This window comes from Orcinus orca, chromosome 4 (genome assembly GCF_937001465.1).
Source record: "Orcinus orca chromosome 4, mOrcOrc1.1, whole genome shotgun sequence".
NCBI classification, from domain to species: Eukaryota; Metazoa; Chordata; class Mammalia; order Artiodactyla; family Delphinidae; genus Orcinus; species Orcinus orca.
In genome coordinates, this window is record NC_064562.1 from 144,731,691 (window position 1) to 144,875,869 (window position 144,179).

Sequence of the window (144,179 nt, forward strand, 5' to 3'; positions counted from 1 at the left end):
TGCACTTTAAAATGGTCATCAAAGACAACATGAAGAAAGTAAATGAACATCACAGAATAGAAAAAGGGTTTGCAACATGTGAAACTGACAAAGGATTTATACTCAGAATACAAAATAAACTCCAAAATATCAATAAGAAAACACAGACAACACAATGAAGGAAAAAAACTGGGCAAAACACCTGCATAGACACTTCATGGCAAGAAATATCCAAATGGCCTGTAAACATACAAACAACCCAAAGGCCCAAAGTCAAGTGGATTAATACACTGTAACATAATGCATATAGTGGGATTATTATGCAGTAATAAAAGGTAAAAGCTAAATCTACATGCAACAACCTGAACAAATTTTATAAGCAAGTTATTTAGTGAGAGTAACACCATACAAAATAATTCATACCGCAAAATTCTGCCATGTAAAGTTCCTAAATAGGCAAAACCAAACCATATAGATTGTTTAGAGCTGCACACATAGATTTCAAAATTCTGAAAGCAGGAAAATTCTTCCCATTTCATGGGTGAATTTCAAGAAATAGAAACCAAGTAAAGGCAAACAACTCTCTAAAAAAAAGGGAAAAAAAAAAACCAACAACAATGCCTTGCGTCACTGCCTCAGTGATCACAGCTACTTAATAATGTACCCAGGACTATCTGTGAGGGCAATAACTATTGTAATTAATTTGTTTATAATTTCTATCATATTTTTACCATGTGCTATAACAAAAAATATTCTTATTTTCTGAAACGAGTACCAAGACATACATGGGTGCATGCTATCTTTTTCCTCCTCACACAAAAACTACCACAAAGCTTCCTACACTCATCTTTCTCAAGCAAATCAAAATGATAACTGGTATCTGAAATGAATTAAATGACGAGATGCTTTAAGATACAGTTATTATCATCTCAAAACCTTTTAAAGATTTCTACCAATGATGCAGATTTGACAGCTTTGCTAAAGCTGAAAGGAAAAGATTCTTTATGACTTTTCATAGCAATGTCACATAGGTTGAACAGAAAAGAACAACAACAAAAGAATCATGTCTGTTGGTAACCTCAAAGAGACCCAAGGTGCTAGATGACCTAATATTTAAAATACTTAAACGACTTCCTTCATTGAAAGTATATGCAAAGGTCAGGCTACCTGGAATTCTTTCTTCTGTTTATCAAACATCTTAATCTGAGCATCACTTAAGCACCATCTTGTGTATTCACTAGGACACTAATACCATTATTACGATCTTTTATGTCTATATGCATCATATTAACTACCCAAGTTTCTCCTTGGAGAAATAAAACCTGTGGTTTGTCACTGTTAAGACAGCAACTTGGGGCTTCCCTTGTGGCGCAGTGGTTGAGAGTCCGCCTGCCGATGCAGGGGACACGGGTTCGTGCACCGGTCCGGGAAGATCCCACATGCCGCGGAGTGGCTGGGCCTGTGAGCCATGGCCGCTGAGCCTACGCGTACGGAGCCTGTGCTCCACAACAGGAGAGGCCACAACAGTGAGAGCCCCGCATACTGCAAAAAACAAACAAACAAAAAAGACAGCAACTTGATGAAGTCACTACCACTTGGTAACACCTGTTTTTTGATGGCAATGAAATGGATTGTATCAGGAGAGGCCTTGCTTTCTCCTGCCTTTTTTCATAAATCTCGGGGCTACAAGCATATCAGTAGACATGCGAGCAGGGCAAGGTGCACGATGATGACTGTAGTAAAACATCTGGCTTTTCCTTCTAACTCGCATCGCCCAGAGCCACGGCCCACAAGCCTACTTTTGGAATCTTCATATGAATCCTCCCTTTCCTTATCCTCACATTCATCACTCACCGTCTACAAGGGCAACAGTGCGCCTCCTTCACCATTCGGAACGTTATATTTATGACATATGGATTGGATGTTGATTTTGAATCGCAGAAAATTTACTATTTAAAAATAAAAGGAAAATGATCCTGAAATAACCTGTAAATACATTTCAAATCTTTCTTTTAGTTGAAACAAATGAAGTGTGTTTTTCATTCTTTGTCTGGTCTCAGCCAGATCATATACAGAATAAATATAGCAAAGAAAGAAAATTACTAAAAGTGATGCTTCTTTTTTATTTGTCACCTAAGAAAAGCAACAGTCTCTGGGGGTTTCTCTCTTCTCTCTCCTTGGTTGCTTCTGTCAAATTTTATAATAAAATATATCACTAAAGTGAAAAACATAGATTCTGTAAGAAAAGAAATACCTAAACTTTATGTGGTGTTTTGAGAATTACTTAGCTTGTATAATTTCTTTGACATTTAAGGAAAATAAGTACACTGAAAACGTACTCTGAGATGATTCATAATTGCACATATTTTGACTTAATTTGATTTTAGAATTTGTTCGAGGGAACTTAGTAACCAAAAGGATTCCACCAACCACAAGGAATAAAGACTTTGATCCAAAGAACATAGTGTTATTTTGTACCATTTTCTCTTCTATTCAATATATTTATATTGCCTATTTGGACTCCTTCATTTTCCTATATTTTCACATAATCTCGCCATTTTAGTTTCCTTTCAAAAACATTTTTGTTTCATTTTTCCTTCATTTCACATAGGGAGAATTTAGAAAAAAATCTGAAAAACCATAGGTTAGGGCTCAAAAACGTTCTTTTTTTTTTTTTTTTTTTGCTCTACGCGGGCCTCTCACTGTTGTGGCCTCTTCCATTGCGGAGCACAGGCTCCGGACGTGCAGGCTTAGCGGCCATGGCTCACGGGCCCAGCCGCTCCGCAGCACGTGGGATCTTCCCGGACCGGTGCACGAACCCGTGTCCCCTGCATCAGCAGGCAGACTCCCAACCACTGCGCCACCAGGGAAGCCCCAAAAACGTTCATTTTTTTAATTAAAAAAAAAAAATAGAGCATACTTCTTTAAAGGCATGACTTTGATATACAGTTGATTTTTCTGTCCTCATATAATATATGCTGGTTTATAAACTTCACCAAGTGAGAGTTCATTCCAAAACTGACCTTTAATTTTGGCATTCTGTTAGTAATCCTATGCTTAGAAAAATGAGCATTTTCCTGTTGGTTCAACTGTAGGTATTTCAATACACTATTTAGCCACATTTTTCTTTTGGAGTTTAAAAGTGCACTCAGGCCTGCCATGAAGAGTGTCATTAGTCTGAGAATGGCAGAAGGGATTCATGAAACAAAATTTAGGACACTCCAAACACATTTCACCTGTGGGCAAACTGCTGCAGAATATTTTCCTTTATAGACACACGCTGTCTGTAGTGAAAGACCGTTTTAAACTGACAGTATGTATTCATTCATGTGTGTACATTTTCCCCAAAAAAACATTGAAAGAGTGATTTATTATGCTATATCTTCAGCTGTAATAAATAGCCTATAAATATTCAATTTACTTTAGGACATATTACAATTAAGGCATAAAGATAAACTAATCAGGCCAGGCACAATTCACATCCAAAAGGGAAACAAACAGAATTTGGAACCGCAGAATGCATTTTAAAGGCTTTGGCAGATTGCTTTGCATAATTTTTAAAGAATTATTATATTCATTTAAGATAATTAATTATGACCATACTAAAAAGAAATAATTATCTGGTATATTGAAAGGATATCTGTAAAAGAAAGCTTTATTGATATAACAAGAAAATAATTTATTATCCAAAAATTATAGAGCAAATCATATAATTTTATACTCACAATAGCTGGAGTTTTGGTGTTCAAATTCACTGTTTTCAAAACTATTAAATAAAGATGTACCTTATGCATTTACTATACATTAACAATATATAGTAAGTATAATAAAATTATACTACTAAGCTATTAACCTTGAAGAATGTGCCATGTACCTGCATTCCATAAAGGAGTGAAGTCTTAGCCCTTACGTACCAAAGATGAGTTTAAGACTTCTAATCCCTTAAAGATGTTCTAGAAAATGTATTATTAGGCTACCTTCTATGTGAATTCTTAGAGCAATTCCTCAGGATTTCATTGGGAGAATAAAGCCATAGTTCAGTTAAAATCCATGACTTTATGCTATTTAGGACTATGCACAAGGAAATGTAGGGGTTCTGTGAATACACGGTGTGAACACAAAAGCAGCATAGGGAATTAATGACAAAGAGATGTACATATATAACCCACTCTGTACACTCACATATACACGTGTATCATGTTTACAATGATAAAAAATATTTTACAGTATTGGGAAACTAAAATTTAAAATGTATTTACAGGTGGAAATCATTGCAAAACACATTTCTGAATGATCAGGTAGACTGCAGTGTGAAGAGAAAAACAAATGGTTGGGTTCGCTTGAAACATCAACACACTTCTGAAGAACACCAGAGTGAAGTGTGTGTGTGTATGTATATGTATGTGTGTGTGTGTGTATATACTTTTTTTTAATTTTTAAAGTGTTCCAGAGGTCCTCCTTATTCAGATTTCACTACTCAGAAACTCGGTCCTAAACAGGACCTACAGGTCTCCTGTAGGAACCAGGAGACCAAGGTTCTAACTGCCATTTTACCATTATTTCACTTTGTCACTTGAAACAAATCAATTAACCTGTCTAAATCTCAGCTACCTCCTTTTTAAAGTTAGGAACTAGATTAGATGATTTCTATGGTTGCCTCAATCTCTAACAGTCTACGATGCTGATTACATTCTGGCTTGAGACCAAAACTCTTTAGTGCAAGATAAGAGGCTACTGCTTAATGACACTGTGACCTTTATAAATGATATTCCCACAAACGTAAGAGGGGCAAAAGCTTGAAGGCTGTAGGATGAAAGGCTTATTCTTCTCTAGGGAGCTACGTGGTTCATCTCCTCACTTCATTCAGGGCTCTGTTGAAATATCCCCTCATTAAAAAGGCCTTTTCTGAACACCCCACGTAACCACTCACCTACTGTTCTCTTCACATTACCATTTTTCATTTTTCTTTCTAGCATCCCCGGACACCAAATATTTTACATTTTTAATATTCTCCATGTTTATAATCTCCCCACCAACATTAACTCCATGACAGCAGTTTTGTTTTGTCTTACTTTAATTCATGTTAGTGCTTCCAATAGAATAGTGCCTGGTATACCAAAGGTGCTCAATGAAAGTCTGTGATTGAATGATTGATACTTTCAACAGTGAGTACTTGGACATGACTGGATCACAGAGGCGCGTTGACACTGTGTAGAAGAAAATGACACTGGAAAAGTAAGCTGGAGCATGGCTATGGAAGGGTTAGTATAACATTCTAAGGGACAGTTGTCTAATAGAACTTTCTGTGATGATGTAAATATTCTAGATTGCTGACATCCAATTCAGTAGTCACCATCAACGTGTGGCATTTAATTAATTTTACACTTAAATGTAAATAGCTACATATGGCTAGTGGCTATTGTATGGAGCTGTGTAGTTTCTAAGAAATTTGAAACTTAACTCAAAAACAACAGGAATCAATGGAAGGTTTTCCAGCAGAAAAAATAATGGGATAAGAACTATATTTTTGAAAAATGATACTGAAAGTAACATTTAGAATGAACTGGAGGAGAAACTGGAAAGCAAAATGGCCAGATAGAAACTTGGAAAAATCTGGATGTTAGGAACTGAGGAAACCAGTTTGAACAGAAGGAGAAGAAATGACTGGAAAACATCAAAGAGGCAAAATCAACAGGACTTCAGTGTTTTTAACTATGACCCCATGTTTGCAGTTATAGATGATTAGATGGATAACAATCCCACCAACAAAAGAATCCAGGTGGTGGAGAAAAACCATTCTTGTGCTAAGAGACGTTCACTAAGAAAAAATCAGCTCATTTTGAATATTTTTTAAATCCAGATGCCTGCAACTCAATTATGGCCTGAAAAACATGTATCAATTTTAAAAAGAAAAAAGAAAAATAGTTGCTTGCTTTCCTATAGTTTGTCAAAAAACAAGTCCAAAGAAAGTTCCTATCCAGTTTCATATTGGCACTAAATTGAAACTGTTTCTAACGTTGGATATATATGTATGTGTGTTTGTATGTGTGTGCATATACATACAGATATACACACACATACAAAATATATGTTTGTAAGCACATACATATATAGTTTGAAAAATAAATTAAGATCCAAGATGTTATCAAATAATCCACTTTGTTCCTCTTTCCTGTAGAAAGGCCACATGGGACAAGCAGTGACATTTTTTTTTAATGGAGGAATACATTTTTTAGGGTCATGTCTCAACACTGAAACCCTTTCTATCACAACACAAGGAAGACTTCTCCCATATTGGCAACTGTTTTTATATGGTTGGCAGGTTTCAATGAGTCTAAGCGTGAATAAAATCTAACCACTCCACTGGATGAAGAGCTCATGAACTTCCGCTTTTAAAGATGAAGTAGAAAATAACTGTCAGATGTAAGAAAGCCAAAGAGTGATTTAATATTTCAACAACAAAGAAGGCTTGACCCTTATCTGCTCTATTAAAATCGTAATATAACAAAGTCATATAATGGGACAGTCAGAATTTAGAAGCAAATAAAGTTTCTTGGCAGACTAAGGATTTTTGCCATCTGTATCTCAAAAGCAGAAGGAAACATACATTGTGTTCAGGCTCTGTAACAAGCATATGAAAGTCAAAGGTGTATCTGTATACCCCAAGCTAAGTAAAAATGAAAAGAAATGCCTGCAGGGCTCATGTTCTGAATAAAACTGTCTATATTTTGAGAAATTCCACTCTCTATGGACTTCTAATGATTACAACAGCAGGAGATGGAGTCAAAGAGACTCAAGGCAAACTGAGAAGCATGATTTTAAGAGAAACCCCCCAACACCCAGTAGAATGATAATACAGATTTACTCAGATTTCAATCTATATCTCCTAGGAAGACATATATTTGGACAAGAGCAGCATGACAGAATATAACTCATCTGAGAGACTGACACATACTGGCCACCTTTTCTATTTTTCTTCTCCTGAAAGAGATGTGATTATAATTATAAGGCACAAAAATTATTTTAAAGAAGTATATGTAAACTAGGATTGCAAATCTAAGAACTACTAAAAATCTTCAAAATGAGAAATAATACTAAAAAATGACCAATAGGTAGGAGAATGTGCAGAAGATAGCTTATCACTTAGTAGGTTAATACAAGTCTGATAGATTCAATCTTATTTTGAATAATTAAATTTTCATTAAAATTCAGTATTCTATGGATAATATTATAATTGCTAAGAATTAAACAATAAATTGTTCATAGCCTTAGCTAGAAGGTAAATGGGAGTTAGAAAATCTCACAAGTCATCTGAAGGTATGTATTCATCTAGACATTGCATTTTCTTCAAAATTTATCAGCTCATTACTGTATTTTTATCTCTTTGTGATGAAAATATATCTTTGGCCAAAAGATCTATATTCTCACTTTTTTTCAACACTTCCTTTGCCTATCTCATAACCTTAGACATGTAGCTCCCCTCACTGGTTTGGATCTAGTACAAAAGTTTGGAATCTGAGACTGTTTTTAAAGAAATATAAATCCAATAAAACTATGAAACTATTTTTAATATCATGGGTAATTAAGGATACTTAAGTGAAAACTATCATGGATATGACTGCACACCTATGAAATCATCAGAAAACTAAAATGTCAGCTGACACCATGAGCTATTAAACATTTGAGAGCAATGGGAACTCACACAAACTGCTGATGAGAGCTATATTGCTACAACTGCCTTGAAAAACTGTCATCATCTAATAAGCATATATCTCACATAAAACTGCAGTTATACTAGAATATACAAAAATTTCATAACAACAGCATTTGTGATAGCCAAAAAAATATATATATATATCACATATATGCAACAAAAGTAAAATGAATAACCAACTTGTAAAGAAAATGAACTAACTACAACCACCGTCAGTGATATATATGATTCTTATAAGTATAATATTAATGAAAGGAAGCATAACATAAGATATATAATTGTTTCATTTATATAAAACTCAAAAATATGTAAAACTGTATTATTTTACTACATGAGTACAATTTTAAAGAAAAGTGAGGAAGTGATTCCCATAAAGTCCAGATAATCCTAGTGAAGAGGGATGAGGAAATGATTATTAAAGGAAACAGTGCATGTTCAGAGTGCTGGGAATGTTCTTTGTCTCCATGCAGGTGGGGGCTACTCAGCTGATCACTTACTAATTACTAATTACATTATATATTATGTATTTCTCTGCACTTTTCTTATACTTCATAATTTTAAAAGGCTTAAAAAATTCATCCTTGACCACTGTAATTGGTTAAATAGTGGTGCCCCAAAAGATACGTCCACCCAGAACCTCATAATGTGATCTTATTTGGAATAAAGGGTTTTATAAATATAATTAAGATAAGGATGTTGAGATGAGATCATCCTGGATTAGGGTCCTAAGTCCAATGAGGAGAGTCTTTATAAGAGACAAAAAAAGATGCAGACATAGAGTATGGACTTGAGGACGTGGGGAGGGGGAAGGGTAAGCTGGGACGAAGTGAGAGAGTGGCATGGACATATATACACTACCAAACGTAAAATAGATAGCTAGTGGGAAGCAGCCGCATAGCACAGGGAGATCAGCTCGGTGCTTTGTGACCACCTAGAGGGGTGGGATAGGGAGGGTGGGAGGGAGGGAGAGGGAAGAGATATGGGGATATATGTATATGTATAACTGATTCACTTTGCTATAAAGGAGAAACTAACACAACATTGTAAAGCAATTATACTCCAATAAAGATGCTAAAAAAAAAAAAAGAAGATCAAACTCCAAGTTTCTAAATCTAAACATTAATATGAAGCTGGGGACCAAAAATTTTCACAAAAAAAAAAAAAGAGAGAGAGAGACAAAAAAAAGGAGGAGAGACACAGAAACACAGGGAAGAAGGCCATCCAAAGATGTAGTTGGTAACTCGACTTATGCTGGCAAAAGTCAAGGAAAACTGTGAGCCACCAGAAGCTGGAAAAGGCCAGAAGCCGTTAGAAGGAACCAACACCCTGATTTTGGACTTCTGGCCTCCACAACTGTGAGAGAACAAATTTTTGTTGTTTTAAGCCGCCAAGTCTGTGGTAATTTGTTAACAGCAGCCCTAGGAAACAAATATACGCATTCTGCAAACAACATTGTAGAGTGAGTCCTTTAGATTTCGGGCTGTGGAATTGGCCTTGGTTCCAATTCTGACTCAACCATTTACAAGCCTTGGACAATTCATAGTACCTTTTAACCTCAGTTTTCTCATGTGTATAATAAGAATATTATTATCAACTTGAAAACGTCACAGTAAAGGGTAAATAAAAGTAATTTAAAAAACTCAATACTGTCATATATGCAGGGCCCACATAATTACCCACATTTATACCCTCTCCTCACAATGAGCCACAAATAATGGACTGTTTTTGAGGTAAGACCATCGTATGAGGAGATGAACACATTAGATAATTGTAGTGATGCTATAAAATTAAATTCAATTAACTTGCCTTAGACTCATTTCAGGAACACTAAGCAACTGGTCCCAGCAGAGGCTTAACTCCATGAAATAAAGGGGCTTCCCTAGTCTAGTTTACACTTATTTGACCCTCTAGTGTAATAACATGGTTCTAAAGATTAAAACTGTCAGGTGGTTTTAATCTCCGCTCTGGTATTTACCAACTCTGTGTCTCAATTTAAGTTATTTAATATTTCTGGCCTAAGTTTATTCACCTAAAAAATGAAGATGGTAATAATATCTACAGCAAATGGTTAGAGCATAGAAAAGAATTCAATTCAGCATCGACAGCATCACCTCATTTTTTTTTTTTTTTTTTTTTTTTTTTTTTTTTTTTTTTTTTTTTGCGATACGCGGGCCTCTCACTGTTGTGGCGTCTCCTGTTGCAGAGCACAGGCTCCGGACGCGCAGGCTCAGCGGCCATGGCTCACGGGCCCAGCTGCTCCGCGGCATGTGGGATCTTCCCGTGTCCCCTGTATCGGCAGGAGGACTCTCAACCACTGCGCCACCAGGGAAGCCCTGACTCACCTCTTTCCTTTCTTCTTTTTTTTTTTTTTTGGCTGCCTTCTTGGGTCTTCATTACGGCAAGCAGGGACCCCTCTTCATTGCGGTGCACAGGCTTCTTACCACGGTGGCTTTCTCTTGCTGAGGAGCACAGGTTTTAGTCATGTGGGCTCAGTAGTTGTGGCTCGTGGTCTCATAGAGCACAGGCTCAGTAGTTGTGGCGCATGGACTTAGTTGCTCCGTGGCATGTTGGATCTTCCCAGACCAGGAACCCGTGCCCCCTGCATTGGTAGGCGGATTCTTAACCACTGTGCCACCAGGGAAGCCCCAACTCACCTCTTTCTGAACTTACTTTACTGTCCTATCCCACAAAACCTAAACTTTGGGCCTACTGTCCTATCGCTCTCATCTTTCATCCAAGCTTCTTGAAGGATCTGTCTCTGTTTCTCTTTAGCGCCTCACCTACCATTCATTGCTCAATCCACAAAAATCTGATTAAAAATAGGTTTTTAATATACATGCTGTGATTCACACATATCCATATTTCCAAATGCAATCTATATGCCAGTGACTTAATTTAGGACTCTGAGATGCATACTCCAGCCGCCATTCCCTTATTTTTATTTAAATATAGAAAGCCAATTTTTAGCCTGCCACATAACCACACAGAATAAAAGACCACATTTGCAGGGCTTCCTGGGAGCTTGATGAGATACGACTAAATTGTGGTGAAAGAGATGTAAACAGAATGGGTTGGAGGTTGACTAAGTCTCTTTCAAATGGAGGAGCTATGCGATCTTCCTCTCTTCCTCCACAGACACCACTGTGACGAAGCATCTACATCAGAAATTTTGGATCCTGTGGGAGGAATGCCACACCCTGGGATGGCAGAGTGGAGATCTCAATGACGTTTTAGGGCTCACTTCAGCCTAAGGTGCCTTCCACCATGCTCTTCCACATGAGTGAAATAAATTTCTTATTTAAGCACCTGTGATATGGGAGTATTGCTGTTCTGTGTAGATAAGCTAATCCAGTTGATTCTATATACTTAGACCAAACCTCTGTGATGAGCTCCAGTCCTTTATTACAGGTTACTATTTAATATTTCAAAAGAGCCTCAAGGTTAATGTATTCAAAACCAAATTCAACATTTGTCTCCTCCAAACTTCTTTCTTATATTTTATATCTCAATTAACCATGCCAAGATCTGCCTAATTCAAAGTCTGCATGGTCAAAGGGGAATTCCCCAGCCCATTTGTCTGCAAGAGATTAGAAGACTCTTCTCTATGAAAATTAGCCCAGGATAGATGATCTCTAGACACTGATATTTAAGAATCCCCAATTAAATGACTCTCCTTAAAGTGAGGGAAGTACTCCATTCTCATGCTGACCTTTGCACACTGAGCATCCAGTCAACCCTTTTATTCTGAGCATGAAATCAACATTTTAGTTTGGCATTTAAAAGTGAATGGATGGAGACTTCCCTGGTGGTCCAGTGGTAAAGAATCCGCCTTAACAATGCAGGGAACACAGGTTCCATCCCTGGTTAGCGAATTAAGATCCCACATGGCACGGGGCAACTAAGACCGCACACCACAACTATGGAGCCTGTGCACGTCAACAAGAGAAAACCCGCAGTCCACAACTAGCGAGAAGCCCATGCGGCAACAAAGAGCCCACGTGCCACAACTAAAGACCTGACGCAGCCAAAAATAAAAATAAATAAATAAAAGTCTTAAAAAAAAAAAAAAACTAAATGGATGAGCATCACAGATAAAATATCCCTCTCAAAGAAAAAGAGTGAACAAAATCAATAAACAGAAATCAAAGAGAAAAGCAAAGGGGATCTGGGGACAATGGATGATGATGAAAGAAAGTTCTCGATTGACAGCCATTGCAGAATGGAATAAGAAGCTGACAGTTTAAAAAAAAACACCTAGATTTCAATGTGTTCGTACTAAGAGAATGTTATAGCACTTCTGGAGAATTTGGAGTGATAGGGATGTACAAATTAAACACATAATAAAACCAGTGATTAACTCCAGATAAAAAGAGTTGCATAAGAAAGCAATTATATTCATAGTATACAGCATTTAGCTCAGATAGAAACAAACTTACTTACTCATAATAATGTAACAACTGAATAATGTTTTAACCAAAAGTTATGATAAAACTCTAATGAAATAATGGAGGTGGAGGATATGTGTTTTTATAGGTATGAGCAGATTGTTAAAAAAGCTTCTACTCTGGGACATTAATGGATACATATAGTGTAAAACCGAGAAATCAAGAAATAGAAATATCAATAAGCCATTTAGATATATAAGGACAAATACCAAAAGAAAGAGCTTCCAAAGTTCAGATACTTGCCCCTGATGATTAGGTATCTTGGGCACGGAGAGTCGGAGCAGAAGAGCTCAATTTTTTGCACATTGTTCTATTTGGTTAAGATATATGCTAATTTATTACACTGAAAATATTAAATTAAAAAACAGTTATTTTTAAGAAACTGTAGTAACTTGAAATATGTTATCTAAAACAGACAACTATTTCTTAGGAAGACAAATGCTATAATTAATAAGTGAGCTGAAACTGTCATATCAAAGTGATTGAAAAATAATGCTTTGAACATTTTCAACTATTTTTAAAACTTTGAAAACTGCTTGATCTCTAAGTGCGTATACTTTTCCTATCTAATTTTTTATGCTATTTATTTGTTTGGCATGCCTTTTTCCACTGTGTCAAAAAAGTTCAATGTTAGACTCACATTTTCAGAAATTCTAAATTAATCAAGTGTGAATTAATTTATGATAGATGCTAGACAGCAAAATTCCAAATGCTGCCGTAAATTCTGCCTTTGAAACAATCACAACTGTAAAGTAGCAAAACTGAAAATAATCTCCATAAAAGTCCAATATTTTACAACATAAAACAATCACTATTAAGACAAAAAAAAAGTCTTCACTATCTATCTGAGGTTGAGGTAGGAAACACAGAAACAAAACGTTCCCTCACTCTATCACTTATGCATTATCAAGAGACTTCAATTCTGCAATTTATATACCCCCAGTTGTGTGTTAATTTTACAAAGTTACTCTGGTTTTTACGAAAGTGAAAGGGAAATGAAAACCTTTCCGGGACTGGCCTAGTATCATGCATTTGTAAAGGTGAAACCTTAAAGTGAAATGGAATGGGGCACAGGAAATCAAATGAGTTTAAGGATTTAACTATAATCAGGGAATAAAAGGTTATTCATTTCTGCAAAACTCAAAGCAGTCTCTGACGAGTCTAATTAATGAATAAAATTCTTGTTTCTTTTACAATAGACCTTTAAACTATTTCTACTCAGCAGTCTCAAAATGATTTCACTAGGAGGTACGGGAGTTATTGAGCTGAAATGGCAGCTGTTGTTTTTCTCAGTTTCCTTTATTCCATAAACAGATTGGTAACTTACTTTTGGCTTCAAAACACTTCTCCACCGGCAACTCCCCTCTGCTTTGTCTCTCCCCAAAAAGTTTAATCTAATTTAGAGTATTCAAAGGGGAAAGAATTAAGTTCCTTTCTAAAAGTAATTAAAAGCATGATGCCTTTTATTCACTTGCTTTTAAATTAGGACTGCCCTTTCAAAGAAATATTAAGCTGAAACAGATAAAGTTCATCTTAGTAAATACTACAGTCATCTAGGGAAGGAAGGATCTATTTGTAAGCCAAGCTCTCCATACCTGTGGTTTAGCAATATCCACACGAAAAGAAGATTAAGCAGCTCTCAAACTGCATTTGAACTATTCAATAGATGTCAGCATATTAAATTCCTTACTCGTAAAGATCAACGAGATACATTTTCATATTTGAATACCTTCTTATCATAAAAATACATTCAGTGCCTTGCTGGTAACAAAACAGGATTGATATTGATCCTAGATTTGACCACAGATTTATAGTCTTCAATAAAATATTACTTAGGAGAAAATATATAGTCTGGAATTTTTTAGTGAGTCATTTTGGAGAACAGAACTAAACCAAATAAGTGAGGAGAAATGTAAAAAATGGAAAATGCTCTGAGTCAATTAACTAAGGGCAAGCTCCCTCAGACTTTTCACAACTAAAGATTCCTCTGAGGATACAAGTAGGCTAATTAAATAGGTACCTTTGTGCTTCTTAATTACTTTAATTTCTCCCAGAAAGGTATTATATGAAATTTCACAATCATCCTATAGAAGCCACAATATAAAACTGAAGAAACTAAAACATTCCAACTCTATGGGATGAAATTTAGTTAGAAATTAGACATCCACAGATAAGTATGTATAAAATAATTCTATATATGTTGTACAAAAGTAGAACTCATTGCATACAGGTGGAAGAATGATTTATACATCATTCTTTGAATGTTTAGAAGGATTAGATAATTAATTGCATTGCAACTCTATAAAGTATAAGAAATTCTTTACAGAAAGAAAACAGGTTTGCCGCAAGTCAGTAAGATAAAATATACATGGAACAATTACATACATAGATTGAGTAAAATCTGTAATGATATAATTTATCCATCCATGTCTAAAAATAAAATCATCCATTCAAAGTAATTTTCTTTATAAAAGAACTTTAAAAACTTTACAAACTACTTGAATACATAAATGTGAACAATTATTATCAATAATGTAATTTGTTTTTAACTTCACATAAAGGACCACTGTGTTGAAATAATTCTGCAATGTATTAAAATGCCTCTGCCTTATGAAGAGGAATAAAAGCAACAGCATGTAACATTTTCTCTTTGTCATCATTATGACTGTCACATGCGTAGCACCTAATTGAATTAATCCAGTTTCTGTCTCTCTGCTTCCAAACCTAGTGACACTACTATGTCTTCACTATCATCCACCTCTCCTTTCCTAATCTATATACAGCTATAACCTAGAAAGAACTAGTGGTTCTCAAGTTGCGTACTGTGACTAGCAATACCGCAGTCCCGCCTTTCACGTGAAAACATTTTTATCCAGATCTCTATAAGTACTTAGCACAATGCCCCAAACATAAAGGAGTTCATTTCATACTTTTCTTAATGAGTAAATAAATGTGTGAAGTTAGTAAGCAAATAAAGAAGCCTGGCAGATAGATAGGCATACTGGTAAAAATCAAACAACAAAATTTTAGCAGGAGAAAATCATCCAGAGCACTACAAGAGTGAGCATTTTGCACTTACAGGTTTTGCAAGGACAGAGGACATTACTTGTTCTAAGACCACTCTTCGTCCAACTATATAACAATGCGTTGAGAGAAACCCTATAAAGTGTGTACAGCCAGCACACCTATACTATTAGCAGACAGCACATTCTAGAAGAGTCCATCATACTGACATTTAGCATGTTTAAGCACTTTCATTACAACTTGAAGGCAAGTCCTATTTTTGCAAAGGTCAATGGAGGTAGGCTCTTAGAGCAGTCAAATTTGACAAAGTTGTTTATCATCGGTTTCCCCGTGAAATGTACTTGCTCAAATAACAGCCACTAGATATTTCCTTGCTTTAATTTCTTTATTGTTATAATTGTTTAACTATTCCCCATGGAAGATAGGGGTTTTACTGAGGCAACCAAGAAATTCTTCTAAAGTCTCCTGCTGGGGACTTAATATCCTAAATCCAAGTTTTGCTTCCACCAACATATCTGCTTAAATACTGCCTTACGTTTCCGGTGGGGGAAAAAAAAAAGCAACTATCAAAAAACTGAAACCAACTCGACATCCCATGTAGACATACCTTTACTTTAAAAACCTTCTTGTCATTAAATGACAGACTTGTTTTAATGGTTCTCCCACTAATTCAGTGTTAGGGGCAAATTGCCTAGTGGGAAAACATTCAGTTTAGCAGCTAATGAGAAATCTACTTTAAAGTAACTCCTGAAGGAAACCTTAAAAAAGAACATGTAAAGTTGTGCTTGTTTTCTCTTCTCATGGCGAAACAAACATGCGTGCTTACTAATAACCCACTCTACTTCATGTCGGAGTTCTATTACTCTCACAGATTTGAGGGGACAAAAGTCCTTAATTTTAAATTAAGAGATCCTGTTAAACCGTTCTACTTTTCCTATTCTCCATGGAACGTTTCACCTTCTAAGATACTAGACTATTTATTTATTTATTACACACACACACACACACACACACACATACACACACGAAGTTGAGAACACCTGTCTATTTTATTCATAATGTACCCAAGCACTAAATACTAAGGTACATGGGTAGGTGCTCCATATGTATTTCTTGAATGAATAAATGAATTAATCAATCAACCAAAAGTTCTTGCCATTTTTCATTTCAGATTCAAGTTACATGGAGCATTACACATTATTAGCTTCTGGAGGGCCCTATAGTTAATAAATGTGAGTTCATAAAAGTAAAAAGGTCTAGGGCTTCCTTGGTGGCGCAGTGGTTGAGAGTCCGCCTGCCGATGCGGGGGACACGAGTTCGTGCCCCGGTCTGGGAAGATCCCATGTGCCGCGGAGTGGCTGGGCCTGTGAGCCATGGCCGCTGAGCCTGCGCATCCGGAGCCTGTGCTCCGCAACGGGAGAGGCCACAGCAGTGAGAGGCCCGCGTACCAAAAAAAAAAAAAAAAAAAAAAAAAAAGTAAAAAGGTCTAAAATCTAGATTATAATATAGATCTATGCAAGCACAACCTAAAGAAATGATCACTTTTTTCTCTTAGGCCCTAGGCAAATATGCAAAGTAAGTCAGCTGTACTTATATTGCAATACCCACATCTTGAAGATATTTATTTTTTATTAAACCTAAGCATCAATAGTGGGAAGGATTGAGATCTCAACCAATATATTCTTAAAAACATTTTAGGAAGACATATCCAGTGGGATTAGGTTAACTCTAAGCATATTTGTTTCAGGTTAAAGGATACTCATACTTAACTTGCTATGTCACTCAGAAGCTTTCCAGGAGAGTAAATTATTCAAAAATAGAGAGGATAAAACCTGGGGCCCACTGCATTTGTTCAACCCAAATAGAAGACCTTGGGTTAGTCTCCTATTTTAGCAGATTTTCATGGCTTCACTTTATTTTAAAGATGAACTTAGCTCAATACATTTAGCCAAAGTCTCCTTGGGTTCCTAAAGGTTTATTCCTGTTTTAAACTCCAAATGCCTAACAGCGTTCAGACTTCCAAATGCTGGAGAACTTATATCTCATCAAAACACAATAAATTTCCTTGGAAAGCACTTTAAAAAACATTCAAGCTTAGAGAATTTATCTTATTGACCTAGGAAAAGGCAGGGGAAAAAAATCTGAAGAAATAGTTTCTATCTGAATTTCTTTTTCTGCTTATTTCATATTAGAATTAATCGTGCTTATATATCAGCTTGAGAGAACCAACTGATCCTAAAACAACTGGCCAGCAGTAATGTGAGGATCTGCAAGCAAGCACATCTATTTGAAAATGATAAGCTACATATGGACCAATAATTGCAAAGTAATTGAGTGCATTAAGATGAATAAACAGATTATGATGGCAAAGAGGACAAAGGCAACAAACAAATAAGAAATACGGGAGAGGGGCTTCCCTGGTGGCGCAGTGGTTGAGAGTCCGCCTGCCGATGCAGGGGACGCGGGTTCGTGCCCCGGTCCAGGAAGATCCCACATGCCGCGGAGCAGCTAGGCCCGTGAGCCTTGGCCGCTGAGCCTGCGCGTCCGGAGCCCGTGCTCCGCAACGGGAGGAAACATAAATAGAAAGTTAGGACTGCTTACTTATCCATGGTAGTAACGTGTAATGTCAGCCCTACACTGATAATTACTGATTTGTCTCTGGGTCAGTGTCTGAATCTGCTCAACTCTCAATTTTCTCCTCTATATCTGAAGAATCTGGATTAGATAAAAGGATTTTAGTTTAAAAGGGAAAGGGGTGTGGTATTTCACAAAGTTCAATAAGTAAAACAAAACAGGAAAACTTGACTCTTGGGCTCTCACTTCTACTTGTCTGTGGGTAACGGTCAGGAAACCCTGGACGCACCTTGTGAATGTCTCTGGAAGGAATGGTTTCAATGTACTGCTGTAATGCCTAACTTTCTTATTCTCCACGAGATGCCACAGTATGGCTATCAATCATCAATTTAACGTTTATTGTTTTGCTACTTCATTCATAATTGTATTATTGTTCTCATGAATATAATGCATTTAGAGTAGATAGCAGGCATAAAGAATAGCAATTTTGTACTTAACATTCTCAGAGATAGCTATCAGACCTCAGGACATTAAATCAAGAAGGTATTGCGTTTTTACCACTCAGCAGTCAACTCATATTTGCCTGTAACTTTTAAAACAGAAAATGTAAAGAGACAGAATAAAAATTTCTCTTTGGTTTGAGATATAATTCTAAAAATCCTTTCAGCTTTAAAATTCTGATTTTAACATTAAATCAACTGGTCAGTGAATACTCTTTCTAATGTATCTTTATTTAATAACATTAAAAAGAAACAAACTTTTAACAATGTTTCAGAATAAACCTGTTACTTAAAATACTTCACAAGAGCCCTCTCTTACCTAAGGGAGTTTATTTGATGTTCTTATATTCACAACAAAAAGGAAGGAGTAGTTTAAAATGGGGCTAAAATGACAAAAAGCTTAAATATAAAATTGTTAACCAATTGAAATATCTTCTATACACTTGCAATAAAACATGGAATTTAGCTGTGTATACTGCCACCTATAATTCACTGAAATATAACACATTCTTCTCAGATAGAAGGAAACGCACAGATGTTCCTGAACACAATAAAAATTCTACAGGGACTGTGTAACCATCAGCAATTTAATACAACAGCACCATATTAAAATGATGTCCTTAAATGCCATAGCCTTTATTTTTTCCTTTATCCATTTTATTCATAATTATTAAAGTTGAAATAAAACTCTAACAGCAATAACATTTCTGCCTTTATATCTAAAGCTCATCTTCATATGTGGGCAAAATTTAAGAGCACAGAAATAAATAGAGGAGTTCTTGTTACAGTCTCTGATCTACGAATTAGAACTCATGTTCCCATGCAGAAGGAAATGATGTTTTTTAAAGGGGCATTCATTTTAAAATTGTAAATAAATTTTCTCATCTCAACAGAGCTTATTTCAGATGTGCTTTTAAAAAAGAATCAGGATAACAAATAATAGATTTTAAAAATAAATCACATGTTCTAGGTTGGTATCTACTCACTTTCTACCTTTCTGAGATAAACACAATCTTAAGAAATACAGTGATCAAATAAGGAACAATATACTAAAACATAAATTAGAAGCAAACAACTTTTAGAAAAATCCTAATGTGAACTTCAGTAAGAAACAACCATAAAACAACCAGTAACTTAGTTGTTTTTTTTTCCCAATCAGAAGAGATTGTCAAAACTATCTATGCATGTTAGAAACACGTCAGCATTCCAAAAGGACTCTCCACTTGGAATCTGAAAAACAGTTCTCACTATTTAAGGACTCACCAACTGAAAGAAGCCTCTTCCTAGAGTTTCTAGAACCTCAATACCGAAAATTAGAATTATTTTTTTATCCTGCTAGTGAAGAATATACAGAAAACCTAACAATCCTAATTCCCCCTCTTCCCACACCAATGTCAAAAGGGACTCACCTTGCAGTAACATAAACGCCCAAAACTTTCAAGCCTGCATTTCCCCTTCTAGACTCTCCATCTGTTGCCACCATCAGCAGTTTCAGTTGACGGATGCTACCTATAGGAGTAGGTCCCGAGTACACTCCACTTGACGAGCTTCCCATTTCTGCTGTCCCTCAGATATTTGTTAGGGGATTTTTTTTTTTCCTGCTTTCTGGAGTAGCCCTGAACACCACAAGGTTAAGTTCTTTTAAGAAACCTATCTGGATGGGTGTAAATATTCGACATGTGAACGTATCTTAAATGGAAAAGGAAGTTATGAAAAGAATAGCCTCACCAACGTGCCCTCAGGAAAATAGAACATAAGTACTGAGAGACTGATTTCCCATAAATGCCTGATTTGCATAAGACGGAAACATCTCCTGGCCAATGAACAGCCGCCATCAATCCCCCTCCATCCTCAAGCCAATGAATTTACAGCTTGGACTCTGGCTGGACTCCAGCTCTTTGCGCTCCTTGCTCGTAAATGCGTCCCGCTTCAGACCCTTAACAGACATCCCTGTAGGTTGCTGCGGTTTGTGTTTGCCAATTGTAGTCCTTTGCTATTCCCAAATGAACTCAATTCCTGGTAATTCAAGCTTGCCTCAGTTTACCTCTTTATTTAGGCTGCCAAATACTATTACAGATCTAGTTATGCCATGGTTTTATACTTTGAGTTAATCCTCAAATCCATCTGGAGTTCATTTTTGCGTATTGTATAAGATGAAAAACTTTAACCTTTCCTTTCACAACAGACATGGAACTTTTCCACTGTAAATCAAGCAAACATATAGTATCTTTCAACTTTGATCTATCCTGTTTCACTGATATGTTAATATATTTTCTTATACGAAAAACATGGTTTTAACTACTGTGCTCTTTTTTTTCTTACGTGTGTGAACCTGTGTGTGTACCTTATATTTATACTTAAACCCTTTCATTCTGGTCAACTAATCCCGGTTTTATTCGCCTGTGAAAAACCTCTCAGATTACTCTTAATCCTGAATGTATAAAATAATTACTAGCCGAATTACAGAATTACTTCTAAACTCCATAATATCTAAACCACAAACAATACAGGTCTGTTAGTTATGAAAAAGGAAGCTGGGGGTAAGAAAAGAAAAATATATGTATACTATGGTGATCAACAGTCCTTTTTTGGAACTGACATTCCTTCATTTCAGGAAAACTGAAGAACAGAGAAACTAGAAGCAAGATGGTGTCCCCGGCTTTGCCTGGTGTCACAGTGGTTGACAATCCGCCTGCCAATGCAGGAGACATGGGTTCGAGCCCTGGTCCTGGAAGATCCCACATTCCGCGGAGCAACTAAGCCTGTGCGCCACAACTACTGAGCCTGTGCTCTATGAGACTGTGAGCCACAACTACTGAGCCTGTGTGCCACAACTACTGAAGCCCATGCACCTAGAGCCCGAGCTCTGAAGTAACAAAAGCCACCACAATGAGAAGCCCGTGCACCGCAACTAAGAGTAGCCTCCACTCGCCACAACTAGAGAAAACCCGCACGCAGCAACGAAGACCTAACACAGCCAAAAATAAATAAATTAATTAATTAATTTAAAAAAATAAAGTGTCCACTCTGGCTGAAAATTCAGGACATTGCTTTGAATATATCAAGTCAGTCAACCTTTCTTTTTAACTTAACCCTGAAACACTTCTAAATTATATCTCCTGATTCTACCTAAGGCAGCAAATGCCCTCCCATATCAGCCATATTTACTTTTAACATCTAACATTCTAATCGCAGAAGACTCCTTCTTAGCTTGTCATTCTGACCTTATAAAAGGAATAAAACAATTCAGAATACTGGCCATTGTACTTACTCTGGTCATAGTTATACAGTCAACATAGTATATATGAAATAAGATGAAAACTAGAAAACAAAGAACATTATAATATGGTACATCACTTTTGAATAGTAGCAGTTCAGCGAGAGAAGGAATGCATTTCATGAGTTGTAAGTGAGAGATCAAGTGTTTTGAACACACTTGTAATGTACAGTGGATTTTCCATTTTAAGTAAGGTTTCTTTGAAATAACCAACTTAAAAGACCTTTCTCAAATACAGATTATTAAAAGTATAGCCTTTGGAATTGAGTATAATATCTTAGACATATTTTTAAGATGAATAATAGTGGAAAGTTAAAAAGTCAAGCATTCATTCATTTAGTCAGCACGTCTTTATTAAGCATTGATTACGCAGCCCACAAATCTATCAAAAGTGTGACTGTTCACCTGAATGTTTGTTAGGTTCCTTGGGCTTAAGCAATACTTCTCTCCCTTATTCTGCCCAGCAGAATGAAAATATGTTCTTGTTATATTAGATACTTGGTTAGGTAGTCTAATCAGACAAGATTCTAAAAATATTTTGAGAAAAGCAGCTATCATCACTTCACCATTAAATTAGAAGCAGCAGCCAGGATTCTCAAATATATATGCTAATGAACAAGCAATGATATTAGGTTTTATCATAATTCTAAGGCTGAGCATTGGCCGTTAGCCCAATCCCTACCAAAAGTATTACTCAGGTGTGAATGCTAAATGAGGATCTCACCCATCTCTGCTGACCTTAAATCTGACCAAGTTCTTGCGGGTGACAATGGGGAGCAGTAAATCCAATGAAACAAAATTGAAGCCGCCTGGCATCATAGATTCAAGTAACTAGGTCCGAAGTCAGGATATTGGCCTGTAATTGAAAAGCTTAATTTGCTGTTCTTATGATCTCCATGGAAAAGCTTGTTGCTATCACTGTTTTCACTTCTTTACTGTGCCAGTTCCTTTAACCTGCTTCAGATATTTCTTTCTGCTAATCTGTAGTACTATTGCCCTTAAAATCATTAACACAAACTGTCCTCTTCTGGAAATCTTTGCTTAACTAAATGTTTTTATTCTAGTCTTTTCTTTACTCCCCATGCACTCAGCATTCATAGTCATTATATGTTTAAATGTATTTTCCATGCTGTTTAATGAAGTTATTAAAACATTTTTATGCATATTCTTTATTTATCAAATTGAGGATGAATTCTGGAGAAATATATCCATGATTTCCCTTGTTTTCCATTCTTTCAGTATCGCTACAGCTGTGCTCCTATCACACAAGCACCAATGCATGTTTTTGTTTCTAAAAGTATAAGAAGCTACCAAGGAGAATACTAATAACGGCAATGCTAGACAGAAATATAGCAAAGAGGAGAATGCTGAAGAGAAAGTCAAATACATTTGAGGCTTGAGGCTCAGAACTGGTCATTCTAATAAATTCATTCTACTTTAAGTGATTTTCACCAATTCGTTTTTAATTTTGAGAATTTTAGTACTCATCAGCATGAAGACAGTAGTAGGTATTAAGACTCTACGTCAAGGAATTGGAGGAAAAATCATGAATATGTCAAATAAGAGTCCTTTAATCCTAAAATGTTGATAAATATAGAAATAAAAAAACGGTATTTTACAATGAAACACCATGTTTATATCAAAATGATTTTATAAATCTACACATAAGTTTTATCATATAAATTAAAACTTACAGAAAATTTAAACTTACCTAGAAGAAAATAAAAGTGTTAAAGCAACATGATTATGAAGAAAAGCCCATTGACTTTTATGTTTTGATGCTTAATTAAAATTTAGTTAGATTGGTCTTCTTCATTTATTATTTGCATTCTCTTTAAAATTATAATCTCCTGCAAAATAAGGACAATGTAAAGTTGTCCTCAAAGTAAATACTTTAGTTTGGGTTTCATGAAGATAATAAAACCACCAGGAAAATCAATACTAATTATTCTCAATAAATATCTTAGTTAAGGACTACCTCATTCAAAAAAAATCTTGCTATGATAATAGTTAATATTTATTGAAAGTCTACTATGGGCTGAGAATTTTACATATATCATTTCAGTTTAAGTCTCACAATGACTCAACAAGGTAAATATATCATCATATTCTAACAGATGTTTAGAGTGTTTAACACACTTTGACAGTGTTTCAAAGGACTTAAGTAATTTGGCCAAGTTCAAATATTTGGAGAAGCAGGGATTTGAGCCCAATTTGCTTTAATTCTTCATAATTTAATGTATCATCACCTGCCACAGTTGGGTGCCTTCAGAAATTAGTCAGATATAGAACCTACCTTACAGGGCCTACATTACACATATTCTGAATAATCGGGCACACTTCTAGAAGAAATATGATATTTCTCTTCTGTCAGTACTTATTACCAAAACCATAATACATATTTTACTTACAGTAAGTAGATAAGATTCCATAATCATCTTGGCCTCTCCCATTGTGGAGCACAAGCTCCGGACGTGCAGGCTCAGTGGCCATGGCTCACGGGCCTAGCCGCTCCACGGCATGTGGGATCTTCCCGGACCGGGGCACGAACCCGTGTCCCCCGCATCGGCAGGCGGACTCTCAACCACTGCGCCACCAGGGAAGCCCTGAACTCCATCTTTAATCTCTAAATTGATTCATTTTTTGTTTTACCTCCTAAGTAAATTCAATCAGATAGACTAGGAAAACATCATAGTGTAGTAAAACGAGACTCAACCTGAGCATCAAAAGGCCCAGATCTGCATTTTGTATTAATTTGGTGAGATATTTAAATTCTGAACATCCTAGTATCCTTACCTATAATGTTGGGATGATATTACCTGTAGGCATGGGCGGAAATACCACAACTTATCTAAGAACGCTTGGCATATACTAGCTGTTTAAAAACCAGGCGTCACTTTCACCTAAAAAACCCCGAGAAACTACAATCAAATAAAGCATTTTACAGTAGAGCATTGCAAGTCTACTTAAATAAGACATCAAGTTTCTTATACAGTTATAGTAACTAGCCAAACTGAGAGAGATACCTTTTTTAATTGAAGTATCTGCTTTACTATTTGTTCTGTTTACTATTGTAATTCTAATCACTAATGTAATTCTCACTCTACGTTTCATATTCTTTCCATGGTGCCTGTCTCCAATAACGTTTTTCAAACCCTTCAGAAAATAATGCTATAAGTTGTAACCCTAATCACGATTTGAGTAATCTCATTCTGTATTCATAAAATCAAGGGGCTTCCCCTTAAGAAAACAATTTATACTTTCCAGACAAACACTAGTATTGTGTTGACTGTATCACTGTCAAATAAGAAGCAAACTCCCTGGGGAAGAAAAAAGAGAGATTTCTAGACATCTTTTCTCTTACTCATATAAACTTAATCAGGGCTTGCAATTAATTTTTGAAATTGTTCTATATCGACCTTAATGTTTAAAGCTTCATTTCTACCTCTGGGCCCCATCAGTAAAACCCATACATCATCCCTGTTAGCAAAGCAGCTGGCTTTTTAAATGTGATGTCTTGTAGTTCTTATTTACAATCCTAATCACATCATTGATTTCAGTAATCTTCAGTAAGAGTAATTATTAATGCTGTCAAAAGCAGAGGCTGGGATTCAATTTTTTCTTTTTTTTTTTTTAATAAACGTGGATCATTAAGATTAAGCCTAATAATGTGACTCTAGAGGCCTCTGGGTAATTAGAAGTTTCCTCTGGTTGAGTGTGTAATACAGTAAGGACAATGTCTTCACTTAAAATTCTAAAATATTTAGTTATATAAGCCACAAATGATTAAATAAAAATGCTAGGAGTAGTCACTCATCATAACACAGAAGTAACTAATTTTTTTTTTCAGACAGGCACCACACAAAATTTTACCTGATTGAGTATTTTTCTGTAATTTAAGACAGCCATAGATCTATTTTGTCTACTAATGCCAAAATACTAAGGCACGTGACATTTTTACTCACTCAGGTGTGTCTTTAACACACTAAGGAATTAAACAATGTTCTAAAAAAAAAGACAGGATAAACCAATATGAAGAGGATAAGAGACATTTTGGAGAAATCAGATATTTCACTATCCAAAGCAATTTTTAAGAAAAGGATAAGATGAGGTAATGCATTTTGATTTTCAGAAAAAGAGGTCATGATGTAATAAAGATTGTCATTCCGTATCAGATCTCTTTATTTACATTTTGAAAGAAGGTGTGGAACAAAACATAAGTTTCCAAAGGACTACCTATTTGTCACTAAAAGACACAATACGAGAGGGAGCCGACAAGAATGTTACTGTGTCAATGTTGATCACCCACCCCACACTCAGGAAACATATATGTATTTGGAACCAGTATCAAACACCGTTGTCTAATTTAAAAATACTCCTGGACTTCTTACTGATCAATATCTCTTATAGAAAGGATAAGAGTATAGAGCATCTGAACTGAAACAGTATTATTAGAAAATGATATCGTGAGCATTTAGGATGTATAATTCATGTTGCTTTCATTTGCTCAGACCACTGTAAAAATCCATAAATCATTTTCTTGTTCATGTATTGCTTAAGTGCAATTTGTCATTTTGCATTAAAGGGCTGCTTCAGCTCATCAGTGCTTTTAATTCACTGTAGAGTTTAACAAAACGCTGGCCCTGTCTGATAACCGAAAAGACACTGAAATGTGAAGCCACACCAATATTAACAAGGTTAAACAAAATGGAGAAGAACGGTTCTACTTCAAATATCAAGTAACACTTAAGAGCTGGTATTCTCAGCCCGCGAAACTGGGTTGGTTTGTTCTGTTGGGTCCAAAGGATTAGAACACAGTAACAAAAGAGTTACCTGAATGCTTACAATAGCATGTATATGCTATAAATCTTTTCCAGAAACTCTAGTCAACACTCACTCTACTGTAGATGAACAAGAACGACCAGTGTGGCATTGGCTCCGAAGCCTTGCCTTCCCACCTCTTAAGTTAGGTTACATTACTACAAATAAACTGATTTCATGGTTACCCATTCGAGATGCTATACACTCCAGGTACTTTGCATTTCCTCTCTGCACTGTGCTTGCTGGGAATGACAAGTGCCAGGAACCACTCAGCTCAACCCTGGCAAGGGGCCTGGCATTTGAAAGACTCCTTATTGACAATTTAAATATTTTTTCTTCCATTTCTTAAAAAAAAATTTTTTTTCTCTCAAAGCCCTGGGCACACTGCAATAATAAGAGGATTTAGAAACAAATTGCTTTCAAGTCAAATTAAATCACTGCAAACACTCATTCATCCAAACGCTGGTTAACAAACTTGTTTCCCTCCCGCCTTTTACAGAAAAGGGTAGGGAAGAAAGCAGCCCGGTTAGCTGCTTTCGAAGTTTGTAACTATGTACATAAAACGCGACGGTGAGATCCTTAGCGCCCCCCTCCCCATTCGGCTGCCCTTAGAGGACAATGAAGTAGACGAGGGTGCATAATCACTCACACACCTACCAGGATTTTTTATGAAAATTGATTTTGATAAACCCCCTCCAAATAATAATAGCTACTTTCCCCATCTGCTTTAGGATACGATTTGTCTGGGCCCAGATGGTTGGCGCTCCTGGAGGGGGCGTGGGGTTTGGGGGAGGGTTACATTAGGAATTGGTTCTCCCGGCCGGTTTCAATAATTGGGGGGGAGGGGGGTCGAAGGACGCTGCATTGAACTGTATTCTGCACTTCAAAGAGGTCGTCCACCCCCCCCGCCCCACCCCCCCGCCGAAGCTGTTATCTATGTAATCACGGCCTCACTACATCCTGGGGTCCGCCGAGTGAAAAAGAAGGAGGGGGGGGGGAATCTGCTGGATTGACACAGCAAGGAAAAAAGTACACGGGTTTCATTTCAAAAGCATTTTTAAAAGGCAGATTTAAAGTGTGGTTTTGTTTCGTGGGTGACGGGGCGAGGGGGGTCTGTTTAAGGTTCCAGAGTAAGGAGGCAAGTAAGTCAGTAAGGGTGCTGATGCCAACGTTTGAATCTTGGCCCGGGACAAAATACTCTTGCAATCGCCCTTGGCCGGAGCTACCCAGACGGAGGCGGACGGCCAGGCTCGCGTCTGCTCTCCCAGGAGGAAGACTCCGTCGTCACCCCGCCGATACCACGGCGCCTCGGAGACTAGAAGTCAGAGGCGAGACCTCTACAGGACCCCGGCCGGCGTCGCCGGCGTGAATGCAGGCCTCTGCGACCCAAGAAATCCTAAAGAGCCCCCAACAGGCCAGCCCTGTCGAATGAGAGCTCCAAAGCGGAATTCTCCGGCATGCCCTGTGTTGCTTTCGCCGCTAGGAGACGCCTGTAACCCACGTTTGCGGCGAGAGTTCCCCTTTCAAACACAACTGCTACCAAAAAGAAAAAAAAAAAAAAAAATGCAGCTCAAGCGTTAACAGTGGATGTAGTGATTATTTACAGGCAAATCTGGCCATCTTCTCATCTCCACCTCGGGAAGCACTCTGGCTCTCAGCGAACGTCCAAAGTCGGCTCAAACTTCATCTACATCTTGAGAGCACAAACCGTCTCCCGCAAACAATTTCCGGATCTGCATTGTCATTCAGCCGCATGTCTCTCACACGCAAACACGCGCGCACACGGGCACACACACAAGTGTTTCCGTATGTACAAATGAAATATTAGAAAATTACCGTCATTTAAAAAATGCTCCAGGATTCTGATGAGTCAGCTTGAAGACCTCAAAACGTGTCATTTCAATCCTTCAGATCTAAAGAAAAAACAGGGAGGGGGAGGGGTAGAAAGTACAGATGCAATGCCGTTATTAATATTCAGATACACTATAATCTCCTTTTCATTGATCCACAGGTCCTTTTATAAACTAACGCTCCATTCGCAGCCGCAGACGTGATGTTAAAATCATTTCAACTGCAGCGGTTTTCGCTTGGCTTTGGCCAATCGTCAATTTACTGCAGCTGGAAAAGGATTAGCCATTTTTGCTGGCATCCTTTCCTTCTAACCGCTCAAATGCAGGACCCATCTCCATGAAAGAGCCAAGGGGGGCGGGAGGCTAGGGCAGCAGACACGCACTCGCAGGGGCATGCCTCAGTCTATAATCACGCCCATGGCCACTCGCCCTCCTTAATTCCCCGCCAGGAGGGAATGGCAACGTACCTCGGGGCCGGGGAAACGACTCTCCTTTTCCCGCAGGTTGTGTCGGTGTTGCTCTCAGGTCATTCATTACCAGGAAGCCCCAAGGGACCTTCCCATCCTGTGGCATAAGAAGGAAACTGAACAAGGGCGGCTTGCGTTTGAATAAACAACCCCTTACAGCCCACTAATTAATACACAATTATGTTTTCTGGGTTTTTTTTTTTTTTTTTGAATCTTTTCTTGGAGAATTAACATTCAATCCACTCTCGCATTGAAGAGTTCGCGCTCTATTTCAACTTCACAGGAACTGGGTGCGTTTACGCGCCGCTTTGCCCCCGCGCCTCAGGAGTGAGCCCTCGGAGCTCGTCAAGCGCATCCTTCGCGACCCGGGAGGAGGGGTGGAGGGTGCTCCTTTGGGGCTTACACAGAGCTGTGCGCTGGACCAGGAAGGATGGATGCGAGCACCGTGAATGTGCAAGCGCGTTCGCAGATAGCCGCAGCGGCACACACTCTGGCCCCGCGTGTGCAGCGACCCAGCCTATGCACCCACCCCCGCCTCCGCCCGCGCCCGCGTTCGCCGCCGCCCAGCTGCCCTCATCCAGCGGTCTTGCCCCACGCTGGGCAAGAATCGGTGCTCCGGTCTAGCAGAGGGCGGAGCGGGGAGCTCTCCAATTGTCAGAATAAGCAGAAAAAAGCCTGTGCGCGCCGCCGCGGCGTCGCACTTGGCCGGGGGGACGCGCAGGGATATCCGCGGCGCCTTGCAGCGAACAAGCCAGAGGCCCGCGAGGCCGGCGTTAGGCGGGCTGGCTCCAAAGCGGAGCTCAGATGAAACTCCTCAGTCACTGACCGAAGGGTTCACAGCTCAACCCGGCTCCCCAAGCGCATTAATCTATTTGGTAAGAATATTGTGGATGTACGTTTAGGAAGGGAAGAGGTAAGTCTAACGCGGCCGCACGTCTATAGGAGCCGCCAGCCCTCAACCCTGGGCTTGAATCCCGCGGCTTTTCAGAACCCACCTAAGCTTCACCCCTTCCTACACGGCCCCGTCAGACCCTCACACTTAGTTTAACACAGTCCTTATCGTATCTGTTTTTTAAAAGTCCTGCCAATCTCCACCAGAGTCCCTTAATTAGGTAACCCCTGCCAATTAGTGGCCCCTCTGCAACTTTTTCCTGTTCTCGGTGACTTATTTCCACGAACAGTAGCAAGAAAAATACCTTAAAGGAAAAAGAATGCTAGCGTCATTGGAAACCCCGCTCCTGGGAAAGGATACCGCTGCTGCTATTATGTTTTCGCATTTGCTGATGCAAACAGGGGAACCTCTCTATTCCCTCGCCATTACCTGCGGCCGGGGACTGGGAACTTTCCGTGGCAGAGTCCCAGCTAGCGCCTCGGGACCTGCCGGGCTGTGGTCGCGCTCACACTCACACTCACCCCGGCAGCCCGGCCCGGTTGCTTGCGTGACGCGCCTGCTTGACGGTCAGGTTGGCCAATTAGCGGTGGCTCGGTGGGTGGTGCTCCTCAGTGATTGGTTGGCAGAATGAGGGCGCTGCGCAAAAACAGAGAAGCGGAGCGCTCGGAGCTCAGAAACTGCCAGCCGAGATCGCAGGCTCTAGGGCTGAGGCAGGAGGAGGGAAGGACTGGAAAGAAGAGAGATAGGTTAGAGGGAAGAAGAGGCTTGGGAAGGAAACAGCAAGAAAGAAACTGCTCTTCACACTTCCAGAGAGGCAAACGACGGTGGAGATGAGGACAGAGAGTAAGACTATGAAAGCCAAAAACTACAAATAGAGCGAAAGAGGAAAAAATGCCAAGAAGCACATCCATCCGGAGAAATGAAGAGAATGAAAGTTTTATGCTGCAGAACCGTTCTATGCTTTTTCGGCACAAAATTCTCTCGCCGTTTTTAAGCTCTTCTGCATTTGCCAGCCGTTGACGTTAAGAGGCATGTTCAGCGGTGCCAACAGCATCTCCTCTTCCTCTTCCTCTTCCACCTCATTCTTCTCCTCCCATCAGCAAGAAGACAAACCGAGGACAGTCTTGAAATATCAAAATTTCCTCCTTGGGCTTTGCCAGCACCGCGTTGCGCCAAGACTGTCGGAATAAAGGACGCTGACTATTGTTATTATTTTATTAATTGGTCAGTGGGAAGATTACAGATGAGGAAAGGGGACGCCTGTCACCCTTCCTGCGCTAAGATTGAAAAATTAGGCTGAACTGGGGGAAACCCTAAAATGAGGCAAAAGGAATTAAATTTTTAAGGACAGAAAGCCACAAGACAGCCCCCCCACCCCACACACACACAGAGAGCACTTTTATTTGAGATTTTTTTTTTTTTTTCGTGGTGGCTGGGGAGGCGATTGGGTGGCTGGCTGGCTGCGGGAAGCTGATTCCTTTCCCTTTGGAGATGATTGTGCTATTATTCTTCGCCTTGCTCTGGATGGTGGAAGGAGTCTTTTCCCAGCTTCACTACACGGTCCAGGAGGAGCAAGAACATGGCACTTTCGTGGGGAATATCGCTGAAGATCTGGGCTTGGACATTACAAAACTTTCGGCTCGCGGGTTTCAAACGGCGCCCAACTCTCGAACCCCTTACTTGGACCTCAACCTGGAGACCGGGGTGCTGTACGTGAACGAGAAGATTGACCGCGAGCAAATCTGCAAGCAGAGCCCCTCCTGCGTCCTACACCTGGAGGTCTTCCTGGAAAACCCCCTGGAGCTGTTCCGGGTGGAGATCGAGGTGTTGGACATCAATGACAACCCCCCCTCCTTCCCGGAGCCGGACCTGACCGTGGAGATCTCTGAGAGCGCCACGCCGGGCACCCGCTTCCCCTTGGAGAGCGCATTCGACCCAGACGTGGGCACCAATTCCTTGCGCGACTACGAGATCACTCCCAACAGCTACTTCTCCCTGGACGTGCAGACCCAGGGGGATGGCAACCGATTCGCCGAGCTGGTGCTGGAGAAGCCGCTGGACCGAGAGCAGCAAGCGGTGCACCGCTACGTGCTGACCGCGGTGGACGGGGGAGGAGGGGCCGGAGGAGGCGGAGCGGGAGGGGGCCTGCTCCCCCAACAGCAGCGCACCGGCACGGCCCTACTCACCATCCGAGTGCTGGACTCCAACGACAATGTGCCCGCCTTCGACCAACCCGTCTACACTGTGTCCCTCCCAGAGAACTCGCCGCCGGGCACGCTCGTGATCCAGCTTAACGCCACGGATCCAGATGAGGGCCAGAATGGCGAGGTCGTGTATTCCTTCAGCAGCCACATTTCGCCCCGGGCGCGGGAGCTCTTCGGACTCTCTCCTCGCACTGGCCGACTGGAGGTGAGCGGCGAGCTGGACTACGAAGAGAGCCCGGTGTACCAAGTGTACGTACAAGCCAAGGACCTGGGCCCCAACGCCGTGCCCGCGCACTGCAAGGTGATCGTGAGAGTGCTGGATGCTAACGACAACGCGCCGGAGATCAGCTTCAGCACCGTGAAGGAGGCGGTGAGCGAGGGCGCGGCGCCCGGCACGGTGGTGGCCTTGTTCAGCGTGACCGACCGCGACTCAGAGGAGAATGGGCAGGTGCAGTGCGAGCTGCTGGGGGATGTGCCGTTCCGCCTCAAGTCTTCCTTCAAAAACTACTATACCATCGTGACCGAGGCCCCTCTGGACCGAGAGGCGGGGGACTCCTACACCCTGACCGTGGTGGCTCGGGACCAGGGCGAGCCTGCGCTCTCCACCAGCAAGTCGATCCAGGTGCAGGTGTCCGATGTGAACGACAACGCACCGCGATTCAGCCAGCCGGTCTACGACGTGTATGTGACCGAAAACAATGTGCCGGGCGCCTACATCTACGCGGTGAGCGCCACAGACCGTGACGAGGGCGCCAACGCCCAGCTAGCCTACTCTATCCTCGAGTGCCAGATCCAGGGCATGAGCGTCTTCACTTACGTATCCATCAACTCCGAGAACGGCTACTTGTACGCCCTGCGCTCCTTCGACCACGAGCAGCTCAAGGACTTCAGCTTCCAGGTGGAAGCCCGGGACGCCGGCAGCCCCCAGGCGCTGGCTGGCAACGCCACTGTCAACATCCTCATCGTGGATCAGAACGACAACGCCCCTGCCATAGTGGCGCCCCTTCCGGGGCGCAACGGGACTCCGGCGCGCGAGGTGCTGCCCCGCTCGGCGGAGCCCGGTTACCTGCTGACCCGCGTAGCCGCGGTGGACGCGGACGACGGCGAGAACGCCCGGCTCACCTACAGCATTGTGCGGGGTAACGAAATGAACCTCTTCCGCATGGATTGGCGCACCGGGGAGCTCCGCACGGCGCGCCGGGTGCCGGCCAAGCGCGACCCCCAGCGGCCTTACGAGCTGGTGATCGAGGTGCGCGACCACGGGCAACCTCCCCTGTCCTCCACCGCCACCCTGGTGGTGCAGCTGGTGGATGGCGCTGTCGAGCCCCAGGGCGGGGGCGGGGGCGGGGGCGGGGGGTCAGGGGAGCACCAGCGCCCCAGCCGCTCCGGCGGCGGGGAGACCTCGCTGGACCTCACCCTCATCCTCATCATCGCGCTGGGCTCGGTGTCCTTCATCTTCCTGCTGGCCATGATCGTGCTTGCCGTGCGTTGCCAAAAAGAGAAGAAGCTCAACATCTACACGTGTCTGGCCAGCGACTGCTGCCTCTGCTGCTGCTGCTGCAGCGGTGGCGGTTCGACCTGCTGCGGCCGCCAAGCCCGGGCGCGCAAGAAGAAACTCAGCAAGTCGGACATCATGCTGGTGCAAAGCTCCAACGTACCCAGTAACCCGGCCCAAGTGCCGGTGGAGGAGTCCGGGGGCTTTGGCTCCCATCACCACAACCAGAATTACTGCTACCAGGTCTGCCTGACCCCCGAGTCCGCCAAGACCGACCTGATGTTCCTTAAACCCTGCAGCCCTTCGCGGAGTACGGACACTGAGCACAACCCTTGCGGGGCCATCGTCACCGGCTACACAGACCAGCAGCCCGACATCATCTCCAACGGAAGCATTTTGTCCAACGAGGTAAGGCTGAAGCGCCAGGACCACCATCTCTCATCTCCTCCATCCGAAAGCCTCCTCTAGCCCGGCCCTTGTATCTCTGGTGCACTGTGTATTTATTTTTAGGATATTAGCTCACTTGTATCTTTGTGGAGGCAGGAATGGGGAGTCACCTCTCCCACACTTTCGTGTATAACTTAAACTTCGTGTTGTCCCTAATTTTCTGCGCTCCACCCCTTCACGTTTATTTTCATTCCCCTCCTTTGGTGCTTTGCCACCTTGGACCTTCCCTCTTCCCTCTGGCATCTTTCCTTTAAAATCCCAACCCCCCTCTCAGTCTTTTCCCTTCTTAGAAATCTGGGGGTAAAGGGGAAAGTGCGCTGTGGGGAGAGGGAAATGCGGTGGAGGGACCTTCTGGCGCTGGCAAAGGTGTTTTTTTTTTTCTCTTTGCATTTGTCCCAGGCGTTAATAAAGTTCATTGTTTTGCTTTGTTTATCGATGCTTTCAGTCGCGTGTAAAAGTAAGCTATAGATTGTTTAACTTTGCACAGTTGTCTAAACTTGAATGCATGTTTTAGTGAATGAGTTATCAGATCCTTGTCGTTTGAACTCGGGTTGCAAAGAAAGCCTTCAGTTCTGCTCTGGACAGCATTTACAGACGCTCTTGAAGCCGAACGCCCACACAGTGTGAATTTGAATGAAGTTGCTTTGGCACAAACCCCTGTAAGCGTAAACTAACGGAAGGCTTAAACAATTGTTGTCTTGAGTATATCTTTTAGCTAATAATTACCTTCTTGCCACCGTTTTGGATAACTCACTGCTGTTGGCTTTCTTCATCCAAGAATTTGGCTTGTCAATTCCGATTTCTTTTTATAAGATGGAGAAGTAGCGAAGTTGAAAGGAGGGAGGGAGTGGGGGAGAACGGAGTTGATTTCTGTAAAAGAAAGTTTGGACCGGAAAAGGCGTGTGGGTGCTGGAGGTGGGGAGGAGAAAGCAAGGGGTGTTTGGAGGGGAAAAAGAATTGGGGCCAGGAGGGAAGGGAGGATTATGAACTCCTTTCTTGGCAGGTTATTTCATTTATTTTGAGTCTTAGATATTATTCATTGACTTTCATGAATATTTGTACAGCTCATTTGTATCTTAAGCACATTTTGAAAATAAACAACAAAATAATTCCATAAAATATCCAAACTTTTTCTTATTGAGCGTGCTGTTTTTCTTGTGTCAACCAGTATATGCACCTAAACACTGTTTTTAGGCCACTGAAACAGAAAGACTGCAGCATATATAACTAGGTTGACCCTATTGGAGACAATAGTTTATGAGCCCCAGCTATGAGGTCATTTGCATTCTCTCCTTAACACACACACACACACACACACACACACACACACACACACTTAAAATTGGCCTTTTATCTCTGCATTTTTTTTTTAACCTTTACTGAAAATCTAGATTGAAGTGTCTCTGCATATCTTCTTGCCTTTACCCAGCAATCACTAGTCTGAGGTTTTAGGACAGCTTAGAAATTCATAAAAATGTACACAATTACTTAAGCTAGAATTAGTTCCTAACTTCAAAAGCAGACTTGTTAGTTAAACCCTTAGCATTCAAATGCTCTTGATTTATTTATTTTTTTTCTAGACTAAACACCAGCGAGCAGAGCTCAGCTATCTAGTTGACAGACCTCGCCGAGTTAACAGGTATGGACTCCTTTTTTTTTTTCCTACCTTGGTGTATGGACAAATTACTACCTACTAAAAGTAGGAATTAGGTATATTATTCAATATCAAAATAGAAAATGATAAAGTATTTCCAATTAGGGCAGGACATAAATACTGATTACGTTAGGTTTCCTAGACAATAAACTTTAAAAATATTGGTGTGTTTCATTTACATATAACCACTAAGTATACTTGACTATTTTGTCAGTTTACACTCCTACACTGCTTCTAATAATCTTCCTAGCTGTTCCAGATATATACATATATATATCTTCTATGAAAATGATATAAACATATGCTTAGTTCCAATCACAGAATAATGGCTAAACTTTACATGCCTTAACAGCTCCAACTAACTGCTAATGTTTAATTTTAGAGAGTTAGGCTTAAGGTTATGAAAACTAGCTTTAAGCAGAAATAAAGCCACCTGAGAGCTCTAGGCATCTGCAGCACCATCAGTGACCATGTGGTGGCAGAAGAATGTTTTCTGTGTTTCTTCACCTTTTTTATTCTAATATTCACATTTTTGTACTTCTAGTTCTGCATTCCAGGAAGCCGACATAGTAAGCTCTAAGGACAGTGGCCATGGAGACAGCGAACAGGGAGATAGTGATCACGATGCCACCAACCGCGGCCAGTCAGCTGGTAAGTGTGATCAAAGGGCAATGCTGACTTTTATAGTGTTTTTCAAAAATCAATCCTGAAAGGATGATGTTCTAGGTAATTTTTAGTGTTAGTAAATCTACAGAAGAATGGTGCCATCCTATGTCGACAATTGTATACTCGAAGAGGATTGTAATATTTACTGTTCCTTCAGAGAATGAAAGCTAGAAATTCATTGTGGAATATGTTAGACTATGAAACGTTTCTTTTTTATGTAATGTTCTTTCCTGGAATTATACTGCATACAAAAGCCAGAGATTTCTCGCGTGGTCCAGTCCTCAGTCTTCAGTCAATTACGATATTATTAGACTTGCTTACGGATGAGGTAACTGAAGATGAATGAAATTGGTTGACCTGCACAAGGTCACAAGAGGATGAGTGGATGATTGGGGACCAGAATCCAAATTTCTCCATTTCCAGAGCAATGCATTTTACATGTCAACGAATATTGAATGAGAGAAGGAATGGTGATTAAAATCATGAATAGGTTGAAAGCAGGATTTCCAATCCCGGGTTCTTAGGCTTCAGGACACTAGTTAACATTTGATAATGTGTATTTTCTGAAGCATCCTAGGTTCCCTCATATTTTCATTGGATCCATGTTCAAAAGTTGAACTCTAGGTATATTTGTATGCGGGCTTAATGGTATTCACTGATGGAGGTTGCAATGTGATACGTATTTTTTACTTTGTTTTACTTTATCTTCCTTTACTTTTTCTATATAAATTTACCCTTTAAGTTTTATAGGATCCTGATAACTCTAACTACTAATAATTAAAGAAAACACTTAAAAGAAATAAAATATGTACCTTAAAATAATGAAAACAATTTCACAAGGTTTGGGTTTTCTTTCCACTTAATTTGCATTTCAACTATGAAGGGTGCTTGTTGATTTTTTTTTTTTTGCTTTTGCTTTTTCAGTTGAGTTTTGTGTTTATCTGACACATAAAGAAAGGCAAAGGCAAGCTAACTTTTATAACTTCTAAGACGCCCATCACTGGACTGTCTCAAGGTCCAACTTCATTCACTTGAGCTTTGAGCTTTATTTTGGTTAGTGATTAAGTGTAGGGTGATAGGGTTCTCATTTTCAAGGTACCATTGATCCTCGAGAGCACCCATTCCTTAACACGCTCCCTGGGCCTCTGAACGGTGCTGACGCAGTGTGCCAAAGGGCAGTATCAGCCCCACGGTCGCCTGGCAGCAGTGGTGGCTGCAAGCCTCTCACTTGGCTTATGTGTGCCGTGTCTGAGGCTGCCTTAGCCTTGGGAAACGCAGGCAGGAGGACGGGAAAAAAAGACTGCTCAAGGGTCTCTTTATATTGCTGCAAGTCATTAATATGCAGACCTAATGAGACTTGAGAACTGCCAAGAATTCCCGGAGGTCCCTGCCCCTTGCGGGCCTTCACGCTAAGTGAACAGAGCATCTATTTAGTGTCTGGGAACCTGACAACAAACCAGATCTTGCCAGAAGTTTATATTTGAGTACAAAGTCCCTTTCATTTTTGGCCTATATATGACATATGATTTATTGTTATCTTTTAAAAGGTATATGTTTAGAATTGCTCATTCCTATTCCTTTTTCAGAGTTTCTAATTTAATAGTCTGCCTTTTAAAACTTTGGAAACAAAATGCTTAATATTAAAAACAAAAAAAAGAGTATCCACTGCTGCATGGTTCCTTGCGTGCACTTTATTCCTTTCCCACTCCCCCCTACTTTGTTTTTTTAGTTTTTTGGGTTTTTTTCTGTAGCACTCCAACCTCAATGAACATTTCAATTAGTTTAGTCCCCTCAGACATAATGAGCCATAATAACTTAACCGAAAAAAGAGAAATGAATAAACATCTGCAAAAAGTGTTAAATTTGGAACATGGATGGGAATACATTCTTATCAGTGCGCCTTCCCACTAGCTCTTTCATTTCACAGGCGCTCAATGTTGCCATTTCGGTAATGTTTCTTTTAAATTATTTGAGATGTCAAAACATTAAAAGGAAATTTTAAATGCTAAATTGTGTAAGGAAAACATATTTAAAAGCAGGCAGTTTTTCTTATCAAAATGGCAAATTCTTTTTTCTATCTTTAAGTCCTTAAACATGTAAAAGTATTACAGAATTAACAATCTACTTCATTAGCAGTTATAGAGCTGCCACCACATACTGGGCACAATGATAGCTGTTTTCAAATTGTAATAACACACTCGTATTAAGAAGTAATTATACCTTCGTGTGCTGAATTTAAGTCAGATTTAATATGTCTAATTTTATTGTAAAAATGATTTTGAAGTGTTTACCTTGTAAAGTATAAAACCCTAAATGCAGAGAATTAAGATGTTAATGACTTTTTCCTGTCCATTCTTTGTTGTGTACTATAAACTTTACACCAAGAAGCTACAGTATTTCCAAAAAGTTAAGCCTATTTCAGGTAAATAAGTACATCTGCTTTATTACCTTCTAAAACCAAGTATTGATGGTCTTCCAATTTTGCAATATTTAGAGAATATTCTTCATAGCACATACATTTCCAGGTTTAGAATATGAAAAACTTTTGTGCTAATAAGCAGATCCCACTGAGCTAGGTTATAAAGGGGGAGAGTTAGACTATCAAGGAAAAACAGCACTGAAAAGAAATAGATTCTGAATTCTTTAGTTTGTACCTCATTTCATATTACATTATATACACTGTTTAGCTTAGTGCTTCACCTGTTTAAACTTCCTAAGTTTTTATTTATTCCCACTTTCTTTTTCTGTGTTAACATTAGCTTGTATTTATTTATTTGGATATTCCTTCTATTTATTCTTCTGTGAATAGTTTTCCTTTTTGTTCTTTCTCCTCCCTCCCCCCCTTGCTTTTCTCCTTTCTAAGCCATTTGCAGTCACCAATCTTGTTCATAGAAGGGCTTTAAACACGGAGGCAGCTGCACAGAGAATCACATAAGCTTTTTCAGTTTTCCACTGCACCTGGCTCCATGTGTGAAATTCTTCGGCTTGACCACTGCTCTGTGGCACTTACTTTCTATAGCCTTGTCAAGGTGCTTTCCGTTTTTTTCAGTGCAGTATTGATGTATTGGTTAGATATGGCAGAAGTCCAAGGAGATGTGGTAAACGCTTACATAAACCATCACAAGGAGAGAAACTGATTAATCACAGCTTAAATAGCAAAAAAAAAAAAAAAAAAAGATAAAAAAACAATAAAATGAACTTAAAACCAATATATTTTCAATTTTATAATAACATTAGATTAAAAGATAGAACTTTTGTCTAATTTAAATACTGATACAACATTTTTAGTTGTATATTCTTAAACATTTTAATATTATTGGAGGTAGATCTAAGGCAATCTATTTAATTGTGAGAAATTTTTTTCCATTTATTAAATATTTACCATGTACATACTAGGATTAATTATGGATTTATTTTTAAAGTGTGCCTTCTTGAAATATGTATTGAAGAAGAAAACGCTAGTAAGTGATGATTCAGTTAATGTTACTTGTTATATTTACCTGAAAATTTTCAAATTTCTCTTCTTGTAAATTTTTCTTTTAGCTATAAAGGGAACTTAGCTTCTAAATGTGTCAATTTCTTACCTAATTATCATGAGATTTATACATGACACATGGTCAAAACTTGGCTATAAATTTAAAAAATTAAGTGATTCATATTATTGGTATTTTCATACTAGTAGATAAAAGTATATCATGAAATGCATTAAGCCACTGCACTACTACAATGTCAATAAGAGAATTCTTGTTTTGTCATAAAATACAAATTCCCCTTTCCTGACTCCAATAAGAATTTAGATAATGGCAATTAGTTTCTGGCTTTATAAATAAAGTGAATTCATACCATTGCCTGAATAAGCAAAAACTTTCTGTTAAGGTTTCTGGTGAAAATGTGAGCTACAACTTGATAATGAGGAGACATTTACAATTGGAAAAAATATAAGACCAATGTTAAGAGAAAACAGAGAAAAATATAAACATTTTGAAAGATAAGTAAGGAGAAAATTTTGATGTGCATGTTCTGATTTTTTTCATGGGTGAATTATGTTGTTAAATCTCTGCTCTCAAATCAAATTTTCCTAAAACTTATAGCAATTTTTATGGTTAGAGTTAATATCTGTAATTTCTCCAGTGTTAAATAATTAAAGCAAGACTTGAAATTTCCTCCAAAACTTGAGTGTTGATTTTTTAAATTATTTATCATATTTGGGAAAAAAATCCCACATATTTTCTGAAGGCTTGGTACGTGAGAGAGAAATGAGCATGTAATTTTATAGTATTACATTCATCAGAAAACAGCACAAATTGAATACAGATACCTTTTAGGAATCAGTTTGTTCTCAGTGGTAATATCACTGCCTCTGACTGTAAGGGATCAAGTTACTTGCTAGTTAAAAAAGATGTATTTTAAAATTTGTCTGAATATATCTTTGCATAACAGGCAGTCTATCACTTCAGCTGTCATGCCTTGCAGAACAGACATTTCTGAGAAGTGGAAAAAAATAAATAAATAGGATAAGAAATTGTAAATAAAATATGTATGTTGAAATGCTTCTTAGGAATTACCAAAACTTCAAAACTCAGGCTTGGCCTGTATTTGTCTGCTATACAAATCCCACAGGTTCTAAAGTAAGGGCATTTGAACAAGAAGAAAAAAAAAAAAGAAGTTAAACTTATTTTCTCTTGGGACTTCAGTTTGAGCTGTTAAAATATTCCAATAGCAATGTGAAAGGTATGCATTTTTAAATGTCCCATGTACTGAAATAACTGACATTCCTGTCCTTTGTGCAGTCATTTACCACCACAAAACTTAAATATACCTCTGCTTATCTGGTCATTAAAATAATATATTTAGGGCTTCCCTGGTGGCACAGTGGTTGAGAGTCCGCCTGCCGATGCAGGGGACACGGGTTCGTGCCCTGGTCCAGGAGGATCCCGCATGCCACTGAGCGGCTGGGCCCGTGAGCCACGGCCGCTAAGCCTGTGCGTCCAGAGCCTGTGCTCCGCAATGGGAGAGGCCACAACAGTGAGAGGCCCGCGTACCGCAAAAAAAAAAAAATATATAATATATATATATTTATTTATTTATTTATTTATTTATTTAATGGGATTAGTGATATATGAAAAAAGATAAAATAATTTAAAAATAATTTTAGTCAATGGCTCCCTAAGGTGAGGACCAGTAAATGGGCAAGATGTATTTGGTTCTCAAACTATATATCTAAGACAAATGAAAAAAAACATTTTCAGTGAATGTTTCTAAAACTTATTTGAAATTGATTGATGTACTATTTATATGATTTTAAAAAATTGTTTCTGTGCCTGATATTTTCCTCATGAGAAATTAGTATACTTGTTTTATCAGTAAAACTGGTGAAACATCTACAGGCAGAATGTGTGCCATATTCCCTTTCCTTGTAGTTATATAAAGCTGTGTTATCACTATGGGGACCCCACTTCAAAAGGAGTAGCTCATAAATTTATTAAGAACATTATTTACAAGTGTTCCCCTTTCAGGCAAGTAACAGTGTTCTTCCAACAGAAAACTTTATCATATTCCTCACTTTTCTTGTTATGCACATGATATGTTTTGTTTTACAGGTTCTCAATTCATGAGAACTTTACTTCATCATCTAAGGGAATTTTAACTAGCCTCTAATAAGTCAAAGAGGCAGAAAAACATATACTTCGAGAGAAGAAAATGGGCACAACTGAATATAAACTACCCATAAAAACAAATTCTACTAAAAGTACCCTCTAACATAGGCAAACATCTTAATGATAATGTTGAGAGACTAGATTATTAAAATTTTTCTCTGTGATTATCATTTTCAAAATTATAAGAATACTTGGGTACAGTGCTCAAACAGATGTGAAAGATTGTTAATGGTCTCATGAGAAATATTTGAAAGGGTTTGATCAGTTATGTGATGAAAAACTGTATTAACATCAAATTTTACATTAGTACCCATCTTTATCAGGATCCAATAAAACAATTCTGTCTTAAAATTTGAATTTTTTCCATCAACTTCAAATTTAATGACATGAATTTATTTTTAAAATATATAATTGCTCATAATTTACTATTAATGGTAGTTCCACCTATCAAAAAGGCCTTTTATTCCTTATCACACTATAAATAGGGAGCATTTAGAGTACAGTGCCTCAAAAAGAGATGTCTCTGGTTCTCTAACTTCTACCTAGCTCGTATGTCAGTGTGCATCAGGGATATTCTCCTTCCCTTCCTCTTTTTTTTTTTAAATACCTATCTCCTTACAGGCATAGGATAACTGAACTTCCCTGGTGTCTACAGAAAAATTGACATGTTTTACATGCTGTTCTTAGTCTGATTCCTTATCTTGGCTTCAGCTCATGTTTACGTTCCTCAACAGTTCACTGATCAGTAATTTACTTCCAGGCTTATGCATCAATTATCAATGGAATGTTAGACTTGAAGTCAGACTTAGCATTATACATAGTTTAATTTAAAATAAAAAAGTCATTATAAAGTGAGATTAATATATGATAAGAAGCTTGGTGTTATTTCTTAAAACATAATACATGTAATTAGCTGTTCTTAACTCCAAAATACTTGAGGATAATCTGGAGGGTTAATAATTGTGAAAAATTGATTTCTTTTATTATATAGAGAGATGTTAAAATATATACACAAAAAAGTAAATTAGTACGAGTAGAATACCGTTAGGAATTTGCAAACTAAAACTTGTTCAAGAGCTCAAATCACTCATAACATTTAAAGAAAAAAATCAAGTGTGTTCATGACATAAATATTACTCTGTTGGTCAAAAAAATAATCCCTAGTTTTTCCACACCAGGCATTTCATGCATTTGAGAGTTTCTGACGTACGGACTAATCACACTTTGGTTATTTCAAATTGATCCTGTTTTTAAACATATTTAATAAATGCGTTGCTCTGTTTAGAAACATGTTAAAATGTGATTTTGTTTATGTACTTATTTTTTCACCTACTGCTAGTTATCAAAATGAATAACAAATGGTATTCTATAGTGCCCCCAAATTGTTATGTTTTCTTAAGAAAGTGAGTGAGATTTCTTGAGTCATAAATAACGTTTTTAATATTCTTGTCAATCTATGGGAGACAATGAAATTTGAAGATGTCGTTTGAAATCTTGGTATTCTATCTAGGATTAGTAAGCAAACAGCTCTGTGTTGTCTAGGACAAGTGTTTTCCAATATAGAACAAGTAATAAAGTATTTGTCAATAGCGTCTGCAGCTGACTCACATCGCACTTGTTACCTTGGTTTCACTAATTACAGTCATTTGTTCTGGGCTTGTCTAAGGTGGTAAATGATAAGTGGTTTGTAGTAATATGGACTACGAGAGTGTTACTGAAAAATAACTTTTAGGAAGTCATTTTCTAGGAACCTAAGAAAGCATGCTCTTGGCTGCTCATGTAATCTTATTTTATTCTTGTTATTTACTGATGTATCAGTATGTATGCCATGTTTCTGTTGAATTTCACTTTTTATTTCATGTCCAGATTTTATAATCTAAATGTCATCACTAGTACTTCCCATATTTCTTCCCTTTTTGTCTCTAAGAAAAAAAATATCAGATGAGTTAACATCATTAGAGATTATGGATAACGAAGGTTTTCCACTTCGGTTTTTTCTCTGTTATGAACTTCACGAGAGATTTTTTTAAATATTCATTCTCACTATTTTCTAGTTATTTAAATAATTTAGAGCCAACATTTCCCCCCCCGCCCCGATATCCTGAGTAGTTTAGAAACATCTATCTCAGAGGCCTCTTTGCCAAGAGTCTTACCCTTTATAAAATAATGTAAAGCGATTTTTGGCTCCTGTCAGGTTAAAACAAGAAAAAATTGTCAAGATACCTTCACCCATTGCTCTTTATGCTGCCTGTAACTTTTCACTTCTAAGTAGCTGGTCATGTTGGTGAAGGCTCCCTGCATAGCTTCTGTGTTTTCTGCTCGCAGGTATGGATCTCTTCTCCAACTGCACCGAGGAATGTAAAGCCCTGGGCCACTCAGATCGGTGCTGGATGCCTTCATTTGTCCCTTCTGATGGACGCCAGGCTGCTGATTATCGTAGCAATCTGCATGTTCCTGGCATGGACTCTGTTCCAGACACTGAGGTGTTTGAAACTCCAGAAGCCCAGCCTGGGGCGGAGAGGTCCTTCTCCACCTTCGGCAAAGAGAAGGCCCTTCACAGCACCCTGGAGAGGAAAGAGCTGGATGGACTGCTGTCTAATACACGAGCGCCTTACAAACCACCATATTTGAGTAAGTATTCCGTAAAAGGCTGTAGCAAAGTATTCCCTTTCAGGAAATAAAGTTCAACATGCTATTCTTCTTAGTAAAAATAGAGTTCAGGTTGTTTTCAGAAACAAGGATAAAAGTGACTCTTGGATGCAGACAGCACTTTACAATCGAAAAATGGATATACTTAACAAGAAGACAAATTCCTGGGTTAGGACATGGTGGTTGGCTACAATCAAGGATAATTTTTGATGTTGTTGAAAAACATTTTTCAAATGATCTTCCTATTTCCTTTGAATACTGCTCACCTGCTGACTTGATTTCCATGTGTTTTGAAGGGCTTAAGGTGGAAAAACATCTCTTCACAGTTAAGTCACTGAGAGACCTCGTTTTCTTATTGCTTACCAGCATTATCACTTAATCATCCTTTTCCCACAATGACATTAAACACAGGCTAAATTCAGAAATCATTGCAGCCATCAGTTTGATCATTCTACGTGATTTAGTAATATGTTGGCATGGATACACGTTGCTTATCCGAATCAGAGGAACTACACGATGAAAGCATATCAACACAGCAATATTATTCATTTATTTAAAATAGTAGCTTCTTCTAACATTGAGACATTGATAATTGTAGTCAGCTCTTTTGATATTGGGACCATAGTCTCGAAGTGGATAACTTTATACAACCACTCTGAAAAACAACAATGCTTTGAGATTCTTTAGCATATATTTATTAAAGTAGCCTAAAAATCAAATTTTAATAAATAAGGACTCTGATTCAGTCTTTGCCCCTCAAACTAAATTCTGTATTTAAAATTTTATTCATTCTTTCTGGATTTAAAGTTTTACTTATTATCAAAAACCAAGCTTTTCCAAATTTTACACAACATATTCTCAGTAGTGTTTCACTTAAAGTAATAATATACATTATAGAAGTACATTATCAATAATTTCAAGGTAAAAATTCAAAGGGCATATGATTCAGAGTAATTCAAATTTGTATTTCTAAACAAATACAAATATCTCCTGTTAGCATATATTAACTGGTAAATCTACATCAAATATAGTGAAAAATCAGTTCAACCTCTAACTCTTAGTGAGTACCAACCTTGAGGAAATTTCACTTACATTATAGAACTGAAATTTTGAACATCTACAAATGTCTTTTCTCTACTGACTAGTTTTTCTGTTTAATTTTAAGAATCATGGTAACAATTTTTGTTGATAAAAATATTAATGCTACATATATTTTAACGCAAATTTCTCTACTTTTTAATAATCTAGTATTTCATTTAGATCCCTGATTTCAGGGATTATAAAATGTGTTATCAGATATATGTGCTGCTAGAAATCAAAGAATGCATCTATTATTTTACCAAGAAAATTAAGATTTGTTTGCATATTATTCCCGATGTGTATTATAATTAATTAATTTTGAATAACAATTTCCGTCTTCTGTTTTAGCCAGCTCAGCTCATACTGCTCAAAATTTAGGGTTTGGGATAAAGTGTGGACGGGATGAAAAAGAAGCAGAAAAATAGCATTTTGTTGTTTTTATTTATACTCTCCTCAGTTCTTCATATAACTTTAATCATGTCTGATTTTTTTTTAACTTCTAGTGCTTAATGTCATCTTAGTCTCACACAGTTATCTTTAAAATTACTTCCTAGCTCTGATTTAATAGGCATAGTCAATTTTATGGTTAATCTAACTGTATAAGCTAAACCAAAACCCTCCATTCCTGACAATTTTGCCCCCCAAATTCACATGGTGGTAGTTGTTAATACGTGTATCATTTATCATCAGGAATGGAAATATTCTCATCTTCTAAATTGAAAAGCACGTCCCTTATGTAATTAAAGAAGCTAAAAATTAGCACTAATTACCTTTATTTAAAATCAGAATGTTTAAATAATTATTGAGGAAGCAGTTTTTCTTTTGCTAAACATGCATTTTGTTTTTTAATGAACATAATGAACATTTTGATGTTAAGAAAAGTAACTGTATATTTAGTTATTTTTGTAAAGCCCTAACAAAAGCCTAATCAGGCTACCACTGTCATTTATAAAATGATGACAGGGAAATGGTGATACGCTTAATAATACAAATGAGATCATTGTCTACACCCAAGAACTTTCCATTTCTACACCTCTGATTGCTAAAGTTAAACTTAAAAATTGTAAGAAAACAACTTTTACACAAAAGTGCATGTATGCACATTAAAAACAATGTACTTTGTGTTTCTAAAAAAATACCTATATACAATTATATTTCTTCTTTTTTTAATGTATAAGAAAAGATCCATGAAGACTATACATAATGCATTTAATGAAATGGAACTTATTTTTTTAATCAGGAGAAATTTTCAGCATATCTCTTAAACCTTGTCTCATTAGTCATGAGCTCTTTACAAGCATGCCTCCTCTTATTTTTGTCATAATGTTGTATATTGCTAATACTCTGATAAGGACCAAAGGGATACACTGAAAGATGGAGGAAATAAATTTAAACATGGTCATATTGTCAAAATATAGTGTTTAGATTTATCTTAAAATGTTAATAAATTTTAGCTTAGCTTTAATTTTTATTAAAGTAATAAAAAATATGAAAATACTTTGTCTTAATAAAAATCAATAATTGTTTTCAACACTTATTAAAATGAAATAAAAATATTCTCTGGAGTTTAAAACTAGTTATATTTTTCATACAGGATTCAAGAATTTCTTTAAAATTACTGACATGTTATTTAAAATTGCTGAGTCTTTCAACTGACACAGTAAGTTATACATAAAACATCTAGATAGTCTGAAAAAATAAAGATCATAAAAATAATTCAAGTTCAAGAATATAACTGGTAAAAGTTATAGCATTAATGTAATTTAGAAAAGCCCAAAAGTTAAAACAACATGTTTAATATTATTTTTGTAATCATTCTTGCTTATGATTTTGGTTTCACATTTTGAACATTACCTCTTCAGATTATTTTTGTCTGGAAACAAGCATATCTTTCAGTTTAAATCCGCCTAAACAATACAGTACTAAAGGTATGAGGATTTGTTATTTGGAAACCTGTTGATTTCTTGTCAAAAACTTAGTCATTCCCTAAGAATTGAAAACAATCATAAGATAAATGGCCAATGAAATTTCATCTAAAATGTATGTGTGAAATCTTTCTTTCATTTGTTTAAAGGGTAATACAATAATAAATTATATTGAATAAAGTGAAAAAAACCTACATGGACATCATGATTTTTAAATCCTAAATCCATGAAATTTTCTACAATCATAGGACTGTAGGAAACCATTTATTGAAAAGTGTTACAATTGATTCTGCTTTCATAGCATACAACATTTAGACTAGTCCAGGTGTGTCAAAAAAGCAGCTGTCTCCTGACCTCACTTTGTTTTTGCCTACTTTTGAGCCCTTTTGAAATTTCAACCCAACTCATACATATCATAACGTAAGAAAAGATGTCAGAACTTTGAAACATTGCATTTAAAATGCTGCTGACACTTTGACTTCTTTTCAGTAACCCTCATTTTAGGAACATTCTTTTTGGCATCTATATTATTTCTACCTAACACTTCAAGTTTTTACTTTTTTGAAGTCGTAGAGTGTGTTTTGTTGAGTCACACGTCTTCCAATTCCTTCATTATCTTAGTCGGCCCTCTAAGTTTTCATAATTTGTTGAAGTCAAACGAATTATGAGATATATATAGGAGCATATACAGTATTCAAAATAAAATGACTTTTCTTACTGGTACAGACTACCCTCATACTTATGTACCCCTGTGTAGTGTTTTCTCTGGAATTCGTATATTCCTCTAATGTCATAAGCATAGCATCACTTTATCAAATATTAAATTCCACAGAAAGTATTTTTATAGGTGGCCTTTTGACATTTTTGTCTGTTAGGTCCATATGTTACTAAATGAATGGACATCTTTTTCAGTAATTTTTTCCTTTTTTAATAGATATGTTTGTTTCTGTTCACTTTTTCTCCAAGTTGTGCTACTTTTTTTTAAAATAATATCCTATTTCTGAGATTTTTGTTCTCTCACTTGTCTTTATAAGAATACCTCTAGATTTGTGAGTCTAACTAATTTTCTTACTTTTTTAGTTTATCTCTTTGTGACAAATCTCTGGTTTTTGAATCACACCAGTATTTCTATTTTTCCATTAAATTCTTTTATTCTGTAATTATGAATTAATCTCTTATAATCAAAATAGTTTACTCACATCAACTCTGTGAGCAAGAAACAAATGACAACTCAGGATCAGAAAAAACCTGACCCCAGTTCATATTCTCCATATATCTACTGTTAGAATTAAATGTTCACTGAATTTTACAATATTTCACTTCTTTGAAAAATGGTAATCTATTCACAATTTATGGGATTACTCCAGTTAAATGGTGCAGCAGCTGACTGGAACCTTTGTATACTCTAGATAAATGAGATATCATAAGACTATCTTGTTTCTTCTCCTTTAGTTGTTGAGCAATGGTCTGCCTCAACTAATAGGATTTAAATGAAAGCTATAAAAATCTTTCTGAGGTGCAGATATGAAACAGAACTGTTCATTTTACATCTATACATCTGGCAATTTCTGTAGGCAATTTGTGTTTTACTTATTCAGACAGCAGTGCTTCTCTGTGACTTATCACATATCATTTAAAATGTGTGCCTTTGGGTGCATTGAAACTAGTTAATATCCAATACTCCCTTGGCATATTTAGACTCATTACCCAGCCATGCATATTATAAACGCAAAATAATTATGTGATAGAAAATGAATTAATGGACGAATGAGTGTTTTTAAAGCACCCAAACTTTCTTTAATACTGTCATCATACTTTACTTTACACACACATCTACACACAGCTTTTGATATCTCTAGGCAAACTCTCTTCTTTTCTTCCAATTAAAAAAACATGTTTTAAATTAGTTGTATTTCTCTCTAGATAGTACCTACAAGGTTTTATGAGGGAAGATAGATATTGAACTCATTCAAAATATTGAAATACACCTAACCAAGATGTTTTGTGAAATATGATGGTGTTTTTCAGTACTTTAAGATTTTAAACTTCTTTTGATTTATTCAAGGGTCTTACTTCATATTCTAAGGGGGAATTAAATTTTTTTTTATTTCTTAACACTCTTAGAATATTAATTGCCCCCCCTTTCTTACCAGGTCTGTAAAACAATCTTTTACATGTTTTATTTACTAATAAAGCTTTCATACTTTAGCTCTCATCCTTCACATTTTTATAAAGCTAATGTATATACATATATACATTTTCTTCGTTATGGTCACTTATATTTCTTATTTAGTTCCCAGGTAGGAGTTATTTATTTACATGTTATTAATTACATTTTTGAGTTCATGGATACATGGTGAAATAAAACATTTAAGGTCATATAGAGAAGACAATTGGTTAAAGTAATTTATATCTTTTTCAGTGTTTTACACTGCTTAGTAAATGATTCTTCATCTACATAAAGCAGTTTATTTTGTGCACACTTTGCATTTTATTGAATCAACATTTAGCACATTAATATATTTATATACCTCATTTTATATTACAGACCATTTTCATTCTCTTTCTTATTTTGTACATTGGAAGTAAATCCATATAAGCATTTGTGCATCATGTGAGCCTAACAAAGGAAGATTATCAATTAAAATATAAATAGAATTATTCAGTGAAAAGGAATATCTACTTGGGAATTTTTCCTGCCTCATGATACTGAAGATTTTGGGTCAAAATTTAAATGCATCAAATTATAAAGATATTGTAAATAAGTCTGGAATATACAAATTCAATTGCTTATAAATATTATTAAACATTGTTCAATACTCAACGTGCCAGACTTTTTTTGAGTGAGTCTGAGTCTTCTGAAATCCTTTTAATAGGAATTAGTGCCATTTAGACAATATAGCTTGGAAACTGTTTTGGACTATAAGGTTCATTGTTCAAGATTAAATAATACTACTGAATCAGGACTAAACTCAGCATAATGTGAGTCCATTTAATGTTTCCTAAATTATAATAAAAATCTTGGAAGTTTTATATCTAGGTCTAATAAGACTCCCTAATTACTGTGTTAGTGATTTCTAATTAACTACATCAGTTTAGGTGGGGACAGTATAGAAGATTTGAAAGATTGAACCCCAAAATATAATTACATACAAAAGGACATGGATAAAAACAAATTGTAAGCTGGAAAATTTACAGATAAAAATCAGGATTTTATTTCTGATTTTTTAATTGATATAGTATATGACATTATATTTATACATTATGTCTAGGCACTTAACCATATTCTTTTTCCTAGAGATACATTTCTTTTAACTGTAGGGATTGAAAAGATTATATGTGAAATTTATTTCAATAAAATTTTTATAACCTGTCCTCTTAAGCGTTGTCTAAATTATCAAAGAGTTTTTAAATCATTGAGTTCAACAAGTGATTATAAATATATTTTCTGTGTTCTATTTTAATGATTCTGTTGTATGGATAGAGTTGTGCATATTTGCAACCCATAGAGAAGCATTGTTTTTAATTTAGTTTAATTTTTAATTATATCTATCAATTACCAGAGAAAGAATAGACAGAGATTATGCTTAACATAAGAGTAAATTTATTTAACTAACGGCTATTTCATTATCGGAAGCTGTTAACATGATAATATGGTGCTTTTTGAGAAACAGATAAGTGATACAATCAATTTTGGTTGTTCCTTTATTTTTTGGGGTCCTGGTTGTACTTTTTGAGGATGAGTTCATATTGCATAATATAACAAAATTAACCATGACACTGTAGAGGAAATAGATCTCTGTATTATGAGGAAGACATTATTTTTACTGCTTGTAAAAATGTTGTAATCAGTAGGGCTTTTTTTTCTCTTTTAATGTTGGTGTTAGCTGGAATCCTACACAAGATTCTAATATTACTTGTGTTGGATATTTAATTGTATATTTTACACAAACTGGAAAATTGACATTAGTTTGTCATCAAGTGTTCCAAGGTTCATATTTATGCCAATAACTATGTTTCAGCTGAAAATTGGATAATTACTACGTTATTCCATAAAAAGCATATCTGTAAATGTTTTTGTCAAAATAAGTGTTTGGAAAAATAAAAAAGTCCTAAGCCGAGAAGTAATACATAAATAAAATCAATATCAAACATATATTTCCTGGGTTAAATTTTGAATCACCCTGGATAAAGAAATAGCCAGGGCAGAAAGCTTCTCTCATACCTAACTAAACATCACTGGGCTTTGTCTCAAAGGGCAACATATTGGTAAAAAGTTCTGAGTCAAAAATGGCAACAGTAGATAAAGTAAATGTAATAAGTTGTCTTGATGATGTACACCTGATGGTGTGTTTAAACTAAAATACTTCACATGTAGGTTTAATCAAAATGGTGGTAGGAGTAATAGGTCCATAGATAGGAGAGTTAAAATTATAGTTTGACAGTTGCTATCATTTTATTCTTAAAAAAATATATAGAAAACCTTGAAACTGACCTGTAAAATTAGTATAAAATAATTGTACCTTTTTCTTTCACTATTAATAAATCTGATACCAGAACCAATCCCCTTGCTAGTCACTAGTAGTGTGGTTTTAAGGTTTACTTGCCATATAATTATTCATCAGATGATTACACTGGAGGTCATGAAATCTAGATCTGTTTTGGTGAATATATATTGATTCTTGAATTACCTCAATCTTTTTGGTAAGAACAATGGTAATAGGGAACGATATTATGTACAGCACATACATTGTACTAAGTTATATTTTTAAACATTTTTTAAATGATGGATAATTTCAAGCTTATTCAAAAAAGAGAATAGTTTACTAAACTCTCCACTTAAACAATTATCAATTCTTGACAAATTTGTTTCATCCAAAACCTAATACACTTCCTCTTCTTTCATATTTTTAAAGCAAACCCAGAAACCCTACTGTTTAATTCATTAATATTTCAGCATATTTATTAAAGATAAAGTTGAACATAACCACAGGAATAATGTTCCTCCTAAAAAAAATTTCTTGCTATCGTTGATTGGCTGTTGTTCAAATTTCCATAATTTTCTCATAACTATTATTTACATTTACAATTAATTAGATTCATGATTAAAATAAGGTTTGTTGATTGCAACGCACTTTTATTTTTTATTTTAAAACTTTTGATTAATGTACAGTATGCATATAGACAAGTACAAAAATCACAAACATATAACTCAAGAAATTTTCACAAAAGGAGCACACCTGTGTAATCAGTGACCACACTAACTGGGTACTGTGTCCAGTAGCCAAAACATTACTAGTATCTCAAAAAGTCCACCATTCTGTCCCCTTTCAGTTACTACCACCCAAAGTGTTACCACTGTCCTGGGCTCTAACCAAAGATTAATTTTTCTGGTTTTTAAAATTTATATAGTTTGAATAAATGAACTAATGCAATATATTTGAGTTTAATTAAAATGTAATAGCTGGTTAGTCTCTCTGATAATATAGGGAAAGCAAATATCATAGCTAAAACATATCAGTGTGTAAGCTTAAAAAGATAATTTAGTTAGGATGTTTCTCCTTGGATATGATTTCTGTTACTATCTTTGGAGTTCTTATCATGTCTAGTATTTCAGAAATGCTTGATACTTGTTGTTATATCTTCTCTTTGATTGAAATATAATCTTCTGTTAACTTAGTGGTGTTTTACAGAAACAAATACTTAAATATGTTGATTTGAATACCAGATTATAACAAAAGAGTAGAAAAATTGAAATGCATCTATTTCGCATTTCTTTGAGCCTAGATTAGAGGATTGTGGCAAACTGGATACTATGGTGCTTAAAGGAGACTCTGAATAAAGAGATTAACATTGTGGAAAATAACCTATCTGAAGAGACTCTAAAGGATTGAGGGACTGTGAATTAAGAAGAAAAGGGGAGAGGTGACCAAACAAATGTTAAGTGTTTAAACAAATATTTCACAGATAAATATCCTGACCTTGACATTGGTATTTGCTCCTAAGAGAAATGAAAGCACATTACCTAGAAAGCTTTACAAACTACAAACGTATGCATACGCCAACGGTAATTTGGCGGAATAGCACTTTCTAGCCCTGTGATGTATTCCCACAGAATGCTTTTCTAATACTGGGTCTGGTTTAAAGGAGTGAAGGATGGGGCTCAGTTTTACTAGGGGAAAAGGAAAGGCAATTGAGAAAGCTTGGATTTTTATATATTTCCTTTCCTTCCTGTTTCTACACAGATGACTTCTTATCTTTCATATTTTGGAATTTGGGGAAGGAAACATTTGGCTTCCTAAATCCTTTTTTTCCCTCTCACACACTGAATTGCAATGGATGATTAAATGTCTAGGAACAGAAATTTAAAAATCCTAGTTTTAGAAGGAAATTTGGGAAAATATATATAGTGCAAAAGCTGAGTATGAAAAAGTCTAGTATATTTTATATATGCAATAAGTACCATAGAGTATGTCTATTAAAAGTATGTATTACAACTTAAAGATTTAAGACTTCATATTATATATAATAATTTATAAAAGACATGACTATAGATTTTAATATCTATATGAAGATATTTTAAATATTTTAAATATATTCATCAAATATTGAATCTTCTCTTTATTGAGTTGGCTTATTTCTCTTATAATAAGAATTTTCCATTTTGGTATCATATTATCCTCTGCTGAATTTTAAGGAAAATCCTTGGTGTCAGTTACTGTGGAATGACTTACAAATAAAAATGTAGCAGCTATCATTAGTGACTCAGGGTCAAGTGGCCTACTTTGCTTAAACCTAGTGATGATACATGCTTTCTTAATTATTTTGGAGGATATAGCAAATAGGCTATATATGATCATTATATCTTGGATTGATATTTTGGACAGTAAATTAAAATGTAGCATTAGCTTGGTAAGGGTGGAGGCATGAATAAATCATGCACTTAAGAAAGGGAAAATAGTCAAATGGGGGAATGGTATTAGATAAACATTAATGCTTGATTTAAGAACAGTAGTAGCTACTACCGAGTGCCTATTTTATAGGCATGAGAAGATGAAATGACACACTACAATTTCATAAATATACAACCAGTGTTACAAAGTGATAGTTCTTCTCATCAATTAAGGGTCATGAAATAAGCTCTATGAATTTCAGATTATAGTAAATAATTTTAGAAATGTTTGAGAATATTTTATGATTATATAAATATACTCAATTTTATATAGGCAAAGGGGTTTTTGGTAGTAGACAATGTAGAAATGCCTTTTATTGATAAACTGGAGTGAATTTTAACTCCTTTGAAGTTGAATTAAAACTAAGGATTTGAGAAATCTATATTTTTAAATTATATTATGAAACGGTGGGAAGATAATTATTTCTCAAATTATAACAACAAAATATTGACTCTATTGAAATGTGACTGAGAAAGGTTTTTTTTTTTTTTAATGCAGGCTTACTTTAGAATTGTTTTTAGGCAAATACTTGACATTGAATAATTTTATTTTCGTCTCTCAGACTTAAAATTGACCTTGAAATCTAGAAACATAATCCTTAAGAACTTAAATTGCTTGCCTTGTAGGAATTCTTCATAGGAACTGTGATTTCTTGATGCTTATAAAAGGTGTGCTAAAATATCCAATATGGGGGAATATTACCTTTGCTTTAAATAAAAGCATTTAACATAATTTACAAAGGGTATATTATATTGTTTTGAAATTCATTTTAAATCTATGTCTTTTAAAAAATCTATTAAAGTTTTTCACATTTCAACTACTTTCTAATTCTGAGGGGTAGATATCAGTAGGTCCTATTGTTTATAACACTATTCTTTATTGTAAAGTAGTGCTATGGTAGTTTGAAACTGTAAAAAGGTTTTTAACCAGCTGTTTTAAATTGACCTTCCCAAGCTACTGACAAAAACAGTGTGACCCACATTCAAGAAAACTTATTATTGAAGACATACTATATTGTAGGCATGGTGGCCTTCAGTTTTGTCTGCCGTAGATCTAGATTATGTAAATGTTCTCAAGGCCAGCCATATAGGAAAATGATTCTTATCACAGACTGATGTGAAAATAGGATCAATATCTTAATTTAAAATACAGATGTAATAACAATCAACTGAAATACTCCTGGAGATATCCAGGGGAAAAATAGAAATACTATGAGAACTCTGGTTGAGAAGGTGTAAAGGACATCAGATCAACTTCATTACTAGTGCATCCTCATCCTATAAGGATACTATACCTCCTGCACAGATCAAATCAACTCGGATCAAGTCATCTCAGTGTCATCTGCTCTGGGCCGTGCTAGAAACATGCAAAAGCATTTTCAATTATTGATATCTCTCTACTCCGTACCTCATAATACCTCATACAAACTTCCTTTGAAGTGGTTTTGAAAAAAATGAAGAAACCAACCTCGGACATATTACAATACCAGTGAAAAGTTTTCCTCTTCCTTTACGATGTATGTGGAGTACCACCTGCTCACCTACTTGGATTGTGGTGTCCTTAGTAAATATTTAAAAAAGACTCTAGTCATTATTTTCAGGATAGGTTTTCCTAAGCATCACTAATTTTATTCATTTTGACTTTACGATAGCTTGGAACATTTAATTTCACAGGACATCATTTTCTGATTTTGTTCTCAAAGTATGCATGTACTTCCTTTGGACACATAGCCTGCTACAGAATTACAGGAGTGGGTCTCTATACTGGTCTTCACATCAGAGAAGTGATGTGTAGTTAAGCGCTCCAGTTATAGAGCCAATCTGCCAATCTGCCATGGTTCAAATACTGATCCAGCCAGTTACTAGCTGTGTGACCTCTGTAATTTCTTTAATCTTCCTGTAACTCACTTTCCTTATCTGTGACATAGATCTTCAAAAGCTCATTGTGGAGATTAAATTATTTAACATATTTAAAGCAGTGAGTGCTTGGCCCAAAGGAAGCACTCATTAGGTGTTCAGGGCAACCATATATTCAGTTAAAATTGGAACAATGACATCAGCCTGAGTATGGAGAAAATTTAAATTCTGGGTTTAAATAGAACTAATTATGCTTTCTTTTACTCCCAGAGAAAAATCAGACTCCAAATGTTCTTTTCATGATATATCACTATTTTACATCTGCAGTGTATATCCTTTCACATAATACATATGCTTTAAAAGTACAGTATTCCTATTTTTCTTTTTCATCTGTGAAACCAATGAAATGGATAGATGAGAACCAAAGTTATAATGCCCAGTAAAGACTAAGCTTTATTTGTTTTATAAGATGTTAGTCACGAAGCATGATTATAACTTTAAACATTTCGTATTCTCATTATTTTACTTGTCCAATGAGTGGAAATATTTGATTATGAGCAATAAACAGTAAAAATAAACTGATAAAGAATACTCTTTTTTGAAACAACTGATTTTTATTTCATATAGAAAGCAGCATATTATATTTGATGATTGTAGAAAAATAAAGACTATTTCTTCAGGTCAAAAATTTTTTAAAGTGATACAAATAGATGTCCATATCCAATTTGACTTAATCTACATTTTGACAATTGTACTAACCCTTTAGATAAATTCTGGCCTTAGGCAAGATATTGTTACTCCAAAGAGTTCTGATATCCCTGTGTGAGAGACACAAATGCCCTAAAATTATCACAAAAAGTAACTGTAAAGAGTCTATTAGTGTGGAAAATTGGGTTTTTCTATAAGATATACCAAAGATATCTATGTCTGCCATAAATCAGTCTTTACACGCAGAAGCCCAAAGATTTTCCTGCCTCCTTTTTCTTCCCTAAAACCCTATTATCTGATAAACTCTTTCAGTTACCCTTATATTTATATTTTTGTACTTTTGTCTTTCACAGTCAGAAAGAACTAGCAAATGATGTCACAAGCCCTTTTGAGAAACGCCTGAAAAACTGCCCAAACTTTACTTTTTTGTTTATGCCTTATTCATTGAACTCTCTCAGGTGTAATTCTCTTGATTTTATGATTCTCTGTTTTCTGTCTTCTACCTTCCCATCAGTTCTGCATAGGTATCATGATTTTGCCTAGAAAACAAGAGGCCTAACAACTAAGTTCCAGTGCCCAGTTCCATGCATTATATGTGCTTATTTCTTTTTATCTTTATGACTATTTAGAAGAAAGTCAGTAAGGATTTGTTACATGGGGTTTAATTTTTGTTTTTGGTTTACTAGCAGAGCATTACTGCCGTTGTCAATCTTTGTGGTAATAAAGGCCCGACGGAGAATGATAGGGGAAGGATCAGAGACGTTCTGAAAAAAAATTATAGTATTAGAATTATAAATGTAAGAATAAAAGGCAAAGAAAGTAGTTATCAAGGATGGTTCTCAGGTCTTGAGACTGCATGATTGGGAGAAGATTGCATCCCCAATCTCACAATTAATTGTGAGACAGTATAGAAAACAAGTATGCTTTCTTTTTTAAATTAAGATTTTTAGAAGTGAAAAGTAGATACTAGGGAAGATGATAACTGAAAATACTAGTAGATCGAGATACAACGGGAGTTATTTTTGGATAGGAAAGATTTGATCAAATGTATGTGACATTTAATCACTTTAAATACGTTATTTTAAATGCCATGATTAAATTTGTCCCTGTGTCTTCACCATTTCTGTGAGTTGCAGACCAGATGTTCCTAGGGTGAGATTTACTTGTGAGGGTCTCTCTGTGAAAAAAATAAACCCTGAAGCAGTATTTTATTTTAAAAAAAAGATTCATATAAAAATCTTACATAAATCATATATAAATCTTATACAGTGTATTTAATATTTGTGATCATTATATGCCTTATTTTTCTTTGTTAAAATCTGTGGAAAAAAATGTCCCATCTTTTCTACGGGTTCCTGGCTTTAATTGCTGCTGACAGAACCTGAGGCTTGAGACAATGGGATAGAATCACTTCCTTGAGCAGCTCATATCACTGCTTTTTTTCTGTCACAATTATCTTAGAATTGAGTTATCAACCACAAAACATCCAGGCAGTCATTTTGACTGCAGAACACTTTGTCACTTTTGGAAGATTTAGGGTGATGGAATGCAAACTATTTCCAGATGTGTAAAGTATAAACCCTGGATCCTCGGCTGGGCTCTGTGAGAAGACACAGGCGTACTTTCTTTTTTGCATTCCCCGAACCCAGTCATTTCTTCCTAATTCACAAAAATTAATGAAAACCCCTCTACTTCTCTGTCTGGCTTTCCACTGTCAAATAATTAGAGAATTTATTTATATTCACAGACATTTGACTTTAATATGTTCCTCTTTAAAAATCTTGAGAGGCTTTCTGTTTCGGCTGCAATAACGTTCACGCTGTTATTAGCTTTAAAAGTTTTTTGTTTAAACCCTGCCTACATTTTTTAGTTTCATGCCATTCAGTGATTGTAGGCTTCTTGATACACTGTTTTTCCCAGGCCCTTGCACTCTGACATTCCATTCTCCCTCTGGAATGCTCTCTCATTGGAAAAACCACTCCCACCCCCGCTGCTTGGCCATCTACTCATCCATCAAGATTCAACTCCTTTTACCTTTAATGGGAAGCCTTCCCAGACAAAGAGATATATACAATCTTCTTGTAACTTCTTATAGATTTTATATGTAATTGCTATTGTTAAACTATCCTATAAAACAATTGTTAGCCTATTGGACTGGTAGATCTTTTAGAGAAGAATCCATGTGTATTCATTTTACAGTCTCAAATCCCAGAACTTTGTCTGGAGCAAAGTAAATACCCATAAAGCCATATTAGACTACATCAATTAATCAATAAATGAACCATCCTGAAACCAAGGAAGCGAGTGCATTTCTTTTTCTCCTTAGTTATTTAGGCATCTTCCCAATTTACATAAATTAATATAATTATAGTAATCTCTGAATGGCAAAACAAACAAACAACCCCCCAAAACCTAACCATTTCCACTCCTAACATACACTCTCCTGGATTTCATCATTTTTCAGCCTTCCTTGATTTTCATGTTCTTTTATTCTGGCCTTACATATACTGCTACTAGCTCTTTTATTTTTTATTTATTTATTTTTTTCTGAATGATTGTTTTCTCTTTAATAACTCCTTAATCCTCATATTTCAATATCACCAACTGCTAATTTCAAAGTCTATTTCTTTTCAGTTGTCTGTCGCATATAATTCGCAAACATATATGTAAACATTAAGTAAAAATGAGGTAACCTTATACATGAACATAAAGTGGGATCCACTGTAGATATGAGCATAAGCAGGAGACTGTTGTAATACGGGATAACCAGGGCTAGAGGTAATTTATCTGGCTTTCCTTTGGGTTTCTGGGGTTTTCATGTAACAGTTTTTAAGCCTTTGGTATTTTTATTTATCATCAGTATTGCACAAGTTATTTTCAGATTTTTCTTTATGGCATTGTGGCAACTAAAGAGTATCTCAGATACTTTTTTTAAAACAAGGACACAACATTTTTATTTTGTTCTGTGAGAATTTTATTACGAGACATGTAGGTACATTTGTACTTTAGTCATATTTTAATAATGATGTAGATATGTTATATATAAATATACATTGTCAATACTATTTAACCTGGTTAATTATTTAAACAAATACTGGCCTTAACAAAGGTTAATTATTTAAAACTTGAACTTTTTCCTAGATTTATTGTGATACTTTTCATAAATAGTAAATGTATAACATGACTTTTATTGACTTTATTAGGTGATTAAATATTTGCAGTAATTAGGAAAAACCCTAATCAAACACAAAGTTTAAAGTTATGGAATGTAATATAACTGTGTAAGGATTTAACTCTTGTCATTTAATTAGAACATAACTGAAATGATTTTTAATGTTTAACAAACATGGTAGTGATCTTATTTTAACAAATCCGCATTTTTGTGATGTTTTTAAATCTGAGTTTGATTCACTGCTTATCGTTTTTCAAATCTCTAATTATCTGATTCTAGATTAAATTGAAGGGCCAAGAGGGAGGTAGTTTAATGAGTTTCTAGAATAGAACTAAAATTAGAATGTATATTTAGATTTAAATTTTAGAATAAATAATTAAAAATTATGGTTCTTATGCAAAGAAGAAAGGACATTTTATCAAATATGCTATATCTACCTCACAAAAACAAATACTTCAATTGAAATCAAGGTTAAAATTTAATTATAATACAAAAAAATTTAAATGACAAGATTGTGTTCATCTGTGATAATAGATAACTGATTTTTTATATTTTATCTCCTTTTGAATTCTTACATCTTAATTTTAAAATCATTTTACATGGAAATATGTACAAAATATATGAACTACAGTTCTACAAATTAATTAGAGAATATAGTGTAATATTTTTCTAGGAAAAACAGCATAACATTCTCCTCAGTGGTAACTAGTATCATCTGTGCTATCATGTAGCTGATATCTTGAGGATATGGTTGCCAGATCTAACAAATAAAAATACATGACACCCAAATGTTGCATGGGGGGTATGTATACTAACTAATTATTCACTGTTTATCTGAAATTCAACTGTAACTGGACACCCTGTATTTTATCTGGCAACTCTGATTAAGAAGTTATTGGCACCTGTAGTCTTGGGTTCCTAACCTGTTTAGTGTGGGGATGTTTTTCTAGATACAGAAAACCAGTGGTTAGCTTTCACTTTTCAGTGAGTCAGATTTCAACCCTTCTGAGCCTACAGTTCCTGTTATTAATCTGCTATTTGCTTTGACATAGAAGCAACTGAATGATGTTAGGGGAAGTCAGATCATCAAGTATATTAAATAAATAGCCATACTTCTACACACCGTTTTTAAGTCATGTGTGTTGTGTCTCTTTTTTGAAAATAACCTTGTAAAAATTGTGCTATTAGTATTTTATTTACCAGCCCAGAAGATTTTCTACTTATTTTCATGGCTTAGTTATCTAAAGTGTTAGTTGAATTATTTTGAAATCTTATCACTATTTAAGTAGGCTATTAGTGGTTAATAAATTAGATACCTGGCTATGTATTTTTTAAATGAAGATCTTATGTATTTATTCTTAAGTTTTCCCTAACTTTCATTGCTGGAATTTCTCTGCTTGGTTTTCATATAGAAGACAAAGTTGTGCATGTCACTAGTAGTTGGTTTAATATTGTGATACAGTGATGTTGTTTGTTGCAAATAAGTCTAAACAGGTATAACATCCCTATACTTAGAGGAATAACTAATGCCTTGCAGGAATTTTCCAAACCTTTACTTGGAAAATTAATGCTAATTTCAACCTTACAGGGAAGTAACTAATTTGATCTCCTTATAATATTGTTTTGAAGGAAACTACTAGAAATATAAGTATCTAAATGTCAGTAAATATCAGCTCCATAATTCTCAAAGAAAAAAAAAAGGAACCATTTATTCTTTAAAGAAGCATATGGATGTCTTGTTAGAATGCAGAGACACATAATCATGGTATTTGTCTAAGTTAAATGAAAGATCTTTTGTCATTATTAAAGTAAGAGTTAATTGAGTGGATTTTCTTCAAAAGAAGTTTCAAGGGTATTTCTTTATTGCCAGGTAAAGAATGCAATTTTCAAATAGTTGTGGAAAAAATAAGTTTCCACATTTTAGTGCATTATGGTAAAGAATTCCAGAAATTTTTTCAATGATATTATAAACATGGAGAGCAATATGTGTTAGAGAGTTCCATTTCCTAAATATATGCCAATGTAGGGGCGGAGCATTTAAAAAGAATTCAGTCTCCAGACTTGATTTTAAGATACCATTTAGGCAAGGGGTTTTGTTGGTCAAAGAGAGCCTGGATGGTGACCAAAGTGTTCTTGGTAGGGTCATGTCCTATTACTTTTTTCGCCCTCAGGAAAAATTTGTTAAGCTTTCAAGGCATAATTTTTGACATTTCTAGGTAAGTTTGGAATACATCCATTCAATCTATAAAATGCAAGTACATTGCCATGCTAAGTTTTTTTAAACAAATATTTTAATATAAAAGTTTATTTCTTTAGCATTTAAAAAGATATTTAGAATATTGACAATTTTTGTGTCTAGATGATTACCATGTGTTTTTTGATATCTTGCTTAAATCAATTCAGGTAATGATAATAATCAAAGTATATTGTCTAATTAAAGGAGTTAATATACTATCACTGGTTTTTGTTGTAGATTTTAAAGCACTCTTAATTAAAGTAATTAATTAGAGACAAAGATTTTTAAACCAAACAAAACTGAGTTACTGTAATTACACCTACCCTGTTAATACATAGCACAGGGAGATCAGCTCAGTGCTTTGTGACCACTTAGAGGGGTGGGATAGGGAGGGTGGGAGGGAGATGCAAGAGGGAGGGGATATGGGGATATATGTGCACATATAGCTGATTCACTTTGTCATACAGCAGAAACTAACACAACACTGTAAAGCAATTATACTCCAATAAAAATGTTAAAAATATATATATTAATGGTAGTTGACAAGGTTGCAGTAACCCATAGAGTAGATATTTCTTGGTGAATGTACTATTGCCTTAATAAGAAGGTAGTTTTAAATCACACATATTCACATACACACAAACACATACAAGTATATAGAAATTTCTAAAAGCCTATGGATTTTCTATCTACAAGAAATTCATGATGTTTGGGGAGACTCACTTGCTCAAACAAAGCTATGTGAAGGTAATGGTATTCTGCCATACTTTTGGATTCTACTTGTAGACAGATAGAAGCCCCTATTTTCAAGGCTATGAAGTCTTTTAACTAACAACAAAATGTGGTTTAAAAATAAGCTCCATTTGTAATACTAAATACTGTAATTTTCACAGGTGGTACATATAGGGCTTTGCACAGTGCATGAACACTGCTTGATCTCAAGGGTAACTTGCAGCTTATGAAATTAATTCTGTCTTTGCCCACACCATTCTTAGTAAGCAAATGAAGTCCAATTCATTTCTATTTTGTGACCTCAAGTTCATATACAGTCTCTATCGCAACTAAAAAATAGCAGTTTTGGTAACTAGGTTCTGGCACTTAGGGGTGCCAGAATTTCTAGAGCTAAAATGTCTATAAAGAGAATATTATGCTCAATATGTTTGTCTCCTATCTTAGAAAGGATGCATTTATTGATGTACATTTCTAATCCACAAAACTACACTTACCGATTTCTTATCCCTTAAAATACCCATGGATTTATCTTTTAATTTAATAGGCATTTAATAATTGCAAATTATGTTGTAAGCATTGCGTGCATATATAGACTAAAGTAAAAATAAACACTTGGCTTTACGATGTATTTCTTAGGTGAGTGGTCTGAAGTCTTATTTGAGTCATTTATTTCAAAAAGTTTCCTTTCTAAAAAACTAATCAAGTTTACAAATGGGAATCACCTCCTCCAAATGAACTCTTGCTTTCTAGATATATTCTATAATCTCTTAACTCTGTCAAACTAGAATAAAAAGGCATATTGTTTGATGAAAGGAAATTTAACATGAGGATGCTGTGAACATTATGAAATAAATATAAGAATGCAAGTTTATATTGCTCTGAGCTACAATTATTAGACAGAAAGACAATCTATATTATACTAACAGAAGGCTTTCAGTCTTTATAATTCATAATAAACCATAGCATGTAATTTTTTAAATTATATACATATTTAATTTCAAATATTTTTGTAATTTTTTGAGAGGAGGAAAACATTTACAATATGAACAAGATACAACTATATTAAAAAAATAAAAGCAAATATAAGGGCGTTCCAGTGGGAAGATCAAAGACAAAGCAGCGACCCATTTTAATAGTTAACACAACTATGCTCATCTCAGCACTTTAGGATTAAACAGAAAAAAAACTCTTTAGAGACATTTTTGAAGAGAATCTTCAAAAATGCTTCAAGAATAAGACAGAGGAAAGTTAAAAGAACTGATTATTCACTGGACAGATCTCTAATGGGGCTTACTTTTAAATGATCTTTCAGTTTATGATGTGCTTTCACACAGGGAACAGAGAGTAGATGTTTCTGACTCCTACAAGGGGTAATGGGCTTAAACTCTTGTACCATAGGTTCATTTTATACATAAAGAAGTGTCCTGACCCTGAGGCTCAGGAAACATTTGAATGACTTCCCGAGTAGCTTACTGATCTCAGCTTCTAGAAGTTTTTCACTGTAGTGGAGAGTCTCCATCATCTGGGATATTTGAAGGCTGTTCTTTCTTTCAGTGGCAGAAATAGATTAGATCACTTCATAAGCTTTATTTATTACTTTAGCTTCTGTGATTTACGCTGTCATAAAGTATAAAGAGTATTATGCTTCCTCCTATGCAAGTAGAGGAATGTGAATATTCAAATGATTAAATTGTCATTTTAATATATTATACAATATTATTTTTCACCAGATTTTTAGTAAACTATAGTATGTTGAAGAAATAGAATATCGCTGGTGATGTTTTTCAATTTTATTTTGCAACATACATATTTACAGGCAGTCTTCTTAAGTCATTCATCAGAATTTTTAAATGTCCAACAGTTTAATATCAGATTTTACAAATTACCAAAGGCAGTAACACGATTCCACAGTATAAGGAAAAATATGCATCATGAAACTTTCATTAAAATAGTATGTACATGCTGAAAATATACATACATATACATGTTAAATATATACACACATATATATGCTAAATTATAAAAGGTAGATATTTGAATCTCTTCTCCATTAATAGTAATTTTTCATCTGTAGTTCAGGCAGTAAGATAAATGTGTTAAATGTAACATTTATATGACTCACTTTGAAGAATAAATGCAGTGAATGAATAAATAGAGGTAAAAACAAACAAACAAATTAATTAATTAATTAAAATTCCAGTAATCTGGAATCACAGTATCTGGAAAGATAGTCACAAAGTTGTTAGCAGCATTTATCATTTTTTGGGTATTTTTGAGTGCTTTTATTCTTATTTGGCTTTTTCTGTGCTGTTTGAATTTTAAATTTTTAATGAATTTTATTTTATTTTTGAATTTTTAAAGTAAATATGTGTAATTCTACAAAATATATATATTTTGTAAATACTTATAAGTACAGGTTTTTTAAAACATATAATTAAGGAAGAATTGACATAGTTATAAAAAAAGGAATGCTAATAGTCCTTTTTCTATTACTTTTGACTTGAATTAAAATAAAGTATTTTATTCATATCAAGTAACCAAATCCCTATACATGCTGATGAATAGCTAAGGAAAAATGCATCTACGAAATGAAAAGAAAAAGCAGAAATTCTCCAACTATGCTTTGATAATTCCAAAACATATACAGAATACATCAGAAAGCATGAAGATTCAATGTATTTGACCCATACTCTCTAGCCTGAAATGCTTAACAAATGCATGACCATAATCGTTAATACTGTGGAATAATTGTCCTTGGTACAGACTCTAAAATGTAATAGCGTCAATTTGTCTCTTATATACGTGTCCTACTTCCAACATTAACCCATATATCCCCCAAAGAACAATGATTTTTCAGTATTCAGACTCACCTTTTAAAAGCCTTGAAACAGGGGGCTTCCCTGGTGGTGCAGTGGTTGAGAGTCTGCCTGTCGATGTAGGGGACACGTGCTCGTGCCTCGGTCCGGGAATATCCCACATGCCGCGGAATGGCTAGGCCTGTGGGACAAAAAAAAAAAAAAAAAAGCCTTGAAACAAAATGTGTATGACTGTAACTTTAGTAATAATATATTTTATTTTCTCTAGTTTGTCTAGCAATCCTTAACATTCGGGAAATTAGCTTTTGAAATAAAGGAAATCTTCCTCTCTATTCTAATTTGTTCTGACCTTCAACTTCAGCCCTTACACTTGTCCTATTCAGATTTGCATTCCTGAATTAACAGATAGATGGGAAGAGGTAAATGTAACGAAAGGTGATTATATTATTTGGAGAACTACTGAAATAGGTGCAATTTAAATAAAAGCAGCACACATGTAAGCCTAAGCAGTAATAAAATATACCTTTTAAGCTTGAGTATATTATATGCTAAACATCTGTGTTCTTGTAACAGTGAACCACTTTAATAACACGATTTCTTTCTGTATCCTAATTAAATCAAATGAACGTATAATATCTAGGCTAGTATCTTTTTTTTTTTTGTGGTACGCGGGCCTCTCACTGTTGTGGCCTCTCCCGTTGCGGAGCACAGGCTCCGGACGCGCAGGCTCAGCGGCCATGGCTCACGGGCCCAGCCGCTCCGCGGCATGTGGGATCTTCCCGGACCAGGGCACGAACCCGTGTCGCCTGCATCAGCAGGCAGACTCTCAACCACTGCGCCACCAGGGAAGCCCCCTATAAGCAATCTTTTAACCTAATTATAAATATTTTACTCATTTAAACATGTGTTAGGTTGACTAATCTCTGCATTTACACTAAGAAGTAGCTTTTCAGTGTATTCATTTTTTTCACATAATGAGTTAGTTTATAGGTTGAGTATAGGTCATTACTGAGTTTCTTTTTTATTTTGAACTAGTAGAATGTTTCCTAAAAATCAGTAGTCTCTGATTTATACTGTTTAAGAAAAACTTCAAACTGTAAGTAATATCTCCAACTTATTTTGAAAAAAATTATATTATTTGTAAGATGATGATATTTTCTGAGTTGTCCAGAAAAGTGCAAGATTACACCTTGTGTAGTTATTAATAATGCTCCCTTTCAGCTACACAATTGTGCAGTTTAGACAATACGTTATTTGATCACTATAATTATTTGTTCCAATTCATTTTATAAACCCGAGTTTCTGTGATGGCTAAATATTTTAATTTACTTGAGAATTTTAAATCCTGATTGATATAAACAAAATGTAAATCATTCATATTTATCAAGTTTATCACGAAGCAGAGAATTTGAATTCAAAGGCATAGGAAAATAAGATTCGATGCTTTTAAAAGAGTGAAGTTTCTATTTGCTTATATAATAGAATACTCTTTGTAGCATTATGACCAGGTAAGTTATAATAGCTACCATTTTCACTTTGATTTCTGTCAGTGGTGGTACCTGATTTTTACAATTTTAATTGATGTATTTTTGCTAAAAGGTGAACCAATGAAGAAATGCTTGATGGTCTGGTCAGAAACTGAGTTTGTGAGGAAAAATAAATGAGAGAATCAGGGAAAATAAATTAAGAAAATACATAACTAGAAAATCTACTTGAAATGAGTGGAAATACCGTAGGAGAGGAAGTGAACTCATCAGCATGTTCTTACATTCGTAGAAAACAACAAAAAAAGTAACTTTTCACCAGTTTGAAACAATTCAGTTATGCTACTTAATGTTGTACTTATTTTTTAATGAGATACACATATATGTGTTTTTTAATCACAATTGAACCATCTTGATTTTTAGCTCATTTTTATTATACATCTCTTATGTCCCAGATACTGATCTAGGAGATGCAGTCTCTGTTCTCATTGTGCTCATGGTCAAATATCACAAAGATTATGAATAAGTGGGAAGAAGTATCCTTTATGATTATAAATTAAATACTTAAGATCATAAATTCTGAATGATTGAATCTGGACATCCTGCTTCATAATTCATTTTATAAGACTGGGCCACATTCAATAATATCTTTTTCTCCTCTTCACCTATTCCCACCTTAGAAGAAAACTGATTCCTTTCAGGGGATAAATTTACCTTACAAAATTATAGGCCATAAAAAGATTTGGTTTTTATATAATTCTAAAAAAATTAGATAAAATAAACCTCAAAAATGTGAATCATCCTTTAATTTTTAACTACATGAACACTTCCTGGTACAGTTTTCTCCTATTATATGTAGATTTAATACATGTAACTTAGAGCTTGTTAAATTAAATATATAACCACTTATCATAGATATTCTAAAGACTTGTTCTAGAAATGTAAGGACCACAATTTTTTCCTCTATTCTGATTGTGCATGAATAGTGAAGTAGGGATTGTTTTGTAGATAACTTTAAAAAGTTAATCGCATAATTGAGGGTTGGTATATAAAGCTCACGTTTCCCATGCAAAACTGATTTGTATAAATGTCAAAATTGTCATTTTCAGAAACCCAAACAACAGAATGACTGTGGCTATTAGAAGCCAAGGTGACACAGAAATATCTTGCCACTACCTGGGTCTGGTAGGGGGATACAACTTGTTTCCAGCTGTATTTGCTTCTTTTACAATACTGTGCAATTCTAAACACCAACAGTCAGACTGTTTCTCTTAGAGTATTTTTCTTTTCTTTTTCACAGCACGGAAAAGGATATGCTAGTCAATTCTACAGGACTTACCTGAAGCAGCATGATTTGCACAAAGTCGACCAACAAAAGCATCAACTTTTCAACTTCATTATCTTGGCCATCCAGTTAGTTGTGTGTAACTGAGTATTAGATTGCCAGCGGAGTCATTACGGCCAATTATAGGACCTAATTGCTCTCAGCAGGCCTGAGAAATGAGTTGAAATGTGCAGAACTGTAGAAACTTTAGGCAACTGATTTTGCCTCTCCGATCAGTGTGTGCCTGTTTACAGCACTATATATCTTTCTCTCTCCAAATGTCACTGAGCCCTTTAGATGTTTATATTCACCACGAGAAGCCAGTTATAAAGATAAAGGAAATTTGTGCATTATAAATGCAATATCACTGTTTTAAACTTGACTGTTTTATATTATTTTTGTGTGATCAAGTGTTCCCCAAACTATTCCAACTTTACAAGAGAGATTGTGATTATGTTCTTTTCACCTGTGGGTTATAAAAAATGTTGTATTCTGAAGACCCACAAAATATCAAAGACATTCTGTAGTTTATACACCGTGTTGCAAAGTGTTTACTGTACTATTTCAAAGCTTCTAAATAAATATAAAATATATATATTATATTATATAATTTTCCTAAAATGTGGTACAACTTAGTTGGTTTTTAAATGGATTCATACAGTCCACATCATATAATAAAGTAAAAGGTAATTCAGGGTCCCAAAGATAAACTTACTAAGAAAAAAATAATCATTAATCGTTTCCTTCCAGTTTTTGTATCTTATTCAACCCTGTTTTTCCTTGTTTAAAAGAAAATGAAGCTCTAAGCTGCAAAATTTTGTCAAGAACTCGTACTGATTTTCAATGCCAAAGATATAGCTGTCGATGTTATCAGAGGAGCACTGAACATGTACTATCAAAATATCTAACAATCTACATTATTTCGATTCTATTTCTATGGCTTTGAATTTAGAATCATTTAAAGATTTTATAAAGAATCTATAAATTCACCTGTATCTGTTGTTAGAAAAAAAAAAAACACTGGGTGTGTCTGTACATTCTGTGGTGTAAAATATGTAATTGAAAATTATTATTTTAAATGAAGTTCTTCAATCATATAATTCACACAAAGTTTTATTTTACATAGTTTTACATAGTTTCGTGATTTCTAATAAGATGCATATAAAATCTATAACTCTATATGAATATATAGAGGTACATAAATATCTGAACTGGTAAAGAATAACCATAAGATATAAAGGATCTCTAAATTTAAAACAAATTACATAAATTTGGAGACAGAAACATGGTACATTACTCTTTTAGTGTTATATGTGAAAATTTTATAGCTTAAATGTAGTCAGTGTTTTATTAATGAGAAAATTCTTCATGAGTGGGCCTTGAAAAGTGAAGTTTGCTTTTTATGTTTATGTCAACAAGGTTAATTATTAAATTCAGTAAGATGCATTTTCCTTTCTTTTACATATTTTCCTTTTATTATACTGTTTGTTGCTTGTTGAAGTACAATTAAGAAAGAGAAGAATCAGAGGATGTGATAATCTTCTAAGCAAAAACCAGATCTGTCACAGTTCCCCTCTAAAAACTCCCTCAACATTATATCTAAATGTTTGCCAAACCCAAATTGCAGACTGATTTTGAAATATTTCCCTTAATTTTAACAGATCTTATGTTCGATGATAGTTTGAATCATGCTATGTTATTAAAGAACAGACTAAACTTAGCACGTAACAAATGTTTTCCACCTAATTTTATGTCATCTAAATGGGAATACTTTCCTAGATTTAACATTAAAATGCATACATATATTCCTAGGTCCTTGATGTGTATATTTGAGTGATATCTTTGTATCACTCATTTTTCTTATCAGATTAGACATTAATATGTCATAATCCCAATTTATATATCAAAGTAATGTGTGTGATGTTCCAGCCTTTTGGGGACCCTTTAAAAATAAACGAAGCTAATTTGTCACATATGACACATAAAGCACACACACTCACTAGATCCAGCAGTAAACTTTTATTAAAATTTTGGCATTACTACATTAATATTTTGAATGATAGACTATTTTAGTAAGGAAACATTTTTATATAATTTAACTAGAAAAAAGTGTGTTGGTTGTAACTGCTTTTTAAACAAGAAAATTATTTTCTTGTTGAATCACTCTGCTTTAATTAAAACTTTTCACTCACCATTTTACAGTTATGGGGGAAACTCATATCCATCTGCCTTATTACACGCACTGAAAATAAGGTTATACTCACTTCCTATGTAACAGCTATATTAATTCATTTGACTTAAAGAAATTTTATTTAATTATTTAATCCTTTATATCATTGTGTATAATTTCCCTTGAACCAACTTCTCATACCATATATTTGTCTATTTGTTTTTTTAATATATTATAGTAACCTGTTATACTAATTTGCATTTTAGTTCTTAAATTTTATCATCAATCTACAAAAACAAAAAAACACAAAATTTTTACCTAATCTGTGGGATAAATAGAATTATTTAAACAAAAAATAGTAAAAGATTAGCTATTAATGTATCTATTGCATCCAGAATAAGTCAGAAGTTACAACAGAGTAAAGATATGATTTTATTAAACATTTATCAAAATGTTTTCTCCCAGTGAGGGGAACCTTGAGATGCAAGGATGCAACCAATCAATAATGAAGTTTTTCAAACAAACATTTATGAGATTTGTATGAAAAGGAATTTTAGAATAAGTTTTATAATTAATCTAGTCATCCTAATATCCAATCTTCCATAATTGTACACATATCAAAGGAAAATAATACCCAAATTATTAGACAGTATTTCATCAATGAATTATTTCAGAAAATAATCATGACATTTACTTCTTGTTAACATGGCTAGTTTTAGAGTAGTAAAAGTCAATATTTTTCTGTGGAAACAGTGTCTTGATGTTTCAGAGGTATGTCAAATGACAATTTTTAGAAATATTCCATCTGTATGTAAAATTCTAATTTTTAACTTGTGAACATAAGTTTGTGACATCATTTTAAATCAAATATTTAAATATCACATCAGAATTACTTTACAGATATAATGATGTCTGCATCATTATAAGTGTATCATCTTTCTTGGTAAATACTAAGGGAATATGCATATTTTATTTTATGAAGATATTAAATGCAATGCCTTTATCAAACATTGCAAATTAAGTGCTATGGTAGAAGATTTAAAGATTTTAATTACTTTTTCTCCTGTTTCATTTCTTAATAGTGCTATAATTTGCTGTTGGGTCGTTTGTAATGTAGAAACCCTCCTGCATCTCCTGTAAGAGGTGGAAAGAAAATCCTCACAATTTTTGACATAAATTTTAATAACTGTGCATTAATTGTACCATTTTACCTTCCAAAAGTTATTTACTGGCGTAAAGTTCATCTTTAATATAGTTATTCAGTCAGAATGTTGCAAGTGTTAAGTAGGATAAAGAAAATTACTCAAGTTACTGACTGATAATAGCACTGTTATTTGTCATTGCATGTGGTTTTTTTCTCCCCTTTATATTTCTGTGTGTGTGTTTAATACCCAAGGAGTTCAAAAATACTGAAAACATTGATATACTTGATAATTTTTCTGAAAATCTTATATTTTTCATATTGCAATTTCTTGGGTTATTTATCTTTTTCAACTCTAATTTTGTAGTGGTAAAGGCTTTGCACTTAACATCCTTTTTATGTTCCTTTTTAACAAGGAAAAACAGAAAATGACAAAATTCCATATTTTTTATGCCATGGAGTAGTAAAATTATTTTATATATTGTTAGCATTTCAAGGAATATCCCTCTGCTAGGTCAAACAAAAATCCTTAGACAGTAATTTGTGAAACTACTGTTCGGTAGAGTATTTTTGTTTTCTTCTAAAACTTGGCATAGGTTTTAGATTATAGCATTCTTTGAGAATGCTGGTAGATGGGTGCCGCCAGAGTATTGCAGGCAATAATATGACTAAAATTCTAATACCTTTAGTGTGCATGCATGTATTTCTAACCACTGCTATTTTTTAAGTATTTGTAAAATTAGAAAAATGGCTTTTATTTCTTGAAAACTTGTCACATGCTCAGTTTGAAGTTTTACACTCCAGATGTTTTTGAGTTGCATGAAAATAATGCATTAATGATGCAAAAATATTGAATTTTCACATGAGACTCAAAAATTTCTGAATGAGAGAACTCAGACTTCCAATACATCCATACATCCTTGAGCTGAAAGTAAGCAGGGAATTTCAGCTCTAAACACATTTTTGAGACAGTTATCTGTGAGTGAAAACAGGGTATTATAACAAAAGATGAGTTTAAATCTTAACTATAGTGTTTGTTACTGTGAATGCTATAATGATACCTAAGTAAAATGAGTGTAAATGTAATATATTATTTTATACTGCTGTATACATATGAAATAAATAAAACTAGGATACATATTATGCCATTTTTCCATGCATGGATCTTCCACTTACGCCTGTGGGAGCTTTGGATAAAAATCAGTGGCAAAATATGGCTCTAAGTTTAAAAACAACTAATGCTGATTTAGTAATTTTAGTCTTAATATATCAGGTCTAAGGGGACATCTGTTCAAAACTGTTTCATTTGAAGCAACATATGCTAGGTTTAAAGGATTTCACTATATTTATAGCTTTGAAAGTAGGCATTTAGTTCCATATGATTCTCATGATACCCACAATGAATATTTCATATATATATATATATATATATATATATATATATTTCCACCTGATGTTATATTTCTTTTTAATTTTTTAAGTGGTAGTAATACAAAGGTCCACAAAGATTAATACAAAGGTTTTATATAGGATATGAGTGCCTTCAAGCAATAAAAGAAAAAAACACTTTATCTAAAATTTAGAAACAAACTATTTCATATTTAAAGTTGATAGAAACATAAAAAAATCATATGGGTATCATTTCCCAAGACAAAAATATGAATTAAGGAATAGACTTTTCTGTAATGTGAAAACATCTGAATGAATCTTATAGAAATTTACATTCTGAAATAGCTAAAATGTAATAGAAGAAATGTATGCTTCTTAATCCCACGTGTGGATTGTATAAATTATTTTCTTGAGTTCAAACCACACATATCTGGACAGAGGGTCATTTTATGAAGCAAAGAAGGAGAAGACTAGGTATTTGAACAACTAATAATGCCAACGTTATGGTGGGAAAGAACTGAATAAAATATACAGGAATGATAGTTCTCAATGAAATGTTAACAGCTATAACCACAAGTTGCTTTGGTTCCCCTATAGACCTGTATCTCCTACCCCTTATTATTATACTTTCTGGGAATCATATCATGGACTCTTCTATTTAACCCAGATTATGAATTTTCAGAGCTAAAATTAAATTTATTATATTACAAACATAAATTAAGTTTCACCAATGAGGGGATGTAACATGGTAATATCTGCCTTCAAGAAAATTCTAGTCTGCTTTGGGAATGAAAGAAATAAGAGGAGAATATTAAATAATAAAATAAGCAAATAATTAAGTGATTACATTTGTGGTCAAAACCCAACAGTGGGTCATGAGAGCAATTCAATATTTTAAGACGACAGCATTAAATCAAAAATAAGTAAATGGAATAGGAGAAAATAGCATAGAAAAGTATCAAAACTCATTACTCATAGTAAAAGCCAATAATTCTTTGTAAAACATTTTTCAGATACATGTGTGAAATAGGTCACCACGTGAACTGTATTTCTTGCTGTGAACATTGTCCTAAATGTTAGAAAGCACTGCACCATATGATCTCTATTTCAAATTTAAACTTTTTGAATGCTGTGAAAAGACAGGCAAGATCTTTTTGAAAAGTCACTTCACATCTGAATCTTAATCTTTACCTTTGCAAAATATGGAGAAGTACACTTAGTTGTAGAATTTTTGTGAGAATTATGTGAATCGATGCATGTGAAATGCATAGCACAATGTTAACGCACCATTAAGTGGCATATTTTATTATTAATATTGTTTTCCATTACTTTATTCTTGGTTACCTAAAGTATGGAATACAGTCTGAGAATGGAAATAATTCATTTCTCAAAATTCCAGACTGCTTTAGAGTTGTATTTAAGCAGTGCTAATTTCAAAACCTTGAGATGAAAAGAGACCTGATTTTGATATCCACTCATCAGCTCAGCCCATGTGTGCCTCTCTATTTATTGGTGGTACAGAGTCCAGGAAGTCAAAATCACAGCTGTTGAGTTCTAGTCATCTTCCTCAACTCTTTTTTGCAAATCTCAAGTTGCCCTCTATCCCTACTAAAGAAAAATATATATGTATGTTTGCACTAGGCCATATTTACCTGATTTTTTGACCTGACCCCAATGTGCTTTCTGAATATCATTCTATTTCCATGCAAATAAATGTGGGTTGGAATTAACTGCATATCTGACAGAATCACATTTTTTGCATATGACATTATAAATATTATAAAATGAATTTGGGCAGTATTTACTATCTGCTCAGTGGAAATTGCACTTCTTTTTTAATGGTTCTGATTGTAGACTTCTTGAATTTGTCCTTTCTTAGCCTGGCAGACTCTGTTCTCCAGAGCTGTGCTTTGGCTGTGCAAAAAGTTTAAACATTTTTCTTTTTTCTCTTTAATCAATTGGAAGTTTTATGTCCTTGTCATAAAAATGGGATTTAAATTTATCAGTTAAAATAAGGCAGTTCATATTCAACTATGACTAAGTTAATGTTTCTAAGGGAACATTTATATTTTAAAGGAAATTTATTAATCCACGTGAAAATTTCTATTGAGAATATTGTGTAGATGAAGATACTTTTTGTCTTATTTCCTTTTAACTTATGTACTTTTGAGACCAGTTGATAATCATTGGGCAACACCTAAAGGAATCCACTTAGGAGTAAGGACCATTTAATTAACATTGCCATCACCTAGTCTGGAGCACAACTCCCATTCCCTCCCCTTCCCTTATCAGTGTGAGTGACTCTTCTCTTAATCATGACAATGGGAAGAATATGATTGTTGACAGGGTGAATTGCATAAACCTGAAATTCTGAATTTTATTCTAAAAGTGTGAGACTGTCATTCTCAGTTGTGTTTCCTAATTAACAACGGAGTGAGTGGCAACTTTCAAAGTTTTCTGGCAATTCTTTCTCTCAAAATTGATATCCATGTGTGTGTATGTGTGTGATGGGTAGGTATTAACCAACAACAAAAGAAACTCATATGGGTGAATACACGAAGAGAAAGAATTGTATTATAGGTAAACAAATTCTGTGCCCTTCCATTAATTAATGTTTAGAATATCAAAATGCCTGGTTGAAAGGTAATAATATTTGATTGTCAACAAGCTGGCTTGGGCTTTTCCACACTTGGGCAATCAGTGATCAACTTTTTTTGACATTTTGTGAAAACCACCCTTATTTATTACTGGGCTACATAGACCACAAAGAGACAGCACAGTGGTTACAATAAAATACACTGAGTAAGGATGAATTAGAGAGAGAAAGTGAGAAACGAGAGAGGGAGAAAGAAAGAGACTATGAGCATCTTCCTTCATTCTGTGGTTTTAAGAGACTGAGAAGCAGGTTTGATTTCTGAAGTCCGTGTAGTCATATACATATGTAAGTTAAAACATGGAGAAAAGTAATAAAAATAAATGATTGTTGAGTAATTCTTGTTAAAATATGACAAAGAATGAAATAAAGTGATGCAGTATGCCCTAGGAAGTAGTAAAAAAGAGAAGAAATACATAAATTTTATTTCAAAATATAGTAATACCAAATTCTGTCATTGAGATGCCTGAAGAGATGCTTCCTTTGTTTCCATTGTTTCTTTGACAAAGATGTATGGATTCATGTGCCCAGTGTTTGCAAATATTACTCAGTTCAAAGATGTCTCAATGATCCTAAGATAATGTACTTGTAATTATAGGAACCAGAACAAGGGAAGAATTGGCGATACCATTAGCAAATCATGTGGAATCATGTGACACTGTCATAACATTTCATAAATCTATACGACAAGGCTGTACCACTGTGATTATCATTTCAGGGTATTGCTGCTGAGGTGGGAAGCAAGTTTTCAACTGCAAATCAGTTACGTGGAGTGAACAAGGTGTACATAGTAGGCATTTTAAAATATTAGCCTTTAGATATTAGCATTTTAGATATTAACACAGTTTTAGTTTAAGATGTAACATTTCTTTTAACACTCTTAATAGAAGAGTCTATGAGATAGACATGAGATATAACAATTGAAAGACTAAAAATAAATGCTGCAAATTACTAAGCATTACCCAGTTTAGATTTAGTAAAATAACTCATAAGGACAGACCGAAAGTTGTAAATCTCTAGCTAGACAACAAATGAGCACAATTAACTTCAGATTGGACTAGTAAAGATGGAGGGGGAAGGACAGAATTGAGAGACATGTCAAATAATAGATGGATTGAACTTCCTCTCGGATTAGATGGTCAGCTGACTGATGAGGGAGAGGGAGAAGTTATCAATGAGATTTTTTTTTTTTGCCTCAGTGGATCTTGCTGCCTTTAAGCAAGACAATACAAAAGAAAAAAAAAAGGTTTGGGGAGAAGGTAATCTTATTTGTAGAAGAGCTTGTTATCCTTCTCCTTATCATTCAAGCTTTATTAAGCTTGTTATCCAAATGGGACCTGATCTGCCTTATGTATTAACATTCCCAGAGAATTCTAGACTTTTATCCTTATGTCACATGAAAGTCTCTCTACTGTATTCTACTTTATTCTTTGTGTGATAATTGATTATTATTACTATTTAAATTATACTTCTTAAGTTATTTTTTTCATTAATTATGTTTATTTGGAAATCATTCTAAAAATACATAATATGTAAATTATAAATATTTTTAAAGTTTTTTTTTTCTTGTGTAACTTTGGCTACTGTATATGCCAAAAATGGGCTTGACCAATTTAAAGAAGATACAGATTAAACCAAACCCTCTGGCTCTTTTTTGTGACACATACATGACACATAATGAAGAGGAAGCCATGTAAATAAAAATAAATAAAAGACATAATAAGTGTATAATACTTATTTTTTAATCTTCCTTTTGCATCTTCCTTTAGCAGCTCTTTTTGAAAAAGTCATAACACTTTCATGTTTTTGGCCCATATTCATAAACTATTATCTGACCTCACTTAGCAATTAATCTTACTTTCTGTTTTGCTTTGTTTATAAGTGGGCCCTGAAGAATAATAGAATTTTAGTGCAGAACAGAACCTTGAAAATATTCTGGCCCTTATCCTACCTATGAAGATGAGACAAATACAGACCAACTGATGTAAGAACCTAACCATAAACCTAACTCTTCTTATCCAGACCCTTTCTCTTAACTCTGAGTTCTGGGTCTAGGGCAGGATATGCTTCCAGTCTCTGTGTTTTATTTTAACTTGAAATCCTAGGAGTAACTATACTTAAAAATAAACAAATAAGTTATAGCATCTAGAACTTCATTTATGTTTTAAAATTTCAATGTTCTCCCTGTCACATGGTCATCAGTAAGGATGATTCTCGTGTATAAGACACCATGAAATTTGGACTAAGAAACTAAAGTCAGTTCTGACTGTCCTTTTGTGATTTAGTTTTAGAATGCTGTTTTAATATATGCATTTCTATTCACCTTAACAACATGTTATGTGGGCAGCGAATAAGCAAAACTGGAGTCAAACAAGCATGAGTACATCTCCCAGAGAAATCATATTTAACAAACTGCTGCTTCACCAAGGATACATCTGAATAACCTAATTTTACAAAATTCACATCATCCCACCCAATAAGTTCATGCAATGTAGCTCAACTTACTTCAACTAATTTCGTCAAATACTGAAAAATAAATAAGGTAGGAAAAGGGTAGTTTTAATTATCAACTATCCACCCTATTGATGAGGGACAGATTTCCACCCTAGGGTTATAGGATGGAGAACACACGGCATCTGAAGCTGGACAGACAGGTGAAATTGACAACAATCTATTAGTCACATATTCTCACAGCTTGAGGGGGAAGGACATCACACAAAACACAGGGCCACAGTGGGGTTACAGTCAGGGACAGAATGAAAACCAGGGGCTACGAGAAGCAGGCTTTTCTGGTATCAAAAGGGAGGGTTTCTCCTTGGTTCCTACTGAAGGATGTGCTTGGCCTGTTTGAATTCAATGGGACTGGCAAGGAAATGCTACTCCTTGTTGTGTCAGATGTCAAGGCAGCGCATAACATTTGGCCTTAATTTTAGCCCCTAGACCGTGATTGCCTCCTTGATGCCTTGCCATCGATTTTTATGTTGGTGATGAATTGAGATTTCTAGGGAGGAGAAATGCCTCTTTAGGATGTGAAACAGGCACTTGAGGAGGAAGAGGGCCACATAGTGAGGTGGTTTTCAAAAACATGAACTTTAGAGGTGTTCGTTTTATAGCTAATAAGGGAAATTGAGGAATCTTTGTGGCATTGTAGAGGGAGTGCTTGTGGCTTCAGACTAATCCATGCCTGTGGCAATAGCAGGGGGTCCATTTGCTCTCATGGAAGGGGGCATTATATCTCTCAATTAAACTGACTGTCTGCGGTTTAGTGGGGACATGGGAGGTGCATTGAATAACTTCTTCAAGAGCCCAGCTTGTCAACTTTGAGAAGTGCAATGAATGCCTTGGCCGCTGTCTATTATGATCATTGGAATTCTGAAGGGGATAAGGAGTGTTCTGATGACGACTTGAATTGGGGACTTAGTACAGGTGGTGACATCTCTACCTTTATTTATAGTTTAGGTCTCTGTGAGGCAAGAGATTCCCAGAGTCCTTTATCTCAAAGGGAAGTTCTCTGGTGGTCCAGTGGTTAGGACTCTGTGCTTTCACTGCCATGGCCCAGGTTCAGTCTCTGGTTGGAGAACTGAAATCATGCAAGCTATGTGTTGTGGCCAAGAAATTAAAAAATAAATAAATTTTTTAAAAAGAGGGCAACTCATGGGCTTCCCTGGTGGCACAGTGGTTGAGAGTCTGCCTTCCGATGCAGGGGACACGGGTTCGTGCCCTGGTCTGGGAAGATCTCAAATGCCGTGGAGCGGCTGGGCCCGTGAGCCATGGCCGCTGAGCCTGTGCGTCCAGAGCCTGTGCTCCGCAACGGGAGAGGCCACAACAGTGAGAGGCCCGCGTACCGCAAAAGAAAAAAAAAAAAAAAAAAAGAGGGCAACTCTTAAGTAAGAGTTAATAAAAATGTACTGTATAGTAAATGGGGTCATTTACTGGCCTGGGTCTCTGGTGTTAAGATGATTGTCTGATGTGTGGGCAACTGTGCTGGCTCTTAGATCCTGTCATTTATCAGGGACATCCTGGATTAGGAATGGAAAGCAGCAACATTCCACTGAGCTCCATCATATGTAACAGTAACAATATGGTCTGTAAAGTGCATAAAGTCCCATTAATGGTCACTCAGTTGCTCCCAAGGGACTCTCCAGGTTGCCAAGGGGTCTGGGAGTTCATTGACCTCCTCTAGCACCATGACATCTGACAAGGGACTGAGGAGAAGTGAGGCTCTCCCATCCTGCAGGTGGATATGTCAGAGGGTCTGAGTTTGGGTCCAGCCTATAGAAAGGAGGCCATGGTCACTGTACAGAGCTGGTAGACTCCTGGTTGCTTCCATAACCTGAGGCACAAGGGCCAGCTTGGAGTGGAAGCATAGATGTCCAGGGTTTGTGAGAGGCTGTTTTCAGAAGAGCTTAGCATGTGGCCAACAGTCACCACTCTAATGGTATATAGCGCAAGGCCAAGGAGGGCAGCCTCCTGTATGAGAATTCATAGGAAATTTATGGCCTTCATAGGTGGTCCAGAGACTCCAGGAGCCATGAGAAGAGGTTGCTACAGTCTCTACAGTGAAGGAATCCCTGGGAATCCCTGAGTACACTTAAGGGAGTAACTGCGGATTTCAAATTGGACAGACTCTTGACCATTTTGTTTGAGGGTTCCCCAATAAAGGTGGGCGATTTGCAAGTAACTGCATAAATGGGCGTAAGTAAAATTTGTAAATAAGTAATATGTTGCCTCCAGATCTCCCAAAGATCTAAAAGATGTTGGGTTGTATAAACATTGTATGTGCTGAGAAGGATCAATTGCTGTTTCTTTCAATGTCAGGATGGGGCAGTCCTCAGTTTACCAAAGGATTTTCAGGAATTTAACAGAAGTTACAGGGCCTACTACTATGTAGAGGGCAATGGCCCATACCCATTTTGTGAGACTTTGTGAGAATTTGTATGCCCTAAACATATGTGTCTAAAAAATCTCCTCAGAAGATGTCATCAAGGTAATATAACACCTGTGTTCCTGGAGAAGGGTGCATGCAATTCTTATCTTAGCAGCAAAGACTGTGTGTGATAGCAAGGCTGCTGAGGTCCCACGGGTAGCCTGATAAAGGTGTATTGTGTTACTTTGGAGGTGAGGGCAAACTGTGGCCTAGAGGTTGTTGAAATAGGCATTGAACATAGTAGCCAAATCTATAATAGCAAATTTGGTACTGGTTGCTGATAGGATTGAATCAGTAATTTAAAAAAATATTGGGCATTGAGTGTGGGAGTCTTCTTGAAATGAACCACAGCATTAAGGTTGTGGTAACCCACCATGAGATGCCATTCATTCTTGCCAGGTTTAAGAACAGGCCAATTTGCACTGTTAAATGGAGAAGCAGGGGAGATAGTCACTCCTTCACTTATTAGGTCTTATATAAAGTTTTAATACTTGAAGGCCCTCTGTCTCTTCCTTCCTTCCTTCCTTTTTCCTTCCTTCCCCTTTTATTTTTTTCCCTCGCCACTGGATTCATTTGGTGGTGGTGGTTGTGAAGGGGGGAGGGGTTCTTTCTATCCCGCTCATGTTTATAATTTCTTTATTCTAGAAAGTCTCTAATCAGTATCATGAGTATTGTAGCCTCACCCAAGGCAACGACTGTATTATAGAATTTAAGGATCCCCTTCCTCTGCCATAGGTATGTCACGGGTGTTTTTCCCTATGATCCTGAGAATTAAGATCTTTGTTGAAACAGAGAAGCAGCTAAAAGAGTGGCATAGCAGAAGGCTTCTGGGCCCAAAACCCAGGGGTCAATTGCTCAAAATCAGCCTCTGCTATATACCTATGGGCTTCCTCCTTTTCCTTTTCTTTTTCTCTCTGTACAATTTTCTCATAATATTTTGGATTTATAGTCATGTAAAGTACTCATGGCTTTCAGTTTCTGTCTACATCAGATCACCCTTGCAGCAGACCTCACGGGCTGCTGAAAGAAAAGAATTTGGAGGCTAAGCTGCCCACTTGTAGACAGCCATCTCCTCCTCCAGGGAGTGTCAGGCAAAGTCCACAGTCAGGGTCCACCTCCAGGAAGGTCATTTTGTCTGAGGTGTTTGCTGGGTAATCAAACGCTGGGATCAGATTAGCCCTTTGGCCTACTGATAACCAGCAACACTGAGACCAGGCACAGCCTTTGATTGGAAGAACAGCTGTGTCATTGCCTCCATTGTTTTGGAAGGGGCTGGTACCCAATGCTCTTTCCACTTCTCATTATTATTATTGTTTTTTATCAGTGCCTGGGCCACAGGTTTCCACAGATATGTACCTGGATACCCTGGTGGTCAGGAAAATACACAGGACAGCAGCAAGGGAAACAGTAGCACAGGTAGCTACCTTGCCTAAATAATTCTTGTTAGGTGATTTGGGTGTCATGCTTAAATCTCCCTTCGGTGGTGATCTCCTTTTCCACAAAATTTACAATGAGCCATCCCTGGGTTCCTCCTAAGGGTGTACAATCACAAATAATGTCTATATGTCGGCCCCAAGCAGCTAGTGATGGTTACCAAGTTAGACTCAGTGGCCAGAAAGCTCTAGCTTATCCATGGTAAGGGGGACTCAAGCACCAAATGACCAGTTAAGGGGCTATGTTGCCTCTTTTTTTAAAGGCAGAAGTCCCAGAGACCATCTGCCAAAGACAGACTGAACGTCACAGAACATCGTGCGTAGGTATAGTCAGCTAACAACAATTGTTGTTCTCTTGAGAACAAAAGCATTTTCAGGGGACTTCCCTGGTGGCACAGTGGATAAAATTCCACACTCCCAATGTAGGGGCCCGGGATCGAAATAGATCCCACATGCATGCTGCAACTAAGAGTTCGCATGCCACAACTAAGGAGCTGGTGAGCCGCAACTAAGGAGCCTACCAGCCACAACTAAGACCTGGTGCAACTAACTAACTAAATATATATATATAAAAAAACCTGGTATCAAAAATACTTCCAAGTTGGGGGGTAGACCTTCAAGATGGTGGAAGAGTAAGACGTGGAGATCACCTTCCTCCCCACAAATACATCAAAAATACACCTACATGTGGAATAACTCCTACAGAACACCTACTGAACGCTGGCAGAAGACCTCAGACTTCCCAAAAGGCAAGAAACTCCCCACGTACCTGGGTAGGGCAAAAGTAAAAAGAAAAGACAGACAAAAGAATAGAGACGGGACCTGTACCTCTGGGAGGGAGCTGTGAAGGAGGAAAGGTTTCCACACATGAGGAAGACCCCTCACTGGCGGGAATGGGGTGTAGCTTCGGAGCCACGGAGGAGAGCACAGCAACAGGGGTGCGGAGGGCAAAGCGGAGAGATTCCCGCACAGAGGATTGGTGCCGACCAGCACTCACCAGCCAGAGAAGCTTGTCTGCTCACCCGCTGGGGCGGGTGGGGGCTGGGAGCTGAGGTTCGGGCTTCGGAGATCAGATCCCAGGGAGAGGACTGGGGTTCGCTGCGTGAACACAGCCTGAAGGGGGCTAGTGCGCCACAGCTAGCCAGGAGGGAGTCCGGGAAAAGGTCTGGACCTGCTGAAAAGGCAAGAGACCATTGTTTCAGGGTGCGCGAGGAGGGGGGATTCAGAACACCGCCTAAACGAGGTTCACAGGATGGGCTCGAGCCACGGCTATCAGCTCAGACCACAGAGATGGGCATGAGATGCTAAGGCTGCTCCTGCAGCCACCAAAATCCTGTGTGCAAGCACAGGTGACTATCCATACCACGCCCCTGGGAGCCTGTGCAGCCCGGCACTGCCAGGGTCCTGTGATCCAGGGACAACTACCCTGGGAGAACGCACGGCGCGTCTCAGGCTGGTGCAACGTCACACAGGCCTCTGTCACCGCAGGCTCAACCTGCATTCCAATAATAACTACTGTACCCCTCCCTCCCCTGGCCTGAATAAGCAAGAGCCCCCTAATCAGCCGCTGCTTTAACACCCTCCTGTCTGGGCGGGAACAGATGCCTGAGGGCGACACACACGAAGGGGCGGGGCCAAATCCAAAGCTGAACCCCGGGAGCTGTGCGAACAAAGACGAGAAAGGGAAACCTCTCTCAGCAGCCACAGCGGCAGCGGATTAAATCCCCACAGTCAATTGATGTACCCTGCATCTGTGGAATACCTGAATAGACAACAAATCATCCCAAAATTATGGTGGTGGACTTTGGGAGCAACTGTAGACTTGGAGTTTGCTGTCTGAGACTGATTTGTTTCTGATATTCATATTTATCTTAGTTTCATGTTTAGCTCTTCTTAACATTGGTGGATTTGTTTATTGGTTTGATTGTTCTCTTCTTTTTATTATTATTTTTGATAATTTTTTTCTTTTTTTCTTTATTAATTTATTTATTTTCTTTCTTTTTTTCCTCCCTTTTCTTCTGAGAAATGTGGCTGAAAGGGTCTTGGTGCTCCGGCCTGGTGTCAGGCCAGAGCCTCTGAGGTGAGAGAGCCAAGATCAGGACATTGGACCATCAGAGATCTCCCAGCCCCAAGTAATATCAATTGGCAAGAGCTCTCCCAGAGATCTCCATCTCAACGCTAAGACCCAGCTCCACCCAATGGCCAGTGATTCCAGTGCTGGACACCCAATGCCAAACAACTAGCAAGACAGGAAGACAACCCCACCCATTAGCAGAGAGGCTGCCTAAATTCATACTATGTTCACAGACACCCCCAAGCCCACCACTGGACGTGGCCCTGCCCACCAGAAAGACAAGATCCAGCCCTGCCCATCAGAACACAGGCACCAGACCCTTCCACCAGGAAGCCTACACAAGCCACTGAACCAACCTTACCCACTGGGAGCAGACACCAAAAGCAAGAGAAGCTACAAACCTGCAGAAAAGGAGACCCCAAACACAGTAAGTTAAACAAAATGAGAAGACAGAGAAGCACACAGCAGATGAAGGAGCAAGGTAAAAACCCACCAGACCAAACAAATGAAGAGGAAATAGGCAGTCTACCTGAAGAAGAATTCAGAGTAATGATAATAAAGATGATACAAAATCTTGGAAATAGAATGGAGAAAACACAAGAAACGTTTAAAAAGGACCCAGAAGAACTAAAGATGAAACAAACAGTGATGAACAACTCAATAAATGAAATTAAAAATTCTCTAGAGGGAACCAATAGCAGAATAACTGAGGCAGAAGAACGGATAAGTGACCTGGAAGATAAAATAGTGGAAATAACTACCACAGAGCAGAATAAAGAAAAAAGAATGAAAAGAATCGAGGACAGTCTCAGAGACCTCTGGGACGACATTAAATGCACCAACATTCAAATTATAGAGGTTCCAGAAGAAGAACAGAAAAAGAAAGTGTCTGAGAAAATATTTGAAGAGATTATAGTTGAAAACTTCCCTAACATGGGAAAGGAAATAGTCAATCAAGTCCAGGAAGCGCAGAGAGTCCCATAAAGGATAAATTCAAGGAAAAACATGCCAAGACACATATTAATCAAACTATCAAAAATTAGATACAAAGAAAACATATTAAAGGCAGCAAGGGAATAATAACAAACATACAAGGGAATCCCCATAAGGTTAACAGCTGATCTTTCAGCAGAAATTCTGCAAGCCATAAGGGAGTGGCAGGACATATTTAAAGCGATGAAAGGGAAAAACCTACAACCAAGATTACTCTACCCAGCAAGGATCTCATTCAGATTCGATGGAGAAATTAAAACCTTTATAGACAAGCAAAAGCTAAGAGAATTCAGCAGCACCACGCCAGCTTTACAACAAATGCTAAAGGAACTTCTCTAGGCAGGAAACACAAGAGAAGGAAAGGACCTACAGAAACAAACTCAAAACAATTAAGAAAATGGTCATAGGAACATACATATCCATAATTACCTTAAATGTAAATGGATTAAATGCTCCAACCAAAAGACATAGACTGGCTGAATGGATACAAAAACAAGACCCATATATATGCTGTCTACCAGACACCCACTTCAGACCGAGGGACATATACAGACTGAAAGTGAGGGGATGGAAAAAGATATTCCAGGCAAATGGAAATCAAAGAAAGATGGAGTAGCAATGCTTATATCAGACAGAATAGACTTTAAAATAAAGACTATTACAAGGACAAAGAAACATGCTACATAATGATCAAGGGATCAATCCAAGAAGAAGGTATCACAATTGTAAATATTTATGCATCCAACATAGGAGCACCTCAATACATAAGGCAAATGCTAACAGCCATAAAAGGGGAAATCGACAGTAACACAATCATAGTAGGGGACTTTAACACCCCACTTTCATCAATGGATAGATCATCCAAAATGAAAATAAATAAGGAAGCACAAGCTTTAAATGATACATTAAACAAGATGGACTTAATTGATACTTATAGGACATTCCATCCAAAAACAACAGAATGCATTTTCTTCTCAAGTGCTTATGGAACATTCAGCAGGATAGATCATATCTTGGGTCACAAATCAAGCCTTGGTAAATTTAAGAAAATTGAAATTGTATCAAGTATCTTTTCTGACCACAACACTATGAGACTAGATATCAATTACAGGAAAAAAATCTATAAAATATACAAACACATGGCAGCTAAACAATACACTACTAAATAACCAAGAGATCACTGAAGAAATCAAAAAATACCTAGAAAAAATTGACAATGAAAACACGACAGCCCAAAACCTATGGGATGCAGCAAAAGCAGTTGTAAGAGGGAAGTTTATAGCAATACAATCCTACCTCAAGAAACAAGAAAAATCTAAAATAAACAACCTAACGTTACACCTAAAGCAATTAGAGAAAGTAGAACAAAACAACCCCCAAAGTTAGCAGAAGGAAAGAAATCATAAAGATCAGATCAGAAATAAATGAAAAAAAATGAAGGGGGCTTCCTTGGTGGCGCAGTGGTTGAGAGTCTGCCTGCTGATGCGGGGGACATGGGTTCGTGCCCCAGTCTGGGAGGATCCCGCGTGCTGTGAAGCGGCTGGGCCCGTGAGCCATGGCTGCTGAGCCTGTGCGTCCGGAGCCTGTGCTCCACAACAGGAGAGGCCACAGCAGTGAGAAGCCCGCGTACCGCAAAAAAAAAAAAAAAAAAAAAAAAAATGAAGGAAACGATAGCAAAGATCAATAAAACTAAAAGCTATTTCTTTGAGAAGATAAACAAAATTGATAAACCATTAACCAGACTCATCAAGAAAAAAAGGGAGAAGACTCAAATCAACAGAAATAGAAATGAAAAAGGAGAAGTAACAACTGATACTGCGGAAACACAAAGGATCATGAGAGATTACTACAAGCAACTATATGCCAATAAAATGGACAACCTTGAAGAAGTGGACAAATTATTAGAAAAGCACAACCTTCCAAGACTGAACCAGGAAGAAATAGAAAATATAAACAGACCAATCACAGGCACTGAAATTGAAACTGTGATTAAAAATCTTCCAACAAAATAACGCTGAGGACCAGATGGCTTCATAGGCGAAATCTATCACACATTTAGAGAAGCACTAACACTTAACCTTCTCAAACTCTTCTAAAATATAGCAGAGGGAGGAACACTCCCAAACTCATTCTATGAGGCCACCATCACCCTGATACCAAAACCAGGCAAAAAAAGAAAACTACAGGCCAATATCACTGATGAACATAGATGCAAAAGTCGTCAACAAAATACTAGCAAACAGAATCCAACAGCACATTAATGGGATCGTACACTATAAGTGGGGTTTATCCCAGGAATGCAAGGATTCTTCAATATATGCAAATCAATCAATGTGATACACCATATTAACAAATTGAAGGATTAAAACCATATAATCAACTCAATAGATTCAGATAAAGCTTTCAACAAAATTCAACACCAATTTATGATAAAAACTCTCCAGAAAGTAGGCATAGAGGGAACTTACCTTAACATAATAAAGGCCATAGGTGACAAACCCACAGCCAACACCGTTCTCCATGGTGAAAAACTGAAACCATTTCCTCTAAGATCAGGTACAAGACAAGGTTGCCCACTGCCACCATTATTATTCAACATAGCTTTGGAAGTTTCAGCCACAACAATCAGAGAAGAAAAAGAAATAAAAGGAATCCAAATCGGAAAAGAAGTAAAACTGTCACTGTTTGCAGATGACATGATACTATACATAGAGAATCCTAAAGATGTTACCAGAAAACTACTAGATCTAATCAATGAATTTGGTAGGATTGCAGATACAAAATTAATGCACAGAAATCTCTTGCATTCCTATACACTAATGTTGAAAATTCTGAAAGTGAAATTAAGGAAACACTCCCATTTACCACTGTAACAAAAGGAATAAAATACCTAGGAATAAACCTACCTAAGGAGACAAAAGCCCTGTATGCAAGAAACTATAAGACACTGATGAAAGAAATTAAAGATGATACAAACAGATGGAGAGATATACCATGTTCTTGGATTGGAAGAATCAATATCATGAAAATGACTATACTACCCAAAGCAATCTACAGATTCAATGCAATCCGTATCAAACTACCAATGGCATTTTTCACAGAACTAGAACAAAAAATTTCACAATTTGTATGGAAACACAAAAGACCTCAAACAGCCAAAGCAATCTTGAGAAAGAAAAATGGAGCTGGAGGAATCAGGCTCCTTGACTTCAGACTATACTACGAAGCTATAGTAATCAAGACATCATCATTTTCAACCACATTGCAGGTATTTAGTAGCTTGATCTTTAAACTGAAGACTTTCAGTTTTGGGGAATTTTTCTGAATTATTCATTTCCTATTTTCTGCATCTCTTTCAATTCCTTATTTGTAAGTTGAAACTCCTCCACTGACCTACAAATTTTCGTCACTTTTTCTTCCATATTTTCTGTATTTTTAAAATCTACTTTCTGGGAGATTTTCTCAGGTTTCTCTTCCAACATTCTATTAAGCTTGTTATTTAATTATTTTATTATTATTTTAAATCTAAGAGTTCCTTTAGTTTTCTGAATATTTCTCTTTTAAGCTATTTTGAACTTTTTCAGGTATGAAATATTTTCTCTTATTCATCTCAGGGTGTTGATGATGGTTCGTATTACATTTTATTTTCCCTGAATAGTGTTTCCAGGAATATGGTAGAGATTTTTTGCGAATGTCCTGTGATACTTGGCTGTCTTCTCAGAATTAAGAACAGTACTCAGAAAATGCTGACAGCTCTGTGCTTCTTTGGAGGGCTTGTGGCATATCTTTTTTTGTAGGGTGATATGGCTGGACCATATAATTAAGGAATAGCCAATATCAATATGTTAGGTATATTTTTTCTTGGTTTAAGCACCAAGATAAATGTCTTGGTGGCTTCTGCATGGAGGTATAAGCTTGGGCATTTGCATTCTGAAAGCTAATTGAGAAAAGATGCAAGATCCAAAGTTTTCTTGGTATGATGATCTCACATTAAACAGTGCCTGCTGCCTTCCAATCTAGGAATCTCTCTTTTAACCTCCTTAAAGAATAAATCTCCTGTCTTCTAACCAGAGGGGATAATTGATCACCTATATGTGCACTGTCCATGAGGGCAACTTGGAGGTCTAATTGCTTCTTAATGACATTTTTTATCATTCTATTTTTATATTCACTCTCACTTCATAAATAATTTGTTCTCTCAATTCCTGAGCCTTTGGAATTTTCTGTGGGATAAATCAGATTTCTTCTTCATACTCTAAACTTCCAGCTAAAGATTAAATATTTTCAAAACCATAGAGTCAATTATAATTTATTGATCTACTTCTGCACTTCCAAAATATTGTCACAGTTGTTTTCTTCACTTTTTTATTTGTCTTTTATTTGTTTTTGTAGGTTTTACCTTTAAATTTTTCTTTTGATTTAGTGAAGTTTTGGGAAGAGTGAAGGTTAGTGCATGGATTTACTTTCTTTCTATCTTTAACTGGAAGCTTGAAAATGAGCTTTGGGCTCATGAGCAAAGTATGACAGAGAATGTCACGAAGATTCATTAGATCCGTGGGAGTTTGTATAGTATATATAATATACTATACTATAATATATAATATTGCTAGCATATTTTTGTTGTTGTTAAGGCTATATCACTTGTATGTTTCATGTTGGATCATATTTGGAAATTGATAATCTAAATACAAATATAAATAATTCATTTCTCTCATTACAAATCAATAAATGAGATCACAAAATGTCATATGTAATTCCATTTTCCCCAAATGTAACTATTATAGTAATTTATTTTTCACTTTGATGGGTAACAAATTTATCCTTATCTTGAGATTGAGTGGAGTTTTAGTTCAATAAGGTTAATATCAAATATGTGATATGCATTGTTATATTTGACATAGATTAGAATGGTGATTATTTATACAATTGTCTAAAAGATTAATTACATATGAAAATACACTTTAAACCCCAATAGAGCTTTTCTTTCATTACATTGGTTTATTCACCATATTACTCTACTTTGAATAGTGCCTGAAATTAGTGTCCAAATAGTATCAGGCAACTTGCAAGCTTCAGTACTTGAGGTCAATTTAATTACACTGTGCATGACAGAAACTAGGCCATTTGGGTATTGCCTTTGCCACCAGCAATTGACACCTGAGTGTTAAGGAGCTGGTAATTAAGAGCTGGCACATACAGACACATTTTACTGTTTGGGACTAGGATAACCATATGCTACATAACTTCGGTGCTAAGTATCTTGTTAGCTCCAGAATTTACACAATTATGTTTGTGAGGTGTTTTTTTTTTGCAGTTTTTAAATTAATTTTATTTTTTAGTTTTGGCTGTGTTGGGTCTTCGTTTCTGTGCAAGGGTTTTCTCTAGTTGTGGCAAGCGGGGGCCACTCTTCATCGCGGTGAGCAGGCCTCTCACTATCGCGACCTCTCTTGTTGCGGAGCACAGGCTCCAGACGCGCAGGCTCAGTAGTTGTGGCTCACGGGCCTAGTTGCTCCGCGGCATGTGGGATCTTCCCAGACCAGGGCCCGAACCCGTGTTCCCTGCATCGGCAGGCAGACTCTCAACCACTGCGCCACCAGGGAAGCCCTGTGAGGTTTTTTTAATCTCAATTTTTTCATGGTAAAAAAAGATAAAAACAATTATTTTAAAGATTTAAGTAACTGTACTCATCATTTTCAAGTTATGAAACTTTCTATAACTAGCAAGATTATAATTGGAGAGCAAATAATTGGAACAAAATAAAACTGCAAAAGTTGTGTAATAGCAATTACTTTCAGTTTCATTTACAGGGCTTGAATTTTGAAAAGTCTTTTGTAGTGTCAAAAAGTACCCGAAGCAACTTAATATGAGTATATCTATGTGGGGTAGGCAGCCTCTGGGATGGTCCATAATGATTTCTACCTCCTGGCATTCACATGCTTGAGTAGCCCTCTTCCCTTGAAGGTGGGTGGGATAGAGTAACCCACTTCTAAGAAATAGAATGTGGTGGAGTGAGGAGATGTCACTTCTGACATTAGTTATAAAAAGGCGATGGTTTCCATCTTGGGGACCTTCTTGTTTCCTTTCTCCTTCTCTTTTGGATTGCTTGTGGAGATGTCATAGAGGCAGCTCTGAGGTAAGACACAGGTGGCAAGAGAATGAGGTCTATCAACCATCATGTGAGTGAGCTTGGAAGCAGACCCTCTGCCTAAGTTGCATCTTCAAAGGCAACCGACCATGTCTCCTGCCAAGAGTTTGACTGTGGATCTCAAGAGAGACCATAGCCAGAGCCAGCCAGGTAAGCTGCACCAAGGATTTTGAACCACACCAATTATGATATAATAATATGTTTTGGGGTATATTGTTATGCAGCAATAGATAACTAATACAATATATAAGTGAGAATCCTATTGTCTGCTACAGGATTGTAAGTACTGATTTTTCTTGTGCGATGTGACCATTTTCACAAATGATTTGTATAATGTACTTGTACGATTCCTTTGCTTTCCTCCTCAATTTTCAGGTCTCCATTCCTCTTCTCCTCCCTACCTCACAAAAAAGTCCCCATCATTTTCTGGATTAATCTTCTATTGGCTTAAAAAGAAAAAACAAAGAACTTCTTATCAGATAAAAAATGTATTAACTGTAGTGATTTAGTTATGGGAAATACTTCTAATTTTCTTCTTTGAAAGAGTTTACTTTTCCATCCAACCCTCTGTAGGACATATAGCCTTTTATATGCAGATTGGTATAATTATGCTTTGAAATAGCTTTGAATTCCCTGTAGCTGAAACTGAGAACATGAAAGGCCAAATGTTATATCGAACCGAAGGATATAAAACTGCACGTACATCAATCCAAAATGAGATATAGAAATGAACAGCTCTTTACACAGTGATGTCAGTTTTTGACAGATTATTGAAGGATCTTTATAACTGCTGCGACTGCCTTGAGTAGGATGAAAACTCTGCCTGGGGATAGCCTTATCAGTTTGTATTTTTTATTCTTTCAAACCAAAAGGTGAGTCGATGTTAAGTGAAACAAGAGACATACTCTCTGACAAAAGCTTAACTCTCTTCTCCAAAGATGACACCTGGCTGCAAATGGTAAAACACAGTGTGGTCCGATGATGGAATCATCTACCCAATCTGTCACGCTAGAGATGGCAGCCTAGATGAGGAGGTTACATTTTGGGAAGTCGATAGAAAACCCACATGGCAATCTTCACCTCCAGAGGGATCCCAGCGACAGACAAGGGCCTCTTCAGCACAGGAGGAGAGTTTATTGTGCTAGTGACAGACGCGTCAAAAGGATTTAAAGCACCCACATTCTTACTTATCACCAGCAAGAAGATAAAAGAAACACAGTGGATGTTTGAATGTTTAAAATCTTGAAACCAACACTGCCTTTATTTAAAAACAGATTCTAAGAAAAACCTAACTTTATGCTGAAAGAGTATGTCCTGTGAACATTTAATATCCTGACTGCTATGAGTTAAGTAAAAGTAACTCTTAGAATTGTCCCTTTGTATCCACCATGAATAAAGATTTTTTTTTCCTACTTAAAGTGTATATCCTCTCCTAAAATTATAATGCAAACAAAAGAATGGAATATCCACCTCATCTGGGTTTGTCAAGTAGAAAGGAATATGTCTTAAAATTGAAGATAAAAATGCCCTAAAATTCTGGTGTTTTTGAATGTGCAGATATTAAGTATAATTGAAATCAGAACAAGACGGGGATAAAACTTTTTTTAACAAAATATACACTCTGAAACTAATACTGATTCAAGTCGAATTGAGTAGGTGATGCATGTAATACTTACATATTCAGCCTAGTCTAGGAAATTTTGCCATGTTTGGCACTTTGCAAAGCGAACCACTTATTAATTTGCAAAGTATATATGAAAGGAAACGATGATAAAACAAGTAGTAGTTGAGAAAAACATAACTGTTAATTAGCTCTGACACTGCAATTTAAAAAATCTAAAATGTTTCTTTTCTGAAATAATCAGCATGGATTTGAAAAAAATCAAAGGCTTTAAACAAATAACTCAATGTATTCATTAGGTGAGTACTGCTCTCCGGTAACTTTGATGCTGTAGGAAATATATAGACAACGCATAAAGGACAGCATGACGTCTCTGAAATTATTCCAAAATGGATTTTATTCTAGTTCTACTACTTAAAATGATGTGACCTTGGAAAAGTTTTGCAGTTAATTTGGAGACTCAAATCAGTTCTCATAGCTAAAGAGGGTCACGAATCGAAGTATAGTTGGAAATGATGTCAGACAAAACAGCCTCCATTTTATAAGGAGAATCTTTTATGATCTGGGGACAGAGACATACTCATCCCGTACATTCACATGAATTTTCCTGTTCAGTGGAAGTTCTGGGTAGAAATAAAAAACAAACAACACCCTGCCAGCAACATTCTGAACAGTCTACTAAAATGTTTCTAGCTACTAGGGATGGGGAATAGTAGCTTCTAAGTTAAACTGGCAGGTGTTGCAAGAAAACTTTTCTTGACAAAGATGATAAAAAATGTCTCTCCCATGAATTTTTATACAATTCCCAACTGTAGCACAAACCAATAAAAACATAGAGGACTCTCCTTAAAATCAAAACTAAGGTAGTTCTGAGGTTACAGTCAAAGCTAATGCTTACTGAGTGTTCCATCCGTGACAAGTACTGTGCTTGTTATCACAACACTTACATGAAAAAGATGACATTTTTAACCCATTTACAGATGATGAAACTATGAAAAGCTTATGTACTTGACTATTTCTTAATTATAAGGCTACGGAGTGTTGCAGCTGGGAGATAACAGCTGCCTGAAGGACCCCTGCTGTTAACTACCTTAAATAGTATGGGGAAAAGATAAAATAAAATGAAGCAATTAAGCAAATAATGTTTCATTAGAAATGTACAAAATAGATCTATTACATACTGAATTTTAAAGAGAAACTATAAATTCCTCTCACATTTAAACCACAAAGCCTTGTGGTTTAAACAAAGCTTATGGTCCGAGCATCAGAAATGATAAAAAGACTTTAAGATTTAACTTGTAGGTTGTATGCTTTTTCTTACATCTTCAAGCTGTAATAGTATATCTCACACTACATTAAATATGTGTGGGTGTATATGTGTGCGTGTGTAAAATGAGATAGGGACTGGATGGTCACAATATTGAAAATAAATAAAATAATATAGAATAGCGTACAGTAGAGTACATTGGAGTAAAATAGGATTTGAGATCCCCTTATCTAAAATTACTAAATTACGTTCCATGAACCCTCACTTAGATTGAGGGTGGGGGAAAAGGGAGAAGTATAGGAATCTTCATTTTCAAATGGACATTCAGCCTAGTATTCCTAACCATTGACTATGAATATCTTTTTTTTCCACAAAATTAGTATTTCAAAAGGAGAGTTTAGAGGCACGTACTTTGGGAAATGTTGATTTACCATGTTACATATTTTGCAGATGAGGAAAATTAAGCCCTGAGGAGTGTGAATTAAAGTCGTATAGCAAACTAGTAGCAGAAATCCACAGGCAGTGCCTTTTATACACATGTCAAATCAGCTTATGAAATTAGATGGTCTGGGGTAAAATCCATTTTATAATACTTTAAATCTGTGTGATTTTTTGAAAAATCACTTAACTAATCTGTACTATGACTTTCTTCTTTGCAATATGCAGCTAATGATTTAACTTTCCACACTGGATTGTTGGCACATTCCATGCTTCAATTCATATGAAATTTATATTATTAAACATAACATACAATAAGTATAAGATCCATATTACTTTTTATTGTAGTATGTTATATATGTTTAGATGGATTATAGAAGAAGTGAGAAGAACCATTACAAGGCAACTTGTGCTACTTCTTGTTCCGGATTCTATATACTTCTTGTTCCGGAAGTTTGCCAACAGAGCTCTAAGATCTCATTTGTATACTGCTAGGAATAAAGAGACTGTCCTATTGAATCTTCACCTTAAGAAAAGCAAACCCTTGGGCAATACCTTAAAAGAATTGCATGCCTGACAGATGAGTAATAATTAAAATGGTGACATGGGCTTTGAAATCCATGTACATGGGTTCTAATTTTGGCCAAATCACTCACTAGGTCATTGGTGATGGGGCAAACACCGACTGTTGGAGCATTAAATAAGTCCCTCTAAATAGTAACTTTCAATAACATTTGAAAAACATATTTCTTGGTTCTCATTGCCATACTTGTAGCAATGATTTATCTTCTAGAAGTTAAAGTTAATCAGACCACTTATCATGGACTTAATGATGTCAGTGATTTTTGAATTTTTCTATTGGAAGACTTTTTAGAGAAGACTATTGAAAGAAGGAGATGGATTGTTAAGTCTACACGAAGAAAATACAAATGGTTTATCAGTTTAAGAGTATTTAACGGTAGAAGAGAATCCAAAATGACGATAATTATGACAATGGTGAAGCACATTTAAAAACCCATTTTTCACACACGTTTTACTTTTTCAGAAAAATACTGCTTATCTTCACTGGTGTACCCATCTCCTCCTCACATCAAATGATAGTGCAGATTTGTATTAGTTATGTCAATGGATGAATGCCATATTTGAAGTTTGTCCAACTATGCCTTGAATATTCATATGGAGAAGCTTTAGCTGAGTGTTCTATTTGTAACTATATTGACTTTCATAAAATTATTTTCTATTATCAACATACACCATTTCAACCACTTGTAGAATAAACTGTCTTTATGTGGTATACAGGGAAACTGGGAACGCATTTATGACATTATATCTATAAAAAAAGTGCCATGTTTTAAAAGTTCATCTTAAGTAAAGGAATTATTTGTAAGTTGGTGGCTGTTGAACAGTAAGTTTCTTCAACCATATCTTTTGAATAGCACCAATGAAAATAAAACTAAGTGCTTTTTATTTCTCTTTCTTCATATATGGATAAAACACTTTTAATTGATATGACTGTTGATATGACTGTTCTAGAAAATTGTTTAGGGGTATACTTTCTTTCACACAGAAGTACAATGAATACAGGTATAGAATTTATTTTTATTTCACACATTAACATGTTTGAACTTTCCTGATTTATGAGATCAGAAAGTAAAATTTAAAAAAAAACATGTTTTTACAAAGTTGTGTTTAGAATATAGACATCCACATACTATATTTACACAGAAAATATGTTGAGTGGATGTGTGTGCGTATACATACACAAATATATAAATATGGAGACACCTATATTTATGTATCTTTACATAGTATATATATATATATATATATATATATACACACACACACACACATACACATATAATCTATAGACATTTCACCAAATGATCTAAAAGTATATCTATTATCCTTCAGAAATAATGTGAAAAACAATGCTCTTTGTTTAAAAACAGATTATTAGTAATTGATTTGCATTCAATCAAGGCCAATAGGGTCTCTTTAAGATACAGATAAATTATATTCATTATTTATTCTTAATTAAAAAGGGACTGAAAACACACCTTGAGGGAGAGAGGGGAATTAATGTAAGCATTAGAGGGAATGATTTTTTTTCCCTTTCTAATACGAAGCGTTTCTAACATGATTTACGTGATTAATATTTGATGTATACAATTATCAGTAATAACAGATCATGTAACTATTTTTTCAAGTTCGAATAGTTCATGCAGATTAAGTATGCATACATTCCCAATTCAAGAGACAAGGGATAAAAAAGTGAACATAAAACTAGATTTAAGAAGAGATGTTTTTTCTGAGAAATGTTTTTCAGTAAATTCAAAAAATCTGACTGACATTGTCTTCCATAGTTCGTTAAATTTCATCAAATCATTTATCACATAGACTAAATATTGCTCTGCAATCTTATTACATTCTATTTTCCATTCCTTTCCTTTTCAAATGTTAAATTATAACTACTGTCCTCAAACCTGAAATCCAGGCCTGCCCCACTCACACCTTTTAGTGTATGATCTTGCTTCCAAGTTCAGAGAAATAGTTTAGGCATCAGAAAAGACCTTATAACTTCTCTAAGAGCCTCATAATCTCAACGTTATTGGCACCCATCCTTTCATCTTAAAAGGAAAATTTACGTCACCATTTGTATTAATCAGGACCGTTATGATTACAAGCCATGGCATGTCAACCCATGCTGCTTTAAGAGAAAAGGACAGCGATGGCGGTAACAGAGAGGTCTACGCATTGGTCTGGTCAAAGATCCAAATGAGAAAACAAATTCTTTAATTCCAAGACTGATCTAGTCACCAATGTTTTTAACCCTGTTTCTTTCTGTCTGCTTCCTTGGACATCTTGCTCCATCAATCAACTCTTTGCCTTCCTCTCCAGTGTTTTTTCCCTCAGTATATATATACATGTTCAAACTTTCCTAACTTAAAACTATATCCTTCCACATCTAGATTCATTTATATGTGTAGTCTCTCACTTTGTCTCAGTATACCTCAACTCAACCACCAAGGTGTACCTTTACCTCAAATCCTCACGGTTCTAACGACAAACCCTAAAACTCAATATATCTGAAAATTAAAGTCTCACCTCGGACCCTACAGAACTTGTCCTGGGTGCTACAGGTGCTTTCTGCCACAGGTATTTTCTAAAGCTAGCACCATGCATAATTCAATCTCTGAGTATCCTTGGCTTCCAGCTCTTCTGCTCGCTCTTTAAGAGGCTTTCAGGCTTCCCTTCCAACTCATTATGAGCCAAGGCCTCCTCTTACTGAAGGCCTTATTTGCATGAACATAAAGCCACTATCTCAACATCATTTCCTTAAACTTAGAGGATAGAGCCACGTGCATTGGGCGAGGGGGTTGTGATAGAAGGATAGACAACAAGCTTTTTGGATATTTGGCTCACCATTGCAACCACTGGTGTTCCACGTGTATCTGTTTTATAGCTAAGATGCCAAATGATATTTTAAAATACTTTCACAGCTAAAGAATATTTAAACACCACTGTTTTACTGGATAAAATACAAACAACTTCCAGTCATACTCTGACCAATGAATGTAACCTTCCTTCTTCCCAAGTCTGCCTCATATTTTTCAGTCTAGGAACCCTAAATTGTATTTCCCCTTGAACAACCCTCTCTCAACCCCTTTGCACCTTGTACTTGGTATTCATTTTGTGTGGAACCTCCTCAGTCACTTTTTTGTTTGGAGAACACCTGTTCATCCTTTACTCCTCAATGACACAAACTGCTGATTTTTCTCTGACATCTTTGACTTCTATACATGGATGTCTACACTTCTTTCTTTCTTTCTTTGGCAGTGCCATGCGTGCCATGCGGGATCTTACTTGACCCTCCATTTCTTCTAGAAGCGATTTGAAAATGAATCACAGAATGACTTTTGCCTCCCTGGCGTTTATAACCCAGAGATATCTGAGAATCGTATACAAAATGCTTAGCAACGAGGACAGGATTGCAAGCATTGTCTAAGATATGCTTACGAGGTAAGAGCTTATGCAGTGAAGTTTGTGTAGTTTATTCGAGAAGACTTATTCATAGAGATGAGTTTAAGTAGAGATTAGAGAAGACAAATGAAACTAAGTTATGTATAAGTAGATTATCTCTATTATAATTTGTCAGTAATAATCTGTATGCTCTTTATAAATGTTGTGGTGGAGACCACTTCACTTTATTTTGTTGATGTAATAATGCCTACATATTAAAGCAATAGGTTGACAAATGAACAATTTAATATAACGACCATAGAGGAGTTTTAAATTGCTATAGGATAGTTCCTTTTTTTTTTTTTTCTGAATATACCAGTTCCCATCTTATCTATATATTGTCATCAAATTAAAGCCTAAACTTTTCAGAATATTGAAATAGAAGGCATTTTGAGTTCTTCGTCCAAGTTCAGCTAAATTACTTGGGAAGGATTTTTCTATTTTCAGGGTTTAGTTTGACAGCAGTGTTATCAATATCAGAAACTATAAATAACTCACTTTTTTCATCCCAGGAGTTTAGCAACATGCCCAGCATTTAGTATACTTAGTTTAATAAATTAGTGTACTTAGTATAAATATAAATCGAAAGGTTTTATGAATGAAGCTACTCAATTTAGATTGATGTTCTGTATTAATCAGAGAAGTAATGTAGTATTTCTCCTGGAATTCTATAGAAGCAGAGACAAATTGATTTGAGAACAGAAGGGATATCTGGATAACTTTTCAAGTTAAGTCTTCATAGTGTGACTTAATTGCCCTTAATGAAATGTTGTGAATTCGTTGAATAATTCACATATCCTATAGAGAAAGTTGTACATACATGTAATAGTTATCAAAAAAGTTCACTATTTTTCTTATATATTAAAATAAAAATATATTAAATATTTGTGTGGGTTTTTTTCCTGGCATTCCTCCACTTCTTACTACAGTGTCTTTTTTTTTCTAAATACAATTATTTAATTATTTAATTTAAATCACAGAGAGAAAATTGGCTTCAAGTAGGAAATTCCTATGGGATGTCTTCTTTCCGTAAAACAGAGGAGAAACTTGAACAGACACAATAGCTTTAGTTGTAGAAGCATAAGGATCAGTAAATCCCCATTGTGTTGTTGATTAAAATGGTAGTTGGGAAAGGCAAATAGTAGCAACATCTCTAGAATGCCATAGTAAAAACAGTATTTCACACTAAAGGGGCTTCCTGTTATTCATAACTTGAGATTTCTTAAACAAACCTGTGTTTAATGTTTGGCTTTGACTTTGTCACTTTCTAACTTTGTAACCTTGGATAATCTCTCAGCCTCAGAGGCCCCATGGGTAAATTTGGGTTTTTTATACCTTTCTCCAAGCCTTGTTAAATACACAAACTATAAAGTGACAATAACTGGTAGAGTTTTTATTGTTTCTAGGATGTTGATGACAAGGATGGTGATTTTTAAGCAAGTCACCATACCAGGCCCTAAGCTAAGATCATTGGACTCAATGGTGAGTAAGACAGTTCTGACGGCTCAGAACCTCATATTCTATGTTTCTATTGCACACAAGTTTTCCATAATTTTGAAAAATACTATGATGTAAACCGACTAAGACTGAATTGTCTTCATCTGGTCTGAAGATTTTACTCTCTTTATATCAGATGGAGCAGAATAACATCCTTTGCCTTGAAATCAATACTTAGATAAGTAAGCTTGGAGTACATCCAAAGAGAAGTTTTATCCTTCATTCAATTATCAAGTATATCATATGTTCAATACGCTGTTTAAAAGCCAGTGATCATAAATAAACTTTTTTTTTTTTTAAAGAACACACCTCTTCATTTTTTTTTTTTTTTTTTTTGCGGTACGTGGGCCTCTCACTGTTGTGGCCTCTCCCGCTGCAGAGCACAGGCTCCGGACGCGCAGGCTCAGCGGCCATGGCTCACGGGCCCAGCCGCTCCGCGGCATGTGGGATCTTCCCGGACCGGGGCACGAACCCGTGTCCCCCGCATCGGCAGGCGGACTCCCAACCACTGCGCCACCTGGGAAACCCTAGCTCCCATTTTGACACTGTTCCTCATTCCCTCGTCCAGGTGACATCGTTTCAGAAATCTCACTGTCGCCTCACCTGCCTTAGTCTGGATCTTCTCTGGTCTTCCTTCTTGTCTCAGCAAGTTCTCCTCTTGAAACGGCTTCTCGTTTTCAGGAGATGCATATACAGCCAGTCCTTGAGGAAGCAGTCAATTACCGCCCACAGATTCTTTTCACTGAGACCAGGTCACCTCCTCCACTGGCTGCGTGAGGATGAGCTGCGAGTTATCTCTGGGCTGGTGTTTCGTGTCCTCTACCAGCTTGTGGACGTGGTGTTGCCGGTGCAGGCACGGGCTTCCGGCCCTCTTGAGCTAGCAGTGCTTTCCCCCAGAGCAACGCAATGACCGAGCTCCGATTGTGAGAGAGGCTGAGGTCAAGCTCCAAGCCGGGTTCGCCCCTTTCAAGTTGCGCCTGCAGGCTCTCGGGACTTCCTGGTCGCAGCAGCTTCTAAGCGCCCGCCCGCAGCAGAGCTCCGCCCCCCCCCAGGCCGCGCATGCGCAGCCACCATGTTGTTCTACACGGGAAGCGATACCGCACAGAGGATTTTGATACAGTCCCTGAACTGTAACTGAGGCAGAAGGGCGTCAGAATCTTCAGCTAGGAAGGTAAGGATGAGGTCCCCATCCCCAGATTAAAGTAAATTGCAATATATCATAAGGAGAAATTGTGAAAGATAGGCAGAGGTAATCTAAAATTCCTAGGAATTTACTTGCCGTTTAACTTTGCTCAGAAGTGTTTCATCTATAGTTGCCTTCCTTTTTTTTTAACATCTTTATTGGAGTATAATTGCTTTACAATGGTGTGTTAGTTTCTGCTTTATAACAAAGTGAATCAGCTATACATATACATATATCCCCATATCTCTTCCCTCTTGCGTCTCCCTCCCACCCCTCTAGGTGGTCACAAAGCACTGAGCTGATCTCCCTGTGCTATGTGGCTGCTTCCCAGTAGCTATCCGTTTTACATTTGGTAGTGTATGTACGTCCATGCCACTCTCTCACTTCGTCCCAGCTTATCCTTCCCTCTCCCCGTGTCCTCAAGTCCGTTCTCTAGGTCTGCATCTTTATTCCTGTCCTGCCCCTAGGTTCTTCATCTAATTGCTTAGTTTATACCCGTTGACTGAAAAAAAAAAAAAAAAAAAGCACAGCCTAAAAGTTGAGAGTTGTGTTTTAGTCGACAGACATTCTTAGGACTTCAAGCCTTGGAGACAGTATCTTAACTCTGAGAGACTGCTACAAACAGGAAAGGAGGAGGCCAGGATATAGAGGAGTATTTGCAACAGAATCAGGTAGTCAGAACATTAAAAGATTACTATTAATAAAAGAAAACCAGATACCTCAAGTTAAGGAAGTTAGCACTTTTCTAGGTATGGGAAGATGCAAGAGTCTGGGCTCACTGAAATCATTCTTTTGATGTGCACCTCAGCTCTCTGGGGCCAGTATCCTGTGTTTTCTCATCCTGAGTTTCCTCAGGCTGCACCACCAGGGGTGACTGTAGTCTGATGACTGCTAGACGGTGGGCATTCCTTGTTTCCTTCCTGAGTTCCCTCAGGGCTCACTGTCAGGGCATCTGCAATGTGATGGCTGATGGCTCTGACATCCTTTGTTTACTGATATGACAGGCAGTAATTTAGTTCTCATACCTCATACATATTTGAGGAATTCTCAATAACTGTGATACTCACTAACACTTGTTGAACACTGATTATCTCCCAATTACTGTATTAAACAATTTCCATTATATTTCATTCTTACAACACACACTATTGGTCAAATTACAAAGAAAAAAATTCCCTCCAGCTATGTTAAGCAGAAAGGAATTTATTACAGATTATTAAATCTCTCACACAATCCTGGACAGGGTTAAGAAAAGAGAGATCTCAGAACCCTTTTCAAAGCTATGCGGCAGGACCAACTTTCTAAGGGAACTATTGTCTTGTCTATGTTCAGTAGGTGTATCAACACAACACTGCCATAGTCAGGAAATGGCCATGATGAGGAAGCCACTGTTACTTTGGATAGGAAAAACTTTAGTAAGCAAAAACCTCTGTAAACTATTGACTTCTGTATCAACAAGCAAACACATCTTTTTGTGTTTACAAGATACCTGTTAGCATAAGGCCACTAAAGAAGAACCTCTCCTCTGTATAGAGAGGGATAGTGTGCTTATTACCTATTATTTCCTAAAAGCTGGGAATATATGTTTCTTGAGTATATTCTCTGGTTTGAGTTTTGCTGTGAGCTCCATAGTAGACAAACCATCCTTTGAGTTTGAAATCGAGTCTAAAATGGAGCAAAATATGAGTAGCATAATGAAGTTTATTATTAAATTATATAGGTAACGAATGCTGACCTCATTTTCCCATCAAAGCAAGTTAAGCATCAGTGGTAATTGATCTACATACTTAAAATCTAAAAGAAACCTCTAATAATGATAAATTTGTTGATTCCTTTAATAGTTAACTGTGGTTGTTCAGAGACTTTTTTTTTTTTGAGAATGTAGTTCTCTTTCATGTGTTTGTGTATTACAAATAATTTAAACCATCAACATTATTTCACTCATACACATGAAACAGTACAACTTGATATCTTTTATTATTTACTATAAAAATATCCTGGGGCATCTAATGAGTTGTAGTCCAAATTATGTGTTCAACAAGAGAGCCTGCCAAAATTCTCTTATGCAAATCTGCTCCTCATATTATATTTGTCATTTCACATTCACCAAATTTCTTTAAGTTTTCAGACATTGTATCAGACTACACATCCTTGGCAAACAACATGATGAGATATATATTACAAGGCCACCTTAAGTGACATCACTTCTAATATGTACAAGGATTTGAAAGAGAAACAGAGCTGCCACATTGATTAATAACTTGATGTATTTTCAAATTAATATTCTTTATTTAGTGGACATTGTTAGAAATTTACTAAAGATTTTTAGGTGGGGAAACAGAGCAGAATGTTTAATATTACATAGTGTGACTGATTTCTTTTGAAAACCTCCACTAAATACATCTCTTTTATAAATCTCTCTACTCTGCCTTCCAGCCTGTGTGTCTCTGTTCACTCCTTTCCTTCAAAGCTCAGTGTTTTCTGTGTAAGTATCCCTTTCCTAGATCTTTACAATGAGGGTACAGATTTAATTTGTGATCTTCTGTGTTCTATTGTAATTAACTCTCTGTAGTAGGTTTCAGTATGGCAGGGGTCTTCTTTTATAGCAACATTATTTTGCTTGTTAAAATTGTAAGAAAGTTCCAAGTATTTAAGATTGGTACTTTAAAGTAATGAGTTGTATAATACACAGCTTTAAAAATCTAGCCATTTATGTTGCATAAGGAAAAACTGAAACAAGTAGAGTCAACTGGATACACTCCTGCCTCACATCACACACAAAACTCAATTGTAGATTGCATAATTTAGAAGAAAATATCATGCAGTATCTTTGTGACTTTGGAGTAGATAGGATTTCTTAGACATAGCTAATGATAAGTGAAAATAATAATTTGTGCTGCATTAAAAATAATAACTTCTGGGCTTCCCTGGTGGCGCAGTGGTTGAGGGTCCGCCTGCCGATGCAGGGTACGCGGGTTCGTGCCCCGGTCCGGGAAGATCCCACATGCCGCGGAGCAGCTGGGCCCGTGAGCCATGGCCGCTGAGCCTGCGCGTCAGGAGCTGTGCTCCGCAACGGGAGAGGCCACAACAGTGAGAGGCCCACGTACCGCAAAAAAAAAAAAAAAAATAATAATAATAACTTCTGCCTTCACAAGACACTAAGCATGGGGTGAAAAAGCAACCTACAGAAGGAAGATGATTTCACAGTACATGGATCCAAATAAAGGATTTTTATCCAAAATAAATGAAGAACTCTTACAAACTAATAGTAAAAAGACATAAATCCACTGGAAATATGGGCAAAAGGTTTCAGCAGACACTTAATAGAAGAAGAAATCCAAATAACCAATCAGTAAACATATGAAAAAGTGCCAAGTACATTGGTCATCAATTTATAGAGTAACGAAAGAGGCCAAGTAATATATTGTGTTAGAGTTCAGGTTCATGGTTATCTTTTGTTCTGTAATACCTGAAAGGGGACCAGCAGAGATTCTCTGGGTGCTGGCTATTCAGGTGTGCTTTATTTGTCAGCAACTCTATGATTATGACAGGTGCAATTTTCTATATGCAGTTTAAATTATAGCCAAAAGTTAAAGAAACTGGAAAGAACACAATTATTCAATAGATACACACAATAAGAAGGCTCTTCTCAGAATGTTGGAGAATTTTGTTGTGGAGATGAACTGCATCTGATGCCCAAATAGGTAGTAGTCAAAAGAAGTCAGAAATGCCCATGACAGAGTCAAATCATTTGTGCACAAAAGAGCATAGAATATGGAGGTACAAAAACAGCTGTTATCATGTTACTCTAAATTAGAAATACTCCTCATTAAATAGAGGGATGTTTTCTCTCATATTAAAAGAATGATGCATGCCACTGCTCCCAGCTCAGTAACATTCACCATTAGTTGTCATTTTTGATTTTTTAAATGACTGAAAATGTAAAGAATAGGGGGATTGTTCCTGATGGAGCTATATGACTGACAAGTTGTCTTCTATTTATTTTGCACTAGGTAGTCATATTCAGTTCTGCTGTTGATTTAAGTTTGTGTTGTAGGCGTTGATATAATATACTCCAGAAGCTGTGTGTGCCAGAAACAGTACATTTTCTGATCTCCTAAATTAAATTGCATTTGGCTCTACTCTCACATTTACCAGAGTGGATAGATGTCCAACTAATGTGTGGACCCTTCCTCTTTTCCTGCTGTTCTTCTAAAAAGCAGTAAATTGTTTATGGGTACTCAGATCAGTAGAAAAACATTTATACTTAACAGAAATTTTTCTGTTGCTCTAAGAATACATACATCTTAATTACTAAATCCAGCATGCACTTTGATTTTGTTTTCTAACTTGATATTTTGGTGACATTTAAAATATTTTCCCACCAGATGCTTACACGTTCTTTTAATTGTATTCTGAAGAATTTTTCTTTTCTGATTTTCTTAGGTCTTTATAACTTCTACATCTCATGTTTTTTTAATCCTGTTTTATTCAGTATTGGGTTTTCCCTAAGTTCCCTCCTAGATCTTCTTTTTATCTTCCTCTGCATTCTCTGTCTGAAAGGTATCTATCCACCTTCATATAACTATGAAGTTATATGAAGGTGGATAGATTTTTTAACTAATAACTAATAAATTTTTAACTAATAACTATATTTTTGTATCTTCAATTTTTGTATCTTCTTCTGACACTTTATCTTAGTTCCTAATCCAGGATTAACTATTGCCTGGTAATCATTATTACCTGTGGTACCTTACTCTTTTGTAGGCCCTTTAATCAAGATGAATAAAATCAATTTTACTGTTATACCAGAAGTTTTCCTTGTTTTGAAATACCTGTATAAAATTAACTTTTTCTTATAATTTATGACTAAAACAGATTCTAGACCCAAATCTCTTTAATATGTCTATCCTCTTCCATCCCAATCAATTTAACCTGATTGAAGTTTCCTTCACTTTTTTGCATAACTCACTGCAATAATTTTTTTTTTTTACTGGTTACCAAACTCATCTCTTTGCCTTCTAATATACCAGGCCTGAAACTTATCTTTCAGAAGTACATAACCATCACATTATTTGCTTTATTAGTTTAATCAGAGGTTCCGCATGGTACAGAAGGTGAAGTATAAACTCCTTCCAATGTGAAAACATTCCTTTCAGCCTCATCTTATACTACTTCCCACCGGATACTGTGCTCTACTCAGGGAGGATTGTTTGCCATCTCTTCATGTCTCCTTGTCTTATCCCATATTCATTTTTCTTGCCTGGAATACTTTTCCTCCATACACACTTTGAAAATTTCTCCTCTATCGCCTGTATTGAGGCAGTTATCACTTGCTCTGTGTTCTCCCTGATAGGTTTAAGTGTACAAAAGGTGCAAGGTATACAAAAGGACAAACTCTCTGTCCTCGTGGAGATGGCATTCCACCCAGAATTGGAGCCAGACAATAAACAAGTGAACAAATAAATAAATAAGAAAATCACATGTTAATATACATGCTTGGAAATAAACAAAAAAGGTTTAGGCACTCTAACATAACTGGTTGCAGAAGGAATTTTAAAGAATAAGTCTTATGTTTGAGCATAGAACTTTAGCTGGGGCTTTGTACCAGTCAGTAATGGCGTTTAAATATAGTTTTTTTCTTATTCAAGAATTCTAGAAGTAGGCTGTTGCTACCATGACTTAGTTATCCTTAGCTTCTTAGCTTTCTCCTTTAAGCTTGTTGCCTCATGGTCACCCGATGCCTCTCCAATCATCCTACCTCTGTACAAAGCAGAAAGAGGTAAGGAGTAGTTACATCTGTTGTTTATTTTGGGGGAAGCAATGTGTTTCCCAGAAAAGTGTACAACAAATTTTTGCTTATATTGTATTGCCAACAACTGGGAAATATGTATGCACTAATAGTAAAGGAGTTTAAGAAACTGTAGACTGTTTCTGCTATACTTAGCTTGAAATAAACATGATCTCTCCCTCTATACAAAATATTGAGCAAAAAGATAGGAAACGGGCGTGCTGAGTAGGCAACTATTAATGAATGCCGCAGACCTTAAGGTTGAGAAATAGTTGGTCATGTCAGGCATCCCTGGCACAGGGAAACTCCAGTGGGAAAGCCTTTTGTGTATTTGTATCTGAGGAATAAAAGTAGGTTACTGAAGCCTGATAGGAGTGAGAAAGATGGGGTATGGTAGATGATGGATTCAGACATACAAAGTCTAAGATTATAACATCTATCTCCTGCATGGGATCCTCAATTACTCAAGTTGAGGACCTACTTTTTATGCATTTCTTTATTCTAAGCACCTTGCAGAGTTCTAGGCTAATAGTAAGTTTTTTTTTTCATGAGTGAATTTAGGGTAAAGCTCTATATAAATATACTGAAGAGCTCGGTGATTTCCTTTTTTATAAATAGCATAAACTGTATGCACAGGAACATATGGTAATAGGTCAAAATCTTATGACTGGTAGTCTTCATTTTTAGCATAGATTTCTCTAAGGTTAATCATATTATTTGAAAACACAAAGGCCTATTTTAATTGTCAACTGCCTCAATTTCGTAATTCCTCCTTATATATGTTGTTTTGTTTTTGCAAAAGAAGTCATAAGAAAAATATATTGGTATGTTGGTCTCAATTATCAAAATAATTTCATAAATTCTGTTTATTTTTAACTGTGGAGCTGTGATCATATTTGATATTTCACAGCTGTGAAAAATTCACAAATAACTTTGTTTAGTAGTATTTGATTAAGAAATTATAGATTCTGATTTTTTAAATTCGGTGCTGAGACTTGAGTAAATGGTCTATTTAACCAAATGTTACATTGAGTATATGATATATTAGCCCTGTTTTAGGTGGTGTGCAGTTTTTATCATATGACCCGAAAAGAAATGATTGACTCTATTATTTTCTAAAGCGATATGCTAAATTGCAACTAGTGTTACACTTCACATCAAGTAAGGCAAAGTTTTTCTTTGTAATTGTTCTTTTGAATTCTTTTTAAATACAAGCACAAGGCCCAGTGAGGAAAATACTAGCAGTAATTTTTCTTATAGTCATAATAAAAAGCTATTTGTGGAAAAGTTGATAATATGCTAGTTGATTTATATTCAGTTACATACTATGTGTTATAACATTCAGAAATTTTTTTGTGATTTATTTATCTTTACAAGATCTACAAAACCACTCAATGGTTTCTATTTTCTGTTTCACTTCTTTAAGACCAAAATATTTTTTTAAAAAAGTATATATATATATATATATATATGGTTTTAGGTTTAATTTTTTTCTACCTAACACTAATGAAAAGTGGTAAATTTTTGTGTAATTAATAAATATTTATAAAGCACAGAGTTATTTCCGAGGTGCCCATGTACCTTATACTGAATTATTTTGAAAGTTTAATTTTTGCTTGTTGTGTTTCCCATCTGGTCTTACATTATCATTCTGTGATCTATTTCCAAAATAATGCTGGGAAATGGAGTGTTGATTTCTTCTTTACTAAAATATATTTTCATTATTTTTGAAGTAATGAAAACATTTCTATTTTTGTTTCATTAGCTGGCAACACCTTTTTCCATTATTTTATTTTAGCTGGCTAAGTTTAAATTTGACTCTGTGCCTTTTAAAATTCAAAGTGAAATAATCAGAACATTTGACTTCCATTTGCCATCAGCTGAAAGATTAGTTACTTCGACTAGAGGACAATATAATCAATAATGGCTAAATTTATGCCTAAGATGACCATCCTTGAAGATATCCTTTTCCTCCTTGGAAGCATAGTAAAGTCCATCATAAATCTGGCCAGGAAAAAGACCCTCAATTCCTTTTAACTATCTGTCACTCTCCTAAATTCCATTTTTATGGAAGGGAGGTAAAATAATAAATCACAAACCATTAGTCATGAAAGATCAATCATATTCCTAAAATATTCTATTCTACCACTTAAGGTCTAGATAGTTTTTATACACAGCCAAGCAGACTATTTTTTGCCATTTTCATACTAATGGGCTCCCCCAAAAAATTGCATAATAAAGCTTGGAATTATCAGGATAATTTAGATTTATGTTATTTTCCTGGATTAAAAAAGTAATTCAGCAGGCTTATACTTCCTTTTGTTACTCAGCTATAGTTTCAATCTTCATATGTTCCCAGAGTATATAAGTCAAAGTACCTAATAAATATTAAATAATTATTCTAATGCTTACTTCCAGGTTCAGAAGCAATGGAAGATGAAAAGCAAGGTTTTACTGTGCTTACCATCTCATTCTAGAAGCACAAAACTGCATCAACAATTGAAATTTAGAGGAAATATAACAGTAACATAGTATTACTGTCTTTTAACTAGAAGCAAGACCTGTTTAGTCTCCATAAAAAGATATAGTCAGGTAGTCTGCAAACAAAATCATGCATATTTATTTTTCTGACTATGAAACCTCCAGAGTACTTCAGTAAGGCATTATTTTCCTCAATTAGACATTGCCATTCCCTTCAGTACCATAATGTGTATCTTTATAACTTCTCCCTACCCCTTCCCATTTCAAATAAATTCAAATATGTGTTTCTGTTCATTAGTCACAGACTTGTTCTATTCTTCCAAATTAGAATACAGCATTTCCCAGTGAAATATTATTCTGGTCTTACCTCCCAGTGGTGTGTTCCAGAGGAGACATTCCATGTAAGCGTCCTTCATATAAGTAAGGATGGCTTGGAGAACTATATTAAATCATCTTTTCTATAGACTGAAGATCTCTAATTTCTCTAATCTTCTGTAGCTGTGTCAAATTTTCAATTATTTTGACTATCGTTAAAACCTTCCCCAAAGAGCTTTCTCTTGAATTACATTGTTCAAAAGTCTGCACACTCTCCTGGCAAAATCCTGACCAATGTTCATGATGGCAGAAGAATTGCTGGATTCTTTTCCTTCATCTTGCATCACTATATCAAAATGTATTTAAATGTTATGCTTTTTAACTTACAGTTGTGTCATCTGGCATTATTGAGCTGCCTCTCCTCAAAATACTCTCCTCTCTTGGCTTTCATGACACTGCATCCCGTTACTTCCATATGTGTATCTCTGTCTATGACCACTCAGTTTCTTATATATACTCTTCCTCTTCTATCTGTATACTTTCTTTTCGTGGGTTCTGCCTCTGCTGTTAGTCTCTCTTTACTCTTGCTGGCTTTTCATAGCTACATTCATATCTTAAACTATCATTGATATAGCTATGCTCTATGGGTTAAATTTCAACCTTTCTCCAGATCTGCCCATCCTACTAGACATCCCGTGTGGATGTCCCAATCTCTCTTCCATTTTTCCCTCAGCACATCCAGGTGAATGGTGTTATCTGTCCCCAAATGTCAAAGTCTGAAATTTGGAAGCCCCTCTTTATTCAAAGTGTCACTGCCTTAGATCAGGGAGTTCACTCAGATTATTCAAATGGCTTCTTTATCCTTTTCTCTGTCTTTAATTTCTTACCCTCTTCTCTTATCCTTGCTGCTGACCTTTTCAGTATATCTTTAAGTATTGCCACAGTTTTTTTCTATAATATGCCAATTAGATAGTACACTGTTTCTTTTGCCTGGACTATCCTTTTTCAGTCTCTGTTACTACTTTCATGTAAAATATAACAAACCAGGAAGTCTCTAGAACATCCTACCTCATGTTTCCATTAAACTTTGTATGATTGCGACTTTATTGAATGTAAAGCGCTGGTTGTGACTTCTATAGTATGGCTAGACCCCAGCACAGGCAGAGGCATTATCCTCCCATGGAATCCCTTGAATGCCTAGTAAAGTGCATGCAACAGGGTAAAGATGCAATAAGTATTTTTCAAAAATCAATGAATGAATGAACACAAAAAGAATACATATGTTCTTCATAGGCAGAGCCTATCATGATAAATAGCTCTCAAAGACGTATCAGGTGTAGTATTAGGAACTTAAATTTTCTTAGTCATTCTAGAGATTTTCATATTGTAGGTAAGAATTAGTGCTATTTCAATTTATATGAAATATTTCAATTTAAGAATCTATTTAAGGAGTTTTCTTTTCAGTATGCGAAATGTTCAGATTTCCTGTTTATGTCATCATTCCTCCTCATGTGGAATAAGCTTGGGAGATACTGAAAAAATGATGAACTAATTAGAAGACTACATGAAGAGTAAAAAGTAAGAGTAAGGGCAGTAGATTCTTCATTCATTTATTTACTCAGCAAATATTCATTGAGTATATACAACAGGTCGGGCACTGTTAGGTTGTAGATACACAGCAGAGATAATACACCCCTCCAAGTTTCCCTACAGATTTGTCTATCAAGCTTCCTACTCAGAATTTTCGCTCAGTTGTTTAATATGCAGGTCAAATTTATATGTCCAAAACCAAGGTCTTGAAAATTTTTCCCAACTCCTATTGCTATCTTAGTCTTTCTCATCTCAGTTAATGAAACGATTGTCCACACAGTTTCCCAGGTTAAATACCTGCAAGTCATTCCTTATTACTTTTTCTTCATATCTCAAATCCAATACAACAGTCAATCTATCAGCTCTATATTCAAAGTATATTCTTTTGGTTCACTTCTTTGCCACCCTAACTCACTCCTAGACTTCTACAGTAGTCTACTAACTTTTCTCTTACTTCCATTGTTGTTCACTAAATATAACCCTCATACAGCCACTAGACTAGCCTTCTAGAAATTTAATTAGAACCATATCACTACCTTCCAAACCTCCTTTTTTCTAGCCCCACTTAAAATTTCCATTGGTTTCCCCTTGCATCCAAATTAAAATCAGTTTGTTAAATAGTATAAAGGGTCTATATAATATAGCCTTTGTTTACCTCCTATCTGACTGCATTTTCTAACACTCTCCTCTCATTCACAGAGCACCAACTACAGTGGCTTTTAAAACCTCAAGCTTTCCCTTGCTGCCCCCTCTGCTCTTTCCACGAGTCCTTCCACGACTGACTTCTTTTTGTCAGTCAAGTCTTAGTTAAAAATTCACCTCTGGGAGGCCTTTCTTTACTTCACTAAAATTCTAACATACTATTCACAAGTTCCTTTCTAGATCATTTCTTTAAAAATTTTTGTTCATAATGCATCACAGTCAAAACCCATCTTATTTATTTTGTTTACCTGCTTGGTCTCTGTATCCAACCAACAGTATAGATAAGCACTATGTGAGCAGAAATTCTCAGTCTCATTCATGCTGTTTTTAGTGTGCAGAACACTCTCTTGTGAAATTTAAATTTTGGAAAAGGTTTCCTTAATTCCTAGAGAAGACACTTTGATGTTCATACTCTAAAATATATGGTATCCTTTTGATATTCTTGATTTCCGGATCTGGAGTGCCTCTCCTATTGAAAGTGCTCAGCTCATGCTGACAACAATTTTGCTTGAAAACCACTGCTATATGCAAACAAATACACAAATATAAATGATGTATCTAACCAAATGCAACTCTACATAGAAAACTGAACTAATTTTACGGAGTGGCAAAATTGTTGTTTCTTTTGAAGGGTGAATATAAACTGTCATTTGATTCAATATTTGATTTATAGCACTCTTCAAATGTATTTTATGTAAATTTAAAAAATTTCAGAATAATTAATGGCAGTAGTGAGGAACGAATTTCTATTTGAGCGTTTATAAAAGGTCACTTCTGAGTACATAAAAGTATTTAATAGTTTGTCTCTGTTAAGATTTGGTCCCAAGGCTGACATTTCTTTTAAAAGAATTGATTGTGCTGATAATGAGCAGTTAACTTTGTTATTTATTTGTTTGTTTGTTTTTTCTGCTTAGCATGTTTTTCCATACCTTTTCTTCTAAAAAACACTACCGCATCTCCTTTAGAGAACTTCTCTCCCACTACCTGTGGTTCTGGTCAGATTATCATTCATTGAACCTAAACCTGGGATACAGGCTTTTGGTCCAAAAGTAGGAAAAGTGTCCCATTGCTCAGAATTTTCTGAACTGTTAGTAGGTAATATTTTTCTCTTCTTTTTGGATTTCATATCATAAGGGTGTTAAGACTGGAGCTGCTGAAAGTCTTCCAGAAAATCGAAGCAGCCTATTTGCAGAAGAAAAAAATTAAACCAAGAGTTGAAGAAAACCAAAGACGAGCAAAGGTAAACAAATGAGAGAGAAAGAAATTTGATTTTATTTATTTGAATTTTAGAGTCCAGGTGAGGTAAATAATCTTTTCATAATGATTAATTTGTGATGATGTTCTATTATTTTCAACCAAATAAATCCTGATTAATAAAGAGATACTTAATAACTTTCCTTCAAATGAATATTGAATATACTAAATAAATCCATTTTTTAAATTACCTCTGGGAAATTGTTACTTCTACTGTATTGAAGTTGAGTATTCAAGAAATATTATATGATGGAGATAATGGAAGATGATTCCATGTTCCAATTCAATCCTTGACTTGGAAAAAAAAAAGACTATCTAATGTCCTTCATAATAGGTCATTACCTGTGCCTTTTCTTTTGAAAAGTGAATATAAATGCTGTCATTTAATTCAATATTTGATTTATAGCACTCTTCAAATGTATTTTATGTAAATTTTTTAAATTTTGGAGTAATTAATGACAGTAGTGAGGAATGAATTCTATTTGAGGGTCTATAGTAAAAATATTTAATAGTTTGTTAAGATTTGGTCCCAAAGCTGACAATTAGTTCATTTCTTTTAAAATATTGATTGTGCTGATAATGAGGACTTATCTTAAGTTGGGCAACTTTAGGTCAGTACTGAAAATGAAATTTTCTGTGTCCTATTCCTGAGTGCTAAAAGAGATTAGAAGCTCTTCTAAAATAAGCTTCTACATAATGAGACATTCATGGGTGCCATTTAGCATATTACTGTTACAGTGAGCTTCATTACATGTGGTAGTAACTTGCATAAGTAAACGTGCCTTCTGAAGTAACTAATTTTACTAGGCAGTGATCTAAGTTTCCGAATGAACAGACTACTTTATGAAACTAATTTACTAGCATATCTTAGGTTTTCTAATATAACATGGTGTTAAGATAATTTCATTTTGATAATCTTCTATTTACTTAGAAAGTACTTCAGTGGGAAAATAAATTTTCAGGTACTGCTTCACTAATACTGCAGGAAAAATGTGCTTCCTTTATTGTATAACATTTTATGTAATCAACATTTTTATGTATTATACAACGGGGAAAATCTTATCTCTTAATATTAATACTTTGATTATTATTACTATCAATCCAAATTATACTGATTGACACAAATTGTTCATAATTGCTATATACCAACAAAATGCTTTATGCTTTGTTTTACCTTACACGAAGTTAGAGATTTTTAAAGATCTTTCATTTGCAAACTGATTTTAATTTTCTTTAAGTCTGTACCTCCTTTTTGGATGTGACTGATATTTTCTTACTTATTTATAGGAAATGTTCTCCATTTCTATAGTTTTGTCATTTCAAGAGTGTTATGCAAACAGATTCAAATAGTATGTAGCCTTTGGGGCCTGGCTTTTTTTCACCCAGAATCATTCTCTGGAGATGTATCAATAGTTGTATGTATCAATAGTTCCTTTTTTGATTATTTCTGAGTGCTGTTCTATGGTATGGAAGTACCACAGTTTGTTTAGCTATTCACCCATTGGAGAGCATCTGGGTTGTCTGTTTTCTGACAATGTGAATACAGTTGCTATAAACATTCATGTACAGGTTTTTATGTGAGCACAAATTTTTATATTTTTCTAGGCTAAAATTCCCAAGAGTATAATTTCTGGGCTGTATGGTAGTTGTATTTTAAGTTTTTTTTAAGAAACTGGCAAACTCTTTTTCAGAATGTCTGTCATTTTATATTCCAAGCAGCAAAGTATGATTGACACAGTTTCATTGTATCCATGCTGGCAGTCGTTATTATCATATATTAAAAATTTTAGCCATTCTAATAGATGTGTAGTGATACATCCTTGTGGTTGTAATTTCCATTTTCTTAACACCTAATGAAAGCGAATATTTTTTTCATGCACTTTTTGGCATCCGTATATCCTCTTCAGTGAAATTTCTCCTCATGTCTTCTGCCCATTTTCTAATTGACTTTTTTTTGTTTGCTTTTACTGTTGAGTTTTAAGAGTCCTTTCTACGGTCTAGATACAAGTCTTTTGTCAAATATGTGGTTTGCAAATATTTTCTCCCAATCTTTAACTCACTTTTTTTCCTAGTTTTCTTGAGGTCAAATTTTGCAATTTTTGCTGTTATGGCTAGTGCTTTTTGTGTTAAGTTAAAGAACTCTTTGTTTATAGCCCTAAATCCTGAACATATATATAACATACTATATTAATATATATGTGTATATGTATATATACACATGTATATATGTATATATAAATACTATTTATATATAGAGAGAGATATACATATATATGTTCTTGGTTATTAGCTAATTCTATTTTTGGCCAAGAGAACCAACGCATATCTGGATTGCTTTATTTTCACAAGAAATTGCAAATTTCTTACGTGTGTGTATCAGAAGTTGGTGAAACAGGTCTAGCTGAAAGGGTTACCACTGGCACTGAAAGTAGGGGCAGAAGAACAGCACAATAAACAGAGGCGAGTTTGTGATTGGCCTTAGGGCCATAATGATGCTGAAGCAGTACAAGTACTATGAGGATGGCTACAATAAACCCACACCAACCTGTGTGAGTCAGTTGACTGTAGGAAAAAGGAGAGAGATAGATCCTTCCATTCCCAAAGAAATGTGGAATATTTAGATTTGTTTAATTAAATATAATACCTGCCCCTTCCTGAGCAGCACACATCATTTATCCTAGTAGAAGAGATAGGTGTACAAAATATAAGTAACATTTTAGAAAGATAAACAATGATAAAACTGGCAAGGTGGTACTGTAAAAATATTGACTCAAAGGTGATGGTGACGTGGATTGCAGGAAAGAACTTCAAGCATGCCTGAAGCTTATTTCTTCTCCTCCAGTTAAATTGCCTTCATTTCCAAGTGAGTGAAGGTAAACACTCATAGAATGTGCTGGAGTTTAAGGGCTTAGGAAGGTTATCTAGATGGAATGTACTGATCTGTTCTCTGCTCTGTCTGAATAGCTTCTTTTGTACAGAAAGTTTTTAAAAAGTCTTTATATTAAGGTAACTTCTTTCATTGTTTTTGTTGGTTTTCTACAATCAAGTGCTGTCATTCCTATGACAAAATTGCTATCATGAAAATAATACAGAATGACATTCTGAATAGTGACTGGATGGCAAAAGGGGATAGTACTTTAGATTGGAGTGTAAAAGAAAAGCTTCTTATAGGGGGTGTCATTGGAGCTAAAACCCAGTTTAATTCATTCAGTACACAAAAAATGGAGTGGAAAATTCCAAAGAGATTAAAGCATAAGGAGAACGAGTCTAGAGTGGACAGAGAAGAAAGAAGGTCAGTATGGGTGAAGTGTAATGTAGAAAAGGGGGGAAGTAGGAGAGGAGGGAAGAATGGGACCAGATCATGAAGCAAATTTTAAACCACAATAAGAATTTTGGGTTTTAATTTGCAAGCAATGGTAAGGCTTTGGGTATTATTTGGTGGAATGATATCACTCAGGTGGCTGGGTAGAAAGAGTATTGTAGGGGCATTGTAGTAGGAATTGGAAAGGACTCTCTCAAAACTGTGCTATATCTGCTGTCTATGTGCCAGGGTTGGAAAGCTAAGTTTATTTTTTACAGACTCTTTTTTAAGTAAGGTTCTGGATATAAAGAAGGTTCTGTCAATTAAACACTTTATGTGGAAGGAGGAAGTGTTGTGGACACCAACTCCTATGGTTACTGGATTTGGTAGATCCAACAAAGTTGTGGGATTTTTGAAAAGAGCTCTAATCCTGAGGTCCTCTGGGTTTAAAGAAAAATAGCAGGAGAGAAAACTTCTTGATCTGACACCAAATCCCTGAATCCAAGCTTCAATTCCTGTTCCCCAGTTTGCTGGTGTCAGAGATTTCCACAAGGCAGTAATAATTTAAGACCTTGAAAAGCATAGCTACACTCATGACCTCAACGATAGTAGCTCCAGTCACGGGAAGGTTTTGTACCATTTTGTGAGTGTATATGAGAGGCATAACCTGCCCCTTCTGCCCTTCCAATAATAATATGTAACCAAACAGTTCATCATATTCAATTCTTTCCTCCTTAAAATGATTACAGTAGTTTTGTTTTCTGAACTTATTCTTACCGGATTTGGGGGACAAGAGTAGAATCAGTGACACCAGCATTAGGATTCTGTTATAGGAATCTAGGTTTGTGAGCATGGCTGGATCACGATATTATTAGTGGAAATATTGACAGATGATCATATATGGGATGTATTTAGAAGGCAGGGGTTTATCACTGTGGCCAGGGTGGGAGATGCTCTGTTTATGGACCTCCAATTGGTCATTTCCACTACAATAGCTCTTACTCTACAGGTCAAGGAACCAATGAGAATGTTTGGTCAACTGCTAAGCATACACATTCTCATTATATATTAAGGAACTAAAAAATGACCAATGCATGTGTATAATCATCAAGAACTGTGAAGAGTCTGATTTTGCCCTATTTTCAAGCTAAGATGTTAGCCTGCCACAGTTTCAGGGTTGCTGACAGAGTCTTGGGTCAGAGACAGAAGACAGTTGATTACTAAGAGCAATAGCTGTTTGTATGAGTTCCTCAGGCCCTAATTCCTACAGGCTAATGTGAAGAGGGCCATCCAAAAACTGAGTTGCATTATAGCAGAAGGAATCCTGAACTTAGGGTACATGAATCATTTACAATAGGCAGTAAGCATGCCTTCCCTTTGCTCCAGAGGGATCCAGTTTTTATTATATTGGGCAGCAAACATGCCTGTCATTTGCTCCAGAGGGAGACATCATCTTTATCTTATAGGGTTTCACTCAAAAAATACGAACTCTATCTTCCAAAGTTGTTCACTATATAATATCTTTGAAAAGATGATTAAGGACACTGGGCAGACAGTGCCAGCACCTCATTCACAGGAGGGACAGAAGTGTGAGAAATCCATGGTCTGATTTATCTTCTACCCAGAGGACTTCTGTTAACATTTCTTGAAGAAGTTATGGTGGTCTTTGCCGATATATTCTTTCAGCCTTTGAATGTTTGATAAATACTTTTTGCCCTTTTGTCTTTTAAACTTACAACTCCCTATCTTCTAGCATGCCTTATTTCTGACAAAAAATATACTATCATTCTTATAGTTTTCTTTGAGAGAAATGTAGCTTTTTTTCCCTTTGGTTGATTTGAAGATTTGCTCTTTATAACCGTTTTTAAGCAGTTTGATTTTGATGTGCCTTGGTGTAGGTTCCTTTGTGTTTCATTTTGGAGTGTCCTGAGTTCCTTGGATCTGTAGCTTTCTAGTTTTAGTCTAATTTGGAAAATTTTGGCCATCATTTTTTCAAACATTTTTCTCTCCCACCTCTTTCTCCTCCCCACTGGGGAATGCCATTATATGGATATTAGGTCACTTGAAGATATCCTGGCCCTTATTGATTATCTGTTCATTTGTTTCTTTGTTTTTCCTTTGTTTTTCATTTTTGGTAATTTCTGTTTCTGTGTCTTCAAGAGGCTGGTAAGAATAGGAACTATTCTCAGCCCTATGTAATACACAGGTAATGTTTCCATTAATCTTTGACCCCACCTTGGGGATTTTCCTCAAAGGCATGTGCTAAAGAGGACTCATCTGTAGACTTAAGAGCTTCTCTCTGCAGATATGAAAGCTCCTCATTCTCTCTTCTCTGATATTCTTTCTTCCTGTGGACTTTAGCCTCCTTGGTCTGTCTGGATTCCCAGCTTCATCCCCTTTTCTCAGGGAGACTACGGGGCTTCACCTGGATACCTCTCCTACCATGGCCTTCAAAATACAATTGCAAGGACAATTGTAGAGTTCGTCTTGTTTCTCATCTCTCAGGGATTAATGTCATTCATTGCCTAATGTCTAATGTCTTGAACACGGATGTTTCATACATTTTGTCAAGTTTTTAGCCATTTCAGGTAGGAGAGTAGATCTATTTCTTGTTACTCCATCTTGGCTGGAGGACAAGTCTCCTGGGATCTTTCTGATCCCAACTGCTTTTGGTTAGGTTCCCATGAAGTGGAATGTGAGACACGGATTTGGGTAAAAGTGACTTTTTCATGAACCATGTATCTGGGAAAAAAATCGACTTTAAGGGAATAAATGTAGCAGTGAAATGTTGAACAAAGTTGTAGTCTCAGATGAGGCATAATCTTGGCCTGATCCACAGGATTAGGGCTCTGGAGCATAAATCACATTGCAGTGTTTCCTCCTATTTACATAAGTGGGCCAGCTTTGTGTCCTTTCTGTCGATCATAATCTGTGGTCACTGCAAAGGGAGGGGAGCGTGTCCTTCCAGTCACTGATTTTGTTATCACGACAAGAAAGATTCTTTAGAGAAGTGGGAAAGGATGGGAGGGACTGTTGACTGTTAGTAGTCAAAACTAATAGCAGGGCTTCCCTGGTGGCGCAGTGGTTGAGAGTCCGCCTGCCGATGCAGGGGACATGGGTTTGTGCCCCGGTCTGGGAAGATCCCACATGCCGCGGAGCGGCTGGGCCCGTGAGCCATGGCCGCTGAGCCTGCGCTTCCGGAGCCTGTGCTCCGCAACGGGAGAGGCCACAACAGTGAGAGGCCCGCGTACCACAAAAAAAAAAAAAAAAAAAAAAAAAAACTAATAGCAACAGAGAAATAAATGTGCCATCAAAGTAGAATATTTGGGGGCTTCCCTGGTGGTGCAGTGGTTAAGAATCCATGTGCCAATGCAGGGGACACAGATTCGATCCCTGGTCTGGGAAGATCCCACATGCTGCGGAGCAGCTAAGTCCATGTGCCACAACTCCTGAGCCCATGTTCCACAACTACTGAAGCCTGCACGCTCAGAGTCCGTGCTCCACAACAAGAGAAGCCACTGCAATGAGAAGCCCGCGCACGGCAACGAAGAGTAGCCCCCGCTCGCCGCAACTAGAGAAAGCCCGTGCGCAGCAACAAAGACCCAATGCAGCCAAAAATAAATAAATAAATTTAATTAATTAATAAGAAACAGAAAAACAGGGCTTCCCTGGTGGCGCAGTGGTTGAGAGTCCGCCTGCCGATGCAGGGGACACGGGTTCGTGCCCTGGTCTGGGAAGATCCCACATGCCGCGGAGCGGCTGGGCCCGTCAGCCATGGGCGCTGAGCCTGCGCGTCCAGAGCCTGTGCTCCGCAATGGGAGAGGCCACAACAGTGAGAGGCCCGCGTACCGCAAAACAAAAAAAGAAAAAAAATCCAGAAAAAGTAGATATTTGGACAGGAAATCGTATCATCTACCATATACACAATAATGTATGTATATGTGTGTATATATATATATATATATATATATATATATATATAGTGATTGACAATACTAGACTTTACGCCGAATGTTTCCATTTATATAAAGCTAAACATAATCATAATGGAACCTCATCTGGATCGGAGAGCATATGTGACTCATTTTTCTGTAAAGGGAGAAGCTAATTAACCCAACATTCACATTAGTTATTACCTCTTGTTTGTTGCTGGTGAGGGAGGACAATTCTGAAAAAATCTTCACTTTCTTAACCTCTATGGGGGAAACAAAGATATTTATTTTATCACAGTCCTTTAAACTGTCTGAATACTTTATATACACAAGTACATCCTTGCTCTCTTGGACTGCAATTCAGCGTGTGGCAGGTGACGGGAGAAACGAATCGACTCTGGCTTTTCAACAAATGCGCACTAAGATACGAGTAGAGTAGAACCCGTTTAACTTTCAATAGAGACACAAGGGTACACTCAGCAAGAATGAGGATTCAAATTTAAGGAATTAAGTAAACATCACAGGATTTCATTTAGATTGTTAAAAGGCAATAATAGCAAACACCATCGTCAAAGACTATTGCCTCAATTTCCTGCACTGAATTGGAAGTCCAAGTGCATATAATATTTTAAAAGCATAGATTTGATATGTAAAATTTCATTTAAAACAATATTGTTAGATAGCTAACATAGCTGTAATTGTAAATGATATTCTGAGTATACTGTTTACTTAAGTTAATCTCATAGTAATGTATCTAAATTATGTGTTGGAATGAATGAACTTTTCCGTTTTGAATGCCCGTACAGGGAAGTGACTTTAAATAACTTTCATTTGTTTTTCTCTTATTCCTACAACTTCAATCACAACTCTGAGTTCTCTTTTCAAATCAACATGAACTTTTATATATCCAATTTAGTGAATGCTAAAGCTTTCAGCTTATTTTCAGGAAAAGGAAGAGATGTGAAATTAAAATACATTTATGAAAATCAGCCATTATTTCTTATTGATACTTTCAGACTGTTTCACATAATGTTCTAATTTAGTGTCTTTCGAAACAAAAACTTTATAAGAAATGCAATTTACATTGCAGCCTAGTGCCTATGACTACATAGAGACACATAAAGAAACATAATCAAAGCACAAGTTTCATATAGCACTTCTTGGCTTCACTACATGTGATTTATACATCTGGTATTTATTGATGCATTTTCTGTTTTATAACCTTTTATGCTTAGGGAAAACTAGGTAATATATGTCAAATCCACAGTTTGAAAAACATGAATTTAATAAATGCCAGAAACCAGAATACTGTTAAGCAAGATGGGTTTAAATTGCTTTTGCACTTTTATTATCAACTACAATTGTTCATCCAAAGGATGGACTAATTGCTGTTTCTTTGGAAGAAAAATCTTTCTTCGTAAAGCGTATCATTGCCCTTCTGAGTAGAATGACATTTGGGGCCTTAATTAATGAGTGGGTAATACATATTAGTGGGATTTAGTGAGATTCATTTTTAAACAATAAACAAAGATTCTACAAAAACTATTTCTTTTTCTCTTCAGAATATCAACAACAACAAAATAGCTTTTGGATCAATTTGCAGAATATAGAAGCAAATTCTGTGTCATTACTTTGGAATCCTATCCTTGTCTGCAAATAGGAACCCTTTTTATCCATCATAGGTACCTTATACAACCTATTATACTTTTAATGCCTTTTGATCACATTAAAATACCCAATTGTACCTCCAAGGGCAAAATTTTGCATAAATTGATATTTAACATTAAGGGTAGACTCCCAAATGAGTTAGAAAAAATAGTTTTGCAAATGTTTACATCAGTTTTATCAGTGTTAAAGTAAGTATATTATCTTTCAAAGGGTTTATGAGCCACCATATTGGCTTAAATACCACATGCTGATATAACCATACTTACTATACATAAACACACATTGTAACAAACACTTCTTTTGATTTATGACTTTTCTTTCCTTAGCACCTAGATCTCTGCCTGGTATATACTAGGTACTCAATAAATAGTTTTAATTAATTGAACAGCACCGTAATAGTCTTATATAATCATATTTTCATAAATTATGACATACATTAAATGTTATATTGACCAAGAGGAAATAGCCTTGCAAGAAAGTAAAAACTTCAAGAAAGAAGCAGTGCTATTTTAATGAGTTATTGATGAATTGCTCCAGGATAGCAGAAAAGCATTTATATACTGTAGCTAGTTTAAAGACAGGTGACCTTTTAAGAGATTAGTTAACCTTTCAGAAATTTTGGAGAGTTACTGTTTTGAAAGATAAAGGTCAGAGTAGAACTCAGAATGCAGTTGTTGTCTCCTGTGTTTGTTGCTATGCCTCTTAATTTCCAATAAATTAATTCAAAATGTAGAGTCTGTTCAGAAGTAGATCTAGTTTTAAGATGAAAGAATGGTATTGGTTCACATATTTTTCAGGTACTAGAAATGAATAATCACAATATGAAAACTCAAAATCCTAACTTATTTATGAATTTCACCTTTAATCTCATTTAGTGCTAAAAAGTTACTAAGACAAAATGTGTTTGATTAAAAAAAAAAGCACGATGCTTCTGGTTATTGTTTCTCTTTAAGAAAAATTCATTTCATCTTTCATTTCACCCCAAAAATCTTTTTTTTTCTGGACTTAGTGTTCATAATTCTTTTCCTATAAGCCCCTGCAGTCTTAAACCCAATGTTTACATATTTCCTTAGATGTGTTAACACCAAAAGGAAAATAGAGCAGAGTGTTTAGAAAAAAGTAGTATAAAATAGCATTTCTGTGCCAAGCTTTCAAATACTTGAAATACTTTAGGAAATAACATAAAAATATTTTAACATTTATAGATTTTGGTCAGGTTGTGATAAGCAAAGGATCATTAACCTGACCTACATGCTCTCTTTCTTCTTTGTAGTTTCCTATGTTCATATTTTAAAATGCATACAATTTGCTTCTTGACCTATTCATTTCAAAAGAAACCACCTTCTAGTTTGGAAATGAAGAAAATGTATTTTTCTGCTAGATTTGATGATATGTACAAAGATGTCAAGCCAATTTTATATTACCTAAATGTATAACTTAGTTTCTGATGTTTTATTCATACTCAACTGTGAAACAAATATAGATCATACAGTGCCCAGACTTAAGAAAACATAAAAAAATCAAAGGGTAAACATCATATTGTAACAACAATAGTCCTATTTGAATAAGCTAGCACTATTTTGGAGATGGCAATGAACATACTGATAGAAATTTCACCTATTCAAAAATCCGTCCATATTTTTACAATAAATTGTGCTTTATATGATAATTATTATTCACCAGTTCTCATCATTTCAACATCAGTGTAGCCTTAAAAATGAACAAAACCTTGATTGGTGTTTGAATCGTCTGGATTCATTAAACAAGCACAGGGAGGAAAAGAGAAGAAAATTGAACTTGGGTGAAGGATATTTTTAATAAATAAGAGGTTTCTTTCAGTCTAATTCAGGATTGACTTTATTATTGTGCTATGCGAAAGTCTCTTTGAGTGGTGGGATATTATTAAAAACACGGGTATAATCCTATTGGTACACAATGCTGTGAGAAGGCCATATTGAGGGCAACTGCCAAATACATCTCTCATGTTAAAAAGTCAGGAGGTAGCTCCTGGTTTAGTAACCAGATTCTTTCATCTAACAATTGTGATATTTCTGAGTGTGAGTACTTTGTGCTTCTGGGCCAAGATGACTGCTGTATTGTCTGAAATTACATCACATTCTAGGAAGCTGAATAGAGGGATGGACGAAGACAAAGTGGCAAGTTGGTCCACCATATGTCTCTAACCCTCAGTATACTATTAATGTGCAATGTACTCAATTTTAGTTTTTGTTTCTATTTTTGAACATGTCTAATTATTTTTCATGTTTAATATGTTATGATTTTCTCAGGAGTCCGCTGAAGACCAGAGGAAAATATCTTAAAATTTTCTTTTCTTTTTAGTATTAAAATAAAATTCATTGTATGTTACAATTACTTGTATGGGTTGACTGGATCCTCTTATAAATCTCAAATACATTATGTGTTCTTAAATTATTTTTTGATGTCTTGAAACCTTTTGCTGTTATCATCTTAGAAATTATTTCATCACTCATCAGTTATTCTAAACCATGCTAAAAAAATACTCATATGAAGAGATGCTAATGTCACCAGGTTATTCAGTTGCTCCAGATATTGCATTATTATTTCAAGACGGTGCAAAGGAAACTAATTGATAGTCTGCTTTTAGCTTTCATTGAGCACAACTGAGAATTCGGAGTTTCTCATTTTCCGCCCATAATGGCAAAGAGAAGAAAACTGGTGAGGTTAGATGTTTTGTAACTATTAGAATATAAATACAAGAAGACATATAATTGTGTAGAACTACACTGTCCAATATGGTAGCCACTAATAGCCACATGTAGCTTGTGAGCCCCTGAAATGTGCTCAAATTAGAATGTTTATTAAGCATAAACTACACACCATGTTTTGAAAACTTTGTATGAGAAAACAGAAAGCAAAATATCTCATACTTTGTATTTATTTCATGTTGGAATGATAATGTTAATATTTTGGATGTATTAAAAATATATTATTAAAAATAGCTTTGGGGGGAGGGATAAATTGGAAAATTGGGATTGACGTATACACACTACTATGTATAAAATAGATAACTAATAAGCACAGGGAACTCTATTCAATACTCTATAATGACCTGTATGGGAAAAGAATCTAAAAAGGGTGGATATATGTATATGTATAACTGATTCACGTTGCTGTACAGCAGAAACTAACACAACATTGGAAACCAACTATACTCCAATAAAAATTAAAAAATTAGTTGCACCCATTTCTTTTTACATTTTCAATGTGACTCTTAAGAAATTTTAAAATCACACATTTGGCTCACATGATTTTATTAGACAGCACTGTCCTAGACACTAACAATGACAGTGAAATTGACCCTATAAATGCAGTCTCAGACTATGAGTTTTCAGACTACAATGTCCTAGTTAAATTTCCTCAAACTCAAGAATCAATTTGTAAAGTATATATTTCTTAGTAAATAAAATATATATGATATCCTCATCCAGGTAGTCATTCAGCAGAAAGGACTTCATCATACATTTCTAAAAGAATTGGACCATCCTCTTGCTGCAAGGAATAATGACAGTGTCCTTTCAGCCTTTATGACATTTGTGCTCCAAAATATACCTGATACAAAGAGGTTTACTATACTTATTTTTTTTAAGTTTTAAAAAATTTATTTTATTCAAGTATAGTTGATTTATAGTGTTGTGTATTATATTTATTTTTTTATTAAAATTTCTAATAAAAATTTTTTTTACTATCCCTTCATTATTAATCTACATTGATGATAAAATGATTTTTTAAAAATTCAAAAGGACCTTTGGAGTCAGGTGGTAACTGGTGATGTGTTTCCTGGTATACTGAAGGTTAGGGGTTTTCACTGAGGGTAAAGGATTTTTTTCCAGAAGATGTCACTCAAAAATTCACATATTTCACTGTCCAGAATTTAATCATATCTCCTGGTAAGGTGGTTACCAGGAATTACAGTATTCATTTTGAATGACTATGTGCTTAGCTAAAATACTTACAGGTTTTTATTTCTGAAGAAGTAGGAGAGAGTAGATATTGGGGTAGAATACACCAGTCTCTGCCAAAGACTCTATTCACATTTTTTCCTCCAATTGTGGCTTAGAAAATTTGACAAAAATGCTTAAATACTTATAGGCATGATTTAAACTGCATCAAGATCCAAAATTTGATACTCTTTACTTAAATGGGAAGGAAAAAATTACTTATTATTTGTTATTTTCTAAACCTTCTCTCAAGGGATTCTTGAGAGAATCCCTTCATTGTTGGAGTGAAGGGATTCTTAAACTTTCTGGTTAAGGTATCCTGATCTGTTATTATTTGAAGCAGTTTTTCTCTATTTTAAGCAGTCTCTTTATAGCCACCTCCTTCTCCCTATTCCAGAAGGCGTTTGAGTGTGAAAGTTTCTGCAACCCCTGGATGGAGGAGAAGACTCTGTAACATAATATAGAACTTTTTTCTTTGACCTTTAGTTGGACTCAGCTGCAAGATTGTTGGCTTCAGTGGTCTCCAAATTGCTTGTACTTGTATCTGTCAAGATGACCACTGATGAAATTTTCCATTCTCTTGTTGGGTGAGTGCCCAGTGCTTTTCCCTGCCAAACCCAGTTTTAATCACACAGATTTGGCAGACTCTTCTTGAGTTTCAGCCAGGTCCTCCACCTGGGACCTGTGTTAGGATGTCCATTGATTATCACCCTTTAGGGTAAGGACGTCTCTTCCTTTCATGACACACCTATGGATCTCAACTCAGCCTTGAGGTATGCTGGAAATTTGTGGTTCATTCTCCTGATGAATAGAACTTGTAAAAACTTCTGGAGTACTACTCTGGTTCTCTCTCAGCCTGCCATGTCATGCCATCATTTTTAGTTTGTTTTAGACCTTCTGGCTTAATTTGGGAATGCTTGCTTAGTGGACAACCCATACAAAATTCCAGAAGTTAATAAGGGTACAGTCTCTTAGCTTTCTATTCCAAATTATGTAACATCTCACTTTCTAGGATTTTGTCATGGAGGATAGGAACAGGAACATATTTGCCTGATAATATGATTTCCCTACAACTATCCCCCCATTCTCTTTCTGTCCTTCTAGGGACAGGCATGCTCTATTTTACTTTTCCTTTACATCTGGTGGAGACCAGCTCTGTGTCATCATAGCCTTCTCCTTCCCCAAGTTGAATTCATCTCTCACATTCCTTGCAATTAAAAAAAAATCACTGAGCAGGTAGGTGGTAAAACCTTAGCTAGAAAACGAAAATGATTACTTGAGAATATTTTAATCCCACTATGACATTACCTATAATTAATTAAATAAGATCACAAGCAACTAAGAGAAAGTAAGTTTTTTGTTTTTGACAATCTATAGCCAAGGCAATTGTTAGATGTTCTTTGGTATACAAAAAGTTGAAGACAGTACCTAACCTCAAGTCTCAAGTACATGGCCAAACAGTCATAGAAAGGATAAATATAAAACTCTTAGATGGCACCTGGAGTGTCAAGTGAGTTGATAGGAGCTGAAAAGTACAGCCAATGATTTCTGACTGACACAGATCAGGCAGCACAAAGATGTTGATTGATATTCAACGGGGACCATAAATAAGTGCCCATTTAGTTAAAGATAGAGTAGAATTGGGGGTTATTTGGATTAGATTGTGTTGCAGTTGATAACCAGTATTCATTCTATTAAAGATTACATTGGATACTTAGCTTTCATCAGGAATGTGTAAGAAAATGGTATGTAAGTTATATCATTTGGTCCTGAAGGTTTTTGAGGATGAGTGCCATTTTGCAATGATGTGGAAGAACACTGATATGGCAGGGATCTGAAGGAAAGACTGAAGTAAGGAGAGACCTGGGGAAGACTACTGGGAATATCTAAGCATCAGGTAATAAAACTGGAATTAGTACAGTGGACAATAGCAATGTATTTGAGAAGTATTTGAATGCTGTAGTAGATGACGATAAGTGGTGCTGGGAAAACTGGACAGTTACATGTAAAAGAATGAAATTAGAACACTACCTAACACCATACACAAAAATAAACTCCAAATGGATTAAAGACCTAAATGTAAGATCAGACACTATAAAACTCTTAGAGGAAAACATAGGAAAAACACTCTTTGACATAAACCGCAGCAAGATCTTTTTTGACCCACCTCCTAGAATAATGGAAATAAAAACAAAAATAAACAAATGCAACTTAATTAAACTTCAAAGCTTTTGCCCAGCAAAGGAAACCATAAACAGGACAAAAAGACAACCCTCAGAATGGGAGAAAATATTTGCAAATGAAACAACTGACAAAGGATTAATCTCCAAAATATACAAACACCTCATGGAGCTCAATATCCAAAAAAGTAATTCAATCAAAAAATGGGTGGAAGACCTAAATAGACATTTCACCAAGGAAGACATACAGATGGCCAAGAGGCACATGAAAAGATGCTCAACATCACTAATTATTAGAGAAATGCAGATCATATCTATAATGAGGTATCACTTCACACTGGTCAGAATGGCCATCATCAAAAAATCTAGGAACAATAAATGCTGGAAAGGGTGTGAATGCTCCTGCACTGTTGGTGGGAATGTAAACTGATACAACCACTATGGAGAGCAGTATGGAGGTTCCTTAAAAAACTAAGAATAGAACTACTATATGACCCAGCAATCCCACTACTGTGCATATACCCTGAGAAAACCATAATTCAGAAAGAGTCAATACCACAATGTTCATTGCAGCTCTATTTACAATAGCCAGGACATGGAAGCAACCTAAGTGTCCATCGACAGATGAATGGATAAAGAAGATGTGGCACATATATGCAATGGAATATTACTCAGCCATAAAAAGAAATGAAACTAAGTTATTTGTAGTGAGGTGGATGCACCTAAAGACCGTCATACAGAATGAAGTCAGAAAGAGAAAAACAAATACCATATGCTAACACATACATATGGAATCTAAAAAATATAAAATAAATAATGGTACTGATGAACCTAGTGGCAAGGCAGGAATAAAGACGTAGACATAGAGAATGGACTTGAGGACACGGCGGGGGAGGGGGAAGCTGGGGCGAAGTGAGAGTAGCATGGACATATATACACTACTGAATGTAAAATAGATAGCTAGTGGGAAGCAGCTGCATAGCACAGGGAGATCAGCTCGGTGCTTTGTGACCACCTAAAGGAGTGGGATAGGGAGGGTGGGAGGGAGGCTCAAGGGGGAGGAGATATGGGGATACATGTATGCATATGACTGATTCACCTTGTACAACAGAAACTAACACAGTATTGTGAAGCAATTATACTCCAATAAAGATCTATTAAAAAAAATAAAAAGGAATGATGGACAGCAGTGTTAGTCATAGCTGTGGCTGAAACTCACACACGTTTCCTGGTTATGTGACCCTGGAGAATTTCTTCAACCTGTCTTCCTTGTTTTCTTACTTCAAAAATGAGAATAAAAAGAGCTGACTAACAGATCCATTGTCATGATTAAGAAAACTTTAATGAGAAAATTTAAGCATAATATCTAGAAAATTATAGAAGCTCAGAATGTTTTCAGTATTGATAATACTAGATAATTCAATGGAAATAAAAAAAGGAAGTGAGTCTTTGGATCTAAAATTAAGGCACCATGAGAATATTGATATCATGAATCATGAAGAGTAAGCAAACTTTTGAGATGGAAGTGGACAAAAACGGCAGCCCAGCTATCCATTCCTCTACTCTGGGCTTACTCCCAGACCAGAAATGGGTTTGTGAGGCATTATGCCCTGGAAAGCCTGTTTATTTGCTTTCACTCTCCCCTAGAACAGGGATGAACATGGCCTTCTGCTCTTCGATTGTGTGTAACTCCCCTATGAATGCCAGAAAGTAAATTTGCCAAAGTATAATAGTTTGCTGTCGGGACAGTACAAAGAGAACAAGAAGGAAGTAGCTTTTATAAAAAGCTTTAAATGGATGTATTGACTAATTCTAGTTGATTTTAGATCCCTTCACAGAGAAATAGCCTTGGTTCTTCCCTTGATATATTGACATTGTTATATACCTTTAGAAAATATCCCTCAGAAAAAATGTCATCAGTCTATCTTCAGTTCCCATATAATCCAGAACAGCTTGTAAAAGCTCATCTATAGTTTTTGTGACAAAAACATCACCCTCTGAATCTGGAAAATTCTCTCAAGCATGTCATTTAGATGGCAGATTTTACCTTAGAATTCTCTGCTGTCTTGGACTTAAGTAGAGGAAAGCTTGGAAGCTAAGGTAGTCATTATTCCCACCCCCAAGCACAGTTGCTTAGCCCAGGCCTGGACATCTGACTCAAACTGGGCAAATCAACACCGTTTCCCAGGATAGTGACCTGTACTCCTTTCCTGGTAGCAGTGATATGAGGAGCTAGTTTTTGATAGTCCTGGTTTGTGCCATGTTGATGAAGCTAGTCTGCATAGAAAGAAGGAACGTCAAGACAAAGGAGAGTAGTAAGAGTAAAAGGGGATGGGGAAGGGGGCGAGGGATGCAGGAGAGAAAGATGAACAGAATGATGGAAGAAGGGGGGGAGAGAAGGAGAGAAGAAGGGGGAGACGGTTTTGTGAAATTCCCTTTTTGCTTAAGAACATATCAAATTAGTGTTATCCCACTTGTAGTTCAATAAAAAAGTCTTCACAATTACATCTCATCTTTCTGGAATTTATATTGATATTCCTACAGTGCCCATGATGACTTTTAAATGACCGTTTAGCTAACATCTTTATTGCTGAGAGATTGATATACTATTTTTTTCAAATTAAATTCACAGTTTTGTCACAAAGAATTACTAAGCTCTGATATCAAATACTGATTCAATATTTATCATGTGAATAAGAGATTATTCACCTCAAGTACTGACCTGGGATCTGCATTTGAAAACAAGTTGAAATAAGGATATTGCAGGAATTTTTCTCTCTCTCCTTTTGTAAATCAGCCTTTCTGAATATTTTCTAACTAGCTTTTCCATACTTTGTGTCTTATGTTCTGAGTCTAACTTTTGAATTTCATATTAGCAAGATAATTTAACTTATGTGTTTATACAGACTATCAACACCTTATCTCTGATTTTCAAATTAAATAGTGTTCTGAAATAATCATGCAGTAAATTTGTAGCCTGCATATGAATCTCATTGAGTTAGTAAAAAATGTTAAAAGTTGTAGTGTTACTAAGAAAAAAATATCAAGTAGCTTGTTTTCTATTTTTTATTACAACTGTAATTTTGTCACCTGGGGTATTTTTTTTCTCCCAATTAGTAGCACATCATGATTTTAAGAACTAAAAATAGAAAAGAAGAAAAAGTAAAAACCTGACTATAGCTTTCACATATTGAAAAATGTCACTGGTGGTCATTCCTAGCATGTAATATTAAGGAAGATGAAAATATGTTTTTTTATTAAATGTAATACTATTGTTACTAGAAGTGAACTAATTCTTACAAATAAAGCATAGGTTGATAACTCAGCGAAGCACTTCTTATTTGATTAAAATGTTACTTTCTTATTTTCTTTTTACTTTAGTCATTCTTTTTTCCCCCTTCCTCCTTCCCTCACTTCCTACTGCCCTTCATCCCTCCTTAATTCCATCCAAAACTGGTTCTTGACTATAAGCAACTTGTAAAGCAAGAAGTTTGGCTAAATCAGAATAATTAAAGGGTTTAAGTAAGAGATTGGTAAAACAAGTTTGGCGACTGGGTGAAGGATGGATTGAATGGTGGGTTTAACATAACTACCAAGTCTAGGGAGACCAATTTGAGGTTGTTTCTGTAAGATAGGTGAGATGGTGGCCAGAGTAAGACAGCAACAACAGACACTGAGAAAATTAAATAACATTGGGAGAAATTTGGGAGGTAAAATTGATAGAAATTAATAACTGTGTTAGGAGTTAAGAGCATGGAGACAACGATCCCAAAGTTTATACCTTAATGAGCAGTGAATTTTGCTGTCATAAGGAACATAAGTTTTGAAGGTAGAGTGACCCATAAATGTACATGGGAACATGACAATAGATGTTTAATAAGATTTAGACAGAAGATAAATATTTTATAGACCGTGGAAATAATTGAACACCCTATGTATGTTTGGAGAAGACAGTATACAGAATACTGAGGACCAAGGGCAAGACAGGATAGGAAGGGTCAGCTGTGCTCCCAGTAAAGATTTTATCACATATTTTGTTTCTCTCTATATATGACAAGTTTATGTTGGCTTGATTCTAGAGTTAAGCTCAAAGTTTAGTGCATATTATTAATCTGTGTCAAGTAAACAAGTGGGATACAAAACCATATTAGGACATTAGTGGAAAAACAGAGCTATAGTGCTAGGCACTTAAGTTGAAGTCATGTCACTGAACAAGTGACACAGCCACTGCAGCTCTTGTCCTAGAACCGAATAATACTAGTGTATAGAGCTGAAAAAATGTGATCAGATATTATGAGTTGAAAGAGGCCACACAGAGGAATCAATCAACTTTTCTATCTACTCCCAGAATCCCTACAGAATTCTGACAAATAGCTAGCCAGTTTGTATTTTATTTCTAGAAAACAAGATCTGCTATAGAAAAGACTTCCTTCTGATTATAAACTAGAAACCCCATCTGAAAACAAAGTGAATGCAATTTGGTGAAACTTGTTTTTGATAAGCTCATGTTGACTACTGAATCAACTATGGAAGTACTAAAATTACTATGAAACAGGGAAGAGAGAGAATATATTATAAATTCCCAACACTTAAAATGGACTTTTCTTGAGAATGCAAACATGGTTCCAGTATACTTTTTAAGATACATAATGCAATGCTGAATTTCATATTTACTTTTAGCCTAGTCTATGTAAAATACTGAACATAATTATGTTATATTTAATATAAAATATTGAATATTTGATCTTTATATAACCCCACATAATAATTTATAAGCCCATCATATGCCTAAATCTGTGTTAATATATGCACATTTAAATGTATTTACAAATCAGAAACTTTCAATAAACTATTTTGACATGTAAAGAAATTTAATATAAAATAATATCATTGGGCAATAGTCAAGGAAATTTGCTTACTAAATTGCTAAAGAAATTCATAATAAAATATGCCTTCCTTAAAAGGAAATTTCCTTGGAAATTAGATCATTAGATTGTATCATAATGAGTCTCCATAAATATATATCTTTTAGTGTAGAGTATTTTAAAAACAAATGCTTTCAACCTGTTTCCTGCTGTGATGTTTCATATACATCTAGGTCTTTGGGGCTGCGAATATATGACTAAAGTATTGAAATCCATAACTTTATATATATTTTAATATCTTAGTCATGAACATGCATGAAAGTTTACATGTCTTGTATATTAACATTAAAGTCATAAACTGTGTGAAGAACAAAAGTAATTCTTCATCACAAACATGTATATTTTAATTTGTTCATAGTTTGCAGTTTAATTAGATATACATATAATTTATTGGTCACTATACACAAAACTATACAAGAAAAACATGTTTTAAAAATTTTCACTAGTTTTACATTGGGCTTCTTAGCTCACTGGAATCAATATTTCAGCTTCTCTTCACTTCTCATATCTAGATTATACAGACAATAGAATGCACTGGTTGGGGTAAAAAACAAAGAAATATCTGGGTTTAATTAAGGGCTCTAGTGCATCATTTAAGTGATATAGTGAATGATTATGAAATTTTGCTCAGTCAGTCCTAGAAATGTTCAGATATTTACCAATTTAAACCAAAATACTTTTTCCCATTTTGATAGAGAACTGTACTTAATGGCCACTGCGGTAATGACTGTGGTCATGTCCTCAACTAGATTTAAAGGTTGAATCAGCTATAATATAATAATTAATTTATGGCATATGTAGATTGATTGAGTAAATAAAATGATTATATTTCTATGTTATGTATACTTCATATTAATTCAGTAGGAATTAGAGTAATATATGTAACAGCAGACCATCCTGCTTTTTTATCTTTTATATGTGTGGAATCTTGTTAATCCAATGGTTTTTACGTTTTTCAGTTTTAATATATTCAGAGTTTACAGAATTCTCACTTAACAAATATCTATTTCCTGGTCTAAGTAAATCTACCTAAATTAACCTTATGAAATATATGTTATTTTCTTATCCCCATTTTACATGTGAAGAAACTAAAGATCAGAGAGCTTAAGTATCTTGCCCAACGCCACAGACCTGTAAAATGGAAGAAAAGACTCTAAGAATAGTTCTTTTAAATTCATATCTAGTACTACTTCCACAATTCTGCTGCCTTGGTAAAGTAATTTTTGTGAAAGTCATATTAAAATTAGAATGCTAAATTATTAATTTATTATAAATAATAATATCAAATGAAAAAAAATTACTAGTTAATAAATTCTTTCTTTCCCTAGTAAAGACCCAGTTTTTCTTTTCTTTTTTTTAAATTAATTAATTAATTTATTTATTTATTTATTTTTGGCTGTGTTGGGTCTTTGTTGCTGCGGGCTTTCTTTAGTTGCAGCAAGCAGGGGCTACTCTTTGTTGCAGTGCGCAGGCTTCTCATTGTGGTTTTGTTGCGGAGCACGGGCTCTAGGTGCGCAGGCTTCAGTAGTTGTGGCTCGCGGGCTCTAGAGCACAGCCTCAGTAGTTGTGGCGCACGGGCTTAGTTGCTCCACGGCATGTGGGATCTTCCCGGACCAAGGCTCGAACCTGTGTTCCCTACATTGGCAGGCAGATTCTTAACCACTGCACCACCAGGGAAACCCCCAGTTTTTCTTTTAATGACCCTGGAGTATTAAGTTTCAAGAGCTGTTTTCATGAGACTCTCAGTAATTTAAATTTTCATTTTTGCATTATAGAGATGCAAGTCAGGCCCATGTATTGTGTACTATGGCAAATAAATTGGTATAATGTTTTAGGTGTCTTGAATTTCTCCTCAAATTATATTTTTTAAAGTAATACTTACATATTGGTCAAAAGTCATTCTTCTCTCAGCCTCTGTGAATTCTAAAACACACAGTTTAAGGGTTGAGATTGTGCACTGGGTGTGATGGTTAATTTCATGTTAACTTGACTGGGCTAAGGGATGCCCAGGTAGTGGGTAAAACATTATTTCTGAAAAAAAAAAAAAAGAGAAATCAATATGTAGAATACTACCCAGACAATGAAAAAAAAAAAAAAAAAGAAAAACATTATTTCTGGGTATGTCTGTAAAGGTGTTTCCAGAAGAGATTAGCATTTAAGTTGGTAGCCTGAGTAAACAATAACACCCTTACCAATGCAGGTTAACATCATCCAGTTTTTCTAGGGCCTGAAGAGAACAAAAAGATGGAATAAGGGCTGATTTTCTCTCTGGTTGAACTGGGCATCCATCTTGTCCTGACCTTGAACATTGGCACTCCTGATTCTCAGGCCTTCTGACTCGGGCTGAATTACAACACTGGCTTTCCTGGTTCTACAGTTTGCAGGTGGTAAATCATGGAAGGTCTCAGCCTCCATAATTGCATGAGTCAATTTCTATAATAAATTCCTCGCTGTCTCTCTGTATATACGTATCTCCTTTTTGTTCTGTGGAGAACCCTGGCTAATATACCAACTCCTACAATTGTGTTTTGCTGTGATTTAAAACTTTTTCATTGTTCCTAGAATTATTTATTGATGTTTATTAATATTTGATGGGGTTGTTAATCTCTAGTGAATTAGATTTTTAAAAAATACCACCTTCACCCATTTCTCCCACCTCCTCTTCTTTTTTGTTTTTTTTTGGATCTAAGACAGTTAAAATCTTTCAATTGGATAAAAGATCTATTAGAAGCTTTTTAATAAAAAAAAAAGAAAGTCCAAAAAGCTTTTAAAAATATTTCATATCCCCCTTGTGGAAAATACAAACTTTTATCATAATATTTATTAAAATAAAGCTCAAGAAAATTGAGATTCTCTTATTTTCTCTAATTGTGAAATATTTTATACATTTTAATAGTTCGTAGTTAAATGTTGCAGAGCAAAAATGCTTCAAATGAAATGTTTTTAAATAGTTTTTTATTTCAGATGTTTTAAATATTTTGTATAGTTTCATTATTGGAATTAGTGACTTTTTAAATTATGAAATTCATCTGGAAATTTTATGGAAATTGCTATTATATATATATATATATATATATATATAACCTTGACATAATTCTTTGAATATCCCAAATTTATCTTATAAGAAATTATGTAAAATATCTAATTTATCAGAAGTTAAATTCATTACCTTTTTAAAATTCCATCTTGTACTCACTAAAATTTATTCTAAACCACATGCATAGGTCAAACACATTCCCTAGAAATCCAGATAAGGAAAAGATTAAGCAAGTAACAGTTAAAAGCCTAATTAGTGTATTTCACCTTCATCATCAAACCTAAGGAGAGAAGTGATCAAAACCTTTTAATGGTCAGAAATGAGTGAGTTTGTAGGCATTATCTTTCATTTAAAATAACTGTTTTCTACATTATTTCTGAAGGCCAGTTTTTGGCCTCATTTGGAAGAGGTTCAAAAATTTTAGATTTAAAAGAAAATTATAGAATGATATTTTAAAAACCTTATTTCACACATACATTTTTCATAATTGAAGTATATTAAAGTGGTAGAAACTAATTCCACAAAATTATTAAAAATAAGTAATCTAAACTTAATTGCAAAATTACTCATGATTACATTTATATAGTATTAATTATTTTATTTTTTATGTTAACACATTGTTTTTAACATTTTTTAAAGCAGAATAATTTAAATTATATTTTCACATGGGAAAATAAAAGCATATACTTGAAACCTGTAAAGACTCAAATTAAAATGAAAGAAATTATGAACAAATTCAAACATACTGATTTTTTTTTATGGGTTAGAAAGCCCTAGAGCAATTTATTTTATTTATTTATTTATTTTTACATCTTTATTGGAGTATAATTGCTTTACAATGTTGTGTTTGTTTCTGCTGTATACTAAAGTGAATGTATACATATATCCCTATATCCCCTCCCTCTTGAGCCTCCCTCCCACCCTCCTTATCCCACCCCTCTAGGTGGTCACAAAGCACCGAGCTGATCTCCCTGTGCTATGCAGCTGTTTCCCACTAGCTATTTTACATTTGGTAGTGTATATATGTCCATGCCACACTCTCACTTCATCCCAGCTTCCCCTTCCCCCTCCCCATGTCCTCAAGTCCATTCTCTACATCTGCATCTTTATTCCTGTCCTGCAACTAGGTTCATCAGAACCATTTTTTTTAGATTCCATGTACATGTGTTAGCATACGGTATTTGTTTTTCTCTTTCTGACTTACTTTGCTCTGTATGACAGACTCTAAGTGCATCCACATCACTACAAATAACTCAATTTCGTCTCTTTTTATGGCTGATTAATATTCCATTGTATATGTGTGCCACATCTTCTTTATCCATTTATCTGTCGATGGACATTTAGGTTGCTTCCACGTCCTGGCTATTGTAAACAGTACTGCAATGAACATTGTGGTACATGACTCTTTTTGAATTATGGTTTTCTCTGGGTATATGCCCAGTAGTGGGATTGCTGGATCATATGGTAATTCTATTTTTAGTTTTTTAAGGAACCTCCATACTGTTCTCCATAGTGGCAATATCAATTTACATTCCCAGAAACATAGTGATATTTGAAAGACTAGATGATTTAAAATCAAAGAATCTTTTATATTAATCACTAACAGTTTCTGATTATTGGTAAAAGGCATTTTCATTTATGTAAATTAATTCATATAATTATCATAGTATTAATACTTCCCACATTTATAAAAGAGAAAATTAAGGCAAAATATAGTTATGGTCCAAGATAACTGTCATAGCCAGGATTTAAACATATGCTCTTTGTGCTGGTGTAAAAGTTTAAATCACTATGTTATGAGGTGGCTACCTCATATTTAACTTGATTGCCTAGAAAAGAGAAACACTATACCAGTTACAAAGAGTGAATTGATTCATAAGATTTACTTGCAATTTGTGACTGGCTAAACAAGTCTATTTCACTGGAGAGACAGATTCGAACAACTGTATGAAGTCATTACTCTTGCATTGATACATGTATATAAACACATACATATATACATTTTGTCCATTTGTTTCTATCAGGTTTCTGTTTATATGTGTGTACACAGTTGGTCCTCACTATCTGTGGGTTCCATGTCCTGGTATTCAGCCAACCATGGGCCAGAAATATTCAGGAAAAAGATTCCAGAAAGTTCCCAAAAGTGAAATTAATTCGCCATGCACCAGCAACTGTTTACATAGAATTTACATTGTATTTGCAACTATTTTTATAACATTTATATTGTATTAGGTATTATAAGTAACCAAGAGATGATTTAAAGTATATGGGAGAATATGTGTAGATTATATGCAAATACTATGCCATTTTATATAAGGGACTTAAGCATCTGTGGATTTTGGTATCTCTGGAAGGTCCTGGAACCAATCCCCCATGGATACTGAGGGATGGCTGTATATATATTTTATATGTGTGTGTATATATGTATATTTTTAATTAATTAATTATTGTTATTATTTTTTGGGTCTGGGGAATTTCTAGAGATATTGTTTGTCAACTAAAATGAGAAAAATTCTTGGCCAGAAATAAAACAATTAAATTAAATGCACCATCTAACAAGCAATTTTAAGCTCAATTCCAGAATCTCTTTCAGAGTTGAAAGACCCCTGTGCTCCAGACCAGGAAGTTAAAAGAAAAACAAACAAAAAAGATGTGCTTTAAGAAATTTACAACCTAATTGAAGAAGAAATGAGCACTTGGGAGTATAAATGATGTTTTTAGTAGCTGACAACTTGGATAGAAACCCTATTATTTCCTTGAGCTTAGAATTTAAATCTGGAATTTTTCTAATCCTAATCAATCTTAACTTTGACTACATTTTGCAATGCAGGAGATGGTTTTTAAAAACCCGTATATCCTGGCACTGCTCAGATATACTGATTCAGAATTTCTGGGAACTAGTTATTTGCATGTTTCAAAAATTTCTGCATAGTGGAGAAACTTTGTTTTAGAAATTTCTATTGTGAATAAATTCCTCCATTTTGTTTTCTGTAAAGTATTTTATTTCACCCACATTTTTGATTAATTTATTTGAGCATAAAATTCCAATTGACACCTATTTTCTTTTAATTCTTTAAAGATATTGTTTAACTGTATTATGACTTCCTTCTGCTGTTTTGATTCCTTTGTAGAAAACCTACGTCATGTCACCAATTGCTTTTACTAAAATAACTTTCATTGAAATATATTAAATATTCTTTGAATATTTAAGTATATTATTAATTTATTAGAGTATGTTACATATACAGAAAGATATTACAAGTTTACAGCTGAATGAATTCCACAAATCGACAGTGCAACCAATTGCCATCCATGAGTCAGCAACGCATCACCAACACCCCAGCTCCCCTGCTCAGGTTCCTTCAAAATTATTAACGTTTTTCCTCTAACTGGTACATATTATTCATTCTTCTACTAAGCTTCATTATTTTTTCTTGCTTTTAGATTTATCTAAATGGGATTGTACAGTACGTACTAATTTATATTTGACTTCTTTTGCTCAATGTTGTGTTTATGACATTTATACATATTGATTCATGTGTATAGTTTGTTCATTCTCACTGCTATACAGTATTGCATTGTGTGACTATATTAAAATATCTCTCCTTTATGCTTTTGATGACATTTGAATTCAGAAGAGCAGTTATGAATATTAAAATACATGTTTTGGTTTTGTTTATTTGGTGAACATACGTACATAATTCTGTTAGGATTATACCTAGGAGCTGAACTTCCTGGGCTACAGGTTAGGCATATTCTGCCTGAGTAGATACCTTAAAAACATTTCCTAAAAGACTTGTACAAATTTACAGTCTCACCAACAGTTTATGTGGGTTCTAATTGCTTTGATTGTCACCAACATTTGGTATTTTTCACTTTTTTCATTTTAGCCATTTTGGTATGGTGAGTTGTATCGTATATGGTTTTCATTTGATTCCCCAGTGACTAATGTGACTGAGTATCTTATGCTTATTGGACATCTAGTTACCTTCTGTCATTGTCTTTTCAAGGCTTTTGTCCATTTTGTCCATTTATTTCTATCAGGTTTGTGCCTTTTTCTTGTTTTCTGCCTATTCTTGAGACAAGACATTTTTTTTGTTTTGTTTTTTGCGGTACGCGGGCCTCTCACTGTTGTGGCCTCTCCCGTTGCGGAGTACAGGTTCTGGACGCACAAGCATCAGAGGCCATGGCTCATGGGCCTAGCCGCTCCGTGGCATGTGGGATCTTCCCGGACCGGGCATGAACCCGTGTCCCCTGCATCGGCAGGCGGACTCTCAACCACTGCGCCACCAGGGAAGCCTGAGACAAGACATTTAATAGATATATGACTAGCAAATTATCAGACTGATTTTTAAGATGTAATTTGAGATGCCACTATCTCTAATTTTATTTTTTATTCTAGAAACTGCCATGTGTCTAGTAAACACTCCAGTTAGCATCTTAAATTTAGTGGCATAAAACAACTATTTTATGAAGCTTACAGGGATTATGTAGATCAGGAATCCAGGGAGAGCACAGCAGGGTTAGCTTCTCTCTGCTCCAAAATGGATGGGGCCTCAGCAGGAAAGACTTGAACAGCTGGGGCATGGAATCTTCAGGGGGTCTCTCCACTTAAATGTCTGATACCTCGGCTGTGGTGATGCTAAGGCTGGGTGGGGCTTGAGCAGTGGAATGCAGCCTGTACATGTGGCCTCCCCGTATGGCTTGAGCCGAAGCTTCTCACAGCATTGGGCTGAGTTCCAAGAGGGAAATTCATGAGAGGAAATTTGCCAAGAGTAAGCATCTGAAAAAAGGAAGGAGCCCCATGACCTCTTCTGACCAAGCTGTAGCAGTTAAGCAGCATCTCCTCCACCACATTTCTTGGTTTACAAATTCCAAGGCCATCCCAGATTCAAAGGGAAAGGAATTCAATTTCTCCTCTTGGTAAGAGGGTGATATAGTTGCATTATAGAAAAGCATTTGGAGTACAAGACTGTTGCAGTCATCTTTGTAAAAGTACAATCTCTCATAGTATGGAGTTTTTTAATGTGTTCTGTTTGGGGTGTGTTGTGCTTCCTAAATAAGAAAATTCATGTTTTATTGTTTTGTCTTCTTTTTATCAATTCTGGGTCATTCTCAGTTATTATATATATTTTTTAAATACAGCCTGCCCCTCATTTTCTATTTTTTCTTCTTTTTGAAATCCAGTAAGGCAAATTTAGGACCCTCTCATTTATCCATTATTTTCATCACCTCTTATTTCTGCTTCTCGTAAAAGTATCCTGCAAATCTGCGTAATTTCTTCACGTCTGCATCCAGCAGCATCAATTATCTTGTCATCCATATCTAGTTAACTGACTTAGCTGTGGATTCTTACTGCCAATGATTAATTTGTCAAGTCTAGAAAGTGCATTTGATTCATTATCAGATATACTTGGACCTGTTTGATTATAACTTATTCCTAAATCTTGGGCGTGACTCTTTTAAACATTTATATGTACCTATTTGTATTTTATATCTGGTTACTTAATACCTTGAATCTTTGAGCAGATTAATTGTACTATATGTTGTTTCTATGGATTTTCACTTGTAGCTGCTTCCTTCTATGTTTAAAGATTTAGGATTATGAACCTTAACAAACAGGATGCTATCTATCTGTAGAAATTCTGTGAAGCTTGCTTTGATGTTGTGTCTTCAGAGAAAAGTTGCATTTTCAGGTGAATTGAGATGCTACTATCTCGATGCCATTTTAGGTTAATTTCTTAGTTTGGGGTTTCCTGTAATAGACTCATACTTTAAACTCAAACTCCAAAGCTACATGGGAAGTTAGGGCAGTTAGAGTTTTCAAGTTTTCATGGGCTATATTTTTTCCCATCCAGTGCTAGTACAACCAGAAGAGTTACTAGTCATAGCCCTTTATAAGTGGACATATTTTTCTTATTATCCTTGTGGCTAACATGTTCGTTTTGCGTGGGTCTCAGTTTTAGCCCTCCAGTTTTGGTACACCTAAGCTGTTGTTTCCAGTTCTTGGACAAGTACTTAAACTGCAAGCCTCTTGGTTCTGATATCAGAAAATCCTCCCAAGATAGCTGTAGTTCAGCTATACTTGCCACTATGTTCTCTACTACTCTCCACTTGGGGGCCCAAAGAAGGTGTTTTTTTTTTTTTTTTAAACTTATGAACTTATGAGTTCAGCTGCATATGTTTTTTTTTTTTTTTAAAGTTTATTTTTCAATCCAGGTTTTTGAGTTAGGATACTTTTCAAGTTGTCAGTTTATCTGCATTATCTATGTGGGATATCAAGGCTGCATGACTTTATAAATGTTATTCAAGTCTCAGTATAGCAAGGTTTTCTTTGAAAATTAATTCTGTATATGACATTTAATCATGAATGTAAGCATTTTGAGATTTAAAAAGTCTTAAAAATATGAGCATGTTTTGAATTTTTCTGAGGACTATTTGAATATACTCCAATAAGAGTCATTATGTAGTTAATTACAGGTTATTTATTAAGAAAGATGGAATTCAACTATAATAATCCTCATGGCTCTTAAGTAACTACTATAGGTGATTCTGCTTTGTTACCATGTGTGCTGGATCTACCCGGGTAGCCTTCAGCAGGACCTATTATGTTATTTCTAGTGATGAGAGCTTGTATTGCAGTACCCTAACCTTGACCCTTTCATAAAAGATTTACAAATACTGCCTTGTGAGCAGCCTGCAGATTTGGGTTTCTGGAAACCAGCAAGGGCATTTTCGATGGTGGAGACCTGCTTCACCCTCCCTCTTTAACAAACCCATTGATCTTTAGAACCCGGGGCAGTACTAATCCTTTTGGTCTGATATTTCTTAGCAGGAATTTCTTCTTTCTGGAAAGTTTTAGTAGATAAAATTAGCAGAAATGCTGAACTTGTATTTTGTATGTTTATGCAGAAGTCATAGAGGTATAAATACCTGAAATAAATCTTAAGAGTTTGCTTCTCACATGTGTGAGGGGTTGTCCCATTAGGAGAGAGTTACCTTTTCTTATATACTGCTAACATGCAGAATTAGAAGAAATAAGTGAAAATTATGGAGTCTACTTTTCAACAGAGCATAATATTTTGTTCAGAAATGGAATAAACAGACATGTGAGAGAATAAGATCCCTGGCATTCAGTATAGTAAACATTTTATAACAGTTGCTCTTTGTAGAAGGGGTCTTTGCACTTTTCCAGGGAGAGACCTGAAAACAGTTCCATTCTGAGTCACGGCTTAACAGCATAATATGTAGTGGATCAGTTATCTATTATTGTGTAATAAATTACCATAATAATTGCAGCTTAAAACAATAAACTTGTATTATTTCATACAGAAATGGTTTGCCCTCTCTCAATCCCACACTTCAAAAAGTAAATACAGCTCTGACTTTTAGATTTATCCTATTTTTAAATATTATTTAAATGGAGTTATATATTATATACTCTCTTCTGTGTGTCTTAGACCATCTA

The 144,179-nt window shown here is 35.8% G+C and overlaps 1 protein-coding gene and 1 pseudogene across 1 annotated transcript; one reads left to right on the top strand and one right to left on the bottom strand.

The window, feature by feature from the left end:
* The first annotated feature begins 30,221 nt into the window (after positions 1–30,221).
* PCDH10 (protocadherin 10) lies at positions 30,222–73,050 on the top strand. The gene is made up of 5 exons (XM_004265131.4): positions 30,222–33,650; positions 35,270–35,328; positions 35,888–35,994; positions 43,992–44,297; positions 68,578–73,050. The coding sequence occupies exons 1-5, from the start codon at positions 31,035–31,037 to the stop codon at positions 68,595–68,597; spliced, it is 3,108 nt and encodes a 1,035-aa protein (XP_004265179.1). The 5' UTR covers positions 30,222–31,034; the 3' UTR covers positions 68,598–73,050.
* Positions 73,051–99,664: 26,614 nt separating this feature from the next.
* On the bottom strand, positions 99,665–101,433 carry LOC101283556 (39S ribosomal protein L9, mitochondrial-like; annotated as a pseudogene).
* Positions 101,434–144,179: the final 42,746 nt, after the last annotated feature.

Coding starts and splice junctions, on each gene's coding strand:
- PCDH10 (XM_004265131.4), top strand. CDS start 31,035: ATGATTGTGCTATTATTCTTCGCCTTGCTCTGGATGGTGGAAGGAGTC. Junction 35,329..35,887: donor AGACCTCGCCGAGTTAACAG/GTATGGACTCCT, acceptor TTGTACTTCTAG/TTCTGCATTCCAGGAAGCCG. Junction 35,995..43,991: donor CAACCGCGGCCAGTCAGCTG/GTAAGTGTGATC, acceptor TTCTGCTCGCAG/GTATGGATCTCTTCTCCAAC.